This window comes from Cajanus cajan, chromosome 6, assembly GCF_000230855.2.
Source record: "Cajanus cajan strain Asha chromosome 6, NIPB_CcT2T_4, whole genome shotgun sequence".
NCBI lineage: Eukaryota > Viridiplantae > Streptophyta > Magnoliopsida > Fabales > Fabaceae > Cajanus > Cajanus cajan.
The window spans coordinates 6,153,477-6,297,655 of NC_138522.1; the positions used below are offsets into that span (position 1 = coordinate 6,153,477).

General features: G+C 34.9%; 6 protein-coding genes across 18 annotated transcripts; 4 read left to right on the top strand and 2 right to left on the bottom strand.

The window, feature by feature from the left end:
• The first annotated feature begins 8,682 nt into the window (after nt 1-8,682).
• On the top strand, nt 8,683-9,069 carry LOC145958517 (uncharacterized). The gene has a single exon (XM_083076013.1). The coding sequence runs from the start codon at nt 8,683-8,685 to the stop codon at nt 9,067-9,069; it is 387 nt and encodes a 128-aa protein (XP_082932139.1).
• Nucleotides 9,070-26,152: 17,083 nt separating this feature from the next.
• On the top strand, nt 26,153-28,571 carry LOC109815466 (Cysteine proteinases superfamily protein). 5 transcript variants are annotated; one of them, XM_020380195.3, is made up of 8 exons: nt 26,159-26,313; nt 26,518-26,677; nt 26,979-27,288; nt 27,373-27,540; nt 27,643-27,774; nt 27,868-27,949; nt 28,036-28,146; nt 28,232-28,571. In XM_020380195.3, the coding sequence occupies exons 3-8, from the start codon at nt 27,056-27,058 to the stop codon at nt 28,298-28,300; spliced, it is 795 nt and encodes a 264-aa protein (XP_020235784.1). In that variant the 5' UTR covers nt 26,159-26,313; nt 26,518-26,677; nt 26,979-27,055; the 3' UTR covers nt 28,301-28,571. The 5 variants fall into 5 exon arrangements, with proteins under 5 accessions (XP_020235782.1, XP_020235784.1, XP_029130624.1 ...); XM_029274791.2 differs by having other exon boundaries at nt 26,518-26,617; XM_020380194.3 differs by having other exon boundaries at nt 26,160-26,313; nt 26,515-26,677.
• A 2,636-nt stretch (nt 28,572-31,207) lies between these two features.
• LOC109815465 (26S proteasome non-ATPase regulatory subunit 6 homolog) lies at nt 31,208-35,699 on the top strand. Of its 9 annotated transcripts, none has more exons than XM_083076610.1 (8): nt 31,208-31,490; nt 31,565-31,649; nt 33,837-33,920; nt 34,016-34,160; nt 34,264-34,468; nt 34,582-34,661; nt 34,815-34,982; nt 35,328-35,699. In XM_083076610.1, exons 1-4 carry the CDS (start codon nt 31,361-31,363, stop codon nt 34,041-34,043), a joined length of 327 nt encoding a protein of 108 aa, XP_082932736.1. In that variant the 5' UTR covers nt 31,208-31,360; the 3' UTR covers nt 34,044-34,160; nt 34,264-34,468; nt 34,582-34,661; nt 34,815-34,982; nt 35,328-35,699. The 9 variants fall into 9 exon arrangements, with proteins under 9 accessions (XP_082932736.1, XP_082932737.1, XP_082932730.1 ...); XM_083076611.1 differs by having other exon boundaries at nt 31,209-31,490; nt 34,267-34,468; XM_083076604.1 differs by having other exon boundaries at nt 31,210-31,490; nt 33,837-33,862; nt 34,582-34,703.
• Nucleotides 35,700-49,892: 14,193 nt separating this feature from the next.
• GSL8 (glucan synthase-like 8) lies at nt 49,893-110,536 on the top strand. Its single transcript, XM_020380177.3, has 51 exons — nt 49,893-50,404; nt 53,991-54,088; nt 54,223-54,386; nt 55,194-55,317; nt 55,637-55,747; nt 55,969-56,094; nt 64,321-64,410; nt 71,292-71,389; nt 71,484-71,601; nt 72,748-72,876; nt 78,068-78,144; nt 78,216-78,300; nt 78,438-78,530; nt 78,631-78,733; nt 78,821-78,944; nt 79,917-80,106; nt 80,203-80,255; nt 80,545-80,605; nt 82,152-82,233; nt 84,338-84,387; nt 87,674-87,760; nt 89,829-89,914; nt 90,768-90,795; nt 91,390-91,487; nt 92,760-92,841; nt 92,949-93,109; nt 93,850-93,970; nt 94,783-94,877; nt 95,876-95,966; nt 96,051-96,211; nt 96,308-96,417; nt 96,870-97,004; nt 97,156-97,224; nt 97,325-97,496; nt 98,059-98,173; nt 100,404-100,523; nt 101,364-101,479; nt 101,581-101,664; nt 103,244-103,356; nt 104,792-104,844; nt 104,931-105,107; nt 105,201-105,248; nt 105,931-106,089; nt 107,418-107,531; nt 107,627-107,715; nt 107,817-107,975; nt 108,433-108,535; nt 108,746-108,865; nt 109,062-109,112; nt 109,242-109,424; nt 110,179-110,536. The coding sequence occupies exons 1-51, from the start codon at nt 50,197-50,199 to the stop codon at nt 110,413-110,415; spliced, it is 5,721 nt and encodes a 1,906-aa protein (XP_020235766.1). The 5' UTR covers nt 49,893-50,196; the 3' UTR covers nt 110,416-110,536.
• Nucleotides 110,537-116,042: 5,506 nt separating this feature from the next.
• On the bottom strand, nt 116,043-121,518 carry LOC109815468 (zinc finger CCCH domain-containing protein 43). The gene is made up of 6 exons (XM_020380197.3): nt 120,727-121,518; nt 120,039-120,104; nt 118,472-118,591; nt 118,086-118,355; nt 117,240-117,509; nt 116,043-116,498 (listed from the first exon to the last, which is right to left on the bottom strand). The coding sequence occupies exons 1-6, from the start codon at nt 121,312-121,314 to the stop codon at nt 116,304-116,306; spliced, it is 1,509 nt and encodes a 502-aa protein (XP_020235786.1). The 5' UTR covers nt 121,315-121,518; the 3' UTR covers nt 116,043-116,303.
• A 12,330-nt stretch (nt 121,519-133,848) lies between these two features.
• Nucleotides 133,849-143,617, bottom strand: REF6 (relative of early flowering 6). The gene is made up of 7 exons (XM_020380168.3): nt 142,635-143,617; nt 141,079-141,157; nt 140,134-140,201; nt 139,895-140,045; nt 138,877-139,550; nt 137,365-138,003; nt 133,849-136,478 (listed from the first exon to the last, which is right to left on the bottom strand). Exons 1-7 carry the CDS (start codon nt 143,476-143,478, stop codon nt 134,116-134,118), a joined length of 4,818 nt encoding a protein of 1,605 aa, XP_020235757.1. The 5' UTR covers nt 143,479-143,617; the 3' UTR covers nt 133,849-134,115.
• Between the last annotated feature and the right edge of the window lie 562 nt (nt 143,618-144,179).

The following is a 144,179-nucleotide window of genomic DNA, read 5'->3' on the forward strand; positions in this document are numbered from 1 at the left end:
TTCTTCGGTGGATGTTTTATCTTTTATTTATTTGATATTAAAGTGGCACCTACTCATGCTATTGCAATGAAAGCACCACTATCGGCTTATTTTAACACCTTAAAACAAGCAGAGAAAAAAATTTCAAGTTGTTGTGCTCCTCGAGACCATTACGCCTTGACGAAGCTTCGTGGCACATTAGTTGTTTCAATCACTATTTGGCCAATTAACCAAAGGTGTTTAGAGGTTCTGATAACTCGTTAATTCGACCCAACTAGACCCAAATATTTTTGTTTGGATGTTGGTATTATTATGTTTAAATTGAATGACTTTTGATTCTAATAATAAGTTTTACGTTTAAATTAACAAATTTGATAACTTAACTCATTGATGTGATATTTTTTAAATAAGTATTTAAATAAATTTTAATTCATTTATTTAATTGTTATTATTTGTAATTTTTGAAAAATTAAAAACAATATTTAAGTTTTATTAGATTTGATGGACTCAACTTATCATTGATTAGGTTGCTTTAATTCATGTTTGATAAAAAAAACAAAAAATGCACCATTCAACTCAATCCAAAATATTTTGATCAGTTTGAGTAATGAGTTTAATCAAATTTATACGTCCCTACAGTAAATCATATAAAAGAATTAATAAACTAAACACACTATTTAAATAGGTCTTTTGTTAGTGACATCATGCATAAGACTAGTTGCAGTCCATATTTTATCTAAATTTACTTATGGACAAAACATGTTGAATAAATAAATAACTCTTCGCTAGTTATACTTAATGTTGATCAATAAATATTATTAGAACATCTCCTAGACAACTAATATGCATATCTAAATAGTTAATAAATTTGGTTGTATGACAACTGATAAAAAAGAAGTCCTAAAATAGTAAATAAATGGTTAATATGTTTATTGATATCTAAGCACCAATAATTAATCACCTTGTATTAATGACTAAGTTTTTGTTATTGTTTTATATTGGTACCATTCCCAAAATAATTCAATGATCCACCCTAGATGGTAGCCGACCAGGCTGAATACCCGAGCATCCGACCCGACCGACCCAATTATCCTCGCCGACCACACCGATTACCTGCCAAACGTGTCGGTGTGGTTGGCCAAGTTACGGATTTACGTCAGGACAATTAAAGAATGATTAATTTACGTATCTTTCAGTGCCGACCACCGAAACAGGGGGCACTCGACTAAAGAATGCTCGGCACTGAAAGATAGGCTCGAGAACCTCATCAAACAAGGTCACCTCAGGAGTTTCGTCACCCTTCAGGACCACCAGGCAAGTGGGAGAGACCATCACTCTCGCGAGGCCCCACAGCCGAGAGACCGACACCGCCAATCCCGTTCGGCCGAGAGGAGGGATCACTCGCGGCATTCCAGGGAGGACGACGATCAACCAAGAAAAGTGATAAACACCGTAGCTGGAGGATTCACCGGAGGAGGTTCCACCTCTTCAGCACGGAAGAGACACCTCCGAGCTGTTCAATCAGTAAACAGCGTTAATCAGCCAAAGATGCCTAAGATGCCACCAATAACTTTCTCCGATCGAGATTTCTGTGGCGTCGACCCCGTCCAAGACGACCCCATGGTCATTTCAGTCGAAATTCACAACTGCATTGTGAAGAAAACCTTGGTCGACCAGGGGAGCTCGGCCGACATACTGTATTGGAACACCTTTGTGCAACTAGGGATCCCCGAGGAGAGCCTAGAACCGTATCACGAGCCGATGGTAGGTTTCTCCGGAGAAAGAGTGATGACGAGAGGGTACATTGATCTGTACACTCGTTTTGGCTTCGACCAGAAGTCTTCCCGAGAGATCAAAATCTGTAACTTGGCCGACCACACCGACACGTTTGGCAGGTAATCGGTGTGGTCGATGAGGGTAATTGGGTCAGTCAGGTCGGATGCTCGAGTATTTGGCCTGGTCGGCTACCATCTGGTATACATCAGCTTAAGGAAGTTAGACCCGACCACGACCGCCGAGATGGCGAAAGCTCCACATCCCGACTGCTCCAAAGTTGGTTGCTTCTGGCGCTTGGTGGATGAGCTCAGGCGGTCTGATTCTATATTTTGCTCGGCCGAACGCACCCGAGCTGAACCAGTCTTCTTCCTGGAATCGGGCAAGGGAACTAGGATGTTCGAGGGCTTCTCCCTTGGAATCTTCAGGGCCTACCTAGGCGGTGGCACTTTCCCACTAGCCCTCGCGGCTTTTGCTCGGTTCGCGAGCATGGCAGTTACGTCCAAATCATGGCTGGCCATTAACCTTGCAATAACACAAGTCTTAACATCAATTCAAAACAATGCTGCACTACCGAAGCCAATAAGCATACCTAATAGAGTAAACTCAAAATTTGAAGAATCGAATATGTCTAGGAGTCCTCGGACGGGAAACCCCTTCGGCAATTGGTCGAGAAGATCGATGATCTCTCAGTCCTCGGTAGGGAGCTTCGAAGCGTCCATCGCTTCAAAACGTGTCGGATGCTTCGTCCAGTAGAAGGGGAACAACTTAGACCCCTCTCGGTCATAGAAGCAGTCATCCATATCCGGCCCCCAGCTGATCTTAAAAAACCCACTCTTAAAACCCTTATATGACGATGTAAACGCCCTCAAGAATCCCCGTTTTTGCACCTAAGCTAAGGAAACCCACTTAACCGGTTTGCTCGGACAGCAGATCTAGTAATATAGGAACGCGAGTGGTCGGGGCATGAGGCCTAGGCAGAGGCATAGGTTCCGGAAAGCTTGCATGGCTGCCCAAGCATTCAGATGCAGTTGGGTCGACGCCACGTTCAGTACTCAGAGCACCCCCATTTGAAAATCGTCAAAGGACAACTTTATGCCGAGATCCTAGAACCAGCACATGTAGGCGTAGATGTAATCTTCTCCGGCCGACCCCTCTTCCTCCGATCCCGGTTCCAAAAACACGAAATCAGTGTCCAGCCCATCATCGTTACACGCCTTGGCGATTAAAGGCAATTCATCCTCCCCACTGCCGAAGCACTTCTCCAATGTCACAAACTTGTCAAGTAGCCCTTGGTCGAAGAACGACGAGAAGTAGATGCCGACCTCCTCGTCCACCCACTCGTACCCGGGCATCTCAACCGAGCCATAGTCAATCTTCACCTTCGCTCGAGTACTCGGACCACCCGCGACCTTGCCTCGAGCATCGCCGAGTACCTCCAAATCACCTCCACTCGCTTCGGTGTGAGGGGCTTCCTCATTGACTCGTGCCAAAGCCGCCGCCAATATCGCGGGGGGCGACACCTCAACCACCTCGTCTCCGCTATCCTCTTGCTCGGGGAAATTCGAAGGGAACACCACTTCACATTACAACGACGGTAGCCTTGAAACTTCACTCAAACCCGACCTCTCTCTCTCCGGCGAAGCACCCGACGCCTCCGATGACGTCCAGCTCCTAGCCGACAAATAGCCTCTGTCCATTGAGTATAGGAAACTAAAGAGTACAAAATTTTTACCTTGATCGGTGAGCTCGGACAAGTCTTTGAGTTTCAGAGCCCTCGGGAAATTTACAGCGCGTAAATTTCCCATGCACCCCCCTATTTATAGGCAAGGTAAATGGGGGGAGGTGAAAAGACACCCCGAATCCACAACCGTTGGATCTTGACCATCCAACGGTCCAGATTTAATAGCCGTTGAACTTGTAACCGCCACAGCCAGCGTGGCATACTCCGACCAAACTCACGGAGGTCTTGGCATAGGCATCTCCCCCATCTAGTGATCGTAGTTATCGGCGAATTTTGAACCCAACTTGGACAATGTAGCAACGCCGAAGCCTCATTCGAAGTCACAAAAAGGGCGAACACTCGATCTTTGGGAAATCGTCCCAGGCCTCGGAATCGACTATTTCCCTTCTTTCGACACCATTACTATCAAGTGGTCAGCAAAAATAACACATCGTTACGAGGGAACGACAAGTTTAAATACAAACCAACCACCTTCACCCCTACGGGGTTCCTTCCTTAATACCCGACAACCCGGCCACACCGATTACGACTGCATCAGTAGGCTAACCACTCCTAAAACGTAAAGCTAACCGTACCTTGCACAGTGCCGACCCCAATCCCATCTCAAAAAGTCCTAGTATGTATCACCGTCTTCGTCTTTCCAATCCTTGATGCTGTGGGGGTTGTATACCGGATGGTAGTCGACCAGGCCGAATATCCGAGCATCTGACTCGACCGACCCAATTACCCTCGCCGACCACATCGATTACCTGCCAAACGTGTCGGTGTGGTCGGCCAAGTTATGAATTTACGCCAGGACAATTAAAGAAGGATTAATTTACGTAATGTGCCGGATTAGTCCCCTAATTTCCCGGGGCCCAGTCCCTAATTACAGCCCAATAAGAAACACTATAAATAGACCACCTACGAGGTACGTAACTAACTTTCAACTACCGCATTTATTACGCCGAGCACTTACTTGAGCGTTGGAGTGTCTTTGCAGGCACCCCCTCACTTCGGATTAATCAGAAAGGAATGAGAATACCTAGACCCAGGACCAGACTCGCTACAACAAGGATAATTGAAGTGTGTATCCTAACACAGGAACAACCCTAATTCACAAAGGTACTTCTAAGTTCTTCATTCTAATAACCTGATGAACAAACTATGTTCTACAATTCACACATTGCATGCCAATCTACACAATGAAAATGGGAGATTATATGTTTCGAAGAGTGGATTATACATTTCAAGTTACATATACAAGAAAAATCAAGATTATCTACGAAAAAATCCGTAGATAAACAAGAAAATCCGTAGATAAGTGTCAATTATCTACGGATTATCTACGGAAAAAAATTCGTAGATAATAAGGTCGTAGATAACGTTATCTACGGAATTTTCCATAGATAACGTTATCTATGGAATATTCTCTACGAATTTTTCCGTAGGTAACGTTATCTACGGAATTTTCCGTAGATAATGTTATCTACGGAATTTTCCATAGATAACTCACGAAAGTTGTTATCTACGGATTTTATCCGTAGATAAATTTCAGGAAATTTTTATTTAATTTTAATAAATTTATTAATGTAATAACCCTCATATTTGGCCTCTCAAGGATGTTATTTCATTACACTTCACTTTTCAACATGTTTTGTCCTTTTTGCACCTTTTCTGAGAAACTTCCCAGAAGGTCACCCATCCCATTACTACTCCAGGTCAAGCACGCTTAACTGTGGAGTTCTGATGAGATAGACTACAGAGAAGCTAATGCATATTATCAGTATAAGTAGTACAAATTAATTCATTTAAGTACAATCTCATACTTATACTATTTTTGAATCCCTCTCATTTTTGTATGTCCAGACCGTTATAAAAATATAAAAATATATAATAATTATATTACTGTACTGACCGTATTCCGCATCTGGGCTCTGAGCCCGGACTAGCGAAACAAAGGTCATACCGGGCACGCACCGAACAATAACAGCCCAGAGCCCGGGCAAATCACACCGGAACCCGGGGATCTCAGGCCCAAGGCCCAAAGCAACCCTAAATCACCTCAAGGTACATACATTATATATATGAGACTATTATTCGTGCAAACCCTAACTTTGGCATCGGAGTCTCTTTTGCAGGTACCTCCCCCATCTTGGAGCACTAACACATCAAGCAAAGAAGGCTCACTGATCTTACTGGGCAGACCATCCCTACGGTCAAATTCCGGTAAGAACATTTGGCGCCCACCGTGGGACCGATCAGACCAAGCTCTTATCGGCTACCCGCACGGTCCGTACCAGGAACCATATCAGACGAGCACCTAAGCAAAATGAGCAATGAACATACAGCTTCGGGAGACTCGACCCGCGTCACCAACCTGACAATCCTAAAGAGCGCAACTGCCCGCGCTCAAACCCAATGGCGATACCCCGATCGTCCCTACGACTCACCACTCGGCCCCAGCGAGACAGTCCAGGACCTGGAAGGCCGGGGAGCAGGGCCTAGCCCCCCAAACCAATTAGTAAGCACAATTGCGGGCGGCTTCGCAGGGGGCGGCTCCAGCAGCTCGTCCCGGAAAAAAACACCTACGTAAAATCAACCGCGTGCACCCCCCCACGCATACGGTACACCGAGACTCGCCCACCATATCTTTCACCAACGACGACTATGTCGGAATCAGTCCAAATCAGGACGACCCCATGGTCGTGACAGTAACTTTAGCCAATTGGGAAGTTCACAGGACCCTGGTCGACCAGGGAAGCTCGGCCGATGTCCTATACTGGCCAACATTCCTCAGGTTAGACATCCCACACTCTCTCGTACAACCTCACACCGAACCTTTGGTCGGTTTTGCAGGAGCAACCATCCACCCCAGAGGACGAGTGGACCTGTTAAAGACCTTTGGAACACCGCCGGCCTCCCGGCAAATCCTGGTTCGGTACCTACTGGTAGAGGCCAACTCCACCTATAACGCCATCATCGGCAGGTCAACCCTAAACCAACTCGGGGCGGTAGTGTCCACCCCGCATCTCACCATGAAATTTCCGGGGCACGACGGAAAAATCATCTCCATCAGAGCGAACCAGCAGGAAGCGCGACAATGCTACATAGACAACTTAGAAACGGCCCCCCCAATCCGACAACTCAAAAGTGACTTCACTGTTCTAACCCGTGCTGAACACGAGGAAACCGCCGACCTCGATCCGAGATCTGACGCTCACGATGAGCGGCCCAGTCCCGTCGATGAGCTCGACGATCTCCAAATTGGAAAGCTCCCCAGCCAAACAACAAAGATCAGCAAACAATTAGACCCCAAACTACGACAACAACTCCAGGAAGAAATCCTCAGGAACGCCGATCTCTTCGCTTGGTCCAGTGCTGACATGCCCGGCATAGATGCCAACTTCATCTGCCACAGGTTAGCGATACACAAAGAGGCCAAGCCGGTCGCACAGAGAAAAAGGAAGGTCGGCGGCGAAAGACGGGATGCCGTCAACATAGAGACGCAGAAATTGCTCGACGCCGGTTTCATCCGGGAAGTCAGGTACACTACCTGGCTGGCAAACGTAGTCCTAGTAAAGAAGAGCTCGGGAAAGTGGCGCATGTGCGTCGATTACACCGACCTCAACAGAGCATGCCCTAAGGACTCATACCCCTTGCCGAGCATCGATAGGTTAGTCGACGGAGCATCCGGGCATGCCCTCCTCAGCTTCCTCGACGCCTATTCCGGGTACAACCAAATAATGATGTATCCACCGGATGAAGAGCACACGTCCTTCATCACTGATCGCGCCAACTACTGTTACCGGGTGATGCCCTTCGGCCTCAAGAACGCAGGGGCAACCTACCAGCGGCTGATGGACAAAGTTTTCCACCACCAAATCGGGCGGAACATGGAGGTCTACGTGGACGACATGGTGGTAAAAACCATCTCGGCACCAGACCATGCCTCCGATCTTGCCGAGATGTTCGCCCAGATCAGAAAACACAACATGCGTCTCAACCCAGAAAAATGCGTCTTCGGTGTCCGGGGAGGAAGGTTTCTTGGCTTCATGATCACCAGCAGAGGAATCGAAGCCAATCCCGAGAAGTGCGAGGCCATCATACACATGCAAAGCCCACAAACGGTAAAGGAGGTGCAACGCCTGGCCAGGCGACTGGTCTCACTGTCCCGGTTTATCCCCAAACTTGCGGAGAAGGCGGGACCAATTTTCACCCTGCTAAAGAAACCAAAAGACTTCTCGTGGACTGACCAGTGTGAAGCAGCTTTCCAAAGCTTCAAAAATTTCCTCACAACCCCGCCAATCTTGCAAAGGCCGGATCACAACACCGACCTCCTTCTTTACCTGGCAGTAGCAGAAGGCGCCATCAGCGCCGTCATTGTACAAGAGCATCAGAAGGCGCAAACCCCAATCTACTTCATCAGTCGGGTCCTCCAAGACGCAGAAAGAAGGTACCAAATGGTCGAAAAGCTGGCATTGGCACTGGTCACCGCAACCCGGCGACTCCGACCTTACTTCCAAAGCCACCAGGTGGTAGTCAAAACCGACTACCCCATCAAACAAATCCTGCGAAAGCCTGAGCTTGTCGGACGCATGATTTCCTGGTCAATAGAACTGTCAGAGTTTGGAATCCGGTACGAGAGCTGCGGACCTCTAAAAGCCCAATGTTTAGCCGACTTCGTAGCCGAGCTCACGCCGACCACCACAGAAGAACCCCAAGCATGGACCCTCCATGTAGACGGATCCTCCAACTCTAAAGGAGGAGGTGCAGGCGTCATCCTGGAAGGACCAAACCAAATCACTGTGGAACAATCCCTCCAGTTCGGGTTTAAAGCAACTAATAACCAGGCAGAGTACGAAGCTCTCCTCGCCGGACTATGATTAGCCCGGGACCTCGGGGCTTGAAGAGTAAGCTGCAACAGCGATTCCAAACTCATGGTAGAACAGCTCAGTGGAACCTACCAAGCAAAGGACGCCCTCCTACAGAGATACTTTCATACCACAGCCCAACAGATCTCGTCTTTCGATGAGTTCTCCATAAAACATGTACCGCGAGAGTAGAACACCAGAGCAGACCTACTGTCAAAACTCGCCAGTACCAAAAAGCCCGGGCAACACCGAACCATTATCCAGGAAACCTTGGACTCACCCAGCCTGGATGATAAAATTGTCAATGTCAACGACAGCGAGGAGCTAGGATGGATGACAGACATATGGAACTACCTAAAAGATGGAGCCATGCCTACAGATAAGGATGAGGCAAGGAAGGTGAGAATGCGATCAGCAAAGTTCACCATCATCGACGGTGAGCTATTCAAACGCGGGATTTCCACCCCACTTCTCAAATGTTTGACCATGTCTCAAGCAGCCTATGTTGTCAAGGAAATTCATCACGGAGTATGCGAAATGCACTACGGAGCTCGCTCGATGGCAGCCAGGGTACTCCGAGCTGGATACTACTGGCCCACCCTGAAGTCAGATTGCCAGGACTACATCCAGAAATGCAAAGAGTGCCAGCAGTTTGGCAACGCGCATCGGCAGCCCCCCGAGGCTCTTCACCACATGATGGCAGCATGGCCTTTCTCCTAGTGGGGAATGGACATCCTTGGGCCTTTCCCCCCTGCGAAGGGTCAGTTAAAGTTCCTCCTAGTGGCAATCGACTACTTCACCAAGTGGATCGAGGCGTGCCCACTTGCCAAGATCACCACGGAAAACGTGCGAAAGTTCACATGGAGAAACATTGTTTGCAGATTCGGAATTCCCCACACCATTGTCACTGACAACGGGCAGCAGTTCATCGCAGAAGAATTTGAAGTCTTCCTCCAAGAACTCGGAATCAAGCACTTGCCGACCTCGGTGGAACACCCCCAAACCAACGGCCAGGCCGAAGCAGCCAATAAGGTCATCCTCCGGGAACTCAAGAAATGGCTAGGGAACGCAAAAGGGGAGTGGCCCGACATGCTTCCCAGCATCCTCTGGGCATACCACTGCACCCCACAGTCAACCACGCAAGAAACACCTTACAGACTAACTTATGGAGCCGACGCAATGATCCCGGTAGAGGTCGGACAAACATCCCACCGATGCCAAGTCTTCAACAATGAACAAAATAACCACGAGCTAGCAACGGACCTCAACCTGCTAGACGAACTCCGAGACGAAGCCCAAATCCACGCAGAAGCCTCCAAACTCAGGGCCGCCCGGCGATACAACTCCCGGGTGAAACCCCGGTCTTTTCGGGAAGGCGACCTGGTATGGCGGCTACTCGGAGAAGCACAGAGGGACACATCAGACGGGAAGCTCGCACCCACTTGGGGCGGCCCATTCCGAGTCGCAGAAAACCTGGAAAATGGAGCCTACCGCCTAGAGGAGCTCAGCGGGAAGCCCATTCCACGAACTTGGAACGCTACCCACCTCAAATTTTACTTCAGTTAAACTTTGTACAAATAGACGGTGCACTCTTTTCCCACCTCAGGAAAGACACACTAACTGAGAAGGGTTTTTAACGAGGCACACAGCTTTCATCAAATAAAATGATTCGTTTCTTTTATATACTCGAAATCCCTTACAGTGCAATTACCCGGTTACCCAAATAGAGGTCGAGAACGAACCTCACTTCATTCAAATAGAGGTCGAGAACGAACCTCAAGTCGAGAACGAACCTCACTTCATTCAAATAGAGGTCGAGAACGAACCTCACTTCATCCAAATAGAGGTCAAAAACGAACCTCAGGTCGAGAACGAACCTCACTTCATTCAAATAGAGGTCGAGAACGAACCTCATTTCATCCAAATAGAGGTCGAGAACGAACCTCAGGTCGAGAACGAACCTCACCTCACTCAAATAGAGGTCAAAAACGAACCTCACGTCACCCAAATGGAGGCCAAAAATGAACCCCACTTTACTCAAACAAAGGTCGAAAACGAACCCCATCTTACCCCGTCACAAGACAAAAAGAAACCTCAGTATTAACGGTTGCACATAAACCTCGCCACCAAAAACACAGGGCAAAAATCCGATCGGAACTTCGTTATAGCAAAAATCAGGGTGGAAATAACAACACCTAAAACAAAACTTGCATAACTGAGAAGTACAATTCATAAGACAGTCAGAAACAGGAAATACAAAAAGTATCCTATACAGAGGCATTGTCACTAGAACTCTCATCGATGTCGTCCTCCCGGACTAACCGCCTGAAGCAGACAACCTTCTCCAAATGCATCCCGGAAAAGTCGAACCCCGGCGCAAGGAGCCGGGCCTGCCGGGCCGCCTTGAGGAAGCCTCTCTTATGTTCCACCACGATTGAGCGCTCGACTTCCTCGAGCCTCTTCCTCAACGCTGCATTCTCGGCCTCTAGAGCCGAAAGACTCTCCCTCTGATGGACCACCTCTGCCTCCTTAGTACCGAGGACCACCTCGTCGCAAAGACGTTCCTCAGATACGGACGCCAGTTCACCCTTCCAAAAGGATACCTCCTCCTCCAGAGAGTGAACCTGGCTAGCATAAGCCTCGTTAGAACGGGCAGCCGCCTCTAACGACCCCCGAGCTTCGGCAAGATCCCTCTGCGCCGCCTGAAGCTCGACCCCCTGCAGCTTCGCCTCGGACAGAGTGGCGGTCAGAACCTTATTCTCCTCGATCAGGGGCTGCACCTGGCCCTTCAACCTGGATAACTCCTCCTGTTGCCGGGACCATTTGCGCTTCCAATAATCCACAATGGTCGTGCCCCTCTGCAAAAAGATCTGGGCAGCGTCGAAACTTGCCACGGGCCCGGCAGATTCAAACATCGCCTGATCGGCCGCACTCAAGGAGCCCTGCGGAAAAAACTTCTCAGGCGTCAGCGAGGCGCTCCACCAAGAGTCGATCCCCTCTGACGCACTCAGGTGCTCCAACTGTGTTGGCGCACCCTCCTGCGCATAACAATACGCAAGGTAGGGACGCTTGGGCGGCCCCCTCGTCGTAGACGCAGGAGCTGGATCCCCAAAACCAGAGCCCTCACCACGACGACCGGTTGAGGAGGAGGAGGCCGCCGGCCCAGCCGCTGGCCCGGTCGCTGGGACGCGAACCCCCACCACCGGTGACCTTCGACCATCAGCAACCCCTGCGGTCCTTCCTGCCTACAAAAAATATAAAAATTTCACCAACTAAACAAGAGGTACAACAAAGTAGCAGATCACAGCCACACGCTGCCACCTCAACAACAGGAGAGAGCCGCCCAACGGTTGGAATCTAAGCTTCAGGAACCACACCGGCCCGGCCTACGGCCCGGGAAGTCGACCCAATGATAGCCTCCACCTGCGAGGAACGATCCCAACTCAGAAACATTAAGCAAAACCATGTAAAGGAAAAGCTAACAAGGTGACAAATAATCCCTACCCCTCGTCCGACAGCCTGCACAAGCACTCCAGTAGAAGGGCGGAGGGGCTCGACATCCGTTTCCGCCACCCGAGCTCCCCCCTCCGTTAGAGGGGTACCAACTGAGCCCGCCGCCTCGGCACCGGTGGCCCCTGCATCAACCCCCTCCGCCTCGTGAGGGGCAGCGACTCCCACGGTCTCTGTCAGGACCCTTTTCCTCTTCCGGTTCATCTTCAGGGGGGAAACCTCCTCCTCCCCCTGAGCTTCAAGATCCTCAAGCCCGGCCACACGGTAGCCATAGCGCTGTTTCCAGCCACGCCACAGGTCCCTCCCCACAATACCTAAGTATAGAAATCAGAACACATCAGCGGGCATAAAACCCCAACAGCTAAACGAAAACAACAAAATACGCACCCTCCAAGTCTCTCTCCCTGTGCGCCGAACACTCGAGCGACAGGATGAGCTTGCAGTCCAGCGGACGAGGAAGCGCCTTCAAAGCTTCAACAGCAGCCGTCTCCGACGGCGTTAACTTCGATGGATCCACCCCATGAAACCCAACAGGGTCATGGCACCAGTAGAAGGGAAACCTTGGCAGCCCGCCAAAGTAGAATCCCCCGTCCTCCAAAGGGTTGACACCCACAAGAGTAACCCGGAAAAATTCCTGCCTGTAATTTTTATATGAAGGGGAGTAGGGGGTAAACAGACCCCCCTCCTTACCTCCATTTAGAGACAGCGTTTCGTACGTAGGACCACCCGCCTTCAACTGGTAAAAAGAAAGGAAGACCGGCAGGGATACCTCCATCCTTAGAACTCCGCTCAAGATCTCGAACGCCCTCAAAAAGCCCCAGCTGTTGGGATGCAACTGACTGGGGGCCGCATTAATATAGTTCAAAAAATCACATTCGAACTGCGTCAAGGGAAAGCAAACACCCAAATCTCTGAAAAAAGCTCTCATATACATAAAATGAGGGGAAATCAGCAGACCTCTTCATGTACACACCTTCGCCAGCCGAACAAGGCTCCAATCGGATCTTCTGAGAGACAGAGGGGTCACAAATCTTGTGCGTCTCCCACAACGCATCGACTTCCAGGCTCGAGTCGAAGACACTCGCAAACCTAGCCATTTCGCGTTTTACCCACTCATAACCAGGAATGCCCAGCTCTGAGTCTCCGGACGGAGGCACCCCTTTTGCCTCAGCGGCAACCACCGCCTTGCCACGTACCCTACCCCTAGCGGAGGCAGAAGACTTGCCGCCATAACCACCATCCATCAAGAAAACGCAAAGAAAATGACAGAAAACGGAAACGAGGGGCAAGCAAGGACGAGACGTGAGCAAGAAGCTGAAAGACAGAAAAAGAGTAAAGTGAAAAGGGCAAAGGCGCGAGAAAAGGAAAAGTCTCTCCCCAAAATTCAAAACTGCCAGGCTACATGTCGACCAAGGGACACGCCTGACAAAACATTAAATACAAGCCATCAATCGCATAACCGCCACCTCCTCTAGTGCGCCGCCCGCACGTTTCAGAAGTGAACAGCCACGCCACGTGGCGAAGCTCCAGTTAATGCACGCACTAAGTCACTCCCTCTCTAGCAAGCCCGGTCTTAACTCCTCAACCTACGGCTTTCGGAGCTCGGGGGGCTAGTGTACTAACCGCATTCCGCATCCGGGCTCTGAGCCCGGACTAGCGAAACAAAGGTCATACCGGGCACGCACCGAACAATAACAGCCCGGAGCCCGGGCAAATCACACCGGAACCCGGGGATCTTAGGCCCAAGGCCCAAAGCAACCCTAAATCACCTCAAGGTACGTACATTATATATATGAGACTATTATTCGTGCAAACCCTAACTTTGGCATCGTAATCTCTTTTGCAGGTACCTCCCCCATCTTGGAGCACCAACACATCAAGCAAAGGAGGCTCACTGATCTTACTGGGCAGACCATCCCTACGGTCAAATTCCGGTAAGAACAATTACCAATAATAATAATTATTATATTATTTTTAATTAATATTTATATATATATATATATATATATAATTAACAATCTACTTATTTCAATTTAAAATTAATATTATGATACAATTTAAATTAATTATTATAAATTTAAAAGTTTAAATAATAATTTATATATTTTAAAATGATAAGGGCTGGAATAACACTAGTATAACTTTTACTAAGTATTACACCGCTCAATAATGTTATATTAAATGTGAATTTTGTAAATTCAACCGTTAGATTGAAAGTTCATATTAATTTATATGTTTATATCAAATTTTGTTAAAATTGAACAACAACTTGAAGGTAATCAAAGTGTTCATATTTTAATATTTTTTAATGTATATATTACGTCAATTTTATTTTACAAGAATGAAGTATCAAATCATCTTGAATTAATATAAAATTTTGTATATATGAGCTAAGAGTAGAAAACTTTTAATCTATTGGTTTAAAGTATAAAATTCACATTTAATAAAAGTTATATTGGTATTATTATAATCCTTCTCTTTTAAAATTTTATTTTTACGAATTAAATTTAACATTTAAATAAATTATTGATTAAATTAATATATTTATTCATCTTAAATCTAAGATATAAAATTCAAAAAATGTATTTATTCTTGTTTTATTTTTTAATTATCAATCATTAATAAAATACTAATTTAAAATCTTATCTAATTATATCATAATATTTTCATATCAAATTTAAAACCATATATTTGTATGTTATTTTTTTATCATCAATTAATTTATAAAAATAAAAAATTTAAGATGACAATTTTTAATAATATTTATTTTAAAATATTATAATGAATTAAATAAAATTTTAAAATATATTTTAATCATAAATAATTTTAAAACATATTTTAATCAAAAATATATTTTTTGGTCTATACGGTGACTAAAAGTATTATGATAAATAATTAAATTAAAAAAATTAAATCTTATAATGATTATTTTTTTAATGATGCTAAATTAAATATTCTAATTATTTTACAATAAATTAAAATGAAAAGATAATAAAATATGTTAATTGATGTTTCAAACAAAATGTAACCTAAGAAATTTATTTACGGGTGAAGTTATCTACGGAAATTTTCGTAGATAACTTATCTACGAAAAAATCCGTAGATAAGTTACCTACGGATATTTTCGTAGATAAGTTATCTACAGAAAAATCCATAGATAAGTTATCTATGGAAATTTCCATAGATACCTTATCTACAAAAATTTTCGTAGATAACTTATCTAATGACAATTTTTAATAATATTTATTTTAAAATATTATAATGAAATAATTAAAATTTTAAAATATATTTTAATCAAAAATAATTTTAAAATATATTTTAATCTAAAATATATTTTTTGGTCAATAGAGTGACTAAAAGTATTATAATAAATAATTAAATTAAAAAAATTAAATATTATAATGATTATTTTTTTAATGATGCTAAATTAAATATTCTAATTATTTTACAATAAATTAAAATGAAAAAATAAAATATGTTAATTGATGTTTCAAATAAAATGTATTACCTACGGAATTTATCTACGGGTAAAGTTATCTACGGAAATTTCCGTAGATAACTTATCTACAAAAAAATCCATAGATAAGTTACCTACGGATTTTTCCGTAGATAACTTATCTATGAAAAAATCCATAGATAAGTTACCTACGGATTTTGCCGTAGATAAGTTATCTACGGATTTTTCCGTAGATAAGTTATCTACGGATTTTTCCGTAGATAAGTTATCTACGAAAAAATCCGTAGATAACTTATCTACAAAAATTTTCGTAGATAACTTATCTAATGACAATTTTTAAAAATATTTATTTTAAAATATTATAATTAATTAACTAAAATTTTAAAATATGTTTTAATCAAAAATATATTTTTTGGTCAATACGGTGACTAAAAGTATTATAATAAATAGTTAAATTAAAAAAAATTAAATCTTATAATGATTATTTTTTTAATGATGCTAAATTAGATATTTTAATTATTTTACAATAAATTAAAATGAAAGGATAATAAAATATGTTAACTGATGTTTCAAATAAAATGTTTTACCTACGAAATTTATCTATGGGTGAAGTTATCTACGGAAAAGTTCGTAGATAAGTTATCTACGGAAAAATCCGTAGATAAGTTATCTACGGAAAAATCCGTAGATAACTTATCTACGGAAATTTCCGTAGATAACTAAATATTATCTACGGAAATAATTTCATAGGTAATATTCCGTAGATAACTAAAAATTATCTACGGAAAAAATTCCATAGATAATATTCTATAGATAACTAAACATTATCTACGAAAAAAATTCGTAAATAATATTCCGTAGATAATAATAATTTTTCTTGTAGTGGAAAGATCATTAAAAATCAAGGAAAGACTTGGCAATTCTCTAACTTTGAAGAAGACTAGTAACATTAGTGATGGCCAGTACTTCAATGATGATTGCTAATGGTGTTGTTACACCAGCAATGTCAGGATATTTACTGCTATAACTTCATGTATGGTCGCAATGTGTTTAGAATGATGCCAATATCTATATTGATATAATGATATGTCGTTGCATGTATTTCATTAATTAACTCTTTCTACTCTTTAGTTCTTAAATATCAAAGATTTTCTTTCTATCTTTGCCTTGATGTAGTATACTATCATCTGTTGGTGGTTTAAAAGTTGGGTAGATGCAATCAAGAAAGGTATTCTGAAACCTATTTATGAACTCTATTATCTACAAATACCTAGCTTAGATTGAATGTTATACATCCTAAGCATTTCCGTTTACACATTTATCTATTAGACCTTTATCTTTTCTTTCTAATTCTTTGGCTAAAGCATGTAATCTTAATATAATCACTGTTTCAATCTATTTATTGGCTAAATTTCTTTTCTTTTATTTCTTCTTTGGCTAAATTTGTGGTTTTGTTTGAGATGGATGGGGATGTGGGCATATTATTAAGCTAATCTATATCCAAATGTTGTGATCATTTGTGTAGTTTCTTAAATATTTTCTTGATTTTCAACTTCAAGTAGTGGTGATGATTTCAGTTGCCTGCCTCGTCATTTTGTTAAGTGTACAAGAGTTTGTAACCAGTAAAGTGGGACTTGCAGTAGGACCTTCTTTGTTCTTATGGTTTTGTTCTCATGTGGGCATCAAGATATACAATCTTGTCAAATATGGCAGTGATGTCTTGAGGGCATTTAAGTTGATTCACGTCTACTATTTCTTCGAGAGCAACTCAACTAAAGCATATGGTATACTCTCTTGGGTGTTGCCTTTTGAGTGCAGCTAGCAAATTCTGATACTGGCAATGCAATAATACCATACATTGTGCCTTGACATTTATGAAAATTTAGTTCTATTCTATTTTTATTTGTTTTAAAGACAATTCATTCGAGTAATTATGTGATAGAAGTAGAAGTTTTTAGCGGAAACTTTAAATTTGGACTCGGTTAAGACTATAAATAAAGTCTATTAGTGATACCCTTCTTTCTATATTCCAAATATTTCCCTCATCTCTTTATCTATTTTAAGATATTTTTTTTAGTAGTAATATTTTTTTATATTTTAAGAAATGAATTTTAGAATGAGGAGTGATATATTTGATTTCTTTCAGTAAAGTTTTTTTTTTTAATTATGCTTAATATATCTTTTTACTCTTATTTTTACATATTTCTTATTTTAGTTGTGTTATTATTTTATTATTCTAGTACTTAATGTTGAATATGGTGTGGCAAATTTAGTCCCACATCGAATAAGTTTTTTTTAATGTGGCCAAATTAGTCCCACATTGGATAGGTTTGGGAATGTGTAGTGCCTTAGGTTCTATATATAGAAACCCTTCCCTTCACTTTGAGATTATCCCAACTACAAGTTCATTTGTAACTTCTAAGGCTTGTAGTTTTCTCTTCTCTCTCTATTGTAATATTTCTTAGTGAAATATATTTGGTAGTGTCCGAGGAAGTAGGCATAATTGGTTGAACCTCGTTAAATTCTTGGTGTTCTTTCTTTCTTGTTTTGCTTTTGGTTTAAAATTTGCTAGACGTTTCCGCAACAATTGGTATCAAGAGCCTGGTTATTTTAAGGAAAAAACACTATGCTCTGTGCGCTGTAGGTATTCTATAGTCGGCACATCAGAAAATTTTTCCTTAATCCTGGACCTATTTTTATTATTTGACATTTAGCAAATTTTAAACACTCTTTTCGAATTGAGCTGAGATGGCAAACGAAGAAAATCCACTTAGAATTACATCATCAACTTTGAATGCTTCTTCAAGCATTTTGCAAAGAGCTGTTGGTGGGAATCCAAGGTTGATGGTAGAGATTTTCGATGGCAGCGGTCATTTCGGCATGTGGCAAAGTGAGGTTCTAGATGCTCTTTTTCAGCAAGGTCTAGACATTACAATTGAAGGAAAGAAACCAGAAAGTATGGGAGAGGAAGATTGGAAGACCCTCAATCGATTGGCATGTGGTACAATAAGGTCATGCTTATCAAGAGAGCAGAAGTATGCATTCTGCAAAGAGACCTCTGCTAGTAAGTTGATGACGGAGTTGGAGGAAAAGTTCTTGAAGAAAAGCAGTCAGAATAAACTTCACATGAAGAAAAGGCTATTTCGGTTCACTTACATTCCTGGTGCCACAATGAATGATCACATCACTAGTTTTAATCAGCTTGTTGCTTATTTGTTTAACCTGGACGTGACTTTTGAAGATGAGGATCTTGCCCTAATGTTGTTGGGATCACTTCCTGAAGAGTTTGAGTTTCTGGAAACAACTCTACTCCATGGGAAGGTTGCTGTGTCTCTAAATGAAGTTTGTGGAGCCCTATACAGCTATGAACTGAGGAGAAAAGACAAAAAAGATAGCTCAGAGAAGGCTAATGAAGCTTTGGTTGCAAGAGGACGTCCGGTGATCCAGGCGAAAGGAAAGAAGAAGCGATCGAAGTCGAAGGCTAAAGTTGGGAAAGATGAGTGTGCCTTTTGTCGAGAAAAGGGGCATTGGAAGAAAGATTGTCCTAAACTAAAAAACAAAGGTCAATCTAAGACTGTTGCAGATTCAAATGTAGCTGAGTATGTTGATGACTCAGATTGTTCACTTGCTGTTTCTGGTTCAACCAGCTCTTCTAGTGCTTGGCTTCTTGATTCGGGATGCAGCAATCATATGTGTCCTAATCGAGAATGGTTCTATGATTTCAGAGAACTAGAAGAAGGAGTTGTTTATACAGCAAATGATGTTCCTCTTACCACACATGGGATTGGTTCTATTCGATTGAAGAATCGTGATGGAGCAATCAGAACTTTGAAGGATGTTCGTTTTGTCCCGAGTTTATCAAGAAATCTCATTTCTGTGGGAGCCTTAGAAGAGAAGGGTTTCACAGTGCACGCAGAAGGTGGAGTAATGAAGATAATCTCTGGAGCTCTGGTGGTAATGAAAGGAGTTCGGAAAAATAATAGGTTGTACTATTACCAAGGTACTACTATTATTGGAACTGCAGCAGTGGCATCCAGTGACGAGAAGGAGTTGGAGTCGGCCAAGTTATGGCATATGCGGCTGGGACACGCTGGTAAAAGATCCTTGAATTTACTCATGAAACAAGGATTGTTGAAAAATATTCAGGCTTGCAAATTGGACTTTTGTGAGCATTGTGTCAAAGGGAAGAAGACAAGGGTGAAATTTGGAACAGCTATCCATGATACTAAAGGTATTTTGGATTATGTTCATTCTGATGTGTGGGGACCTTCAAAAACAGCATCATTGGCAGGAAACCACTACTATGTCACCTTTGTTGATGATTTTTCCCGGAGAATTTGGGTGTATGCAATAAAGACTAAGGATGAGGTGCTTGGAATTTTCCTTAAATGGAAAAAGAGGATGGAAACCCAAACTGGGCGAAAGATCAAGCATTTTCGAACAGACAATGGTGGGGAGTACACGAGTGATCCATTTAAGAAGGCTTGCGAAGAAAGCGGCATTGTCAGACACTTCACAGTCAAGCACACACCACAACAAAATGGAGTGGCAGAACGCATGAATCGAACATTGCTGGAGAAAGTTCGGTGTATGTTGTCCAATGCTGGATTGGGCAAACAGTTTTGGGCTGAAGCTGTTGTATATGCGAGTCATCTTATCAATCTCCTACCATCAAGTGCAATTGGTGGCAAAACACCACTAGAGAAATGGTTCGGAAAACCTGCTACAGATTATGATTCCTTACATGTATTTGGCTGCACTGCTTATTATCATGTTAAGGAGTCAAAATTGGATCCTCGTGCAAAGAAAGCAATTTTCATGGGGATTGCATCTGGTGTAAAAGGATATCGTCTTTGGTGCCTAGAGACCAAGAAGACAATCATTAGCAGGGATGTCACCTTTGATGAATCTACCATGTTGGGAAAGGTGACAACAGAACAAAAGAAGGATGGTACTCCAAAACAGGTGGAGTTTGAAAGGAAGATTGTTTTTCCAGCAAATGATGAAGAAAAAACTCCTATGGTAGATGAGGAGTCAGATGAAGAAGAGGTTCATATCCAAGAACCTCCACAGCAACTTGAATCAATTGCATTAAGAAAGCCAAAGAGGACAACCATAATGCCTGCTCGTTATGTTGATATGGTGTCCTATGCATCTCCAGTTGCAAGTGATGACATTCCTACCACTTATATTGAAGCAGTCAAAGGTTCAGAAGAAGATAAGTGGAGAAGTGCCATGTCCGAAGAAATGGAGTCCCTTAGAAGGAACCAGACTTGGAAGTTAGCAAATCTTCCAAAGGGAAAGAAAGCAATTGGGTGCAAATGGGTATATGCAAAGAAAGATGGATTTCCTGACAAGTCAGAAGTGCGCTACAAAGCAAGGTTAGTAGCCAAAGGTTATGCTCAGAAGGAAGGAATTGACTACAATGAGGTGTTTTCTCCAGTTGTAAAACACTCTTCCATCCGTGTTCTGTTGGCTTTGGTGGCACAATTGGATATGGAACTGGTTCAAATGGATGTAAAGACGGCATTTTTACATGGAGACTTGGAGGAGGAAATCTATATGACTCAGCCTGAAGGGTTCAAGGTTGCTGGAAAAGAAAATATGTTTTGTAAACTTGAAAAATCGTTGTACGGATTGAAGCAATCACCAAGACAATGGTACAAACGATTTGACAAGTTTATGTTGAGGCAAAAGTACACAAGGAGCAAGTACGATCACTGTGTGTATTTGCGCAAGCTGCATGATGGATCTTTTATATATCTTCTTCTTTATGTTGATGATATGTTGATTGCTTCCAAGAACAAAGAGGAAATTGAGAAGTTAAAAACTCAATTAAATGGTGAATTTGAAATGAAGGATCTTGGTGAAGCAAAGAAGATTCTTGGCATGGAGATAAGTAGAGACAGAAAATTGGGAAGACTTTGTTTAACTCAGAAAGAGTATTTGAAAAGGGTACTAAAACGTTTTGGCATATCTGATGAATCCAAACTTGTTAGTACACCACTTGCTTCTCATTTTAAACTCAGTGCAAATTTATCTCCAAGAGATGCAGCAGAGAAAGCCTACATGTCTAAAGTTCCATATGCTAGCGCTGTTGGAAGCTTAATGTATGCTATGGTGTGTACAAGGCCTGACATTTCATATGCAGTAGGGGTTGTGAGCAGGTACATGCATAATCCAGGAAAAGAGCATTGGCAAGCTGTGAAATGGATTCTACGGTACATTCTGAACACTGTAGATGTTGGTTTGGTATTTCAGCAGGAACAAGATGGTCAAAATGTGGTTGGATATTGTGATTCCAACTATGCTGGAGATCTGGATAATCGTCGATCAACTACTGGCTATGTTTTTACTTTGGCAAAAGCACCGGTATGTTGGAGGTCTACTTTACAGTCAACTGTAGCTTTGTCTACAACAGAGGCAGAGTATATGACTTTGACAGAGGCTGTGAAGGAAGCAATTTGGCTTCAAGGGTTGCTTGGTGAATTAGGAATTCTACAAAAGCATGTGAAGGTGCATTGTGATAGTCAAAGTGCAATCATGTTGGCAAAGAATCAAACTTACCATGCAAGGACGAAGCATATTGATGTTCGTTACCACTTCATAAGAGAGATTATCGAAGAAGGTGGAGTGGCTATCCAGAAGATAAGGACCACAGAGAATCCAGCTGATATGTTGACAAAGGTAGTAGATTCAATCAAGTTCCAACACTGTTTGGACTTGATTAATATTATCAAAATTTGAAGACTGCATTGGTAGACACTATCAAAGATGAGAGATTTGAAAATATGAAATTTGCCAAGGTGGAGATTTGTTGAATATGGTGTGGCAAATTTAGTCCCACATCGAATAAGTTTTTTTTGATGTGGCCAAATTAGTCCCACATTGGATAGGTTTGGGAATGTGTAGTGCCTTAGGTTCTATATATAGAAACCCTTCCCTTCACTTTGAGATTATCTCAACTACAAGTTCATTTGTAACTTCTAAGGCTTGTAGTTTTCTCTTCTCTCTCTATTGTAATATTTCTTAGTGAAATATACTTAGTAGTGTCCGAGGAAGTAGGCATAATTGGCTGAACCTCGTTAAATTCTTGGTGTTCTTTCTTTCTTGTTTTGCTTTTGGTTTAAAATTTGCTAGACGTTTCCGCAACACTTAATATTATGATGATCCATGTAGAGGTTTTCATTTGGTGTTTGTTCCTATCTAAGGTGAAATAGTCACAATTTTGAAGTTTATTGATAAACTTATTTTATCCTTGTATTAGAGGACTCAATTTACTAATCCAAGCACATTGAGAGTAATTCCACCAGTCAATGCTCTTTAAACAGTGATATTTTGTGTACGTGTTATCTATAATTTCCGTTGACCTACTAAAAAGAAGATTTGAAGAAACTAGTCGAAGAAATCAGAAAGGAAGAGTCCAGAAATGTAGGGTGATAGTCAAAATTTTCAATTAGATCGAAAATTTAGAAGTTCAAGTAGTCATGACAATTTTTAGAAGTTATTTAGTTATATACATATATCGTCCATATTTACTAATTATAGTAAATTTTTTCTTTAAATACTCAAATTGAAATCTTTGTTGAAGGTCTAAAACACTTTACACAAACTTATATATGTTTTTACCTACTTTCATCAATGACTTTTGATTTTGAAGAATGTGTGTATGTATTTTTATATCATTTTTCTTTTCTTTTAATGTAATATATTTTACTTTTATTCAATCTAGTTACAATTTATAGTGATATGATTTCTTTTGATTGAAATGCATAGAAATTATAATTCAGTGATTAAACATATATATATTTATCTGAAACATATTTAAGTTTAAAACTAATGAATTGATACTTGAATGTAAAGAATCTACTTAACGAAATTTATCGAAAACAATATCTTAATGTTTCCATCATCAAGACTTCTAAGAAATTGGATTATATTGGTCTCTGTCATAATATATTAATTCTTTGTTATAATGGTTGTATGGGATTATGGAAGCAATCTATAGTACTTAACTGAAGTCAAGCAAAACTGGGTCAATCCTCAAATTAGAATTTATGTACATCCAACTTTTTACACTATCAAAGAGAGGATGTACGGTCTGTTTATTAGTTGCACTTGTCTGTGAAAGCAAAATATAGTAGCTTTTGCATCATTTTCATCAAATAGACGTACCAAAAAGTATAATATATTGAAAAAGTAATGACATTGTTTTGTCTCACAGTAGTACTTCACAAATTTACGAATGTACAATGTTGGAGAGCTCAAAGTCATATACAACTAGCTGAATGTCTATTCCCAGATTGTCTCAAATCTCAGTAGTCATGAAACAAAGAAGATCCCATTATGAATGTTGATGCTACAAAGAAATTATCGAGGTACAAGTCATACAAAATAGGGATTCTGTTATAATTATGCAGAATTTATAAACTCGATTTAATGGTTTTTTTCCTTAATTATACATATTTATCATACATTACATATTCTATAATGCATATTAACAGATTCTATAAAATATGATTGATTGTCGTAACCCATTAGTGATACAATAATAAGCTAAATACAAAGAATTAAGTCAATCTTATTTTAGAAAAGGATAAAATCTGCTCTTTTCAACATATCTTTGATCAAAAGTGTCACTTTATAATCTAGAGTGATTTAAATAAAAAAAATCACTTTAAGACTGTCATTGCATAATTAACTCTTTTAATATATATATATATAGAGAGAGACTTGGCAACCAATTATATCTTTGTGTCATGTCACTGTTAAAAATAAATGTGTTTATAGTGACATGACACAATTAAAAGATATAATTGGTTGTCAATATAAAAAAACTTTACTCTGACAGTGTATAGATGATTAACACATATATATAAATATATATATATATATTAATATATATAAAGAGAAAATGGATCTATTTACTTAAAGTCTATTTATACTTACTCAGTTACATTATTCAATAACTCATATTCTATATCAAATTTTAATGATCCAATCATTGAATTTAAAGTTCTTAATACATAGATCAAGTTTACAAATTTTTAAAAATTTTGAAAAATATTTGATATTTCGTTTCATTTATTCAAATTGACGGATAATCTTAAAATCATTTTCTATATTGATTTGAATTAATAAAACTAAATATCAAACATATATATTGAGGAGAGATTCGTTTATTCTAAAGGGCGTTTGATATGCGAAATGTTTATACATTATTGAAAATCTTAAAGTGAGAATCTTAATTTTTTATGTTTGGTAGTTATTTGAATGATTCTCAAGAATATAGTTGTCTGGTATTTTTATCCCACTTTCTCACAAAAATATTTTTATAAGGTAGAAATCTAACTTTTCTAAGTTAGAGAAAATGTTTTATGTATATAAGAAAATCATAGTATCTTTTTTAAAATAAAAAAAAATATCTCTCCTTCTATTTCTTTTTCTCCCTCTCTTTTTGTTTTTCTTTCTCTCTCTCACTCTCACTCTCCCTTTCTTTTCCTTTCTCCCTCTCTCTCTCTATCTTTGTCTCTCTTATTCTATTTTTATTTCTCTTTCTCGCTCTCGTTCTTTGTCTTTGTCTTTCTCACTCCAACTCCCCCTCTTTCTCTCTCCCTCTCCCCCTCACTCTCTCCTCCCTTCTCTCTCCCTCTCCACCTTACTCTCCCCTCCCTTCTTTCTCCCTCTCATATCTCTATTTCTCTTTTTTGTATCTCATTATTTCTTGATATTATCAATTATAATAGTATTATTAAAATCTATTTTTTTTTCTATATTTTAATAATATTTGTTAACACTTTTTTTATATTTTTTTTATTTGGATGAAATAAAAATATATTTTTATTCTTTTTAATTATAATGTAGCATTTTTATTTTTGTCGTAGAATTTTGTATTTAAATAATTTTAATAAATTTTCATCTTTTTAAAATAATTTAATATTATATTTGTAACAAGATTTAAGTAAATAAATATATAATGAGTTTATTTTCATTAGGGATATTTTTGTAAAAAAATATTTATAAATCCAAGAATATATTATTGTAACTAAACATGAAAAGTTTTAATTCTCGAAAATCATATATGAATATTCCAAAGAACTTTTATGAGTAAGCAAACATATTTTAACCAAAAAATCATGATTCCCAGGTTTTGTAATTCCTAAGAATACCAAACACCTCCTAGGAGTAAGTTTAGCCAAAACCCTAAACTTAAACTTATTTTGTTCAATAATTCATGTTTTATATTAAATTTTAACAATCCAATCGTTAAATTTAAAGTTCTTAATACATAGATCAAATCTGTAAATTTAAAAAAAAATTAAAAATATTTGATACTCCGTTCCATTAATTTAAATCAACATATAAAATAATTTTATAATTATCTGTCAATTTAAAATAATGAAACGAAGTATCAAATAATTTTTAATTTTTTAAAAAATTTGCAAATTTGATATATGTATTAAAAACTTTAAATTCAACGGTTGGATCATTAAAATTTATTATAAAATTAGTTATCAAACAAAATAAATCTAAATAAATTTACTCTTAAAATAAATGAATTTCTCCTTATATATAATAATATTTAACATATGCATTACATATATTAAATTAATTTTTTTAAATATAGTATTAAAAAATGTGTAAGTAATGTTTCTCATGTTATTAGTGTAATCTTTGTATAGCTAACTTCAAAGGTAAACATTTTTTTATGGACATAATTTGTATCTTGAAATTAAAAAAGAACAAATTTATGATCATTTTATTTCTATTGAGCAGAAATTATTTTAACATTGATAAATAAATAAAAATAAAAAAAAAATAGGTGTACATGCCCTTACAACCATCACAACTCCATTGAAGCCAAACAGTCGCAACTCCATTGAACAACACATTATGTTTAGTGTCTTCTACTAAACAAAATCAACAAAAACAATAGCCAAAATAGAAGAAACTACCCTCAGCACAAATGAACACTAGCAAGCTAGGTGACAACCAAGGTTAGTTCATCGTCATCGTAGGGTTTCTTTTTGCCCCAAATTTTACCATATATTGTGTTGCTCTTTGTACACGACACTAGAATTTTAGTATAATTGACTCGTGCCATTATCACTGTACGATAAATTTGTGTAAAGGAGATATAATTAGTTTGTGTTTAATGTTTATAAACAATATCATGTATTTGTTATTTTCTTAATTAGTAGGAATTACACGGACGACGTCAAACTTTGAACTAAGGACTCTGCCTCTAATCCTTTACCATTAAACCGATCCTATTGGCTTAATTGCTGCAAGACCATGACTGTAAATTTCTAGGTTTCCTTGATTGTTTGCATTTTCTTTACATTTGAACACTTGGAAGGGGTAAGTAACTTGTTTTAGTTTCTTTTAGAAGATTAAGGTTTTAAATTATGGTTGTAATCGTGATTTTGTCACGATTCTTGACATTGTGGGAAATTGTAGAGAAATACATCCGCAATTGCGTTGTTGGAGAGCCTAAAAATGTTAAGAGTTGTGGAAAAATTGTGGTCATGAATCATTTTTTAAAACCTTGTTGTGGATATTGGGGTTTTACAAGTATGGTCTAGGTCATGGTGATTTTATATTCGATATATTTTGAGAACCAAATGGAGAATTTGATTCTGTCTATCATTGTTCTTCTCAGTGGTTTCTGTGAAGCAAGAAAGAAAAATCAACTCAGGATGTAGAAACAAGTTAGTCTATGCTTGTCTGAGAAAGAAAATGAAGCTTCAAAGAGATGTGATAGGAAGTGGTTTTTCACCATTTCCATTTGATTGGAGCAATGTTCCCAGGCGATTGCGAACAAAGAGAAAGGGAAAATTCCATGGCAAGGAAACACTTTCTAGACCCAAGGAAGCACTTTCTAAACCCAATGAAGAGCTTTCTGAACCCAAGAAAGCGCTTTCTAGACCCAAGGAAAAGCTAGACAGTGGAGTTTTTGATATTTACTTGAAGTGAGTTAGGGTCTAATGATTTATGATGTAAAAGGAGCAATTTGAAAATTGATGTCTTGTTTCTGAATGTAATTTTTCTGACAGGAAAATATGGAAGATTTGCTCAGAAGATAGGAAGAGACACTTTATGTACTTTGACAGCTTATGGTTTAGCCTTTACAGGACTGCTTTATCTAAAGACAAGGTGCTGACTTGGATTAAAAAAGAACATATCTTCTCAAAGGCATATGTTTTTGTTCCTATAGTCTGCTGGTAAATGCACTCGATTTCCTTTATTGCTGAAAAACCAATTTGTTTGTGTCAAATGTTAATCCATGGAGTGAATACTTTTACTTTGAAATCCCAATGTTGTAGGGGTCACTGGAGTCTTTTGATCCTCTGCCATTTTGGTGAAAGCTTGCAATTAACTACCAGGTCACGGTGCATGTTGTTGCTGGATTCTCTTGAAATGGCCAATCCAAGGCGACTTGAACCTGAGATTAGAAGGTGTTTCATTCCTCAAATATCTATTTATTTTCATGAGACATTATTGTCCAGTTGCAGTTTGTAAGATATGCAAGCTTCTATGTTCATTTTCAGATTTGTACTAGATATTTATAAAACAGCGGACAGGCCTGAGACTAAGCATCTCGTATCTCAAATTCCATTTTTGGTGCCCAAGGTAATTACTAATTACTACCCTTTCTATGATTTTCATCCCCAGTGTAACCAAATATCCAATGATGGAAGGAAAACAAATCATTGTAGGTGCCACAACAAAGAGATGGTAATGAATGTGGATTTTTTGTCCTCTATTTCATTAATTTGTTTTTGGAGCTTGCACCTGACAATTTTAGCATGGAGGGGTACCCTTACTTTGTAAGTTACCTTGTTTGTTGTTCTTGAAAATTATTATTAAAGGATGCACTTTGATTCAGTTTTGTATGACATTGACATGCTGCAGATGAAAAAAGATTGGTTTACCTTCAATTGCTTGGATAGTTTTTATGAGAGACTTGACTCACTGAATTAGGTGTCCCCAAATCTGACTAGAATAGCGATTAGATCTAACATATTTTATAGTTGACTGATTATATTGCATTGGTAACGGGGTGATTTGTTCTTATAGGAGGCAGGGGTACCTAGAAGTTTTGTATATTAGAAAGAGTACCCTCTTCCATGCATGTAATTCAACTACATTGGAATTATATTTTGTTCTGATTTTGTAGCGCTAATTTGCTTCTATTTATACGGTTGTTAAACTTGAATCTTGTTCAAATTATGAAAGGATTATGTTAAGCTTAGTTGATAAATTTTGGCATAAATGTAGAGTTTAACATATTACTGATAATGCTCTTGATGATAATGAAAACTACGTGTCTTAACCATGAAAGTGAAAGATCAATTTTTCATTACTTCAAAGTAGGGTTTCAGAACCGAACCAAACTTTTGTAAACTGTCAAACCAATCCAAAAAAAATTGTAAACCGATTAAAAAAATTAAAAAAAATTGCATACTTTTCTGGTGTTTGGGTCTATTTTCACTTGTTGGGAAAACTAAACCAAACCGAACTGAATACACATGCTTGTATCGATTTTACTTTATGGATGTTTAGCATTTGCAATATTATTTAAAACTTAGTAGTTATTATATGTGATCATATAATTTGCTTATGTTTTTAATAAAAGTTTGTAATAAGTGATTTTTGTTGCTCCATTAATAATATTTGACTATTTTGTGGCATATGTAATGTGGCTAAGACAGTAATTATGCTACCGTGTCATACAGTTCTTTGTCCATGAGTTTATTTTCATCATCTTATAATATGCTTATCTTTTATTTATCATTTGTTACTTTTGTATTTCACAACTATAAAGAAAAGTCGAGTATTTTGTAAAAAAATTCAAATACAAAGATATCATAATCCTACACCTCAAGTCTTGCACAATTGCGTAACATTATGACATAGTAAATGAAAGGTCAGAGATCTGCTTAAAACCACAAACCTTATCCCGCTAGGTGAAGCCAATTACATAGATCAAACAACATCATTTAGTTTGTTAAAGATTAAGTTTGTGTTTAGATTATAGTTAGAAAGTTGAATTGAATTGAACTTAATTTTCTAGAGTTACGTTTAATTAAAAGTGGGTTTAATTTGACTTATTAAAAGTGGGTTTAATTTGACTTATTTATGTATACTTTTATTTTAAAAGTAGTTTTACCAAACTGTTGTGTAGATGATAATAATTAAAAGTACTTTCAAATGTGTAATTACTAAAATGAATATAAATTTTATATTATAATATGAATGTTATTTATTTTCATTATTTTTCGTGTATCTTTGAATTGTTTATATATTATTAGTGATAATGATAAAATGGTGATAATATTATAAATAAATTATAAATAGTATTAAATTATTTTCATAACAATAATGTTAAAATATATATTCTTGTCATTACGTATCACAGAGCTTGCATAGGGAGCTTTTTTTCAATTTATATAGATTTATATTTGCATGACAAGCATGCCTAGGAGATCACTATTGATATAGCATGTTATGGGGTATTTCATCCTTGAAAGTCATTTAAAATTAACAATTTCAATCAAAAAGTAAAAGTGTGTTAATGTCAAAACAAAAGCAACAATCATGTTGCTTTGATTGAAACGAACATTGAAGTTAAAAATAAATTGGACGCAATGCAGATAGGAATATCCAAATAAATGGATACAATGTTTCATGACTCAAAAATGTTTGTTTAGGTATGTAAACGACAAGTCAAACATACTCTAAATCTTCAAAGATAATATTATAAGATCTCTTTTAACAACTTTTTCGATATCTTTCTTTGTCTCCCTTTCCCTCTTTTCATAGGACTAAAATTCATGCAATTTACTCTTTTATTGGTGGTTTTGATGGCCTACTTTTTTTACATGTACAAACCACTTATAATATTTTTGTTATTTGTTCCTCAATCATGGTACACCAACATTTCTTACATAATTATTTTGAATCTTGTCTTTTCATATATAATTGCATATTCATCTTAACATTCTCAACTTTTCTACTATTTCTTTTATTGGTATCCATTTAAAGAACATTTACTACCAAATGTGTAACAATAAAATAAAACTTATCAAGTAAGATAATCACTTAACCTTTTGATCAATACATATTAACGATGTTATATAATAATAATTATAAAAAAAATAATAATAAATTTTAATTTTAGAGGAATATAAAATAAAGAAAAAAAATTGATCAAAAATAAAAACTCACTTAATTTATATAAAAACATATTTAAACCTTCCAAATATTTTTTTTAGAAATAGTTGATTTTGATTATAAGAAAAAAAATATTTTTCTTCTTATTTTTTTAATTTAAATGAAATATTTAAAAAGTGAATCTAGATTTATAATTAAATATTACCAAACAAATAAATTAATTAGTAAGTGATTATTTTAATTTAATCAATAATATCGAATGATTCTATCTATCTTTGAATAATATTGCTTTTCATAGAAGATGAAAGTTACATTATACTTGAAAATTCAATCAAATAAAGTTTTAGTTAGCATTGGGTTATATTATATTATATTCTATTATATATATATATATATATATATATATATATATATATATGTATATATATATATACATAACACTCTTAAATATAGTTTTTGAAGTTTTTCTTTGTAATCGGTTGAAACTTATTTTGACTCACAAAATATACCTTTCATTTCTTATTTAATTACTCCTATAATTTTATAATTGCTATTAAATTTTAGATAATAAAATTTCATTTGAGGAGTATATTTCTAACACTTTTCTAAATTCTCTAAATTCAAATAACAATTAAAATAACATTTTTCATTCAATTTTTGTTATTAGTTATTGCAACAATTGATTTTAAACATTAATAAAAATAAATAAATTAAACGAACACGCAGTGATGCTTTATAGATTAAAAGTCCAACTATATATAATAAAGTCATGGTTTGTTAAACAAGTCAAAAGGTTGGTGTCATAAGAAAAAAGAGAGGGAGAGTACAGTGTTGAGAGAAGAGTTTTGTTAGGTAGTGGGGAGAGTGATGGAAGCAGAAGAAGAAGAAGATGAAGAAGAACATCAACAAGAGGAACATCTTGTGGTGGCCACGAACCTCTTCCTTCTAACCCTCCCTCCTGTCTCCGACATCGACAAGGTTCGCCTCAAACGCCACGGTATGCGCTTACTTCTTCACCGCGATTCCCAATTTTCCCTCTCTCTCGCCAAACTCTTTCTTTTCTCTGTATAGATATGCTTCCTTTCTACGAAACCCTAATTGCGGGTTCCGTCTTCGACCCTGATCGCGCTCTTCTCGATTCCTTGCGTAATGAAAAGTGAGTCTCTTCATGATTTCAATTCTCCCTTGTTTGCGCTATGTCATCCTGGTTTTGTATACATGAATTTATTTAGGAAAAAAAGTCGAGTCTATATTGCTAAATTGTTAATTGAATAATACCCCATCTCTTGATGGACATGTTCATTTAGGAGTGAACACCATTTTAGTGCCTGAATTTCGAAGATGTTGTCATATTGGTCTCTGAAATTAAGAAATTATCAATTTAGTTCTTAGAATGTCAAATAAGTCATTAAATTTACTTACTATCATCATGGTTCCTGAATATATAGTCCATGAATATATATCAATATTGTCATTCCAGTCACTTTTTTTTTTTAGTTTAGGACTAACATGATTGTGAGTTTGTACTTCAAGGGATGTATTATACAATTTAGATATGTAATTTTTGGAATAAACCAACAATTTGGTTTGAGTATCACTTTCTAAATAGTCCTTAAAATTAAATTAATTCTCCTTAAAGTATTAGAAGTCATGTTATATAGTTTAGTTGTTAAGTCAGACAATTTTAGATCCCTCATATTTTATAAGTTTTAATGATAACAAATACTACATTTTTTAGTAAGAAAATGTGTTGTAAAAGTCGTTGTTTAACGATCATTATTTATTGTGACTAAAGATTTTAAATGTTTAAATGAATGTTTTATACCTTAACAAATCGAAAGTTGTTGTCTTGAAACTCTTATTCTATTAAAAGTGTATAAAAGCATGAATAATAGCATAACAAAGGCCAAAGATATCTAATTTCACGGAAAAGATGCTGAAAAAGAACTGCCTCCTTGCCTGCCTGTTGACTTTGTTTTCTGTTATTCCTACTTTGTTACTCTACCTTGATAAGTAGCTTGATGTATCAAAGATAAGGAGTACGTTTAAATGAAAGGCATTAATTGAAGCATTTAATGCACCAACGATACTTTTTCTCTTTAAAGATAAGACGAAGGAGTAAGACGGAGCAATTCTATGCATCAGACTCAAAAAGTTGCAATAGCCATCTCTTTCAAAGCTACTACATAAGAAGTTATGGAACTAAAAAAAAAAGCACAAAAGAGAATAAGAGTGTAAATATAGAAAAACTCTCTTAAAATATCTTCTTTTAAGAGTTTTCTTGTACAAAAATGATTTGTTGTAATCATGTCTAAAAGAAACGACAACTGCAACTTTGTGATACCTTTATAACCATTGTTATAGGGTAGAGCCTGGGGATTCTTAACTATAAAAGAATACTTTAGGGGTGGAATCTGAAGAAGTTTGTTTGTAAAAGAATACTTGAATAATGACTTGAAGAGATCAGTCAAAGAACACTTGTTTGAACTAGAAGTGACTTAGTAAAATAATACTTATAACTTTGTTGAAAGTTAATGGAACTCAATTTGATTGGATTAAGAACTGGACATAATTTCGATAGTTGAGGTGAACCAGTATAAAAACACTGTGTTTATTGATTATTCTTACTGACCATTCATTTCACATACTTGAAGACGTGCAAATTTTTTATTTACACTATTCAACCCCCTTTTAGAGTCTATATTTTCTCCACACTATCATGTATTTTAAAAAATCCATCAAATTAGTCTCTCAATGTTAGTAAAATAGATCAACCAAGGACTAAATTGATGGATATTCAATACTTTAGGAACTAGTTATATAATTTTATTAGTTTAAGGGCTATCTAGGAGAGAGGGTGATACTTCGGAGACTAAATTGATAGTTTATTTGTAATTTTTACGTGGAACTTCAAAATCAAAAGAGAACCCCTACTGGCAATGATGGTATATGTTGTGATTGGATCTAGCCTAGCTTACGCCTGGCATTTTGCATTTAATCTCAGTCACTGATGAGAAAATCAACGGTTTGATATTCTAATATATCCATGATTTGCTATGCATATATATACACGGAATATTGACAATTGATTCCTCGTCAACAATCAAGATTGCTTACTTTACTTTCTGAATGGAATTTGTTACTTTATAATTTAGAGTAGGCAGATCATCCTTCCAAATTCCGAAACATAAAAAATTTAGATGCAGTAAGGAACATGAAAAGGCCTGATGGATCATATTCAACACGGTATTTTCCATTTTGTGATATCTAGAGATGTTTGAAAAATTGTCAAGTTTTGGAATATATGAACTCTATAATATTTCATGTTGTTTCTTTACTTCAGGATTACTGATGCCGAGGAAAGTTTAGGTGAGAGTGAAGTTCGAGAGGCTCATTTGGCAAAGTCCCTGTTTTTTTATCTGGATTGGTGACAAGTTATATATACCTATTGTAATTTATTGCTCTTTTCCTGTCAACTGCTGCAATCTAATTGTTTTTATAATGTTGTCCCTTTTGAACCAGGAGAAAGCCTTGGAACATCTCAAGGTGACAGAAGCAAGACAGTTGCAGTTGGCCAGAAAATGGACATGGTGTTTTATACATTGCAGCTTGGTTTTTTTTACATGGATTTTGATCTCATTGCAAAAAGCATTGAGAAGGCTAAAAGGTAATAATTTGGATTGTAAATACTCTAGTTCTTTCCTCTGCTATTTTTTTTTAGTTCAGTCTTGGTTTTCTAACTTTGTGTCGTGTTGACCGCTTGTTTGAAGAAGGTGGTGATTGGGAGAGAAAGAATCGGCTGAAAGTATTCAAGGGCCTGTATTGTATGTCAACTTGAAATTTCAAGAAGGCTGCCAATCTGTTCTTGGATTCTATTTCAACCTTTACACCTATGAACTTTTCCCCTATGACACCTTTATATTTTACACTGTTCTGATAAGCATTATATCATTGGATAGAGTTTCTAAGCAAAAGGTATTTTAATTCTATCATGCAGTTCCTTTTCTATTTATCTTTTTTTCCTTTATGCTTCATATCGAATGTTATGTGTATTTCATGCTGTTAACTTTAGTTTGTCCATGTCACAGTGATTGACAAAATCCCATATCTTTCAGACTTTCTGAATTCCTTATATGATTGTCAATACCAGTCTTTCTTCAAGCATTTGGTGAGCAGACACCCGGAATTTTTGTTTTGATATAGTTTTAGGGTATGTTTAAGGAATCTGATGTGCAGCAGGTCTGCAAATTGTTGGCATACAGTTCATTTCTGTGTTTGAATCTATTTTAATAGTTTTGTTTCATTTGGAAATCTATTTCAGCTGGTTTAACGGAGAAAATCATGTTGGACCGTTACTTGCATCCTCATTTCCGATATTACATGAGGGAGGTGAGGACTGTTGTCTATTCCCAGTTTTTGGAATTTACAAGAGTGTGACAATTGATGCTATGGCAAAAGCCTTTGGATTGACGGTGGATTTCATTGATTTGTAAGTGAAGACATTTTATAGACTCAGTTTTGATGTGATATTTAGAGTCATTTTGGGTAAATTTCTCTAAAAGTACTTTTAGAAGAGAAAAATAGGAAGGAAAATCAAAATAAGTTCTTCCATAAAATAAAACTAATTTATGTGAAGTTAAAAATAAAATTTTGAAGAAACTAATATGAGAGAGTTTCTGTAAATTAGTTTATGAAATTTATGTTACGTTTTCTTCTTATTTTTCTCTCCTATGAATATTTTTGGAGAAATTTATCTAATAAACCCTTATCGACTAATGCAAGGTTTTGAATCCTGTTTGAGGCTACTCATTCATTACTTTTGATTTTCTTCCAGGGAAGGTATCACGTTTTATTGCATCTGGGGGACTACATTGCAAGATTGATAAAGTTGCAAGGAGTCTTCCTATTGAACCGTATCCAGAAATTATCACGCGTGATTGATCTTTGAAAAGTTATTTATTGAGATTCTAAATTACAACAGTTTTCATTGAACAGAGGTAAGGGGCGAGGCAGAAAGACTGGTAATTTTTTTATCTATCAAAAAGATTACACGGATACGATGAGCATCGAAACTAGGTTTGCGATAATAAGGAGTTTACAAAAAAAATTTCTTCTCACCCTTCAGCAACATTTTTTTTTTAATGTGTGGGAATTGGATATGATATTAAGGAGTTTACAATATTATTGTTCAATTAATTGTGATAAATTCCATTGATATTTATTAGCTAATTTAATACGGTAAAAGAAATATTCTCGACTAACATAAAAATATTTTTAAGAATTATAAATTATTCACTTTTGCAATAAAAACTAAACTTTATGCACTATCACTATAAATATTTTTGCAATTTTAGTCAAGTTATAAATCACCGCAAATGTCTTTTAAAATAATTATTATAAAATTTAACAAATCTATCTTTTATATATGCGATAATTTATGATTGAAAGAGAAATTTCTCTCTTCTTTCTACATTATCCATGTACTGTAATTAGTTTTTTTTAAGTAATTACCTTAAAAATAATTTCTAAAATGATTTCTATCTAGTTAATAGTACACGCTAAAAATTTTGTTAACAATATATTAAAATTAAGCTCACAAGTATAGAATTTAGTCCAAGTATACAAGAGTATAAAAGTACTTTACGTTATCATTTAATAACAAATTATCATAATTTCATTTACTAATAAATTATCATAATTTCATTTAATAATAAATTATCATAATTTCATTTAATAATAAATCATTGAATAATTAAAAAAGTTATTGATTTTTATAATAATTATTTTTAAAATTGTCTTAGATAATTTTTAATTGATAGACAATAATTTCAATTTTTTATATTGGATATATTAAAATTAAATTAAAAAATTTAATTAGAAGGGATGGATAGTGTAGATATTTTTTAATTATATTATGGTATCATAACTAATCATATAATTAAAAAAAATATTAACTTTTGTAATCATTATTACTTTAAATATTATATCTAGTGTAATTTCTAATTAGTTATTTTTTCTAAAATTATTTACTCACATAAATAATATATAAAAATTAAACTGAAGAAATAAACTATTCATTTAAAAATATCTTTGTTTCATTTTTTCCTCTTCAACTAAATGATTAATAATTTTATTTTTATTTATTTTACCTATTTTTGTTCCTCCTATTTTCATTCAAACTAAACATAGAAATAAGGATGCCGGTTCCCCCAGTGACCTTGGTTGTTGAGCATCATTGCATCAATATTTACATAGGGTCCCGGTAAGGATTATGCTCCCAAAACATAAGTAATATTACACTCAAAATTTCTTTTTCACTTTAATAATGTGTTTTATTTTAATTTTTTTTGTTTACATATGTGTTTATTTTAATTTGTTAAGACGTACTTATCTTAATTCGTAACACAAATCTTTTTATAAATAAATTGAGGGAGTCAAAGAGAACCCATAGATGCATGCAAAAATTAGCATCCTTACTGTTCAATTATAGTTTACATGCACAAGTAAACTTAAGCGGTCACAGAATTCACTTTTTTGTTTCTTCCTCCACCCAGCAACTTTGACTTCTACTAAAGTATTGGCCTATGAAGATATATCTTTCACTTAATTACATTTTTACCTATTAAGTATCATAATTAATTAAGTGATCTTTTTTTATTTTTTATTCTGCCACAAATATTTTTCATTCTATTACGTCAGGGACTAATTTCAGTCGAATTATTATAACTGTTATAGGTAAGACAAGTTTCCACACAGACAAAGATAATTAATTATGTGCTTTTGATTTTACTATATTCGCTAATTGATCTCAATTCATGAGCTATCCTCTTATTTGAAATCAAGTCCTATTAAATATATATAATAAAATTTTAAAATGCATTTCAACGCCTCTCTTTTTATATATTTATGTATTATATTTTATAATTTTTTTTTTAGTAATATATTTTTAGCATATACAAATTTGATGGATATATACTGATAGGCCCAAAGGTTTATCATCTGATCCATATTGTTTAAAAGACTATGTCTAAATTACAGACTTATTGTTGGACCCTTTTGTTATTTTCCTAAATGGGCTCTTTAGCTTTTGAGGCCAAATATAATTGCAAATGCTACTTAAGATGTTATCCCTTTGGTATGGCTTTTAGTTTTACCCCAAATACTTCCACCAAAGATGCTACCCCTTTTCCCATATTGCAAATCCCCATCACTCCACCTAGTATGCATGTCCCACCATCTCACATCAACCACCCCTATCTTACCCTTTTCATACAGACCAGTGTTTAAAATTACGGATTGTATCACGTATTGTAGTTGCAATATTGCAGTTGCGTTGCGGTATCATTTGCAACATCGGATCGCAATTATGAGACCGTAAATCATATATTTTATAATGTAATAGTGTTGTATCTGCAATACATCCATAAATGACAAATTTATAATAATATATTAATATATAAATATTTTTATTAAAAAAAAAATAAAAATGTATAAATCCTAAAAAATAAAATATATATTAATAATTATAATTTTTTTATATTTAATACAAATAATTAATAATTTTACACCGAGAATCCATATCGCAATACTCATAATAACTGCAATCGTAATAACAACAATTACGATCACAACCCAATTTAAAACCATACAGATAAACATCCCCTCCATACACTCACTTAAACTACAACTTACAACCTTTTAAGGGACTGATCCTTTAGATCGACTATTCCAATCCGAACAGCTTATTTATTAGATCACTTTCCTTTGAACATCACAACATTTTATATGAAGGGAGAAGTTCTCGGTTGGTACAAATGGATGTATCAAAATCAACACCTCGTTGACTGGCCTTCCTTTGCAAGAGCCCTAGAACTCCACTTTGGGCCCTCATCACATGAAAATCACCAACAAAAACTTTATAAACTTTGTGGGTATGGGTCAATTTCTGAATATCAAGCTTAATTTGAAAAGCTTTTCATGATTTATCTGGTGACAATTTGTTAAGTTGTTTTGAAAATTACAAGAATTAAATAATAATTTTAAATTTGAGGGACTAAAATTAAATTAATCTTAAATTTAAAAGGCTAAAAAATATATTTAAATTTAAAAAAATTACATATTAAATTATCTATATATATATATATACATTGTTAAAATGTTGTTAAAAAGTTGTTTACAAAAATTATTTTAATAATAATAAAATTAGTTTTTTATAATAATATTTTTTTAATTTCAGTTCATAATTATTATGAATTATTATTTTTAATTAGTTTAGTTAAATTATTATGGTTTTATATATTTAGTAGTAGTTGGTCCCTCTTTTAACTTACATATATAACATAACTTTCATATATATATATATATTAAGAATGAAATTGATTTAGTAGTTGTTTTACAAGGCTTAAGATGTCGGGGTGAGGATTTGAATCTCACCTCCAAAGCTTTGTCAGTTTATTTCCCATTTTTATCTGTCACGACAAAACAATAGTACCTAAAAAATAATCAAGTTTCTCATTGTTGGCACATATATATGACCACATATTTGCAAAATCACACAACATAGTGGATCAATTCCGGTCCAACGTCATCATATTGTGGCATCAAATATATAAATCCAAACTCCAGCTAGGAGAGGAACGAATGACCTATATACATAACTATATTAAGCCAAAATTTTGGTCCCATACCAAGCATGATTCCTGAGTCAAAGAAGCAAGACCTAGTACGTTTCACCACAAGAAATTACCACCGTTGCTGTATTTGTCACCATCACTTGGAACCTGAATGTTGTTGAGAATCTTCAAGGAAAAGACAGTGAAGCTTCAAGGAGAGTTCGTTAATGAAAATCAGCTATAGGCTATAGTAATAATATTTCACCTCAATTCATCTCCATTTGTCGGCAATGGGTTACTTACTATGTATTCATAACCGCGTAATACGTGATTCAACTTGGACCCTCATCTTATAAATAGAACCTTATTTGCACCCTCACATGAGCAATTTGTATAGTAGCACTTAAAGGAGTGGATCAAGCGTGAATGGCTTTGGTTCCATTTCAGAGACACGTATGGACTTCAACTTGAAGATATCTTGCTATAGTACTGAAGGAGGCAGTAGAAGGAATGGTGCAACTTATAATTGCAAGTGTTTTGGCTTGTTGTGACAAATCAAATCACATATTCATCCATTGCTTTCGTTCATCAAAGAGTGCTTCTCTTGTTTAGCTCACCGTACGTATGGTGGCCATGTCCTCAGTATACAAATAGAGAAACCTTAATCATTCATGATACTCTTATATAATTCAGACAAGATTGCCTTCGATACATATGGTTCTTACTGAAAAAATGGTCACTATGTGATTTGATTTGTTACGACAAGCCACAGTAGCACGAGCAATTAGAAGTTGAAACAAGCCTCATTCCTACTACATCAGTCTTCTTCAGGAGCTTCATCAACGGAAAGATATCTTTGAGTGTAAGTCCATATGTGTTCTCTTAAATGAACTCTTGGCAGCAAATAGTAATTTATTCTCAATGTAATATTGGTGTTGGACCTATTTAAATACAAGTTTAAAAAAAATTTATTCAAAAATATTTTTTTTAAGAGAAATTCTCAAGAACATTTCAAACTTATATTTAAATAAGTTCTTAATTGAGGTAGTTAGTACGACAATCGAATGATTCTAAATTATTAAGAATGCTAATTAATATTTCTTTTTAACCTTTTGTTCTCCGTTGGTTTCTGCAGAAAAGGAAGGAAATAAGTAGAAACTCCGCTCATTCATTCAAAATATATTGACATTTTTTTACATTGGCTATAAAATTATATTTTACATCATCAACTATTAAATAACCGATGTGATAAAAAAAAATGAAAGATACGTTGGTATAATTAAAATTTTTGACATTTTTTTCACATTGGCTATAAAAGAATTGATCTAGAATGTTATATACACTATAAAAAAATTAAAAATTAAAAAAAATCTTGTAATGACATACACAGTATAATAACATAATATATTGACATTTAAAAAGTATTTTTACTTACAATATTTTTTTATATATATTAGTAAATATATTCCTATAATTGTTAAATTTTATTCAAAATTAGTATTAAATTATATGTAGATATATGTCAAATAGATTTATATATCTTTATATATTATATTTATGATGATATTTTTTGTATGTCATTATATATAATATTTCTGTACAGATTAGGCCATTCAGCCATACCCTTCGGCACACCATTTGGCACATATGGTCGAATGGTACACACCCCACCCGTTTGTCCCCATGGTTCAAGTCGGCACGATTGATAGGCGCGACAACCCACATCAAGTCGGCATGACCGATGGCCGAGATGACCACATCATGTCGGCACAGCTGATAGCAAAGATTACCCATATCTAGTTTGCACAAGATGGGTTACCTCGGCTCATCTCGGTGTTCTGGTTCCCGATACTCGTTCGGCATTCCTGATAGCCGAAAGGATCTAAAGAGAGTAGTTTATAGACAACGTAATCATCCTTAATCGTTGATTAGGCGATAATCATGCATACGTACTAATTAACGGCGTATTACCTAATTTGGTAATCCTAGTACAAGGCTCATTGAGGACAGGGCCCATTAATGTCAGTATAAATAGTTCACATCTTGAGATAACGTCACTGTTCATTAATTACTATCGATATTCGTGCTTGTCTTGACTTGAGCGTCGGAGTGCCTTTTGCAGGTACTCTCCCCTTTACCGGAATATTTGCTTAGAATTCTCATTCGGCCTTTAGAATACGAGAAGATTACTAGTGTACCCTTCAGACAGGTACAATTTCTTATAATGATAAATTATAGGTTTAGCAAGTGTAAAATGAGACATATTTTGCATTAGTTTAATCTATCATTGATGTAAAAAAAATCATTTAAACCATCTTAGAACCTTATTTGACTCTCAAGTGCTGTCATTTATTTTTCTTCAAACCTTTGTGAACTTTCTCTAGCAACTTGTTAACGCTTCCAACAACTTTGACTAGATTTTCCTGCAATTTCATCATCATCCATGGTCTCCAGCTATGTCCACGATATCATATGACATCTATCAAGTACGCAATTTTCATTTTTTTTTTATTTTTTTTTTTACTTCATGTTTGTTCCTTATTTTATTGTTTTCCGTGTCTTGCCCTTAATTTTCATCTCATTGTTCTTCAATTCTTTCCCTCGCCACCATTAAGTACATCATTTTTGTCATTATTAACTTCATTTTTTCATTTTTATTTCATACCTTCTTACAGTTCAAATACGTATACATCAAGCAAGCTTCGTGATGATAATGGGTAGATTCTTCTTCATACAGCCCATGCAACTCCTCCTATTATTTGTATCTTCATCCTAGTGAGAACCTTGCTACTCCTATTATTTCCCGTGTTCTCGAACTTAATAATTACCATACATGGAGCAAGTCCATGGAAACAACCCTTAGTGCCAAAAACAAACTGGAGTTCATTGACGAAAGTGCTCCAAAACTAGCTAGTGATGATAGGTATCATAGTGCTTGGAGAATATGCAATAACATGGTTGCATCATGGATCGTTAACTCCGTTTCTCTTTCCATCTGACAAAGCATTGTATTGATGAACAAAGCTGAGGATATAGGGTGCCATTTGAAGTCATGATATGCACAAGGTGACCTTCTTTGTGTTTCTGAACTACAACATTAAGCTTCATCTAGCAAGCAAGGAGATCTTTCAATCACTGAATACTTCACTAAGCCTCGTATAATATGGGTCAAGTTGGACAAATATAGACCCGAATTGACATGCAAGTGTTCGAACAAATGTTCCTGCTATGTGCTTCCCAATATTGCTCAACAAAGAATTGAAGACCAAGCCATGCAGTTCCTTTATGGCTTAAACGATCAATACAACAACGTACAATCACATATATTGCTCATGGAGCCTCTTCCTCAAATCACTAAGATATTCTCTTACGTGGTTCAATAGGAGCGACAACTGTAGGGGAAAAGCTTTTTGGTGATGTTAATGCTACATCATGCACTTTCTATGGGAAGGTTGGCATAGTGAGAATGCATGCTTTAGAAAACATGGTTTCCCTTATTCTAAGAGAAACAAATCTTCATTTGGAAAAGGGAGTAAGACCTACTCTCATTATAGAAGAAGTGGGCATACAATTGACTCATGCTACAGAAAGCATGGCTTCCCTCCCAGTTTTAAAACACAAGCCAAAAATTGCTATTACGATTCTGTTAAGTGTGGTGTATATGGGCTGGGCCTCTAGTGTCCATGTAATAATAGTCAGATGGGTGGTCCAATTTCTGTTATTCACACGTGTATTTCTGTGTGATGCATTTTCCTTTTTGTATAAATTCACATATTCATTTCTATGTGCGTAATGTGAAATATTCTTCTTCATTCATTTCTTCTTGATGTTTAATATGGTATCAAGAGCTCCTTTCTAAGAGTTTCGCTGCGCTGTCATGGTGAGAAACAATAATGCAAGTTCTTCACAAAATGCAAGTTCTTCACAAGGTGCAGATCTGTCAGATCCCAATAATCGACTTAGTGAGTATTTCATTCATCCCAATGAAAATCCTTCTGCTAGTCTGGTTGCTAAACTATTGATTGGTCTGAGTAACTACCACATTTGGGCACGTGCTATGCGTCGGAATTTGATTACGAAAAATAAGTTTCGTTTTGTTGATGGAAGTAATCTAGTTCCAGATCGTTTTGATCCTCTCTATGGAGCTTGGGAGCGATGCAATAATCTTGTCAACTCGTGGATTCTTAGTTCAGTTTCCCCAACTATTGCTGATAGTATTGATTACATGGAGTATGCAAGTGATGTTTGGAAAGACTTGCGAGAACGTTTTGCTCAGAGTGATTTGGTGCGCATCTCTGAGTTACAGTATGAGATATTCAGTCATAAGCAAGGTAACTTCTCTGTCATTGAGTATTTTACACATTTGAAAACTCTTTGGGAGGAATTAGAGAATTATATACCTGTTCCTTATTGTCCTTGTCGAACTAAGTGTGCTTGTCCTGCTTTGCGTGACATTAAAAGCTATAGAGATGAAGATTATGTTATCCGTTTCTTACAAGGCCTGAATGATGATTATAATGCATTGAAGTCACAAATTCTTTTAAAGGATAATTTGCCTTCTCTGAATAAGGCTTTCTCAATGGTTGTTCAACATGAAAGACAATATGGTTTAGAACCAGAAAATGATAACCAAGTGCTTGTGAATTATTCTAACTCAAGAAGAGGAAAAGGTTCTTATTCTGGATCTAGCAAGTCTTACAATGAAAGATACTGTACTCATTGTAAGAAGCATGGTCACACTATAGAAGTTTGTTATCAAAAACATGGTTTACCTCCCAATCTCAGATTTAAAACCAACTCTTCAGCTAATGTTGTAAGTCAAGATGGTAATCAAAATGAATCAGAAGATGAGATTACTGATGCTACTGGTACAGGAAAAGATGAGGTGCCTACTTTCACTAAAGAAGAATACAAGAGCTTATTGGCACTCTTACATAATTCTCAGTCTCAAGGGATTCATGTTGCAAATCAGTTTAAAACAGTTTCAATTTCTGCTTTATCTGAGTCTGCTGAGTCAGGTAAACTTTTGATGTTTTCAAAATGCAGCAATGAAGTACTATGGATCCTGGATTTTGGAGCTACTGATCACATATGTTGTTCCCTTGATTTATTCTCTATGCGTAGAAAAATTGCACCTATACAAGTCAATTTACCTAATGGATCCATAGTAATGGTTGAATACACTGGCACAGTTCACATCTCTGACACATTAACACTTGATGAAGTTTTATATCTACCAGATTTTAGCTACAATCTGATTTCATTGTCTAAGCTTATGGATACAACAAAATATGAATTCAGATTAGCTAATAAAAAGTGTTTCATCTAGGACTCAAATTTGAAGATGATTGGTTCGGGTGAATTGGTGAATGGTCTCTTCTATTTGAAGATGAAGAAAGGCATACATGAAAGCAAGGCTATAGCAGCTATAGTTGCATCTATTCCAGAAGAAGCACTTTGGCACTTTAGACTTGGTCATGTTTCTTCATCTAGAATAGAAGGGCTAAAAAGAATAGTACCTAGTATACATAGTCAGAATAAAGAAGATATATGTGATATCTGTCACTATGCTAAACAAAAACATATTTCTTTTCCTATTAGTATAAGTAGAGCCACTTGTATCTTTGACTTGGTTCACATTGACATATGGGGACCCTTTTCAGTACCATCTATACATAATTAACAGTATTTTCTTACTATCCTAGATGATTTCAGCAGATTTACATGGGTAGTCTTATTAAAAAGTAAGTCACAGGTGCAGTTTCAAGTTGAAAGATTTGTGAACATGGTTGAGAGACAATTTGACAAGAAAATCATAATTGTTAGAACTGATAATGGAGTAGAGTTTGGCATGAATTCATTCTTTGCATCAAAAGGAATTATTCATCAACTTAGTTGTGTAGAAACTCCTCAACAAAATGGAAGAGTTTAGAGGAAGCATCAACATATATTGGCAGTGGCAAGAGCTCTTCTTATTCAATATAAATTACCAAAGAAATTTTGGAGTTATGCAGTTAGCTATGCAGTTTTTATTATCAACCGTGTACCTACACCTATTATTGGCAACAAGACTCCTTATGAATTGATGTTTAACCAAACTGCTGATTATAATCTGGTGAAAACATTTGGTTGCTTATGCTACATTGCTACACACACTGCACACAGGAAGAAGTTTGATCTTAGAGCCCGAAAGAGTGTTTTTCTAGGATATAAAACAGGAGTTAAGGGTTTTATAGCCTATGATTTGCACGCTGGTAGTATTGTAATATCCAGGCATGTATCCTTTCATGAGCAAGTATTTCCTTATGAGAGTACTAACTCACAGAAGTGGAATTATTTTCGTTTACCTGATACAGTATTTGATGATGTTGCTACCTTCATTCCATCTAATCCTAGTGCAGTTAATTTAGATATCCCTGAATTTTATAATGATAATTCATCTTCTCCATCCCAAGTCCAAACAGAACCTCCAACACAAGATTCTGTTTTAGAAGCTTCCATTCTTCCTACAAGAAAATCTACCAGAACAGTTCACAAGCCAAAGTACTTGGATGATTATCAATGTAATCAAGCCATCAAGCATCCTATTCAGAAGTTTGTTTCTTATGAAAATCTTTCCAAAAGCCACAAAATTTTTAGTCTTGCAGTCACTCAACATAAAGAACCTACGTCCTATGCTGAAGCCTCTCAACATCCACACTGGATAGAAGCTATGAATAAGGAGTTACAAGCCTTAGAAAACAACAAAACTTGGTCTATTGTAGATTTACCTCCAGGTGCACGTGCTATAGGTAGTAAGTGGGTATATAAAGTAAAACTCAAGGCAGATGGTAGTTTGGAACGTTATAAGGCTCGATTGGTTGCCAAGGGATATAATCAAATTGAGGGACTAGATTATTTTGACACATTTTCTCCTGTGGCAAAGCTTACTACAGTTAAAGTGTTATTGGCAGTAGCATCTATTAAAAAGTGATTTGTACATCAACTAGATGTCAATAACGCGTTTTTGCATGGAGATTTGCAAGAGGAAGTGTATATGCAAGTTCCCTTAGGTGTTCCTGTGAATGATCCTTCCAAAGTATGCAAGTTACGTAAGTCCTTGTATGGACTTAAGCAGGCTTCCCGAAAATGGTATGAAAGATTGTCCAAACTATTGCTTTGTTTGGGTTTTGTGCAAGCACAAGGAGATCACACATTATTCACACATTCCACTCCCGACTCTTTTTTGGCTTTGCTGGTTTATGTGGATGACATTGTCCTTGTTGGCAATTCCTTATCTCGGATTGATCATTTGAAACAGATACTTAATTCTCACTTTGGGATTAAAAATCTGGGTCTTTTAAAAAAATTTCTTGGCATAGAAGTAGCTCATTCCTCTAAAGGGATTTCTTTGTGCCAAAGACAATATTGTCTGCGATTATTAGAAGATACAGGTATGTTTCACTGTAAGCCTGCTCAAACTCCTTCTGATCATCACTTTCGATTACATCAGGATACTGGTCCCTTTCATGATGATGCTGCAGGCTACAGGCGTCTTGTAGGTCGTTTGTTGTACTTAACTACCACACGCCCTGATATTGCATTTGCTACTCAACAACTTAGTCAGTTCATGGCTTGTCCTAAAGCTTGTCATTATCAAGTTGCAATCAGAGTGCTTCGTTACTTGAAAGGTGCACCTGGACGTGGTTTGTTTTTTCCTCGTTCTTCTGATCTTCAGCTTTTAGGCTTTAGTGATGCAGACTGGGGAAGTTGTCCTGATTCTAGACGCTCTATTTCTGGTTATTGTTTCTTTCTTGGTCAATCTCTGATTTGTTGGCGTGCTAAGAAACAGGCCACAGTTGTTAAATCCTCTTCAGAGGCGGAATATCGTGCCTTAGCATCTGCTACATGTGAATTGCAATGGCTTCAGTACTTGCTCAATGATCTCCATCTTCAATGCTCGTCCTTCTGTTCTTTATTGTGACAACAAAAGTGCTTTGCACATTGCCGCTAATCCCATATTTCATGAACGCACTAAGCATTTAGACATTGATTGTCATATTGTGCGTGAAAAGACAAAAGAAGGCCTCATGCGATTGCTTCCAATACCTGGTTCTGCTCAGATTGTTGATGGTTTCACCAAGTCTTTGGCTTCTGCTCCTTTTCTCCGATTTGTTTCCAAGTTGGGATTGTTAGACTTGTTCATGCCATAAAACCCATTATTGTTAAGCTTCCTAATGGTCAACTTGTTCATGCCACCCATTCAGGTATAATTAATTTCAGTGATCAATTTGTTCTTTCTAATGTTTTGCATATACCAAGTTTTAGTTTCAACTTGATTTCCATTTCTAAGCTCATTTCATCTCTCCACTGTAAATTGATATTCCTCCTTGGTTCATGCATTATACACGATCCACACACCTTGAGGAAGATTGGTATAGTTGATATGAGCAATGGACTTTACACCTTGGCTGCCAGACCTATTACCAATCGTCATTCATGTTCTGCTATTGCCCATCCTAATTCTAGTACTATTCCCATAGATTTATGGCACTTTAGTTTAGATCACCCATCTTGCGAACGACTTGCATCTATGATGAAGCAGTATCCATACATCACTATAAATAAAAACTATATTTGTAGTAAGTGTCATTATTCCAAACAAAAAAAGGCTTTCTTTTCCTTTAAGCATTTCTAAAACATCATATGCTTTTGAACTGATTCACATTGATATATGGGGACCCTGTTCTATGACTTTTATGCACGGGCATTGATTTTTCTTAACCATAGTGGATATTTTACACGTTACACTTGGATTAATTTGATGAGTAACAAGGTTGAAACAAGAAAACATATAACTAATTTCATTTCCAATGTTGAAAGGCAATTTGACACCAAAGTTAAGATTGTAAGGAGTGATAATGGAGCTGAGCTTTTGATGAATAATTTCTTTCAAGAGAAAGGAATTATCCATCAAACCAACTGTGTTGAAACCCCGAAGCAGAATGGCATTGTAGAAAGGAAGTATCAACACATCTCAATGTCACCTGATAATTAATGTATTTGGAATCCATAGTTGATATATTGTCTTTCTCTAGATTTAAAAATAAATCACTCTCTACATTAGTTATACACGATAACTAATGTAACAATATTCCTTCTTTAACATTAACAAGAATAACATTGATTCCACAACCAATTTAAAATGTCTAAAATAATTAATATAAAAAAAATCCTAGATTGTTTGCTTGAGATCCATAAGCATTTGAAGGATAATATAATAAATTTGTAAAATCAAGTCATGAATGTTACTAAGGTCTTGACTCCTAACAAAGAGAAAGATATTTTCAAGAAGAATGTGGAGTTATGTGATAAGATACGGAGACAAGTCTAGGGCTATTTTTTAATATCAAATCGGACTATAACATATAAAAATAGATGATGAATTTCTCTAATGTTTAATTTAAATAAACCATAGAATCAACATTGAGAAAACTTGGTCCAAAATTGAAAAATTGGTTAAAAACCGAAAAACTAGTAAAACCCAACAAAAGATTAACCGAAAAACTGGGTCATTAAAAAAAGGCTTTATATGTCTTTGTTTTGTTAATGTATATAGTTATACATTGTTGAAACTTAAACAGACATTGCATTTGTTTGGTAGTCATCTCTGCATTTGTGAGGATACAATAATCTTTAATACTACTTGACATATTGAGAGGTATATCACTTATTATTGGGAGTTGTAATATGGGATATGCTATACGGGTTATGCTCTCATGCACAATTCTTCGGATTATTTTATCAATTGGAATAATTAATTTGGCGTACATTTTGTCTGTTTTAATTTGGCGTGCAATTTGTCCGTTTTAATTCTCCTCTATTGCAGAATAATGCCAAATCATATCAAGGATATGAGGGAGATAATTTAGCATGTAGTTTAAGATCTGTAGTTGTCATATACTTGTATATAATTACCTATTGATCAATAGAATGAGACAAACGATTCTTTTTCCATAACTTTGTTATGGTATCAGAGCGTACAAAGTCTCAGTGAGAACGTGTGACAAAACTCTCCTCATGGATAAAGCTGAGATCGAGAAGAAGGCCAAATTGGTGAAAAAGATACCTTCACCATATGACTTGCATGCAAACGATAATTCAGGAAATTTGATTGGAGGAAAAAATGGAGGTTTTCGAGCAAATGCAATGCAAGTGAATGGAGAAACCAATGGGACTAATGTAAATGCATTAAGTGGACTGAGTTCTGAGCAATGGCAAACTCTAAAGGATTTGTTGAACAATCACAAAGGAACCACAAGTGACAAAATGACAGGTAAACATAGTGAGTGGATCATAGACACAGGTGCCTCTAGCCACATGATAGGAAACTTGAGTTTATTATGTGGGTTGAGAGACGTAGTTGGGTGTCCAGTGAGACTTCCAAATACTCAACAGAACAATTACTACTCAAAATAAACTCAATATTCTATTTTATATAATATACTTTTGTTAAAGTTTTGTTAGAATGAGTGGTAGCGAGGTTAGGTATTGTGAAGAAGCAACTGGTGGTGGCATAAGCAAAGCAAGTAAAATAGTTCCTTATACGTAAATGTCTTATAAAGTGAGTAAAAAAAAATTTATTTTAGTATAAGTTACTCTTAGTTTTTCTTTCTTTTATGGAACTTGGAATAACTTAAACCTTAATTTAATTGAACGCCAGGATTGAGATATTTCAGAAATAATCATTTGATTTTGGTTATAAGAGACCCCATAAGAAAAAGTGGGAATAAAAAAAAAAAACGCGTTGGAGTATATCCTGTCGAATTCACTCCCCAAAATTTCAAAACAAGAAAGGGACAAGCGAAAGAGTGAAAGAAAAAGTAAAGGAGAAAAAGGAACGGAAAAGCCAATTACGCAGTTCCCACGTTGCCATTGCCCTCGATCCGCGTCTGTTCTTAAACCAGGATTAAACGGAACCTTACTGGTTAAGTACTCGTTAGAACAAAACCTTGGCAATACAATTTCTAAACCCTCGTTATCGCAAACGCAAAAGCGCACACACAGTGATCGATCGAGTTCGAGAGAGCGCGCGACGCGAGCGAAGCCGCCATGGTTAGGGCTCGCGAGAACTGGGAGAAGCTGGTTCGAGCGGCGCTGAAGAGGGAGCAGCAGAGGAATGCAGGCCAAGGCCACACCAGAGTCCCCAGCGGAATCGCCGGCGCGGTTCCGCCGTCCCTCGCTCAAACCACCAACATTGATTTGATTTTGCAGGCCGCCGATGAGATTCAGTCGGAGGACCCTAACGTCGCTAGGATCCGTAAGTCTTCAACTTTCGCTCAATCGGAATCACCTTGCGAGTTTCACTTTTCGATAATATGAGATCCGGTTTGTGTGTGTGTTGTGTGTGCATTATGGTGTGGCTTGAAGTTAGTTTCATGTGGAAGGGGAGTGAGTCTCTTCTAGAAGTTAAGTTTGTTTGATGTTTTTTTTAGTTGGGGAATTTATAGGACCGGTGTAATTGAGGAAACCTTGTTTGTTATGGAATTTGAATTAGTGGTGACTGAAATGGAATATATGTTGAAGATTGAGTCACGCTGAGACGAAGGTGGGGTAATTGGAGGTGGTGATGGTTGCATTTAGTGCAAAAGTGAGCATGGCTATGATTCAGTGTGTTAGATAACTTGAGTGGATTTGAAAATGGAAGGGCAAGGGGATACTATTAACTGAAATGGCCGGAGGGTGCTATTACTGAGAGCCTGATACGCACGTAGTGAGAATTTGCTCTGCTAGAAGTGGGAACGTTGTAGTAAACAAACTGAAGTGCCTGAATCTTAGTTTTGTTACGTTTGAGCTTTTTTGCTTGGTTATTGGATATTCAACATCAATTGGGAATCTTTCTTGGCAATTATTGATCAGGCTAAGCTCAGTTATACAACGAATAGGCTTTGTTAGTCTACTTTGTAAACACATGGCGAGATTTTACATTTTTTTCCATATGTTCTTTAGATTTAATATTATATATATAACTGCTCAAAAGTTGTTAAAATACTCAAAATGCATTATTCATATTTCATAGTAAAAACTAGTACTTAAACAAAACATACAAGTTGGTAGCAAAAGAGGATGGCAAAGATTCAGGAAAAAAAGAAACAAAATACAGCTGCTGGGTAGTGGAAAAAAAGATATAAAGAAAATTGATAGGAGAGAACAGTGGTAGAAGAGAAAGAAGAAGGAAAGTGGGTTCCAACCCGCAGGAGTGGAAGAGAAGGAGGAAAACAGAAGTAGGTTGCTGGAAAATGAAATGGGTTGCTGGAAACAGAGGTTGGGTTGCACACGCAGGAGACTGGGAAGAAGAAATAACTTTTTGAGGCTGATGCACGTCTAAAATCCCCCCAAAATACCCCCATTAACAATCACCAAATAAGGGAATTTTTGGGGATTTACTTCAAATCTTAGTTTTGTGCCTGCTCCACCTCTGATTTCACCCAGTATTCTGCTCCTTGATAGTGGCAGTGACAGCTGCACCAATAAACTGAGACACTGCAGTATCGTTAGAGGCTAGGGAACACTCTACTCTACCTCATTGCTATAGCTATGCTATTTGCTGCTATTGACAACTATGCTTTATAGTTGTCTTTATTTTTCCTCTTTTTTTTTTTTTTGGCAGTGTAATGGCTTATTATGGGCTCATCTTTTCTCATTTTAGCACTTTGTCCGTATTCCGTATCTTGTCTCTCGTCTCTGTTTTGTGAAGAGTAAAGACCTAGACTATTATGTACTTGAAATCAGAGAATATGCTAAATTGTGTGTCTAATAAATCTATGATGTACGTATGCCAGTTACTTGTTAGGTACAGTCATAATTACATGAGTAGTTACCTGATGTTAATACCGTGTAAAAAGAAGACATTTTAATATGTCAATGTGATGAAGAGGCCAGCTTTAAATTATAGCCATGGAAAGAAAAGATGAATTGATATGACATTAGCAACCTGAGAGATTGTAATCAAGGCCAAAGATTTGTATGTATCCCTTAGTTGCTAAGCCATCCATTGGATGTTCATGTGAATCAACCACTAGCATCTAATGGTGGATTTTTTAGTAGTCTTGGAAACCAAACCCGTCACATATTTCTTCACTTGGCACCAGCCTAGATGGTGAAAAGCTTCACCGATGGTTATATAAATGGAAAAAAAAATGACAAAGTCAAGAGAAAAGCATGGTGCTATGAAGGTGATGCGGCGTCTATAACTAAAAAGCATAAAGAGGATGTAGGGTTATAGTAGATCATTTACATTTTTGAGGATCAATGGGAAAATTGTCCAATGTTGTAGACTATAGTGAGCACTGAGTCAATCGGAACAAATTTTGAACTTGGTTAACATGGATGGGGAGTTGTGATTGGTGTTGGAACTTAAAAAAGGCTAAGGAGGACTAGAGACAGGAATAAAACTACGAGTTTTGGAATCAATAGAGGGGCTTAAAATAGGAAAGAGAGAACAATGCTTGCCTGAGAAATGTCTGAAGGTGTAAAGTAGATGAATAGTTATGATTGAAAAGGAGAAGTTACTTTAGTAGACATGATGACCAAAAAATGAGAACAAAAGTGGTAACCTTTTGAAGATGGGAGTATTGCTGAAAAGACTTGAAAACTTTGGTAGTGAGCTTTATCTTACCTAGAGTGAGATTATAAGCAAAACAATGTCATACTAAAATATGAGATGTAGAATGGCAGAGTACTAGGAAACAAGATGGAAAGGGGAGGTTGATCCTATGACTAAAGATGAAGACATTTTTGGTTAATCAAATAACAAAAGTAAGAACATTATCCCAGAAGCTATATGAATTATGAAACATCATGTAAATGTACATCAAATGGGGGTAAACTTGTGGTGAAAGGAACATGGGGAGTGCTAGCAAGTAGCAACACTTTATCTAACACTTTCTTTCTAACTTGCTCTCAACTGTTGGTTGAAATTTATTGGTAATCACAAATTTTTGGTAGTCCCACTTGTTAATCAGGAGAGAGACTTATTAAATGAGAAGTGGATCTACCATAATTTGTGATTTTCAACAAATTCCAGCCAACAGTAGAGAGTGTTGCTGGCAATCCTCAAGGAACATTCTCGATGCCAGTATCCTATAGCAATACCCATTTTATCAACCAGCTATTTGTTGCTTTCATCAATAATCTTTAATAAACTAGAGTAATGAATTAAGAATTTTCACTCTGATATTCAGATATTGTACTCTAATGCACTAGTCAATATATGAATCCAGTGTTTAAAATTTGAATATCATGATGCCGCGTTAACATTCTTTCATTGTTGGTAGATTAAAATGGATGGAGCCACAGAGGGATGAAATTGTTGGGAATTTGATCTTTGAGGGACTAAATTGATAATGTGTGTATTTTTCAGAGTAAGAGAGTAAAAGAGGGTTTTACTCATATACATACTGTATTGATTCCCTGTTGTTTTTTGTTTTGGACGAGGGGGTTGGTTAACTGAGTTCTTTTTTTGTCGTAATTTGCTAATTTGACTTTGCATTCATCAGTTCTTTCAGCCCAGGTAGAAAATATAATTTCACTTGCTCTAATATAAATTTTGGTTAAGTGCTCCATCATATTATGATCTGTATATGTGGCACAGTTATTCTATTACATTCTTTTAGGTCATGTCCTTTATGCTTTCAAGTTTCAATATGCTTAAATTTTTTTTCCTCTCATTCTGGGTAAAAATTTAGGTATACTATTTAAGCTTATCTCAATGTTCATGTCTTTGCCCTGTGAAATTTCAAGATATCACAATTCATTGCATGGTAATATATTATATGTAATGTGTCGCGCTTGAATCAGTTGATAGCGTGATATCCATCAGTAAGACCTTTTACTTTTTATTTCAGTGTGCGAGCAGGCATATAGTATGGCTCAAAATCTTGATCCCAACAGTGATGGTAGGGGAGTTCTACAGTTCAAGACTGGTTTAATGTCTGTAATCAAGGTATTGGTAGTGATTGGCGAATTTTGAGAGATTCATTGAACAGAAAACCTTTTTGGTCATTTGATCCTCCCATCTTTTCCTAGTGAATTTAAAGGGCTTATCAGCTGACTTGCTTATGATTTTCATTATGCTAGCAAAAACTTGCTAAGAAGGATGGGGTACGGATTGATCGCAATCGCGACATTGAAAACCTGTGGAAGTTTTATCAACACTACAAGCAACGTCATAGAGTGGATGACATTCAACGAGAAGAACAGAGATTGCAAGAATCTGGAACTTTTAGCTCCACACTGGGAGAGTATGTCCAACTCATAATTATTTTTAATTAAACCTACAAATATGAAATTTATTTCTTTGGTAAGATTGATGAAGGTTATTTCTTCTTTTTGCTGTGATAAAGCTTGATGCCTTTTTGCCTGTATGGCCTGAAATTATTTTGCTCCATGGAAAAATCATCTTGTTTTATAGGAATTTTGGTATGTCAATGAGAATTCAAGGCTTGGTCTATTTATTTGACTCAAAATTATTCTAAAGGAAACTAAATGTGAAAGCCTATGCTTGTTGTTACCCTTTAGTTAGTTTTTTTGAAATACTTTTTTTGCCTCATTTGCTAAAGCTGGTTAGAGGTCAGAAGCCTTGCGCACTCGCGCGCACGCGCGCACACACACACACACACACACACACATATATATATATATATATTTATATATATATATATTCCCTGGGATAGGTTATTAAAATGTAATAGAAATGTTCCATGGCTTAGAAGTCATATTGTTGACGATGGTGAAAAATAAAATAATTTGTTGATATGCAAAATAATAAGTTAATAGTTATGTGGAACTTCTAAAACAGGCAGATAGACTGTCCATTTACTTTCCTTAAGTCATTCATGCATATGCATTATACACAATTTGTATGGTAGTGAAATTGTTATTGGAGGACCACTCTCCTCTCTAATTAAACAGATTCTTAAAATATGCTGAAAGGCTTTCTTATTTACCTTTTCATTTTTGTTGATTAAAAACCTTAGTTTATTTTACCTAGACTTTGTCTTGCCCTGGTATAATGTGTGAATTGTTTTTTTTTTTTTTTTTGCTTCTAGGTTGAAACTTAGATCGTCAGAAATGAAAAAGATAATTGCCACATTACGTGCTTTAGTGGAAGTTCTGGAGGCACTTAGCAAGGATGCTGATCCCAGTGGAGTTGGAGGGCTCATAATGGAGGAGGTACTCCTTTTATATTAAGATGTCTATCGTAAAGCAAATTAACTTATTATGCATTAAAAGCTTTATTTTTTTTAAAACTATTTATTTTATTATTGGTCATTAATTTGATGGTTTTTAAGTTTGTGAGTCACTAGTTTTCATTCTTTTTGGATTACTAGTTGACATCTAATGAAGGGATATAGAAATATTTTGACTGCCTGTTGTCTTTTGTTTCTCATAAAATTCTATTTGAACATGACAAACTTCTTAAAGAACTTATTTTAAGTAACTGATTGCAATTTCAAATAACTCGTGATATTTGTCTTTCATGTTTTATTAGTTGCGAAAAATGAAAAAGTCAAGTGTGACATTTTCTGGAGAGCTGACACCATACAATATTATTCCTTTGGAAGCACCGTCACTAACCAATCCTATCAGAATTTTCCCAGAAGTAAGTTGAGCCCTTCAGAAGTCTTGTAGTATCTTCTCTCTCATTCCTAAGGGACTCGCATTTGATCTGCTTCCATTATTGTCAATCACTAGATGGAGTTATGGACATTGATACACCCATTTATGGTTTATCTGCATGATTTATGTAATATTATTCTGGAATTCATGTACTCTTTGTAGTAGTTTCTAATTCTATAACTGTGGTTTGGTTCTTAATATCAGGTTAAAGCGGCAATATCTGCAATTAGATATACTGATCAGTTCCCTAGACTTCCTGCTGGATTTAAAGTATCTGGACAAAGGGATGCAGATATGTTTGATCTTTTGGAATTTGTGTTCGGTTTTCAGGTTTGTAATGATTGCTGGAAATTTTAATTTTCCATTTCATTGCTGCGTGTCTTGGTTTTTGTGTGGTATCTGACACATCTCTTCGATGAGTCCTGCTGGATTCATCATCTTCTTAAAATTTTGTTACCGATATAAAAAGGTGGTTCCCAATATTAACATTAACAATATGCCAACATTTACTATTACCAATTAACAAAGGAGGGCATTTTGTAACACTAAACCTATGACATCCACTTGTTACAATAATTCCAAATGCTCCTCTCAATCTCACTGATGAAGTTAATCTCTCGCAGTTATATTTCTGTTCTCACTGTTAAACACTGTTTTTCTTGGTAAAATTATTTTGCATGTTTTAAAATTCAAAGCTGATTTACATTCAATATTTATATTTAATAAGAGGAAAATGCATAAATATATTTATTTATGTACCTGCTTTTTTAGTGGCTACTCTAGTGTTATTAAAGGGTAATAGTGCCATGCTTGTGTTGAAAAGTATTTTGTTAGGCCCATAACCATAACTCATACTTGTCCTGCAAAATTAAAGCATAGGAGGCACAAAAAGGGAAATGAAGGATCCATCTGTTACATGGAAACTGATATAATGGTTGACCAATATAATGAAACTATCTGGTGAGATTACATGGGGACTGATGAAGATTTAATGGCAGACCAATATTATGGGAATAATTTGACTCATGAGGTCCAATTTGTTTAAGCTTAAAAGAAAGTAACTTATGCTATACTGTTCTTAGCTTCTAAGAAACACATTAAAATGTTTCTCCCCCTAAAAATAACATTGAAGTATTATAAATTTTTTGTAATTGAATAAGTGCCTTTTCTTTATAAAAGACACTAAAAGGCAAAATCGTTGGGCGAAGGCTTTATAAAGACTGTGCAGGAATGGAGAAGGGAACAGAAAAAGTTCGAAGTGTGATTTGAGTTTTGGGGTAGAATCTCCTTAGGATGGGTGCTCAATGCTGCATTTAGGCTTTGTTTGGGGGAGAAGAAGGAATAGAAGAGAATAAGAGAGAATAGGTGAGAATTGATTTGATAGGAATTAGGTAAGAAATTGAGTGAAATAGAATGAAAGTTGTAGTTGTTTGGTAGAGTGGAATTAAGTGAGAAATAAAGTGAATTTGGTATTTACAATTACTATTTTACCCTCATTTTATAATATAATTAGAATTAATATTTTTTGTTTTATGTAATTTTACACATTTTTTCAAAATCCACAAGAATCCCCTCAATGGATAGGGTATAAAAAATGATGTGGGACCCACTTCTAATTCCTCACAATTCTCCTTAAATATCCTCTGTCAAACACAAATGTTGTTTTCAAATCCACTCTAATCCATCTCCCTCCCTATTAAATCTCCTCCACGAAACATAGGCTTAATGTGTGTTTGTTTAGTTTATTTTGAAGAAATAGTTCTTTATTTTTTTTTCCAATTTTTCAGAAAACTTTTGAAAAGTAAATGATTGTTTTTCTTGAAAAAGCTAAACCAAACATGTGCTTAGTCATTTTATTTCCTCTTTCTATTCTGTTATTTCCTTTTATTGCGTTTTGAATTCCAACAAATCTAGATTGGATAATACAAGGTCTTTTTCCATCTATTCTTCTGGTTTTCCTGCTCTTTCATTCATTCAAATTTATAGTGCATACCTGATTTTGTTGCAAAGTGTTGTAGTTTATGTTTGGACGAAAAATTTCATTATACTTTAGAATTTTAATTTCAGTTCCAATTCTCTCAGAATTGGATCAGTTCAGAAATATAGATTTTATGTTTGTTGTTATGCAAATAATTGGGGGCATATAATTAAATTCATTTCTAATTCTATTGTTTAGATATTTGGATATAAGATCTAAAATTTGAAACAAAATTAATTATGAATCTAGTGTTAAAAATTATTTAAGATACTAAGAGTGTGGTTATTTCAAGGTTTTTCTAGTCATTCTCGTGAAAGTGAATTTGGGAAGTGAGATTCCCATGCTTGTTACAAGCTTAAAAAAAAATTCATGGGTGTTGTTAGATTTTCAATACTAGTATTTTTCTGTGTTTAGCTTGAATTTTATTCCTATGGTGATATGTGGAATGTTGCATTGCCCTTGGAAGTTAGTTTCTTACCCAACTATGCTTCCTTTTTCATTCCCACTTTTTAACATTAATTTTGGAACATAATCTCAGGAATATTAAAATCTAACCATATGTAATAGTACTTTAAATATTATTTCTTAGAATGTATTAATATACGTTGAAACAAATGTTACCTAATAATGAATTGGAGCTGGGTTGGGTTTAGGGGAAAAAATATTTGTTCAAACTAGGCATGCCAATCAAATCTGATCCCACAAGTACTTGTCTGACCCCAATTAGTCCTTGACAAGGAAAAATACACTTTGACTGAAGTCAAGTTCAGGTTTTCCCAGCTTTGTAGAAATAGGGACGGGTTTAGGTTTGCAAATGAAAACCCCAAATCCACCCCGCACTTCACACACACATATTTGTGTGTATCAGAATTAAGAATATATTTTTACACTCTAGTTTTTATAAATATTAAAATTATAAATTAATTAGTATAATTACTAAATAATTTACAATATAATAATTAAATACTTGAATATTGAAACAGATTGGCCAAAAAGGATCAGTCATATTGATCTGTATATTTTCCTTATATAAAGAGTGATTAGGGTTACAAGAAGAAAAAGGCTACAGAGTCTAGAAGCCTAAGCAATTACATTAGGAGAAAAGACCAATCAGAAAAATACAATAAATATTTAAATAAGAAGAAGCTTTCTAAACAAGCTATTCTAACACTCCCCCTCAAGTTGGTGCATACAGATTATATGAACCGAGCTTGGAACATAAAAATTGAATTCGAGGCCCCCTTAATGAATTAGTCATAACATCTGCAAGTTGTTCACTGGAATTGACAAATTCAGTAATGATTTCCTTGGACAACAACTTCTCTCTCCCAAAATGACAATCAACCTCTATGTGCTTGGTTCTCTCGTGAAATACTGGATCGGAAGCAATGTGAAGAGCGGCTTGATTATCACAATACAATTTCATTGGATGATCCTCACAAAATCTTAACTCTTGAATGAGTTGCTTAATCCGTATAAATTCACAAGTAATCAAGGCCATAGCTTGATATTCAGCTTCAACACTAGATTGAGCAACAACATTTTGTTTCTTACTCTTCCAAGAAATGAGATTTCCACCAAGGAATACACAATATCCAGTAGTAGAGCGCCTATCTATAGGACATCATGCCCAATCAACATCACAGTATCCAGAAATTCGATTATCTCCTTTGTCCTCATATAGTAATCCTTGTCCTGGAGCCTTTTGATATATCTAAGAATACGCAGAACAACATTCCAATGATCAATATGAAGAGCCTGCATGAACTGACTAACAAGCCCTACTGCAAAAGAGAGATCAGGTCTCGTGATTGTAAGATAAATGAGTTTCCCAACCAATCTCCTATACCTTTCTGGATCTATGAACGGTTCACCTTGATCAGTCATTAACTTTTGGTTAGGATCCATAGGACTATCAATGGGTCTGCAATCAGTCATGCTTGTTTCCTCCAAAATGTCCAAAGCATACTTCCTTTGAGAGATCACAATGCCTTCCTTTGATTGGGAAACTTCAATACCAAGAAAATATTTTAGATGTTCCTGATCTTTGGTCTGAAAATGGCTAAACAAATGTTTCTTCAATTGAGAAATTGTAGCTACATCGTTTCCTGTAATCACTATGTCATCCACATAAACAATTAAATAAACACATCTCCCAGGAGAAGTATGACAATAGAAAACTGAGTGGTCTGCTTCTTTTAAGCCCAAAGTCTTGTACAACATGACTAAATTTTCCAAACCAAGTTTGAGGAGATTGTTTGAGGTCATAAAGAGATCTTCTCAATTTACAAACTAAACGAGACTCCCCCTAAGCAACAAATCCAGAAGGTTGCTCCATGTAAATCTCCTCCTCCAACTCACTATGAAGAAAGGCATTTTTAATGTCTAATTGGTGGAGAGGCCAATGACGAATGGCTGCCATAACAAGAAAGAGACGAACAGTAGGAAGCTTGGCCACAGGAGAGAAAGTGTCACTATAGTTGAGCCCATAAATTTGAGTATACCCCTTGGCCACCAATCTGGCTTTGAGCCGATCAACTGTACCATCAGGGCCAACTTTAATAGCATAGACCCATCTGCATCCAACTGGTCGTTTCCCAGGAGGGAGGGGAACTAGCTCCCATGTACCACTATGCTCTAGAGCTTGCATTTCAGCAATCATGGCTTCTCTCCATCCAGGATGACCAAGAGCCTCATGAACATTTTTAGGAATAGTTAGAGGAGATATAGAAGTGACAAAGGAGAAATACAAGGGAGATAATCGATGATAACTCAGAAAATTATAAATAGGATGAGGATTTCGAGTAGACCGAATACCTTTTCGAAGAGCAATGGGCCATTCAGAGCTATCCTCACTAGGATCCACAGTAAGGGCATCTGATGGTGAAGGACAAGAATCTGGTGACTCTTCAGGTAATGTCGGGCCAATTTGTCGTGGTCGACGGTGATATGTAACAAGAGGAGGGGGGTAGCTGGGGAATAACATTTGTACCCTTTTTGAAGACGAGAATAGCCTAAGAAAACACATTTAATTGCTCGAGCAGATAATTTATCCAAACCAGGAGAGACATTATGGACAAAACATGTACACCCAAAGACTCGAGGTGAGACATGAAACAAGGGTTCCTTTGGATAAATAATGGAGTAAGGGATTTTATTTTCAAGAGAAGAAGAGGGCATCCTGTTTATTAAAAAACAAGAAGTGAGAATTGCATCACCCCAATGATGTACAGGAACATTTGCATTGAGCATTTGGGTGCGTGCAGTCTCTACAAGGTGCCTATTTTTCCTTTCTGCTATTCCATTTTGTTGGGGTGTATGTGGACATGTAGATTGATGCAAGACACCCTGTGAGGATAGGAAAGAGGATAATTCAGAAGAGAAATATTCTTTTGCATTGTCACTTTGAAAAATTTTAATTAGTCTCCCAAATTGGTTTTTGATCTCATTGAAGAAGGACATAAAAATAGACAAAAGCTTAGAACGATCTTTCATTAAATATACCCAAGTACATCGAGAAAATTCATCAATAAAGGTTACAAAATATCTGAAACCAAAAGATGTTACATGACTTGGACCCCAAATATCAGAATGAATGCTGGTGAAAATCGAGTTACATCTTTTATCAGTTTGCTTGGGAAAAGATGACCTAACATGTTTGCCTAATTGACATGATTCACAACCTAACTCTGCTAATTTTTGAAGACTAGGGACCAAAAGTTTCAACATGGATAGACTTGGGTGACCCAAACGATCATGCAAAAGCTTGGGTGACAAAACAACAACAAAAGATACAGGTGGTTGCATTTCAAAATAGTAGAGACCTCCAGATTCATGTCCTGCGCCAATCTTCTGACCCGTACCACATTCCTGAATAACAAAAGATTCAGCATTAAAGGTTACTGAACAATTTAAGGATTTGGTTAACTAGCTTAAAGAGATTAAGTTGAAAGGACAATTAGGGATAAACAAAATAGAGTTTAAATTTAATGAGGAAGACAGAGAGACTTGGCCGATTCCTTTAGGAGCAATTCTGGATCCATCTGCTAAGGTAATAAGGTGAGGTGATTTAAGTGGGGACATGGAAGAAAACATAGAATTATTACCAGTTATGTGATCAGAGGCTCTTGAATCAATGATCCATGGACTTTGATTTGCAGTTGAATGAGAAATACAAGCTGTAGAAACAATAGTGGTAGAGGAAGATTGAGCTTGATTCATAGATTTCCATTGAAGATATTCCTGATAGTCATCTTGGGGAACCTTCATCTCAGATTTTCCTAATTTCTTAGACTTGGACAGATTTGCTATCTTCTCTGGAAAACCATGAAGAGAATAACAATTCTCTTGGATATGACCTATCCTCTTGCAGTATGAGCATTGAGGACGACCACTTCTACCTCTTCCTCCTCGATTTCCACGACCACCTCTACCCTGACTTGAAACCATTGCAGAAGCTTCAACAATTCCACCAGAGTTTTCATTCTTCACTTCTGTAGGGACACAAAGAAGTCTAGTTATTAGGCAGTCCATTGAAGGAATCTCGTGGCTGGTCAGAATCTGGTCACGAACATGATTGAAGTCTGGGTGCAATGTTCTCAGGATCAGCACCATATATAGCCTATCAAGTTTCTTATTTATTCCCTCTAATGAATCATCTGTCAGGAACATTTTTAGTTCTTCTACAGCAGCTTGGGCTTCAACAATGTGAGACGTCATTTCATGATTAATTTGTTTCAAGGATGCTATTTTCTGAGCAACATCATATAACCGCTGAATATCGTTTGCATAAATATTTTGAGCCTTTTTCCAGAAAGAACAACAAGTTTTGAAGGCTCTAAGGATCCCCAAAATATTGGGCTCAACCGACTACCACAACACAACACATAGTTGAAAATCAAGCTTCTTCCATTTAGCCTGACTTTCATCTGAACCCTCAGCGTTTTCCATTTCTAAGTGATCGTGGTACCCTTGACCAAGGAACCATAGTTCCATAGAGGCAGCCCATGATAAATAATTTTTTCCATTAAGTTTCTCTGTGGTTATGGTCGGAGTGCCAAAAATAGACAAAATAGGGCCTGGAGATGCCATAAGAAGATGGGTCGTGCAACAGGTATTTTAAGAGAGAAGAACAGAAGAAGAGAAATGCAGGCCCACACCTTAAATAGTGGTCAAATCACAAAATTGAGTCCAGAAATAGACTCAGTAGACTCCGACGAACAAGACGATGGTAGAGTGAGGAGGTTCCGACGAACAGATAGTGGCACGTGAATAGTATGTGCTTGACAGAACCGGAGAGAGAAATGACGCGTGAGAGCGCTTGGGGACTCTGACGATGCTGGAGTTGATGGGGTTAGGTCGCGCTTGACAAGGCGCACCAAACCCTAGGTTCGCCGGAGTAACAGGACGGCAGTAGACGGCGGCGAACAGCGGCGGACGGCAGAGCGAGATCGACCCCGCTCTGATACCAACTTGAATATTTAAACAGATTGGCCAAAAAGGATCAGTCATACTGATCTGTATATTTTCCTTATATAAAGAGTGATTAGGGTTGCAAGAAGAAAAAGGCTACAGAGTCTAGAAGCCTAAGCAATTACATTAGGAGAAAAGACCAATAAGAAAAATACAATAAATATTTAAATAAGAAGAAGCTTTCTAAACAAGCTATTCTAACATTTATATTAAAATTAAAATTACAGAGATTATAAGAAATATAATAGTTCTTTTTTTTTTTAGGTTCATTTTGTGTATTAATTTTTATATATTATTCAAATTAAAATGTAATTCTTAATATATGATTTAATATAAAATATATAAAAATATTTATTTTTGAAAGGTGGGTTGGTTCCCTGGACCTTGACGGGGATGGGATTGGGTTATAATTTTTTTATCTCTTCAAAATCCATCCCTGAACCCGCTCCACCATTACAACTTGTAATTTACAATGGGGTAGTTATTACCAGTTAAATGGGGTTGGTTTGTTTTGAGAAAGATTATGTCAAACTGTACCTAACGAATGCAATAAAATTGAGCTCGGTTCAGCCAGGTTAACAGGTCATCCAAACATTTTAGAAACATTTAAAAAACAAAAAATATTAAACAGAGAAAAATATGGGTATGGATTGGACAGGTTTGAACTTTGAAGTTATTGACCTGAGACTCAAACCCAAACCAACCTTTTTTTTTTACTTGATATTGACTGATTTTTCAGCTGAGTTGGGCTGGTCAATTAACGGGTTTACCAAATCCATCTTTACCACTTTTTCTTAGATGTATCTAGAGTTGACAATTTTTAGGGTGTGACTTAGGAATTTGAAAAGACTCAATTTAGTTAATTTGTTCCATGGAAATGTCATGGGATTATGATTTTAATTCTAAAAGGGCTTCCAACCACAAAACATATAATTAATAGGCAAATTCCAATTCTCAGCTTCAATTTCATGCTTAATTCAAGATACCAAATGGACATTTTTAGTTATGATTAAACAAGATTTTGAATTATGAATTTTCTTTAGATGTTTTGCTTCCCACCATAAGTAAATATTTTTGGTCATAATCTTAAATTTTTGTATATGCAGAAAGATAATGTAAGGAACCAGCGTGAAAATATTGTTTTGATGATAGCAAATAAGCAGTCTCGACTTGGCATACCTGCTGAAACTGATCCAGTGAGTTTTCTTATGAATCTAATTTGATGCAGTTTTACTGTCTAATATTTAATTTTTTAGTTTGTAGGCATTCTGTTTTGCCTTATTATCTATCCTGAAAGAATACACAACCACTTCTTTGTTCTGGCAGTAATATAGTTTCTAGTTTTCTTGGTGTAGAATTTTGTTCTTCGCATTTGTATGTCTTAAAATTGAAATTTTCATCTTTATCCATCTTTATAAGTGTTACAACCATTGTTTAATATATGTTGTGCAGCTTTTATAAAGCTGTTCTTTTGACCCTATCTGTCTTAGGGTAATTTAGGTCAATAGGCTGGCAGATTTTCTGATGGTGTTTAGGGTTTAGAGCGGGTCTGATCTCGCTCCGTCGTCCAAATTCTCCGTCGATCTTAGGGTTTGGTGCGCCTCGTTGAGCGCAACCCAACCCTATTGGTTTTGAGGGCATTGGAGTCTTCACGCGCTCTCATGCACCGTTCCAAATTTCTGTTCGATCACGTGCGTGTGGTTCACGTGCCACCTTCTGCTCACTGGAGTTCTGTTGCACTGCCACTGCCATGTTCGTCCCCCTCTTCCGAGTCTCTTCTAGCCCTTGGTTCACTGTTTTAGGTGGCTATTTGTATCGCGGTTACTTTTCATCTTCTTCCTTATAAGTCAAATGGCCTCCACAGGTCCTGTTCTTTCTTTTTCTGGTACTCCCACCATTACCACTGCAAAACTGAATTGGAAAAACTATTTATCTTGGTCTGCGTCCGTGGAGTTATGGTTTCTTGGTCAAGGATATCATGACCATTTGGAGAAGGAAGTTGATGCTATTCCTAATGAAAAGAAATCTCAATGGCAGAAACTTGACTTCCAATTGTGTGCTGTCCTATGGCAATCAATTGAACCTGAGGTGTTAGAGATACTCAGGTCATTTAAGACATGTCATTCATTTTGGAAGGAAGCCCAAGATATTTTTGCTAATGACATCTAATGTATTTTTGATGCAACCCAGAGAGTAGCTTCTCTTAAACAAAACAACCATGATATGATTTCACATGTAGCAAAGGCCCGAGCTGCAATAGAAGAATTGAAAAGATTTCTTGTGGCTGACTCATTTTAGGGTGTCAACAGAAAACTTGATAAGTTATATATGGTTCTGATTTTGAGAAGTTGCATTCAGATTTTGATCATGTACGTGATCAAATTTTGGCTGGTGATCAAATCCCCTCCATGGATAGCTTAGTCACTAGACTTCTTTGTGTTCCTACCTTGGTGAAAAATGAAAACATAGTTGAAACTACTGAGATCTCAGCAATGGTAGCATCTTCTGGAAGAGGAGGACGTAGTAGCCGAGGAGGACGTGGTGGTAGAAGTGGAAGTTCTCAGTATACATATCGCAAAAGAAAGGGTCATACACAAGAAAATTGCTATTCCCTGCATGGTTTTCCTGACAAGAAAGCCCAGGTGTCAAAATCTGAAAAATCAAGTTCCAAGTTTTCTGATGAGGAGTATCAAGACTATCTAAGGCTCAAATCAGAAAAATCTAACAACCAAGCCCAATCTTCTTCTGTGTCAAGTATTTCAACATGTATTTCTCATTCTGTGGAAGGTTATGGTTCATGGATAATTGACTCAGGTGCCTCTGACCACATATCTGGTAATAGTTCCTTATTTTCATTCATTTCCTCTCCAAAAGTTCCTCATCTTGTTACTGTAGCTAATGGGTCCAAAGTTGCATCTCAAGAAATTGGTCAAGTTCCTTTGTCTCCTTTAAAGTTTATAACTTAATCTCTCTAAGCCGATTGACTCGTTCATTAAATTGTTTAGTAACATTTGATGCTAATTCCTTTGTCATACAGGAACGTGGTATGGGTCGTCTGATTGGCGAAGGACATGAATCACGAGGTCTTTATTACATAAAAACCAGCCCACCTGTATCTTGTTTTGCTACCCCAGCACCAAAGCTTTTGCATGATTGTTTGAGTCACCCAAGTTTAGCAAAATTGAAGATAATGGTTTCTAGTCTCAAATCACTTCCTGTTTTGAAATGTGAATCGTGTCAATTAGGAAAACATGTTAGGTCATCATTTCCTAAACAAATTGTACGAAGATGTAACTTAGTGTTTTCTACCATTCATTCAGACATTTGGAGACCAAGCCGTGTCACTTCTTTTGGTTTTAGATATTTTGTAACCTTCGTTGATGAATTCTTTTGATGTACTTGGGTTTACTTAATGAAAGATTGATATGAACTTCAATCTATATTCTGATATTCATGTCTTTCTTTAATGAGATTAAGAACCAATTTGGCAAGATAATTAAAATCTTTAGAAGTGACAATGCTAAAGAATATTTTTCTACTGAACTCTTCCTTTTTATCCTCACTAGGTATTTTACGTCAATCTACATGTCCTCACACACCACAATAAAATGGCATAAGCAGAGAGGAAGAATAGACATCTTATTGAAACTGCACGCTCCCTAACGTTTAATAAATAGGATGCCATCTTCCTCTCTTGAAAATTAGATTCCCCACTCTATCATTTTTCCTAAATGACCCTTTTCTTCATGTCTTTCCTTGGGTGTTTAGACAAACTTTCTGCAAAGGCTATTGTGTTTTCCTGGGATACTCTCGTCTTCAAAAAGGATACAAATGTTATTCTCCAACTACTAAGAAGTATTATATGTCTGCTGATGTTACCTTCTTTGAGGACACACCTTTTTTCTCACCCTCCATAGACAATCCTGTTTCCGTTCAATAGGTTCTTCCTGTCCCATTCTCTGATCCAATCATGATTCCTGATCCTTCTAACACCAACTAAGATGAGAATCAATGCCATACTCATGATTCAGTTGAAGACCTTCGTGATTCTGATCCTTCCTCAACAACTTCCCATACCACAGGTCCTTCATCCTCCACGTCAGCTCATGACTCCAATTCAGATTGGCTCATCACTATTCGGAAAGGTAGTCGGTCTACTCGTAATCCTCATCCTATTTATAATTTTTTGAGTTATCATCACTAGTCTCCTTCATACTTTTCCTTTGTTTTCTCTTTGTCATCTAATACTATACCTAAAACTGTCAATGAGGCACTTGATCATCTAGGATGGCGACAAGCCATGATTGATGAAATGTAGGCTCTTGCACACAATGGCACATGGGAGCTTGTCCCTCTACCTCCTAGAAAGAAGCCTGTCAGTTGTAGATGGGTCTATGCTGTTAAAGTTGGCCCTAAGGGTGAAGTTGATTGCCTTAAAGCTCGGTTGGTAGCCAAGGGTTACACTCAAATTTATGGACTTGATTATTGTGATACCTTTTCTCTTGTGGCTAAGATCACCACGATTTGGCTCTTCCTTGCTATGGCAGCTATTCGTCATTGGCCACTCCACCAACTTGACATTAAAAATGCCTTCCTCCATGGTGACCTTGAGGAAGAGATTTATATGGAGCAACTCTTGGGTTTGTTGCTCAGGGGGAGTGTGATTTTGTCTATAAATTACATCTATCTTTGTATGGACTGAAACAATCACCTCGAGCTTGGTTTGGTAAATTTGGTCACATTGTGCAAATGTTTGGATTGAAACAAAGTGAGGCAGATCATTCAGTGTTTTATTGTCATTCTGTTGGAAAGTGTGTTTACTTAATGGTCTATGTTGATGATATAGTTATATCGGGAAATGATGCTACTAGAATTTCTCAACTAAAAGAGCACTTATTCAGCCATTATCAGACTAAAGACCTTGGTAGTCTGAAATACTTCCTTGGTATTGAAGTGGCTCAATCAAAGGAAGGTGTTGTAATTTCACAAAGGAAATATGCTCTGAATATTTTGAAGGAAATAGGTTTGGAAAATTGCAGGCCAATTGATAGTCCTATGGATTGAAATCAGAAGCTAATGATAGATCAAGGTGAGAGTTTTCCAGATCCAGAGAGATACAGGAGGCTGGTGGGAAAACTCATTTATCTGACTATTACAAGATCGGATATTTCATTTGCAGTTGGAGTTGTTAGTCAATTCATGCAAAATCCTCACATTGATCATTGGAATGCTGTGATTCGCATTCTCAGATATATTAAAAGGGCTTCAGGACAAGGATTGCCTTATGAGGATAAGGGAAATACTCAAGTCTTGGGGTATTGTGATGCTGATTGGGCTAGTTGTCCTATAGACAGGAGATCTTCCACATGATATTATGTGTTTATTGGAGGGAATCTTATTTCTTGGAAGAGCAAGAAACTAAGTGTTGTTGCCCGATCTAGTGCGGAGGCTGAATATAGATCTATGGCTTTGGCTACTTGTGAACTTGTGTGGATTAAACAACTTCTTCAAGAGTTAAAGTTTTGTGAAGTTAAGCAAATGAAGTTATATTGTGATAATCAGGCAGCCTTTCATATTGCTTCCAATCCGGTGTTTCATCAGAGAACCAAAGACATAGAAATTGATTGTCATTTCATTCGAGAGAAACTGTTGTCCAAGGAACTTATAACCGGAGTTATCAGCTCTAATGACCAACTTGCAGGCATTTTAACTAAGTCTTTAAGAGGACCTAGGATTCAGTTTATATGTTCCAAGATTGGTGCATACAATTGATATGCTCCAGCTTGAGGGGGAGTGTTAAAACCATTGTTTAATATATGTTGTGCAGCTTTTATAAAGCTGTTCTTTTGTTCATATATATATATGAACAAAATGGATACACCATCAGAAAATCTGCCAGCCTATGGACCTAAATTACCCTGAGAGACTCTCAGTTTTTTGCCACAAATTCAAATTTAAGTATAAGCATGCATTCCTTTGACTGTATCTGTTTGGATTTAACTTTTGGCGAATAAGGCTTTGTCATGTTTTCTTATAACTCCTTTTTTGCTTTAGAGAGGGTAAAATAGATTAGAGAAGGCTGTCATATATTTAATTGGTTGAGTAATGCTAGCAATGCTTCCTCTAGCACTCTTTTTAATACTCTCCTACTATTGTATGAAATTTATTGAAAATTACAAATTTTGGTGGGTCCCACATCTCATTTAATGAGTCTCTTTCTTGATTTAGAGGTGAGACCTGCCAAAATTTATGATTTCTCATGAATTTCAGTCAATAATAGTGTGTTAAAGTGTTGCTAGCATTCCTCTCAAGTGGTTTGTTGTCTTGATGCTTAAAGCATAGTTGTCACTAGCACCAGATAGTGCTATTGCAGAATTGCTTCATGAAGTTTGATAATCAACCCAACCAATTTCTATGCTGAGGTTGAGTAAACTGTCCAGACCAGTAAAGCTCTATGGTTACCACACAAAGTAGGAAGGATGGGAAGGAAAAGTACTCTATCCATTTAGTGGGCCAAGGCCAACCTACTAAGGTTATGGAGTATCAAAGGAACTAAGAGTGTCGTGTAGCCCAAGTAGTGTTTCCTTTCTATTGTGGATTTGCAGCAGTTTCACACCATGAACAGTTGGATCCAGGAGGAGGTAAGTCAGGAATGATGTTTCAGATTTTTGGCCCATTAGTTGCACATGAGTTTCCCAAGAATGGAAGTGTTGATTTGAGGGGCTACAAAATCTTTCAACTTGTTAAGGAAAATAGGAGGCATAATGATGAACCAATAGATACATGTTATGCAGTTGCTGCAACAACAGCAAAGGTGACCCATGTTATGCTTGACAGTATTGATGCTGCTGAAGTTGGATTTGTAGTTGTGTTTGGGCTTCTTACTTGCTGCTAATATGGAGTTCAAAGGAAACAGCCCACAAACTTTACAAGTAGATGAGGAAGCATTTTGTTAGTGATCCAACGTGTTTGCGTGGTGGCTACAGGAATTAGTCCACATCTTACTGAAGTTCCCAAGAAAAGAGTTATTGAAGCTACTTTAATGGGGAGTTGCAAAATCGTTCTGTGGGGTGCCTGGGCTATCCACACTAACTTCAGACAGTATTCATTACATAATTGTGGTATTTTTCACCACAAGCAGTGGGACCCTGGTGGAAGTTATTGCTGCCAATGGGAGGAAATGATCCAACCGATCAAGTTATTGCAGCCAGTGGAAGAAAATGATTCAAACCAACTCCTGAGAAATTGTTAAATAAAAAAACCCCATCTTCAAGCAATGAGAGTGTATGTATGGTGGGCATTTCCTGCAGTTACATTTCATTCACCATGAGGTGAATTTGCGAAGGGGATTATTATTAGGCTCAAAAGTCATGTTTACAGAAGAAGGGGGGAAATAACTGAATGTTTATGTGGTAGAAAGAGAGTGGGGAGGGGGGCCCAAAGGGGGAGAGAGAAAATGGGTATATATAGGGGAAGGGTAACCAAATGTAGGGGATATTATTCCGAGAGGTTTTTGGTGATGATTTTAAGCTGAGGCCGGCTCTACTCATCATCTGGGTGTTTGCTTGTTTGTTTTACTTAGTTGCTACTCCATATATTTTAAGGAGATTATCTCCCTCTATAATTTGAAGTATGGCATTTATAAAGCCTTGGGATCTCGCATTAGCTATCTTTTTTGTGGTGTGTTTCTCCCTAGGTTCTTATCAATCTCTTAGGAGCTTTAAAGTCGAGCTTATGGAAGCTTCAGTTTATTTAAACACTCGAATTTGACAACATACACTAAAATCCTGCTTGGTGTTTAACAACTATATTGTACGTGCACTCAATATGGTCCCTTGGAAAATGTCGTGTTTTTGGAAGCTTCTCATGGAAGCTTCACGAGTTTTAGTTAAACTCTCTGCTTTGACAGCATATGCCAAAATCCTGCTTAGTAGGTGTTAACAACTATATTATATGAGCACTCAGTGTGGTCCCTGGGTAATTGTTCATTCAACTAGCATTCTGATTATAATTTTTATTTATTTATTTTTCAATTATTAGTTTCTCACATCTTTTTTTTATTTGATGGGGTATACAGAAAATAGATGAGAAAACAATCAATGACGTCTTCTTGAAGGCGCTAGATAACTATATCAGGTGGTGCAGATACTTGCGAATACGTCTTGCATGGAATAGGTTATTACTTCATCTATATCATGCTTTGAATATCTTTTCTCCTTCATAATTTGCTTGATAACCTTGATTGGATTTCATTTCATGTTTCCTGCAGTTTAGAGGCAATTAACCGAGATAGGAAGCTTTTTTTGGTTTCCCTGTATTTTCTTATATGGGGTGAAGCAGCAAATGTCCGTTTTCTTCCTGAGTGCATTTGCTATCTATTCCACCATGTAAGTCTATTGTGCTCTTTAAATTTTGAGCCATCCTCACCTCCATTATCATTGTTAGTTTAACTTTAAGCACTTTTTCAATAAGCTCTTACTAAATGAGAGCTTATTATAAGCTTGATTTTTGAAACTTATTGAATTAAGTTATAAAGGAGCTTATTTTGATATAAGTTTCTCTATGAACTTAATTGAAATAAGCTAAAAAGCTTATAAAATTGTTGCGAGGCTCTTTCATGAGCTCAAATAGTCTATTCCAAACACCTCTTTAGGTACCTTTATTTTTTTGGTGTTAGGGGGGTGCGGGGAGTTTTCTGAACACCCCTTAACACATGCACACCGATAAATATAACTGTTTCTTTCAAGAAAAGTTATTTTAGTATGCTTATTATGCTCTATTTATTTATTTATTTATTTTTCCTTCATATTTTATACTCTTGCACCAGTTTTCAGGAGATTCCTCTAGTACCCTCTTTTGATGAGGATACAGATATCCTTTACAATTAATGGTTGGCATTTAGTAACATGTTTCATTTAATTGAAACAAATCTAAAACAATTTCTTTTATTTTATAGTTCATGTCAGTGTTCAACATGACAAAATATTAGCCACTAATTGCTAACGGGTACTGGTATCCTCTTGTGTCCTCACAAAGAGGAAGGGTTTTAATTTTTTGTTGAACATTCCACATCAAGATAAGGACAAAGTAATATATAAGTATAACTTATTTGCTATAAAATTGATTGTTTTTTCTCAATATTTTTAAACCTCCCTATATTGAAGATTATCTTGCAGCTTAATATGTGGGCGGTTTTGTCAGTCAGATTTTATTTTAATGTTTATTTATAAATACATTTTGACATAGTCCTGTACCTGTTAAAGTAAATTGTATGTTTTGAAATCAAAAGGGTAGACACAAGAACTTTAACAATCAATGATTTTTCATATCTTATGTCTTTTCATTTTGAAAATATTCCTGTTCTCTCTTTTTTTTTTTTTGGTTGAATATACTGTGTTTGGGTTTGTGTTTCAATTTTAATTAGGTTATGCCCATTTTGATAATCTTAAATATTTGATGCATATGAAGCTTAAATTTGGTTATTTCAAATCACTTTTGATGCTAGTTTTTTTTAATCATTATCTGGTATTTAGATGGCTAAAGAGTTGGATGCTATTTTGGATCGTGGAGAAGCTGAACCTGCAAGCAGCTGTGTAACCGATGATGGTTCTGCAAAATTCCTTGAGAAAATAATTTGTCCTGTATATAAAACGCTAGTGGCTGTAAGTTGCTTTATTCACCCTCTTAGTATAATGTTGTTTTATCTTTCAAATCTTATTATCCATTATGGTTCTAATTTCACATTTGTTGAAATGAGTTGGCAAATTTCCATTTTGTTGTTGAAAGCATCCATGCCAGTATTCACCTTTTGTGCATTCAATCAGCTGTATGGTAAAATGCCTAATCCCAAGGAACTTCTAGCTCAGCAAGGAGCTAAATCAAAGTTTGATACTTTGATAATAGGATGTAGATGCTGTTAAAATACTAGGTTTATTAATCTTATTATTAGTTTTGTTAGAATAGCTTATTAGGGAAGCTTTTTCTATTTATTATTATTTCTTTTGTATGTCTGATGTGATGTCTTAGGCTCTTTAGCCTTTTCAGCCTATATTGTATATCTGTATACTCAATCAAATTTATAAAAAAGAATGAAGCAGTTAAGCGTGCAGTTGAACACACTGTTTGTTTTCCAAAACCATCCTAAAATTCAAGTGATTGGGTTTGGCTAGTACTTGTTCTATTATTATAGTACTTGACCTAGACTAGGACTAGGAATACAAATTGATGTTAGTGCTGTGTATTATAACACACACATAAAGTAAAATTGACTTAAGTTTGATTAAGGCAATAATGACTTGAATTTAATAAATATAATTATAATATATAATTTATGATTCTTAAAGTAATCAATCTATACACAATTATAAACTGAGTTCAAAAATGTTATTAAAGGAATTATATGTGTGAGAGAGAGAGAGGAGGCGAGAGATAGAGAAAAGAATAGATTTTCAATAGGTAAAGAATGTAATTCATTAACCCACTGAAAACAGAGTACAAGACAGGTTTTTATAGAGCCAATTGAGATTGGTCTATAATAACCTAATTATCTATAATAACTGAAAAATAACCTAATTATCTATAATAACTGAAAATATCTATAATAACCGAAAATAACAATAAAGGAGTAAAACTATACTCCAATAGCCCCCCGCAAGCTCAAGTAGGATGAGGAGACTCAACTACTTGAAGCTTGGATCGAAGTTCACAAAACCGCGAGGGTGAGAGAGCTTTGGTGAGCACATCAGCACATTGATCAATAGATGGAACATGAACAACTTGAAGACACTTGGCAGCCACTTTCTCGCGAACAAAGAAAAGGTCCAATTCCATATGTTTGGTGCGCGCATGAAGAACCGGGTTGTGAGCGAGAGCCACAGTGCTCAAGTTGTCACAGAAGATAATTGGAGTAGAATGAGTGACTTTAAGTTCAGATAGCAAAGTTTGTATCCAAGTAACTTCAGCTGTGGCGAGGGCAAGACTTCTGTATTTGGCTTCAGTACTAGAGCGGGCAACGACAGTTTGCTTTTTGGACCACTAGGACATGAGATTTGGTCCAAGGAAGATGGAGGCACCAGATGTAGATCGCCTGTCATCAGGATCAGACGCCCAGTCTGCATCACAACAGGCATGGATCGAGAGAGGAAGGAGAAGAAGCAGGTTGTAGACGAAGACCCCAGGATGTAGTGCCCTTCAGATACCTGAGAATTCTTTTGACAGCTTCCCAATGATGTGTAAGGGGATGGGACATGAACTGGCAGACTTTGTTTACAGAGAAGCTAATTTCGGGTCTTGTAATGGTAGCATATTGGAATGCACCTACAACTGAACGATAGAGAGAAGCATCCAAGAAATCTTCAGAGCCTGCTTTTGATAGTTTGCTTCCAGAAATCATGGGAGAAGAAATAGGTTGAGCCTTCCATGTCAGTACGATTCAATAGGTCACGGATGTACTTACTTTGAGTAAGAATGAGAGAACCATCAGGCTGAGACTTTACTTCAATGCCAAGAAAGAAATCAAGATCACCGAGATCTTTGAGGGAGAAGATTGAATGGAGTTGAGAGATGAGCGTATGAAGGATTGTGGAATTATTGCCAGTGATTATAATGTCATCAACATACACCAGAATGTAGATGACATTATTGCCCTGAGAGTATATGAACAGTGATGGATCACATTTACTGGCATAAAAGTTTAATAGTTTAATCGCAGTAGAGTTGATTTGAGTTTGTCAAACCAAGCACGAGGTGCTTGTTTGAGCCCATAGATGGCTTTGTGAAGTTTGCAGACGAGATTTTTATCAGAAGCTTCAAATCCAGGTGGTTGTTGCATGTAGACTTCTTCTTCAAGTGTTCCATTGAGGAAGGCATTGTTAACATCGAGTTGTTGAATGGGCCAACGATGAGTAAGGGCAAGGGTGAGAATGAGTCTGACAGTGACGGGTTTGATAACATGGGAGAAGGTTTCATGATAGTCAAAGCCAAATTGTTGATTAAATCCTTTGGCAACAAGGCGTGCCTTGTACTTTTGGACCGTACCATTAGGATTTTCTTTGACACGGAAGACCCACTTGCAGCCTATAGCAGTGCGATGCGGTGGAAGAGGAACAAGAGACCAGGTGTTATTGTGAAGGAGAGCATTGTATTCTGTTTGCGTGGCAGCAGACCAGGTAGGATTAGATAAGGCTTGTTTGGTGGTTTTGGGTTCAACCTGAGTTAATAAAAGGGTGGGTTGTAGGCGTGGTTTAACTATACCATCTTTTGCTCTTGTGGTCATAGGGTGCACATTGTGAGGGTGAATGATAGGAGATGAGGAAGGTTCAAGGTTGGAGGATGTTGGAATGGATAAAGTAGAGGGAGAGGTACCCGGGGCAGCAATATTAGTGTTGTAGGAATCAGAGGTTAGGCTTGGTGAGGTTGCGGGTGGATTGGGAGAGGTGGGTCTGGTCTCATGAGTGGGTGTGGGAGTGGGATTTATAGTAAGAGGAACCGAAATAGGATGTTGGGAGACACTAGCCTTGGAAGAGGAGAAAAGTTCCTTGTAGGGAAATTTAGTTTCATTAAACACTACATCTTTGGAGATGTAGAGACGTCCATCAGCAGCAAGACATTTGTAACCTTTGTGAGAGGTGGAGTAACCAAGAAAAACACATTCTTGGGATCGAAATTGAAGTTTGTGTTTGTTGTAGGGCCGAAGATGTGGAAAGCAAGAGCAACCAAAGATTCTAAGAGAGAGATAATCTGGTGGTTGATGGAAGAGTTTATGATAAGGAACAACATTTTGAATAGATGAGGAGGGGAGTCTATTGATGAGATAAACTGCAGTGAGAAAGGCATGATCCCAAAATTGCATAGGTAATTCAGCTTGAGCCAACAATGTGAGACCAAGTTCAACAATGTGCCTGTGTTTTCTTTCAACAACTCCATTTTGATGGTGAGTGTGTGGACAGATTAGACGGTGTTGAATTCCAACTTCATTCAAATAATTAGTGAAGGAACGATACTCACCACCCCAATCAGTTTGCAATGCTTTGATTGGGTGGTGATATTGATTGTTAACCATAGCGTGAAACTGTTTGAAAACGTTAAAGGTTTGAGCTTTAGATTTGAGAAGATAGATCCACGTAAAGCGTGTGTGAGCATCGACAAAAGTGACATAGTATTGATATCCACAGGTTGACGTAACCGGAGCAGGTCCCCACAAATCGCTGTATACTAAATCAAAAGGTGTATTGTAAATAGTTCTAGACAGATTGGAAGGTAATTTGTGGGATTTACCAAGACAACAAGGAGTGCAGAAATTTGATTTATTATTGTTCACAAGTTGAATGTTGAAGTTCCGGGAAACATGTTTCATTACATCAACATTAGGATGTCCTAATCTAGAGTGCCAAGTGGCAAAGGAAACAGAGCTTGTTGCTGCAGTATTGACAGAAAAGGTTCTGGCCGGTTGCACCTGCTGGACAGATTGCGTACTGGGAGTAGGAAGGAGTGCAGGAAACTTGTACAGGCCATCAGGACCAACCGAGCCTTGGAGAAGAACTTCTTTAGTGTCCTGTGATTTGACCAAGCAAATGTGGGGGTGAAATTCAAAATATACAGAATTATCCTTGGAGAATTGACTAACACTGATTAGATTTTTTGTGATGGAGGGTGTTAGATATAATTTTATCTTATAGTCTTTTATCTTATAGTTTTTATCTTATGGGCCTAGGCCCACTACTTTGTATTTAAACACATCTTTTGCTTTGCAATACAAAAAGAATATGTTCTCTTCATTCACCATCACTCTCAACATGGTATCAGAGCCATTTAGATCCACTTTAAAAATGGGCCACCTACCATTGATGCATGCCTCACAGGCATGAGGGGGTGTATTGAGAAAAACTCAAGTCCCGCCAATCCTAGATCATTAAAAAGGGCCACCCACCATTGATGCATGCCTCATAGGTGTGAGGGGGTGTATTGGGAAAAACCCAAGTCTCGCCAATCCTAGATCATTAAAAAGGGCCACCCACCATTGATGCATGTCTCATAGGTGTGAGGGGGTGTATTGGGAAAAACCCAAGTCCCGCCAATCCTAGATCATTAAAAAGGGCCACCCACTATTTATCCACGTACCAAGCCTGATAGTGTTGGACGTGAGGGGGTGTATTAGGAAAAACCCAAGTCCCACATCGACTAGAGATTAGGCAATTGAATAGTATATAAGTGGAAAGCAACCCTCACCTTACAAGCCGGTTTTGTAGGGTTGAGTTAGGCTTAATCTACTATTCTAACAATAAAGGAGTAAAACTATACTCCAATAGTTATTGATGGCCTAGCATCATGCATAGATTTGGTACGTGTATCCAGTAGAATGATACAACTATTCTAAATTATATAGGATACAATACTGTGATATATATATATATGTATAAAATATATAATTGCAATTTTACAAGTCCAAATTAAGAAAATAATTTTTGGACATTACTAAAAACAGAATAATTTTTTAAATCATTGTCATCATAAATCATTCCTTATTATCTACGAATAGAAATAATATCAATCTCATTCTTTTTTTTTAAATTCATCAAGGTACAATGCTTCTATGTTTTTATATTATAATACATGTTTCTATGTCTCATGTAACTGTATTGTATTTTTATAATTTTTTTTTTAAAGGCTTGGATACTTCATGGATACATATCAGTGAAGTATCTATGAGTATGGGAATCAGATATGAATACATGAAGCAAATTGAAGTATTGATGCTTCATAGTTGATGACTATTGAAGTAGTATTCTTTTATATGGTTACTTTCTTTTTATTTATTCCACTACTTAGCACCAACTCCCTCCTAAAAATGTGCAGGAAGCCCAACAAAACAACAATGGGAAAGCTGCACATTCAGCATGGAGGAATTATGATGACTTCAACGAATACTTTTGGTTAGCTGCCCTGATGCCATATTACGTTTTGTCTTGTAGGTGGACTTATTCTAATTTGCAATTATATGCAGGTCGCCTGCTTGTTTTGAATTAAGCTGGCCAATGAGGATGGAATCACCGTTCTTGAGAATGCCTAAAACTAAAAAGTCAAAAAGGGTTAGTTTTGATGCTTTCTTCACACACCTTTTATTTATAACTTTTTTCGGTAGTTATTTTTATTGAACTTTTTTTTCATAAATATGATGCTTATATAATTTCTTTTCTTTCTTGTATGTTCAACATGTGGTTTGCAGACTGGTAAAAGCAGTTTTGTTGAGCATAGAACGTTTTTTCATTTGTATCGAAGCTTCCATCGTCTTTGGATCTTCTTGGCATTAATGTTTCAGGTTCCTTTTTTGTCATCCATCATTATTAATCTTAAGTTTGAACTCTGATTATGGTTGATTATTTCTAACATAAAGTATGTCTAATTCACTTTCCGTTCAGGCTTTGACAATCATTGCTTTCAATCATGGACATATTAACTTGGATACTTTCAAAACCATACTTAGCATTGGGCCGTCATTTGTTATCATGAATTTTGTCAAGAGTAAGATGCCTGTGTTTTCTGCAGTTAATGCTTTTGTGAATGGCAAGTGATTCTCAAAATATATATATATTTTTTTATGATGAATAGGTTGCTTAGATGTGTTGCTTACTTTCGGGGCTTACACCACTGCAAGGGGCATGGCTGTTTCAAGACTAGTTATAAGATTTTTTTGGGGTGGCTTGACTTCCGTGTTTGTAACATATGTTTACCTGTGAGTTTCCAATTCTCCCTTTTTGTCATGTAATTAACAGTGTTGTTTTGAAGCAATGAGTGGACTGACGTGGCCTGCACCACGCTTTGATGTGATGGGGCAAAGTGGTCTCAACAAATCAATGAAGTAATACTGATATTTAAAAAATCACGATAATTATTCATAATTTCATATAGCAACAAATTACAACCAAGGTACAATTTAAATGCAAACTAAGCAATGAGAACACTTTAAAAACAGAGTGCATTTGGGATCAAGTTGTTTTTCTAGCTCCTTTTTAGTGTAAAACCAATTGTTTTTTCTTTTTAGTTTTCGTTTATGTCCTCATTTCTTCTTGAGGATTTCTCATTCTCTACATTTGAATCTTTTGTCATTAATACTCTTTGTTCTGAAAAAAAAAACTTGAAAAATTTAAAGCAATCCAAATTGACAAGGCGAGAAGCAGTATTATGTAACCATAGAAGTGCAAATCAAACCAAATGCAACTGTAGGAGCCAAGTTAGGAATTCAATGGCAGTGTCAGAGAATAGAGGGAGATTGGGGGTGGGGGATCTGTAGCTTCTGTTCAGAATATGAATGTGGGCATGAAATTAGAGGATATATGAGCTTCAGCTTGTGGACCACAGGTGATGTGTGGCAGGTGCTTTCAGATTCTATTCTTGGGGCATTTTTCTTGAATTGCCAGGCTTTTTAAAGCTCATATGGTTTTAGTTAATTGAAATGTCACTTTTGATTAATTTCCGTTGGCTACCAAACAATTTTAGTAAGGGTAAAGAATTAAGTTGGCTGAAAATGCATGGTGTAACTGCATTAACCATATTTCCCTGATGTGTCTGCCTAATCAAATTTACTCTCGGGCAATCTGGTGCAATGAGTCTGTTTGGTGGCTATATCAGCTGCTTTTGACAACACTGTTAATTTGGAGCAGAACTCAACTGTATTAGTTTTTACCATAATTATACTTGATTGCAGGAAGGTTTTGCAAGAGAGAAATAGTCATAACTCTGACAATTCATTATATTTCCGGATATACCTTCTTGTGCTTGGTGTTTATGCTGCTCTACGTCTATTCCTTGCACTGTTGCTCAAATTTCCAGCTTGCCATTCACTTTCGGAAATGTCAGATCAGTCATTCTTTCAGTTTTTCAAGTGGATTTATCAAGTAAGTTATGTTTACTATTTAATTGTGACCCAGTTATTTTCAAGTTAGTTCTGTGTTATGACTTGGTCTTTATGTTTTTTCAATTATATAATTCAGGAGAGGTACTATGTTGGACGTGGTCTTTATGAGAGGATGGGCGATTACTGCAGGTCGGTTTTCATGCTGAAAATGAAATCTTGTTGTGATAAACAGTTACTAATAGGATGAGACAGCTATTTATTTTCTAGTTGCTGGTTTTCTAACTTCAATCCATTTAGCCTAAAAAAATTATGATTAAAAAAACTGTGAACTAGTGCTCTTGAAGCTTGGTAATTGTGAATTGTTTTGATTGTCACCAACAGCAGTGCTGTAGACTTATATATGCTGTTACTAATTCGCTGCTTTGAGATATAGATATTTCAATCGTTAGTTTCACAATTCTGTTTTTGACTTCTGCAGGTATGTGGCCTTTTGGTTGGTGGTACTCGCCTGCAAATTCACTTTCGCGTACTTTCTCCAGGCAAGTCATTGTGTTTATACTTTTTTTATACACATAGAGGATGTATGTAGGTGAGGCTATCGACACTCCAATATGCTTATTTCCACGTTTAATTTTTTTACTTTTATTCTACTTTTCAAACTTACACTTGTGTTTTCCTGCTAAATAGAAGTTGATATAATTTAAATATACTTCCTTCATACATATGTAAAAATAAAGTGAATTAAAATAAACATGAACATATATTTTTTTTAATTACACAGTAAAGAATATTTATAATTGTCATTTACCAAAAAAAGAAGAATATTTATAATTGTGATAAAATTTTATAAATGAATTTTTTAATAACATTTCTAGTAAATAAATATTTATTAAACATGAGAAATAAAACTAACAAGTCATTGGGACTGAGATTTTTTAAACAATAGAATAAATTTATTTGACTTAATGTAGATGGAAAAAACGTGGTTGGGACAGGTGATCTATTAATGGGGTTAGTCACCTTGTACAAATAACATGGTTACCAAAAAAAAGAGAGAAATAATATTTTTATTTATAAAAGCATCGATGTAATTTTGGAAATAAAGCCAAAACATAACGAACAGAAAAAAAAAAAAGTTGAAGAGGGAAGGTAATTCATCTTTTTTTTATTTTTTTATTTTTACTTCACATGATTATGTCTTTTATTTATATAAAAAGTCTAATAAATAAATAGTAAAATATAACTGACAAAAAAGTTTGACTTATTCGAAACATAAGTTAGTGAAGGATATTTTGAGTAATTGAAGTTATAAAAACGTAAGAAGTGTTAATAGGAAAATACGAGTGTTAATAATCCTATTATGTGCGAGTGTCATTTGAGTGTAAGCATACACGTTGAACAATTGAAATGTTAAAACAGTGTTAAATTTACATTTGTTTACGGGGAAAATGAAATTTTTAATCTGCTTTGCACTAGTTTATTTTATTGTCAAAGTTACACTTAATATTTTTTTAAATGAAAATAATTTTTTCTTAATTTTTGGTAATATTTTAACTAAAGACAATATTTTCTACTTTTGTTTTATTTTTTTCCATCTTTTTTTTTGTATTCCATATAATGTATGAAGGAAGAAAACATGAATTATTATTTTTATTTCTATTTAAGAAAAATGTAAATGTAAATTCAAAATATAGAATAAAAATAAAAATAAAAAAAATGAATAGGCATATTAGTGTGTGATAGCCTCACCAATATAGGGAGACAGGGAGTAAACTTAAATAATTTTGACTTTCGTTTCGAGTGAAAGGGCTATTTTATTTGATACAGAGGATCCAATCTCATGTATGTATTGTATGTAAATAAAAGTGATCGGTATATAGTATTCCGTATATTGGATAGTATGGGTGTATGTAAAGAAAAATATCACTAGTATAGATAGTATGTATATACGTATGTTTCATAAAAAAAATGCGTATATGCATGTAAAAAAATAAAAAATGTCATTAGTACAGAAGATAGAATGTGGAAGAATTTTACATTCACAATTTACTAATTGTAGTTTATTTCTAATTTCTAACATTGCAGATTAGACCTCTTGTCAAACCTACCAATATCATTATTGATCTTCCGTCTTTGGAATACTCATGGCATGATTTGATCTCAAAGAGTGAGTATACACCATTATTATTGTTTTTTGTTCATTGGTTCAATTTTAGTGGCCTTGGTGTTTTCTGTATCATTTTTTCATGTTATTTCTTTTGAATGCATTTTTAGTCTAATAGTGTATATATATATATATATATATATATATATATATATATTTTTTTATTTGATTTTTCTTTTAGATCATAGATTAATTCATTAAAAATGGAGTAAAATGTTGATGGAAATGGAATCTTTTAGGAATATAGATAAGTAGAAAAGAAACAAAGAAAGAAGTAAAGTATATTTAGATAATAAAAACTATTATGTAAATTTATTTTAATAATGAGAAAACAAATAAAAATATTGAAGAACAAAATATTGAAAGTTGAATTTTTAAAATTTCAAGAATTAATTAATTAATAAATTTTAGTTTAATGGTGATTATATATTGTTTCATGAATAATATCAATTAAGAAATTTAAATTTAAATCATAAATATTAAAATATTTAGGTCATTATATATTGTTTAGTAATATTTTTAAAGAAATAAAAAATTGTGCAGTTGTATTAGCATATATTTTAAATACATTATACATGCCAAAAAACTCAATAAATATTTTTGTGCAGTTATATTTACATATATTATATTTTCTCAAAATAATTTTAATTGGCAATTTTGGTTAGTGGAAAAAATAAAAAAGATGTAAGAGAAAATCTTCACTTAAGCTCCTTCACAAAAGATAAGCTACTTAATTTTTTTAAGAGTTTTTATACAAACTAGTATTTTAGTCTATACATTTTACAAGTTAAATGTTTATTATATATAATTAAATTTTACAATAAATTATACATATAAATAGGTGTTATATTTGAATATATACATATATATATATATATATATATACATTTTAAATTTGTATAAATAGATGATTTTAAACATGTAAATTGTATTTTTGATTTAAGATAAATAATTTATATTATAATACAAGATTATTTTTAATTACTGATAATGTATTTTAGAAATATTTAGTTTTAATTCAAAAATAAATATGAGAAATAAGAAATTGAATTAGATAAGAGATTAATAGAATTCCTAAATAGCTCCTAAAAGTGCTTTGGCTAAAGATAACTGTCTGCATTTAATATATAAAAGATTGATGTATTTGGCCCGTCTTTATTAAGGTCAGTGACTCAGTGTTGTAAACAGATCACAGGAAATTGTGAAATGCCAAAAATATGCTATATCTTCTAATGGATATTGTTGCGGGCAAATAGCGCAAGTCACCTAGTGGTTGAATTATGACTTATAGACATCAAATAAAGAAAATAAACTAGGAGAGAGTAAAACAGGACAAGAATTATTTAAAAAACAGGAAAATTTTGGAAATAAAAAAAGCATTATAGAAACAAGAAGAGAAAAAGAGTAAAAAGACGAAGAAAAATAAACCATAAAGTTTGGAAAGAATCAGAGAAAAATCAGAGGAGAGATAAAAAATAAAATAAAAAAGAGGATACAGACAAGAGGAGAGATAAAAAAAGAGAGAGGATACTTCCCTTGTCTGAAGTTGCCAGAAAATCCAGAGTTGGGGGGGGGGGGGGGTGAACGGAGGAGTGGCGGCTCCCTTCTTGTGTGATCAGTCACTCCTTGGGCTTTACACGGATAAGTTATATATGTATCTATCTATATATAATATTGACGTATATAAATACAAATATATTTTTATTATTAAAAATTGTTTGTAAATATATAATAAAAACATTTCATGAGTTTTTTTAAATAGTTAATCTAAACATATTTTTAGTTTTTTCATTTTTTTTAAAAACAAAAATATGTTTTCAAAACAAACATGTTTTATAAATCTTATAAATTTGAAAACGAAAACTATTTTTGCAAAATGAAAATAAAAAATGTTTTCTTAAACCAAACAAGCCCTTGGCTTTTTTATTCTTTTGTGATCATCCTTCTGAAAATAATTTGAAGCTGTTGTCTCGTTCTTAATTATTCTTTTGGAAAGGTGTCCTTGATGTTAATTTTATCTCGATGTTTTCGTTGTATAGTGTTAATATCAGTATTATACAGTTGAGAACTTATGTTTGTCACTGATTTATGCATGCAAATTTTGCAGATAATAACAATGTCTTGACTGTTGTTAGCTTGTGGGCTCCTGTTGTAGCTGTGAGTATTCTTCGATTTAGCTTCATTCTCGTCAATCTCAGAAAACTTTTACTTGTTCATCATGCTAATTGATTGTGGTATTTGTTCATGGATGTTATTTTATTTTATTTTGTCTTTTTGCATAATGGTGCCTCGAGAGCAGTCACAAATAAAACCTAGAAAGTGGTTCACACAATTTGTATTCAGTTGAAAGTAAATATTAGTTGAGATATCAAAAGAGAGTGGAAAAATATTTGGGAAGTTGGTCAAGAAAATACGGTGTGTATTATAAATATTATCTCACTTTCACTTCATATTTTCATATAAATTCCTTGTTATATTGATTCTTATTGGTTTGAGTCTCCTATTATCTCTTAACATCATACTGGAAATAGGATTATTTTGGGAGGTAATAGTTTCTTTTTCCAAGTAGCCTATTACTTGGTATAGTTAAATTCAGCGTGTCTTAGGAAGTAGTAGTATCTTAAAGCCTGTTTGTTTACTCTTTTCAAGAACTGTTTTCGGTTTTCAAAAATTGAATGACTTTTTTTATTAGTCAATTTTTAAAAACTGTTTTTTAAAACTATTCTCTATTTTTTTTTTTTTAAACTGAAGTGGCTTCTACATGTTTTGGATTTTTGTTTCCTCTGCCTTGAGTCCCCAGTTACTATATTACAATAAAAAAATGGTAGAAAACATCTTCCATCTCAAGATCGGCCACCTCCTTGCCATCATCTCCTGGACCCACCACAACAATGGTAGGCACTGGACCCTTCCTCGGACCAGTCGTTTGTTCTGCTACAAATGCATTTGCCGGACACTGTTTGCCACACAAATTCTCTATTTTTTGTTTTTAAAACTAAGAAAAACTGAAACTGTTTTTACATGTATTGCTTTTTAATTTTCACTCCCCCAAAGTCCCCAGCTACATATATGAGAACAAAAAATGGTAGAAAACATCATAATTGTTTGGACACTTCGCCTAGTAAAATACTGTGGAAATAGATATTATTTTCATACATAGAAAAGGTTATAAGGATGAGATATATAGAACATGTTTGGATACAAGTTAGAAATGTTTCCGAGGGTTTCTCTATTGAAAATATAGAGTATTTTTTAATAGAGAAGCTCTCAAAAGTGCTTTTAAGCTTGTTTTCAAACAGACTTATAATCTAAATAAATGAGCTTGGACTTATTGGCCCAATATCTACAGTACACTAACACACCTTATTTTCAACTCCCCTAGCACTCCTTAAGGTGGAGGATATATTATCTTTTTTTGATGCATAGAAGTTTAGGTGAGTTGGGTTCCGGGGGTTCACCAGGGCTAGGGCAGACCTCAAGGTTCTATGAGTTCTTATACAGGTACTTACGGATTATCCACCAACAAGATCCTCACATCAACAAGAATCAAATCCACTTCCTTACCAACCGAACCAACCTTTGTTGGCTTAAGGTGGAGGATATAAATCACATGCACAAATCCTGTTACAAATTAAATCAATGGTGAATACCCATTGATCATTGGAATTTACAAAGTTTGTCATAATATCAGTTGAGTAGATCTTCTCTATAACGAAATGGGAATCTATCTCTATGTATTTGTTTCTCTCATGGAGTACTGGATTTAAAGAGATATGCAAGGGGAGTTAGTTAGGATAGCTAGAAGATTAGTTAGTTGGAGTGAGTTAGTGATTTAAATAAGTAGGAGTTATAACTGCAGTTATAACATTGTCCTCAGCTACACTTTATACAATAGACTCTTGGTGTGTTTCGCTCAGCAAGAAATTTCATGGCTTCCCTATACTCAAATGTTGGCTACTCAACCATTTCTTGGCTTCCCTAAGTTATAACCTGTTTGGGCTATGGCAGCTATGTTCTATGAGAAATGAAATTACAAAGTGAGCAAATTGACACAAAGGAGGAAGTGGAAGAGACAATTGTGTTTCACGTGGCTGAAATCATTAAGTTTGGGGTTATATGGAGATGATTGCACCTAAACCACTATGTTGCTGCTGGACGTGAGCTCACATCTGACAACCAATGGGTTGTCATTGGCAAAGCCATGTCCCCCCATGGATAGGGATGGGTCTTCTATAATGAAAGAACTAAGGATATTTGGCACGTTAGCCAAACAGCCAGTCACTAGCCCACTTGTGATAGCTAGTGGATCATTGTTAGAGTTGTTAAGGGCAACAAGGTTGCTAAGGGTGGGCACAACAGATATGCATCACTCTAACACTAATTTCTTTGGGACAAAGAGAAAGGGAGGGGCTGAATTTACTTTCTGCAAAGTGGGTATGAGTCTGACTATGTACATAATGGTCAAAAGTTTAAGTAGTGAAATTGGATTTGCTGTCATCTCCTAGCTGAAGATGGGCAGTGGACATAGACAATGTAGACACTGACTGTTTTTTGCTCCCTGGACGCAACCAGGAGGACAAGGTTGAATTTCAAGGGAGTGGTATTGTTAGGATTTAGGATGTTAGTCAGGGGCAGTTATTGTATTAAGTTAGTGTGCATTTGAGAGGTATATAAATAGGAGGAGGATGTAAAGGAAAAGTTATCTTATCTCGTATCATTTAAGAATTGAGCTTTGCTCTTTGTTAAAGGAGTAATATATTGCTGTTCCTTTGTAATTAAGAAATACAATATTCCTTTTCTTTCTTCTATTTTGTAATCCAGGTTCCATACATATTTTTTCTTTATTTTCCTTGTTTTATTAGTCGTTTCATCAACAGCTGTGGTTGTTTAGTTTAGAAGTATCTATTATCTCATTTGATAGCATTTACTTTACTTTCACATTTACTTTCACTATCCTGTATGTTTTATTAGTCTAATGTGATAGTATGTTTCTCTCAGACTAGTTTTACCATTTGGCCTTGGTTCTTGAAAGCTTTTCAAAACAAAAAAAAAAAAAATACTTAGAGATATGTGTTAAAAGAGTCTATTATTGTCAAACAGTGTGCAGTGTAATTACTCATTATGGCAGATAGATTCACGTGGGATGTATGTATATCCTGTAATCAGAAACTGATATATGTGAAGCTGAAAAGAAATGGGTCTGGCTAATATGACCAGGGGAAGTTTTTTCCCCATATGATGAACAGGACATCAAATGTGAATCGGCATTTTTATGTTCATGGTTATGATTGTACATCTATTTGTGGTAGACAATTGACAATTTTAAATAACAGTACACTTTAGTTACATGCTGCTAACAGCTATGATTTTCCTGTAATTATTTACTTTCTTGCTTTCACTTGTATTTGGTGATGTCTTTTGCTAATGCATTCAAATTTTACAGATTTATCTCATGGATATTCTCATTTGGTACACTGTCATGTCGGCCATTGTTGGTGGTGTGATTGGTGCACGAGCCCGGCTAGGCGAGGTATTTGGGTTCCAAAGAGGCACTGTTTTGGGGATTTAAAATTGTTGTTTCCTTTTCTTCTTTCAATTATTTTAAATGTTAAATGTTTAATAAAAAATGTTTATTTTGCTAATTAAGTGCTATTCATAATTGCATTGTTTAACAATGGGAAAAAATGCTGACAGAGTAAGCCAAAAGGGAGAGGGTAACAAAAGACTGAAAGGAACGAATAAAATAATAATCTGGCCCCTTATATAACACTTGAGATCAGATAAAAAAGATATGAAAGTCTGTGTTTTCTGATTAATTCTGCAGTAAGAGTTACACACACACATACACACACACATATATCTCTCGAGTTAACTCGTACGAGTCTAGGATAGCAAAACTGGTTAACTCGCGAATAGAATCGGTTTTTGATAGACTCGGGTGGACTCGGGTAGACTCGCTCAGAATCGCGAGTCTGAGGGCGAGTCCGCGAGTCTACTTTTTTGCCCCCTAAATGCCCAAAACGACGTCGTTTCAAATAGGGTTCCTAAGCTCCTCTATTTTCTTTGATCTCTCTCCCTCCGCCGCGTACGAAAATAAAACTTTGCCTACTCTGCGTTCTTCGATCTCTCTCCCTCTGCCGCATACGAAAACAACACCATCCAAATTCATTTGCAGCTTCCGGTGGCGTCCCTGCAGTTTCTGACGAGCTGTTCGTCACGTTTTCCTGCTCGACACCAGTCACCCTCCGCATACAAAAACAACATTCAAGCTCCCACCACGACACCGTCCGACTTCGTTCTATCCACCCGGCTGTCCTTGTAGCTTCTGACGAGCTGTTCGTCGTTTTCCTGCTCGTCCAACACGGGTCATTCACCTCTGCCACATTTTTTGATTTATAGGTGCTGTTTTAATTGCCTAAACCAGCACACTCTGCTGGGTTTTTTTGTTTAATCTTGAAGCCCTGTTTGTTTAATTTCAGGTCTATTGTGTTCATGTTTTTTAATATCTTTTAATATTAGGTAGACTACGAGTTTGTGTAGACTCTCGAGTTTGACAACCTTATATATATATATATATATATATATATATATATATATATATATATATATATATATATTGGAAGGGGTCAAATGTCATTGGCGTAACTTTTACCAACTATGGAAAAAGTAAGATAAGGAAAATATTAAGCTATTATCCTGTACAGCAAATATCCTAAAATGAAGGCTATTAAGATAAATACAAACTATTTTTCATAAATCTGCAAACATAATAGAATCTGAACCATATCTCAACACTTCTTAAGCTGAAGCATACGGATTGTATCATTGAGCTTTTCATATATGCAAGTAATCTGAGATTTTGAAAAAATGGTTGCTAGTTGTTCATTAGAGCAACAAACAATATAATAATTTTACCGGACATAACTTTCTAATGAATAAATTAAAATCATAATCAGTCTGCGTATGCTTTGTTCTGTCATGAAAGACTGTATTGGAGGCAATGTGCAAGAGTGCCTGGTTTTCACAAATGAGATTCATAGCACCTACTTTACAGAAGTGCAACACCTAGAAGTGTTTGAGCCATATGAGCTCACATGTAGTGAGAGCCATTGCTTGATATTTAGCCTCTGCACAGGCTTTTGCTACAACATTCTGCATCTTACTCCTTCCACAAATCTAGATCGCCCTCAATACGAATACAAAATTTGATGTAGACCTTCTATCAGCTTGGCAACCTGCCCAGTCTGCATCTGTGTATGCAGCATTTTTCGAGTGGCCTCTGTTGGTGTATACTAGGCCTCTCGGAGATGATCCTTTAATGTATCTCAATATTGACTACAACATTGCAATGACTATCACATGGAAAATTCAGTAATTGACTAACAACACTTCCAACAAATGAAATATCTGGTCTTATTATAGTTAAGTAATTCAGCTTCCTAACTATTCTATATCTGGGTCTTGAGGATTTGCTACAGTCTATGTCTATATGAAGGACCTTCCTAACTTTCATATATCAATATGGAAGTCTGTTTTATATTCATGGATTGTGTTATCTTGCTTGTAAACAATTCTTTCTTATTAATGTCTTGTTGCAGATTCGTTCAATTGAAATGGTACATAAACGTTTTGAAAGTTTTCCAGGGGCATTTGTAAAAAGTTTGGTCTCTCCACAAATAAAAAGGTGTGTTTTCCAAGATATAGCTGTTTTAACTGATATATGACAATACGGCAAGCTAGTAACTGTATTTATCTTGCATTCTTAATTTACATAGTAATTAACTTGGTGGTATAGATCTGGTGGGTTATCATTTAAGTTGGTGGGCAGGGAATATGTTATTTATTGTTTTTACACTGTCCAGGTGCTAAATATTTCTATTAAAGGCTTTTTGGTATTTTACTACTATTGGGGAATAGTAGATTTGTCCAGAGAGATTTCTCATGTCATATTAGAGCTTGTTGGAGAGGCGGGGTTCCTGGGTGGTGTCCCATGTATGTTATTGTTTGGATGACATTATTTTTTAATAGTACAACTTGTCACCTTTTTTGTGTGATGGACAAATTGGTTTGGTTAGCTTCTTTTTGTTGGTGTGATGCATTAGGAATTTGGAAGCTTAGAGAATAGACTTCAAAAAATTGGAATTTATGTAAATCGTTCGAGTAAGAGCACTTAGCATAACTGATATTTATGTACATAAAAGAATAAATACATCTTTGATATTTTGCAATAATAATAAAATGATCTATTTTACAAGGCTATTCTTTTGGATGATACATTCATCCATATTATTCACAAAGACAAATTAATCATTATTACTATTTCTAATCAAGAGGATGCCTTATTCTTTGCTTGTGTCCTGTATTTTTTTTTTACTAATAAAATTTCTTTCTATTGTCCTAGTTTTGTTTTGACATATGCTTGTGAGTTGTGACCAAATGTAATGATTTGTTTGATTTATTTGAAACATGGCTTGTACATATTTTTCTTTTTCATTGTTTTGCCAAGTAAATTTGATTTTGTTCATATGCTTTTTCAGGATACCCTTCAGTGGACAATCAACCCAGGTATTTTATTTTATTTTGTAGGGGAAGAATATGCTAGATAAGTTATTTTCTGTATGGTTTTTATTATTAGTTATTTTAGTTGGTTTAGATCCAATAGATGTGTGCAATGCTATGCTGTGTATATGTTTTTTTGGCTTTGCTTTTTTTTTTTTTTTTTCTGGTTGACCCAAGTTTTTTGTTGAATGGTAGGAATAATTACAATGACATGATGACAAGGTTCGAACTTAGGAACCTTGTGCATGCTAGCACAATCTCTCACTTCTAGATGGATAGCCGATTTTAGTGGTTTAAGCTAAAGTTGTGAACATAGATAGAATAATTGGATTTTATTCCTTGTTCAAAAAATTTATTTAAACTGTTGTAGAAGCATCTGGCACAAGCTCGTCTATGGAAGGATGATTAGTTTTAGTTTAGGAATTCTTAACTGCTTTTTAAAAGCGTTCCACATTCATTTGGTGGCATATTATTTTTTTAAATCCTTCTACCTACATTTTAAAATTATTAAATTAATAATCTTTTTATTATTATATACTTCTATTTTTAGGAATTTTAGATATGTGGTTTGGGTAAATGAATGTGGTTGATTTGGTACAGGATTCTCAAGATATGAACAAAGCATATGCTGCCATGTTTGCCCCATTTTGGAACGAGATAATTAAAAGCCTGCGCGAGGAAGACTTTATTAGCAATAGGTTAGTCAAAGGAAACTTGCTGCTTCACAATGTGTTATAAAAATAAAATGGAAGCTTTTCTATCTTTCAATCTTTTCTAGTTCTTTGTTTCTTTTCTTCTTTTGTGAAGGAGTCAAAGAAACTTACTGTTTCACTGTATGTGGTAAAAACTTATGCGAAGAGACTGTGTAGCATCACTCATATTTTGTACAGGGCACTGCATATTTTGTCCTCTGCAGTATTTTGTTTCGTTTACTTCCTTTTAGGACTCGTCTGGTGCCAGGATATGATAGTCTTATCCAACCCTTTGTCTTATCTTGTTAATTCGGTGTATTTTTTTTTTTTTTTTTAATTCTTAGAGGGAAACTGAGTTGGGAGGAATAGGATAAATTCTCTCTCTTCCGCTTATATTATATTATACAAAATAGCAATATAATATATAGCAATTTATATTATATAATTTCAATTTATATAGTAATTATAGCAATATATATATAATTATAATGATAATAATTGACACATAAATTTAAGGTATATCTTAAATATAAATATTAAAAATAAATAATTATTATACAAATAGTTTTTGAAGAAATTATAATTTGAATAATAATTATAATTTTGTAAATATTGTATAAATTTTTATAATTTTAAGAAAAGTAATTGCATTAATAACAAACAATTTATAATAATATTGTTAAACATATTTTATATTTTTAAATTTTAAACAATTAAATCAAAAGTTAATTTTTAGAAAACTGTGTAATTTTAATGAAACGGTAATTTTTTTATTTGTAAATAATTTATATCATATCCTATTGGTCTATATCAAATACAAGACATAATATAATAATAGTATCTGACTTGTTATCTTGGTGTGCATGAAACATTTGATAGTATTAAAACTTATCATGCTCTTACCATATTTTACTCATATTCTATCCTTTAATAATTAATAGTTAGTGCAGTTAGAGGGGGCAAGTTAGATAAATTTGGGGGGAATAATTGAAGGAATTTATTCTGAGAATTAGAAAGTTTGAAAACAATCAGTTTCACTTTATTTCTGTTCAATTTCATAAAATGGAATAAAAATCATCATTCTTTTGCAAAATCCCTTTAGGGACTCCTCTCAAATTGTATCTTTTTTTTTCTTTTTCTTTTTTCTCTGATAATATGCCTTTAATCTGTAAACAATTGTAATAAAAGCATGCTTGCTCTCTCTGTGTTTCAAAATATTGTCTAGGCAGTTCTCTGGTTTTATAGGCTGCTTATTTGTTTATTTTTTGACTATTACAGGGAAATGGATCTGCTTTCTATTCCTAGTAATGCAGGAAGTTTGAGATTAGTTCAATGGCCTTTGTTTCTTCTGAGCAGTAAGGTGGAACTTATTATGCAATATGGATTTCTTGGAATGGATTTTTGAAGAGACTTCTATAGTTTGCCAGGATTCTGTGTGTTAATCTGATGTAATATCTCTATGCTCAGATACTGCTGGCTATTGATTTGGCTTTGGACTGCAAAGATACTCAGACAGATCTGTGGAACAGGATATGTAGGGATGAATATATGGCCTATGCAGTTAAGGAATGCTATTACAGTGTTGAAAAGATATTATATTCATTAGTTGATCAGGAAGGAAGGCTTTGGTATGAATTTCAGTTCTCATCTTTTCAAATTCAGAAAATTTATCTATAAAGGAAATGTTATGTTCTGGGCAGTTCCATTTGGAATTTTTAAGGCTTTTGACTGTTAAACGGGAGACCTAATCCCAACTGGAATATTTGCCTCGATTATTTTTTGAAGCTGAAGCATACTGAAATTAGAGTTAGATTTTCATGTGTACAAGATTGGGGAACTTTTATACAGTTCTAAAAGTGAGAGGTGTTTAGAGGCAGCCCATGCAGCTGTGATGGTATCCACTTGAAGAGTATATTTTGAATAGGGAGTAGGAAGAGACAGAAGGGAAACAAATTGGATTGAATTATTTCCTGTTCAGCAAAATGTATAACCAAAATATTGCTGGAAGACCTTTTGATTGAAAAGCTATTTGTGTAATAATTAGGCCAAATCAAACATTAGCAAAGTGTGTCCTGAATTTTTTTATGACTAAATACTGTACTAAAAGACTTTCAAGAGGCATATTTATGGATTAATTAATTGCCTTAGCAATAGAATTTAACTATCTAATCTAAGACTATGTTAGGTTACCTTAATCTGAGATAGGTAATGGGTTTCAGGCATTGGAATTTGTAATTAATTTTTTTTGGGGGAAAATTTCCTGAATGTTAACTTCCAATGTTTTTTTTCTCTCTCTTTATTTGTTCATTATTTCTTGCCTGTGCTACAGACATGTTTGACGGAAGATTGTCAATGTTTTCTTTGACAGGGTGGAAAGAATTTTTCGTGAGATCAATAACAGTATAGTGGAGGGTTCTCTTGTTATAACCTTATCCCTTAAGAAGCTTCCAGTTGTTTTGTCAAGACTTACGGCATTGACTGGACTCCTGGTAATTCGGCTGTTTACTACTATATTTTTGTGCATGGTATAAATTAATTTAGATGAGGAAATAAAAAAAATATGTAAAGAGAACAGACTCAAATCTCCAAAATTAAGGAATTTTAATCAGAAGGACCTGAATTATCTATGGAAAACAAATCAAAGCAAAGAACAAAATAACGAAGTAATGCAAAGAACAATCAACTCTCCCTTCATGTTGGAGCATATGTATCATATGCATTATGTATTTTTGGGACAAACCCAAGTCCCACATCTTAAGATGTATGTATATTATTCAATGACCCCTGTAAGGTCTTTGTAAAGATGTCTCTTAGCTTGTCAGTCAACAAAAGTCTTCATGATGTTTTGGAAGGTCTTTTCTTGGATGAGATGATATTCATCTTTTGTTTAGGCTTCTCATGAAAGATTGGTTTAAACAAAGACAAACAATAAGGTGAAAAACGATCTAATATATAAGGCCAGAGGTAGTAGATGATATCGGTCCTGTATCCAAAAGAATTAAGTACCTTGTACTAACTTGAGAAAAGCAAATTTAGTGGTATGCTAAGTTTTGGATTGCACTTGAATGAATTGTGATGTATGTTTTTATTATGATAAAGAATTTGAAAAGCTAAATCATAGAAACAAATAAAATATCTATCTTATCATTTATTTGTGTTTTCAATTTTATTTTATTTTATTTATTTTATTATACACACACACACACACACACACACACATATATATATATATATATATATATATATATTAGTTATGGATGCATTTTGCATTTATGTATATGAAATGGTTTATTTATTTCAGATACGAAATGATCCTGAACTTGCTAAAGGAGCTGCAAAAGCTGTACATGACCTATATGAAGTTGTTACTCATGAACTTGTATCTTCAGATTTAAGGTATATGGTTGCATAAGTCAGGTTTCCTGACCATTCTTTAGACTTATATTTTTTTTTTGTTGGTAAAATTAATATTTTTTGTCCTCTAAGTTAAAGGTTGGTATCTGTTGTGTCCTCTAGCTTTATTTGATTCAATATAGTCTTCTGTCCTACGCTTTTCATGTTTGTTCTTCTACTATAACAGTGTTAGGTCTTACCCTTAGATTGTTAGAATCTTGGTTATCACACCAGAAATTTGGTTATTCAGCCTCCATTGTCCTCTTCCATTTCTCACCAAAAACTAGGTTATTTGATCAAAATGTGACGATGGAGGGTGAGGTGGGTAAACCCCAATTTAAAACACCCATTTTTTCTTTTTTCTTTCAAGGGTTTCTCTAGGTTTTGGATTACAACCAGAATATCAAAAAATTATGAAATTTCATAGGCTAAAACAAGAGATCATAGTCTGAGTATCAAGAATTGTTTTTATCAAACTTTATTTTAAGTACCCAAATTTTTGTTTCATTGATTATTGAAATTGATTGAGGGTTCCTCCATACATTGGATTGTGACTAACATATCAACATTTTGTACAGCTTCATTTGCTAAAATAAGAAAACAAATTGGATTGTTCTTTGTGGCACATTTTCGTATCATTTAGCTTTGAACATGAATCTATACATTCTGGCAATAATTGGTTGAATTTATTTGGTATCTCTTGTACTTGATGTGCAACCTGTACCCTAAAGTTATGTTGTTTCGTGGCTTACACTTGGAGAATCAAATGTGTCAGTTGTCAAGTTGATGCAGTTCGCTGTCTTATCAAATACCAAGGAACTAACGTTGATATTTAACTCTGTATAGTAGACAGACATCTGTATATGAAAATGCAAGTTGACTAAATTGAACCTTAAGAAAGTTAGTGGATGAAATTGAAATCAACATTTAACTTGTATGCCAAAAAATACAAATTTTGCCTTTCTTTCCCTGAATTTTCTTTACACATTTTGATTTTCCAGGGAGAATCTTGATACGTGGAACATTTTAGCTAGAGCTAGGGATGAGGGACGCCTTTTTTCTAGGATAGTATGGCCTAATGATCCTGAAATTGTAAGTACCTTTATTTGTATGCATTTCATCATTTTTTTTTTCTGTTTAACTTCATTAAAAGTAAAATTTTATGGTTTGTTGTAGAAAGAGCTTGTGAAGCGGTTGCATCTTCTTCTTACTGTGAAAGATTCTGCTGCTAATGTTCCAAAAAATCTTGAAGCCAGGAGAAGATTAGAGTTTTTCACAAATTCATTATTTATGGACATGCCTTCAGCAAAGCCTGTTAGTGAAATGTTGCCATTCAGGTATATGCATCTTTAAGGATATAGCTTACTCTGGATTTTTCTTTTCTTTTTATCCTCCATACTCACCTTTTCCTTTTGTTTTTTTGTTTGTTATAGTGTTTTCACCCCATACTATAGTGAAACTGTGCTTTATAGTAGTTCCGAATTGCAAAAAGAGAACGAAGATGGTATATCTATTCTTTTCTATCTTCAAAAGATATTTCCAGGTAAAATGTCTCCTCCCTTATGTCCACTCATAAAGATTAAACATGCCTCAATGCTCAGAACTCTAATTAGGTTCACAGCTATTTCCTTGTTATTGTTTTTAAATATTGATTATGCCTGCTAATTTCAATACTTCTATGATCATTCCATTTTATTGTTCATGAAGTTTGATTTGTTGAAAGTTGTTTTTGTTCTTGAAAATTCATCTGTATTTCGTTTGCTTGCAAAATTCAACATTTCCATGACTACTACATTTTGTTTGCCAACCATAGCCACTTTGAGAGGGTGAAGAAACAAAAAAGAAAAAAAAAATTGAATTTATCTTTTTAATATCTGTCAAGAAGCAACAATACTAAAAGCTTTTAAACTGTTTGGAGATTGGTGAAGGGAAACGAATTGTGTTATGTTGAACTGTGTCATTTTGGGATTGAGCTTGAATTATTTTCTATTGCAGATGAATGGGAAAACTTTCTTGAAAGAATTGGTCGAGGAGCTTCCACTGGGGATGCAGAACTTCAAGAAAGTTCTAGTGACTCTTTGGAACTTCGTTTTTGGGCTTCTTATCGAGGGCAGACGCTTGCAAGGACAGGTCACAAATTCTTAGCATATCTTATTTGTTTTTCTTTTTTGTTTTTATAAGACATAAGTTGAAGTATAAATACTTTATTTCTGGTAATATTGGTTTCTTGCTTTAACACTTCCAGTGATGTTTCTACATTCACTTATTTTCGGGTTTGCAGTGCGTGGTATGATGTACTATAGAAGGGCTTTAATGCTGCAGAGCTTTCTGGAGAGCAGATCACTGGGAGGTAGTTGCATAAGAACATTCTGCATTGCAGTTTATGATTCTGATTTTCTTTCTAATGAAGTTTGATATGGATATTTGCTGACAATCTGTTGTGTCAACAGTGGACAATTTTTCTCAAAACAACTTCATTACAAGTCAAGATTTTGAATCATCTCGTGAATCACGGGCACAGGCAGATTTGAAGTTTACTTATGTTGTATCATGCCAAATTTATGGTCAACAAAAGCAGCGAAAGGCACCGGAAGCTGCTGATATTGCTTTATTGTTACAGAGGTACCAATTTGTGTCTGCATTTTCTTCCAAGTGCTATTCAATATGATAATATATTCTGTATGGGCATGTATTATGTTCCTTTCTGTGTGTTTTGAGGAAGCATTGGAGCACTGAAGTTTTTAATTTGTTTGCTCAAGTATTTTATTATTTTATCGTGATATGAATTTTATGTGGAATCACTATCACTGACATTTTATTGATTAAACCCTCATTCTGGTCCTTGAAATAGTAAGCATGAATTGTTAGTGTTTGCTTTTGCATAATAACATCCTCTTTAGTCCTTTTTGGTGCAAAAAAATAGAAAATGATTTAAAAAAATGACTACAATAAATGGGTTTTTGCAAGATTGGGGGTTAAATCAGAGACTTGATAAAGTGAGGGATTAAATTGATCAATGTTTGTAATTTCGGGAACTAGAATAGGAGTTTACTAAATTTTATTTCGTAGTTATGTGTGTAAATAATAGAGAAGTTATTTATTACTGTTTCAGTGTTTCATTTTTCCCCTTACTTTTTTGTGATATATCCATTATCTAACATTAAGATTTTGTCTTTGTTATTAGGAATGAAGCACTGCGAGTTGCTTTCATTCATGTTGATGAAAGTACAACTGATGCAAACACTTCAAGAGTGTTTTATTCAAAGCTTGTCAAAGCCGATATAAATGGAAAAGATCAGGTGGAGAACAATTTCTGTTGATGTCAGCTTCTGCTCACTAGATAGTCTTAACTTTTTCAGAAGTGAATCATATTATCTAGTATTTTCTTGCTGGTGTTTTTATTGCTCATTTTGTTTTTCATGCTATAGGTTTCTGCAGATGTGTTTAAACATATTTGAATTTTCACAATTTCACTGTTAGCTTGGGTGATGTTCTAAAAATCTTGCCATGTATAATAAGATTTCATGTTAAGGCAACTGATTACTACTTATGTTCCTTAATTTGATGAATTTCTCTATGTTGTTTGGTTGGTTGTGGTGGGCTGTGTTGCAGATCCAAGAAGGCTTGGACTCAGTTGGCAATATTTCTGTTATTTGTCAATTATATTAGTGATTTTTTTTAGTTAGTCATAAACAGATAAAACTTTGCATAATACTATTTTTTCCTTGTTAAACCCAGTTCTTCAAAAGCTTTTGGTGGGAGTGTGACAAGCTAGTGTTTGTGGCCATGGTCATGTCTTGTTTATCAATTTCAATAAGATTTGAGAGAAAAGAAGTAATCTGAAATTTTATTGATTGGCGGAATTGTGTTACAGCATAGGAATTTATACAAAAAGGATGTTAACTATGTAGCCTACATAGGAAGCTACTGACTATAACAGACTAGCTTACATAGGAAGCTTGGACTAACTTAACAGAGAAAGCTACTGACTTGGCTTACATGAGTTAACAAGCTTCCTATGGAAGCTAGTTAGCTACATTAAGCTGATGACATACAGCTGATGTATTGCACCGAATAATATACTCATGCATTTTCCAGAATTTTAATTACAGTTTTGTTTGAGCTTGCTTGTTCTAAAATAAATGGAAAAAATATATATTTTGAATGTTATGCCATGCTTTTTTTTTTTTTTTTACCTAAACAGACAGTAATATAATATTTCATATAGCGTAAAAATGGAATGCTTGATGTATGGTTATATATCTAAATTACGATGTATTTGTTATATTTATGCTTAGAGCTTGTTAGAATTTGGGCACAGAGAAAAGAAGAGTTTTGGGCTTTGAGAAGGATCAGAAAGATGATATTATTCATAGATTTCTTACACAGTGAGTTTATACAGTAAATAAATATCTAACTGCTGATTCAGAAAGATGTTATTATTCATAGATTTCTTACACAATGAATTTATACAGTAAATAAGTAACTAACTGCTAATTCAGCAATTGTTATCTGCTTATCTGAAAGCTACGTGACAGTATATAAGAAAGATGCATGAGAGAGGTCTACTTGATTGAGTATACTTTAATGTACTCACAGATTGAGTAATACAAACATTATTTGATTTGAGCTAGTATTGAACTCTAATGTCACCATTATCTGTTGGAGTTCCGCATCGTCAAATATATTGATATTATAACTGGAGACAGTTTAATTATTAGGCTACACAATTGCAGATATGGAAATTTTGGATAGTCTGGGTTGCAGTTGTCTTTTTTTTTGCTTGCACTTCTGTCATAATGGCTGTCAATTTAAATTTTCATCATGTCCTTTCATGTTGATTATTTCAAAAAATTTCTTATTTGAAGTTAAAGAAAATTGTTTTCATTGAATAATAAAATATTGTTTTTTATGTGTCGAATATGTATGTTATTTTGTGTTCATACTCGCTCTTTGCTGCTCTTTACATGCTTCTTCAGAGTGCATTTTTTCCCCTTTTGGTGCAATTCTTTGCATTATATTTTGGCTTACTTTTCCCCTTTTGTTCTTTTGTTTAGGAGATACCTTATCCTTTTTTGTTTCTGTAATTTTCATGAATGAAATCTTTTTCATTAAATGGTCTTTTTTTTATTAAAAAAAATTGCTTTTAATGTGGCAATTTATTGTTGATTGTTGGCTTACCTTCAACTTAATGCTTTGATAACTTTATCCAATATTCTGGTCTAAACTATATAAAGCAGTTTTTTCTTCTTGATATCATGAATTCTCCGTCCCCCTTTTTTATTATTATTGTCAATATTCTTTTTTTTTTTTTTTTTGCAATATTGAATGCTTTGTCAATCATAAATAAAATAGAACTCGCCATGCTAGTTTGGGATATCGGATATCATATTCTTGCTTTGTGAATTTTTAAGACATTATTCAACTCTAATTGATAAAGTACTAGTTTTGTTTTATTTATTTTATTTTTACTTTTTTATGTAGTGTTTCTTTTCTGTAATGCATTCTTTATTTTCATCTGGTTCATAGGAAATATATTCTATTAAACTTCCTGGAGATCCAAAGCTTGGGGAAGGAAAGCCTGAAAACCAAAACCATGCCATAATTTTCACTCGTGGTGATGCTGTTCAAACTATTGACATGAATCAGGTGAAGACATGTCTCATATGGTCTTCTGTTATTTTTGTCTTTGCCATTTTTTATACTTGTTTTAATTACAAGATGTTTTACATTGTGCTACTACAAGACAAAGTGAAAGGAAATAAGGATTAGGAATGTCCTCTCAGTTCTATTCTATGTCGTGCCATGTTTGAAATTTGTTATGTGTTTTAGCTGTGAGGCTTCTCTTTTCATCTGATTTTCATATTACTTTATGCTTTTTGAAATAACCAGTGCTTCCACCATAAATTTCAAAAACTTAATTACCTATGTAAAACTTGGTTATATTTTTTTTTCATTTGGTCGCTTTGTTGAATTATGATGCGCTTGTATGATATAATTACATGTATTTTTGTTTAAATCTAGTCTTTTCTTGTGACTTGATTTCATGCAAAAAATGATCGAACTTTTCTTAAGCACCTGTTTCTCTTAAAGACTTGAACATATTATTAGGTATGGCATATTCTATATTTGTTTATGACTTGGCAGAACATGTGTTATTGACCAACCAAATGATTTTCTGTAATTATTGGCTTTAATGGTATGCCTGTTGTAAATGCACTTTATCATTGTTAATATCTAGAAATGGGAGGACATAATTATGTTGCATCAATGGACATAATTATGCCTGTTGTACTTAATGACCTTGGACTAATGTGGTTCACCAGCTTTAATTGGATTTACTCTTGAATTCACTATGGGAGTTACCTGGGACTGTGGATGTATAGTAGAGAATTTTCTTTCCGTCTGCCCTCAACTGTATGCATGTGAATGAGTCAAAGACTCAGGAAAGAAATCTTATATAAATTAATCTGATACATTGTTTGTCAGGACAATTATCTTGAGGAAGCAATGAAAATGAGAAATCTTTTGGAGGAGTTCCACGCAAATCATGGCCTTCGCCCTCCAAGCATTCTTGGAGTGAGGGAACATGTTTTTACTGGAAGGTTTGGCATGCTCCTATTATAAATTTTATAAACAAAGTGACATTATTGAGCTTTGGCTGCCTCTATCTTGCTTACACATTGCTTGCTTGATACCACTGCAGTGTCTCATCCTTGGCTTGGTTCATGTCAAATCAAGAAACTAGCTTTGTAACCTTGGCCCAACGAGTTTTAGCAAATCCTCTCAAGTAAGTTGTTTTGGTGTTTGGAATTGATTGGAAAACTTTTCTGTTCATTTAAAACTGGCCAATTCATAGCTAAGTTCCAATAATGTCTATGGAATTGTATAGGTGTAATATGATAAATATATCATTTATTCCTGAATTAATTTAGCCAATTTATAACGTCAATATATCATTTTTTTTAATTAATTTAGCCAATTTACTCTCCGTTTAGCTAAAATACAGGGCTGAATATTAACTTGTATTAAACTGTAATTATATGAGAATTCTCCACGGGAATATTCACCATACAGGCTGCTTCAGATATCCAGATTGGAAATTTGTGTAATCGTTATGGCATGTTAAATTGCTGATGATTCACAAATAATCCAATGTGGAAATATCCTCAACCTTGAACATTTTCTTATTAATAAACACCAAGCTGACTGCATTGGACATCATTAAATTGGCTAAATGACTACGTCCAGTAGAGGTGTTTAAATTGGTGGGGATCACAATGGCAGCCCTAATAGTACAGAAGCATAGGTAGCATTAATGTGTACTGTCTGTGTTAGTAACAAAGAATTGAAATGGGAAATAAAAGACAGATTTTATTGAATAGGAGAAAATGAACAAGGATGGGAGAGAAATCTCTCCTCCAAGGTTTTCCCTTTCACAAAGGATTACTCCTTTCACAAAGATCTAAAGCTCAATCTACAAATGAAAAGATGCGAATGAATTACCTCCCCTGCAATCCTCCTATTTATAATCAACTAATATTATAACCAACTCTCACTTCCCTGCAGTCCTAACAATACCACCACTCCTAAAAATCAACCTAATGGTCAAGGTTGAAATCTTGAAAAAAAAAAAAAATTCTCATGCAGTTGAAAAATATCCATTCTGCCCTTCTATATTTCATCTCCATCTGAATTAGTTTGCATGAAAGGATCATTGTTGTTGCCACCAAATACCATGGTTGCTCTGCCCATAATGACCCACTAACCACCAACTGTAAACCGGGCCGTGGCTAAGGCAAGGCCGGTGAAACCATTGCCTTAGGCCCCCTACTTCAAGTTTATATATATTTAAAATAATTAATATATTTTATTATTTTATTATAATTAATTTGTTAATACATAAAATCATACAATTATTTAAAATTTACATACAAATGGTATTATAGTTTTCTACCATGTATCAGCTGCAAATAAGCAATGTGAGTGGTGATTTCGACATTAGTGTTAGTTCGGTACTAGTCAAAGGGTTAGTGCATAGCCTACTCTGATTGGTGCCGAGACTGCAGAAAGTGGTGGAATGTTAGGATCCAAATTGCTAGGTATGAGATTTGTGTCCCACATGGGAAGTATTAGATTCTAGTGTAGGTTTATGTGGTTCCCTGAAGGTTCTTTCATTTCTCTTTTGTGTTGTGGTTCCCTGAAGGTTCTTACATTCCTCTTTTGTGTTGTGGTTCACTAAAAGTTCTTGCATGAAATTTAAAATGCCAATATCTTCATTTTTCAATTTTAGATTCTATCAATGCATTTTTCTAGAGCTTTTGTATCAATTCATCCTGTATTTTTGGTTGGGAAAAACAATGTTTCAGAGTCCGAATGCACTATGGACACCCAGATGTATTTGACAGAATATTTCATGTAACTCGAGGAGGCATTAGCAAGGCATCACGTGTTATTAATATTAGTGAAGATATATATGCTGGTAAGAATGATATCTGTGATTCATCTCAATCTTCTGTCTTAAAACTTGTTATATCTTTTTAAATGTGATATAATGTTGCTGAAACAACTGGATAGCTTCTTGAGTCATTTAAATTCATGTTTATATTCAGTAGAGGTGGCAAATAGATAGATCAGATAATTTTTAAGTTTGATTATAATGGATTGGATAAAAATAATCTACTTAGATCCATTGAAATATCATTTAAAAATCTAACCCATCCGATCCATTTATGAAAAAAAAAATTCAATTATTCCAGTAACAATTTTTTAATTGATGGATATCCAATCTATCCTTGAAATTGTTTTAAAAATTAATTATTCTTTTTTATGTAAAAGTCTTTTAAAACATAATATAAGTCATCACATTATTATGTAATCTTTAAAAGTCCAAAAATATTTTTTATATATGCCAAAATAGTGTTTTAAAATCTCAATTCAATACAAATCCTTTATTTAATCCAATAGATTTTGAAAAATAGTGAATGGATCAATGTTCATCCATAAAATTAAATGGTTATATTGGATCTAATCCATTATTACTATATTTTTATGATGAATGGATTGGATGGATGATGGATAAAATGAATTGTTTGGTCACCCCTAATATTCGGTTTGATAACTAGCATATGATGATGGTGGTACTTGTTTTTAAAATGAAGCTGTATTTTCATATAATCAATGCTGTTGTGAAACTCTTGATTTTTCTTGCTCTTCATGCCTTTCCTCATAGAATAAGCATTACTTGATTTTGTATCTGTTAATGAAAATTAGCATTATCTTTTGTTCTGCGGTGTATGAGTGGGAATAACGGAAAAGATAAAAGTTGGAATGAAAGTATTAGATAGAAATTTAGAGTAGCACCTATTAAGGAATAGATGGCAGAATCTGACCTAAGATGGTTTGGTCATGTGTGGAGAAGACCAATAGAGGCCCCAAAAATTAGTTAGTTGATGTTGATCCTAAGGGTGCTAGTGCAGTAAAGAAACTTACAGAAGACCATGGAAAACTCTAAGAAAAACATTACCATTACCAAAAATAAAGTAAAAAGCTTAACCTTAATGGCCTTTATTATTTTTGTTGAACTCAATGGTGAGATAGATTTGATCCATGTAGTTGACTCCACTTAGTGGGAATAAGGCTTTAGTTGTTCTGATGTTTGAAGATATAAAAGTGAAATTACACGGACAAAGGTAGACAATTATTAATCATTATAAACTAAAGTTGGGAGATCTATGATGTGTTTTTAAGATGTAATATTATAAAATGCTGCTAGGACTGGTCTCTTGTTACCTTCTGTTAGGCACAATGGTCACAATATTCTACTTTGAACACTTTTCACCTCCCAGTGTTTTTCCATTTATATAATATGGTTCTATAAAATTAATCTGATGAATTCAATATATAATATACTGTAGGTTTCAACTCCACATTGCGGCTGGGAAATATCACACATCATGAATACATTCAGGTTGAAAATACAAGTACACCATGGACACTTTCTGGTTTTAGCTTAACTCTTCTTTTTCATTTGTTTATTGTTGCCTTCTTCCGTAGGTTGGAAAAGGAAGGGATGTTGGGTTAAACCAGATTGCCCTCTTTGAGGGGAAAGTGGCAGGTGGTAATGGAGAGCAAGTGCTTAGCAGGGATATATACAGGCTTGGACAACTTTTTGATTTCTTCAGAATGCTTTCTTTCTACTTCACAACCGTTGGTTATTATGTCTGCACAATGGTATAAATATTAGGCTCGTGTTTTTCCTGGAAAATGGGTGACATTGACTTGTCTTGGTTGTCCAATTAATTTTTATTTTATTTTCTATTGCAGATGACAGTCCTTACAGTATATATATTCTTATATGGAAGAGCATACCTGGTAAATATCGTTACCTATGATGTCACATATGTAAATTTTTTGATGTTCAAATATTGCAACCATTATGGTAATTATTGTTACCTTACAATATAGTGGTTTCAGTTATTCGTATTCAAGCATTCAGGCGATCATTTGACCCAGTGTAATATAAATAAGATATTGCTGAGAATAATAACCATTGGTGTGATGTTGAAGATTAACTGACATATACTTCATAAATTGAAACTCCAATTATGGTAAAAGTCCTTGTGGATTGCATTGGCTTAACGTCCTAAACTTTTGGCAAGATAAATTGGAATCAATTGGAGGCTCTTATAAAATTCCATGCTAGGTTACCTTGTAATTTAGCTTCACCCTTGATTTTTTAGTACACAAATCATTCTTAACATGTCTTGCTATAATTATTCACTGGCTTGTATTTAGGCATCTTAGTTACAGATATTGGGACTTTAATCATTTAGTCACTTTTACAGTCTTGTGAAATCTGATACTTAGGTAAAGATTTTTATTTCATTTGGTTTTGCATGATATCCTCAATTGTGCAGCAAAAACTTTCAGATTATTTAATTAAAAAAAAAACTGATTTTGCTCAAATTTATTTAAATGTTAAAATTTGGCTAAATGTCTACTTTTGGCTTATATAAAAACTGATTTTCTTCCTTGATGATGCTTCCTCTTTCAGGCGTTTTCTGGTCTTGATGAATCTGTCTCAGAGGAGGCAAAATTGGAGGGTAACACAGCACTTGATGCAGCATTGAATGCTCAATTTTTGGTCCAAATTGGCGTTTTTACTGCTGTACCAATGATAATGGGTTTTATACTTGAATTAGGATTGCTGAAGGTTGGTCCACTTGTTAAGAATATTAAAAATATGTTTAGATTTTGTTTGAATGTCTTTTTTGATTGTTTACTCTAATAAGTTTCAGTCTTATTGTAAGTGGATTGTAGAATATATGAAAATAACTTCATATCTTAGGTTATCCTTTAGGATTAGTTTTCTTATTTCCTCGTTCTCCCTTAAGATCAGTTGCACCATATTTCCTAGTCTCATGATTTGTTTCGTATTTAGTTAAATTTATAATTAGCATAAAAGGTTTAGTTCTCTATGTTTTTGAGAAAAATATCTACACTCTGTAATACATCATTTCATTATCAATCTCATTATTATTAGGGTTTATTCTCTCCCTCTGTAGCTAGAATCCTGTAATTTTAGCATGGTATCAAGCCTATCCAATCTTAATGTTCTAAGGCCTTGTCAGTCTTGCAAACGTTTTGCTCCATATGACCAATCTTGGACATTGTCAGGATGTCCTACATCAGTAAGGAATTTGATTACAGTACTCTTTATATAATCATAAGGCTTTAACAATACTTTTATTTTGAGCTTGCATTTAGGGTTAAGTTTTACTTAACCTATTTCTGAAAGTGGGCTTGGGCTTGTATTAGTAAGGTTTTTAAAACTGGACCAGTTATTAAACTGATAAAAGTATTGGTTCAAGATTCAATGGTCTAGTCATGGTTGAACAAGTAAAAATTAAATAATATTATTTTAGTTTTTAACATTATTTCTTAAGCAATATTAAAAGAAATAACATAATTTTCATAACTTTGCAATATTAAAAATAAAACTTCAAATATGAATACATTACTCTTAACTTATAGCAAAAAAATTAAACCTGAAATCAAATCAAATTTTCAACAGAACATACTAATATCCGTTAGCAACTACATTTACAGACTAAATAAATATAATTGACGTAAGTAACAACCATCATAATATTGGGATGGAATGTTGCAATCATCATAATATTGGTTTTTTAAATTTAAAAAAAAAAAATTTTAAAAATCCAACAAACTGTCCTGAACCAATTATGACTGGTAAATGGTAATGCCAGGTTTTGAACCGGTTTTACACCGATTCTTTGTAAGGCTTGTTTTGAGGGTTGACTAAACTGGTTTGGTATGGTTCTGACAATTACGATTATGGTTACATTTATCAAATAGATTTTCATTTTTTATATTTTAACCCATTTTTCTCATGTTTCCTTCTTCCCTAATCCACAACCTGTAGTTCTTTAATACGATTTTGAAGTCTTTATAAAATTAGCAACCTACATATGCTTTTGTTATATAGTCTATAATTTGTCTGTCTCATGAAAATGTTTGCAGGCTGTTTTCAGTTTCATTACGATGCAACTACAGTTGTGTTCTGTCTTCTTCACATTCTCATTGGGAACTAGAACTCATTATTTTGGGCGTACCATTCTCCACGGGGGTGCAAAAGTATGTTTCTTGTTATTGTTTTGTTTTTGGCCAGAAATTCAGAATATTTAGTTGTTGTTTGTGATTTTGATGTATGTTTGACTTTTTCACCATAGTACCGTGCAACTGGTAGAGGCTTTGTAGTCCGCCACATAAAGTTTGCTGAAAACTACAGACTATATTCTAGGAGTCACTTTGTCAAAGCGTGAGTTATATTTTTTGTTTATTTATAATTTCTTCTATTTTTGGTTGAGGTTGTCGGCAACTATATTACATTGCCATTATTAATTTTGTGGAATGCAACAGGCTTGAAGTAGCACTACTTCTTATAGTGTATATCGCATATGGGTATGCAGAGGGAGGTGCTGTTACGTATGTTTTGCTAACCTTTAGCAGTTGGTTCCTTGTCATTTCATGGCTTTTCGCACCTTACATTTTCAATCCCTCAGGATTCGAGTGGCAAAAGTAAGTTGCCTGCTGTTTTAATTACTTCCATTGGTTTTAAATTTTAATGCTATGTTTGCTTGATAGTAAACACTTATTTTGGTCCTCGAAATGCATAATTGTTATTTTAGTCCTCCGATGATTAACAAAACCAATGTTCCCTCGATGTTAACTTTGGATATCAAACCAAACATTTTTTAGGACCAATTTGATGTCAAAAGTGGCATTCAATGACTATTCTGAAATTAAAAATATTGACATTTAAAGACCTCTTTGATGTATTTATTATTGAAGGATCAAACTATGTCAATTTTGTACTTTTGGAGGACCAAAATGGATCTTCTTGTTTTTGATTTGGTCGCCATTGTATTTTTAAATAGATCTTTTTCATGTTTTTGTTTTCTGAAAAGATGATGAAATTATATGCGAATTGCATGAACAAGTGTTTATTTTTCTAATCTGATTATTTCATAAACAGGACTGTGGAAGATTTTGATGATTGGACAAGTTGGCTTCTTTACAAAGGAGGAGTAGGGGTTAAGGGAGATAATAGTTGGGAGTCTTGGTGGGATGAGGAACAGGTGAACATTGATTTCTTTACTAGATTGTTTGTATGATTATGGCGTCAAAATAGAGCAATACTTAAATTGATTGTCTTGCTATGTTATTGTGAAGGAAACATGTGTATGGGTGGGTGGGTGTGTTATTTGCACATATGTCATGCTAGAATAGCCTTTATATTGATACCAGCTCTATTAATTTAATTTCTAATGAATTTACTCTTTTTGTAGATGCATATCCAAACTTTGAGAGGTCGTATTTTAGAGACAATTTTGAGTGCAAGGTTCTTCTTGTTTCAATATGGTATTGTATATAAGCTGCATCTTACCGGGAAAGATACATCACTTGCGGTAAAATTGTCTTCATCTGTGGATTAGTTTTTTATCTTGTATTTAGTCCTAACAAAAAGCATATTATAAAATTTTTTGCCTTGGTCCTGAACTAATTATATGTTCTACTAGCGTTTTTGTGAAAAAGCTTTTAGTATTTATTAATGAAAAGCTTATATACGACTCTTCCTTATAGATTCTAATTTTTTTTTTTTAGATATATGGATTCTCATGGGTTGTCTTGGTTGGAATTGTGTTGATATTCAAGGTTTGTCTTCTCCTTATAATTTGATCTTTTTTGTATTTTCCTTTTTTAGGGAAGCATCTATTATGTTTCCCCTTTAAGCTTTTTGTAACACATCATTTTTCAGGATTCTGATATTTCTTTGATTTGCAGATCTTTACCTACAGCCCAAAAAAGTCTGCCGATTTTCAGCTAGTGTTGCGATTTTCACAGGGAGTTGCATCTATAGGCCTTGTTGCAGCTGTGTGTCTTGTTGTTGCCTTTACTCAACTTTCAATACCTGACCTTTTCGCAAGCATCCTTGCATTTATCCCTACTGGTTGGGGAATATTATCCGTGAGTTCTGATTTATTTTTGTATGAATTTTCTTGTGATATCTAGGATTTAATAGGTGTCAGTGTCTGAATAGAATCGATCTGGAGTTTGTCTGAGAACTGTGAATGTTGAACATAGCTATTAATTATCAGGAAGGAACTTTCCATGATACCCTTATTTTTTGGTGCACCCGCCATCATGGTCTATGGGATTCTGTATTTAGAGGATTATCCCATATGCTTCCAAATGGCAAGAGTTATTTTAGGGTGTACATACAAGTTCCCATCAGGAAGAACCAATGACGGTGTACCATAGAAATTCCCATCAGGAATGCATTATTTGTTGAACCTTAAATAATATACCATTATGCTAGGGATGGGTATTATTGCAACCTTATTCAAAATGCTATTTCTGAGCATTTGTTCTTGAGAACATGCAAGAAAGTTTATCTCCCATTATACATATTGGGGTAAAATAGTGTAATCATAACTTCACAATTTGAATTAATATGATGTAATTGTGGTCTTATTTATGGTATCCTTTTTCTCAACTAACCGTCCTGCACTGCTTATAAAATTTTGCGTTTAACCTTCATACTGTGAATTTGTATTGTAAAACTCCTCGGTCACTCTTATTCGGTGCACAAGAGATTATCTAACTCTTTTTTCCAACAGTTCGAATGGAATTAGTTTATGTAAAACACGCCATTCATTACCACTTTAATTTTTTGATTTTTGTATCATTGCTGGCATTTGCTAAAATTTGCTCTTTTCAGTTGGCAATTGCATGGAGGAAGATAGTTTGGAGTCTGGGCTTGTGGGATTCTGTCCGTGAGTTCGCTAGGATGTATGATGCAGGAATGGGCATGATCATTTTTGCACCAATAGCGTTTTTGTCATGGTTTCCATTCATTTCCACTTTCCAGTCTCGCCTTCTCTTCAATCAAGCCTTCAGCCGTGGTCTTGAAATCTCTATCATCCTTGCTGGAAATAAAGCTAATGTGGAGGCTTAACACTTTTCCTCTTCATTCTATCTCTGCTGGTCTTGTACATTTTAGATGTAAATTATTTTGTAGTTCAGTGATGATTTGTTGTACATTTAGTCTATGAAAAAAAAATGAAGATTCTTTCTAATGGGTCTGTGTTAGTTTTGCCTTGTTCAGAAGTTCAGTTTCCACCATTTTGCATATTGTCTTGATCAGTCTTTGGCATTTTGCGCACAATTAAATTTGTGGTCAACGCCATTTGAATGCAAGTACTGCTTAGAGATTGACTTCGGTTGGTTTAGATAAAAAAAAAACCACGCGATGGGGTAAAACAAATCCCCAGTACTCGATGTATCATTCATTCTACTCTTGTGTGGTGTTAGTTCCTAATCGTGGATAATTTGTATCAAAATGAAAGATTCAAAGAAGATCATTAATTACTTAAAATATCATAGTTGATGTTTGATGGGAAAATTTTCAACCAAACAAAATAACAAATTAACCAGAGGTCTTGTGAAACAAATTGTTAGTTATATTTGAGTTTGTGAAGCATTTATTTTCAAATGGTTGAGAAATTGTACAGTTTCATTAAATATACAGAGCATTTAAATCTGAATCATTTTCTTTGTTATTTGTTTGGAACGTGATTCTGTACGGTGGATGTGGATCACTTGAACAATGTGAACGTTATAGTACGGTTGTTTTACCACTTGGTCATTAATCTTTGCTCATATTTTCTGATAAGTAGATACGTTGTTAGAATTTTTAGGTGTATGTTATTCTTCTTGTCTGTTTTTGGTTTGGATGAGATTTGGGTTTTTTCTATGACATATAAGCAGGTATGGCTGCTGAAACACTGCGTGTGTACAGAGTGAGAAAATACGATGAAACACTGCGTGGTCTTTCATTTTACTTTTGTTCCTTCTTACCAACTTCAATGCTCATATATAATTTATTTTTTTGGTTAAATACCTAATTTGGTCCCTTATTATATTTAAAAATTTTAATTTGGTCTTACTTTAATTTTTAGTTTCAATTTAGTCTCAAATAATTTAAAAATACATCAATGTGAGACTTTTGTCTAAATTTCACAAATAATGTTAAATGTGGACGACATGAATGTCAGGTAGATGCATATGTGGCAAGGTTTTTTTTTTTTCTTCTTCTTCAGCAATGATGTCTGCAAATGCCGGTAAAAGATTTTGGGGTTGTCCAAATTATAAGGTATGTTATGCATGTTAATTAATTTTATTTTGCCCTAGTTTCTTATTTGGGTTTTGTGACTTTGGTTAAAATTTTTGTAGTTTGGTGATGCTGAACAACAAGGATGCAACTTTTTCAAGTGGTCTTTAGAGGAATATGTTGATGAAAGAGATTTGTTGATAGCTAGACAGAGGAGAAAGATGAACAATCTCCAAAGTTCTCTAAAGTCAATAAGATGGTGGATGAAGTTGTTGATAATTGTTGTTGGTTTTCTATTGTTGAATTTGGTGTTAATGTATGTAATTTGTAACAACTTGGTTCAAATTGGATAGGTATTTTATTTGAAGTAGGCAAATATGGTGTTCTTTATGTAATGACAAGTTTGGAGATGTTATGGTTGGATATTTATGTAATGTTTCTTTAATTGTAATGGAATTATGAACAATTACTAATGACAATATTTAATCATTGAGTGATGTTTAAATTAAAGTGTTAGATTTCAACAATAAAAGCAATACAAGAGTAAAAGTAATTGTGCAACAACGTGGAACCAAACAAATAATGATAGAAATACATATATTAAGCGCTAAATGTTCAAAGACTTGAGTACATATGGTTTTAGAAGTTAAAAAAGTTAAATACATACTAATAGGGTTTTTTGTGCCTTCCACGAGTGATACGCGAGTTTTAGATCACACCTTGATTCTCGCAGCATATTAGAAGATTTTATTTGTTTCCTGTCAGCCGAGAGAATCACGGTCGTGATTTGGAATCACGGGCGTGATTCTCGCGGCCCTGTGAGTGCAACTTTGTTGTGTTTTATTGACCGAGAGAATCACGATCGTGATTTGGATTTACGGGCGTGATTCTCGCGGCCCTATGAGTCTTATTCATTTTGAATTTCATCCTCCAAGAGAATCACGGCTGTGATTTGGATTCACGGGCGTGATTCTCGCGGCCTTGTGTATGCAATTTTTTGTGTTTTAACTGACCAATTGCCTCTACCCATTGCCAAATCAATTTTGACTGAGCTAAGATGAAAACCACTTGTTAATGACATGCAATTAATTGTTAATTTAAGTTAAAGGCAATAGAAGTTAAGTATACAATGATAGCATGAAGGTGAAATTTGATTTGACACCAAACTTCAATAATGTTTTATAACTAACACTTCAAATAATCATACACAACACTGTCATAAAAAGAAAATACTACATACATCATCAAATTATCTTAAACAAAAAATATTGTCTATTTCAACCTAAACCCTAGTCTTCAACTTTGTCATGGTTTCTATTATGGTTTCCTAGGCTTCAACTTCTCCCTAAAAATCTTATTTGTGTCAGATGTTATTATTTTCTTTCCCTTAGATGTTAGAGGTGGGTGGCCTGCTTGAGATCGCTAAGATGGTTGGGTGGCTGGAGTTGGTTGGGTGGGTTGACTTGGTTGGTTGGGCTGAGTTGGTTGGGTGGGCTGACTTGGTTGGGTGGGCTCAGGTGGTTGGCTTGGCTGAGATTGTTGGGTGGGATGAGGTGCTTCCTTGCAAGTAGATATGTTATGGCCAAAACCTTTGCACCTACTGCACTTTCTCCTATATCCATTTCTTTTCAATTGAGTTTCATCCTTTTTTAGTTCCCATGGCTCCAAATTTCTTCTTTTCTTAAGGTGTCCTGACATTTTCTTTGATGGCGGTGGAAGAACATTAGTGCACCATGTCTTTGTCCATAGTTGCTGTCCATTTACTGGATATATCATTGATTCATATACAGCCTCATATGCCGCCTTCTTGTAATAGTTTGGCACAAACTCCTTTGGATCCAAATTCATGTACCTCATACATGATATAGGATGGCAGCAAGGTAGCCCTATCAACAACCATTTTCTACAGCTACATTCCTGGGTTTGCAAGTTTATAGTATATTTATCTCCTATGAGGTTGACATTCTAGACCTCAAAAACTTGATCTCCAGCCCAACTGAAACCAATATTTTCATTAATTATAAACAATAATTTGGTTAATTTAAAAAATTCAAATTGTGAAAAATACCCTTACTTGAACCAAAACCCTTTATTAAAAACCCAATTTTTAGCCCCACATGATTTCAAACACTAAACCAAAACCCATCTCCCAACAACAACCCAATAATACCCTTACTCGAACCCTAAATCAAAAACCCCTAAAAAAACACTTACTCGATGTCAATAGGATCCACACCCGAGTTCGTCTTCTTCACCAAGTCCTTACCAGTGACTCACAATCAACGATTCCTCTTCTCCACAACTTCTTCTTCACGAATGTAGCGATTCTTCTCTTTTCTCCCGCGGGAATGGAAGCCACGTTGGAATAATGAATGATTCTTCTCTCACGCCAGAAATGGAGCCACGCAGGAAAGGAAGCCACGTAGGACTCTTGTAAACACCGTTTGTGGAATTTGGACGGAAGTCCCACATTGATGTATTTTTAAATTATTTGGGACTAAATTGAAACAAAAAATTAAAGTGGGACCAAATTAAAATTTTTAAATATTATGAGGGACCAGATTAGGTATTTAGCCTTTATTTTTTATGTTAAAATATGCTTTTAGTCCTTTTATTATAGTGTGAAAATTCTTTTTATCCTTTGTTCTTTGGAAGAGTCATTTTTGACCACTTAACTTTTATATTTGAGTTAATGTTTTTCCTTTCTAAATAATGATTGCTCTCTATTATGGTGCAATTTTGATTTCTTTTCTACTTATTTGATTTGTGAAACTAGCCTTGTTAGATTTACATACAAAACTGTGTAAGCTAACTGATTTTCAAGTTAAAATGGTCATGAACACGAAAATAGCAAGAAAAGTGAGTTTTACAAGGAACTAGAAAACTAAAATCTAATATTCTTTGTTGTTTGATTGTGAGATTTATTTTGTACTCAATTTTTACTATATTTATAACTATTTAGTTTGAATATTAATGGGTTTCTTAATCTTCATATAGATGAATTTAGTAAGAGAAATTCTACATCTTGAACAAATCAAAATTAGATTTAAAATCTTGTTTAAAAAAAAATAATATTCACAATTTTGGAAGGTAATATTGTTCAGATTGAAAAGTTAAGGGACTAAAATGAATATTTAAGAAATAAAGAACTAAAATAAATTGTCATATTAAGATAAAGGCCTAAAATAATACATTGCATCCTTAATTCACCCATTATCCTTTTATTTTCTATTACTTTGATATTACTCTTAGATTTGATAGTGATTGTGAGTAAATTGTGACTTATCATGAATTACTTCAATTATTTTTTTTAGAATATTTATATGTAGTATAAATTAGTTAATTTATATTATAATGCTCAAAGTTTGAAATAATATTTATCTCTTTCTACTAGGGTTTTAGAGTTGCTCAGTGCCACTATTTGAGATTGATAAATATTAAACCTGTCAAGATGGGATTTGTTCTCCAATATTCTGTCAATTTCAGCTGCCACGATCAAATTGTGACTTTTTTAAAAAAATAAAAAATAAAAATCTCTAACCTGACTTTGTTTATCGAGTATGCTTGTGCTTCTTTTTGAGTAATAGAGGCTATAAGTTTCTCTTCATTCCTTTTCTTTCTATCTTTATTTTTTGGTTTTGGATTTGCCTTTTTATTGGCCGTTTCATTTTATTTTTCTAGTTGTTTCTTCTTTTTTTTGGGGGATTCCGGTACCAGAATTTGAAAATCATTTTCCTACCTTCTTGCTTTATCTATTCACGCTCCTCAATTTTATTTTATTTTTAGAAAAAAATCTGATGACTATGTCGTTATCAATGAATATAATTCTGTTGTTCAGAAGTTTAACTTATAAAATAATGAAAAATGGCTTTCAACATTTAAATTCTGAAGCTACTTAAAAACAATTGATTTTCAAATTGACAAACGATGATGATTATTCTAATCTAAGGCCCTTCTCTGATTTGGAAGAGGAACTTTCCAACAGTTTAATACCTTTGTGTGACGTACTAAGCAGTTGCCATCAATGAATGAAAGGAAACATTTGTAAATCTCAAGTACTCTTATACAAATCTAAATAAAAATTACATTAAAAAATCCTCAACCAGCTAGATTGTAATTTGATTATAAAATTCTGAAAGGGGTGCAAGTGCCACCGAATCAATTGAAACCTTTTTGGAAAAATTCTGTTCTCATTATTAAATACTAAATATACAAATTATTTTCAAGCCAAACAGATCTCAAGTTTGTACACATGGCATTCAGTATAATTGGAGACATGCTACATGAATGATAACCTCATTTCTTGTTGAAAAAAATTGTAAATTAAATATTTAACCTTGTAGACTGCACTCTCACCAATGATAAAAGGATAAAATAATTCGAGACAAAAATTTCAATCCCTTGTAAACTAAAAAACTACAATACCATTTACTGTCAGCTATGTGGTTTTGTTAATCAATTGGCAACCATGATAGATAAACAACAAAATTCACATTCACACCCATTTTACACCAGCACAACCATAATCTAATAATGATCCAAGTGAAAGAAAACAAACAAGCAAAAGATAATCTACATGTTACTGTAAAACTTCTATTAGGTATATATATTGCTATTCGGCAAAGTTTGTGCCACATTAGGCATGGCTAGTGAAATTAAATAAATTTATCATGTTTTTTTAAGAAGAAAATTACAAATTATGAGTGATATGCATACTCCAAGCTAGAAAATGGTTAGACGGACAGCTGATTCCCATCACTGGCACCTCCATTTTCAGCCACATCAACACTGGCCGAGTTTGTGTACGAGGATTGTTGATCAAGTCCCGACATAGTTGAGGGTGGTGGGTTTATTGGGTGATCATACCTACAAGCTGGTCCAAATTTGCAAAGTCCGTAACGGCTGTAATATGTGCAAACATTTTGGTCCTGAATTTCACAACACATCCAAATATAGATAAGAGAAACTACCATGTCTAGATTATTATGTCATGACCAATAAAATACTCTTAAAGATATTGTCTTTACCAAATCAGAAACGCAATAATCTCTAAAATGCATGGCCATGTTAATTCCATTTTAAAGAACTTAGATTTGTACAATCACCTCATATCCTAGAACTTGGAAGAACCCCTTGAACATATACATGATACATGTACATTAATGCATGCATATCAACCAAAACAAGGTTTCTAAGATCTGTTGAGTACACTTTTAAACATCAGGATGGAGTTTCTCATGCTCATAAAAATCATCAATTAATTTTTCAGCTCATTTTTTCGGGTGTACCTAACCAATTCAAGTCTCCGGCCTATCTTCCTAAGCTTAAACAACAATTAAAAAAGTGTTATGATACAATTATTTTGAATCTGAATGAGCTTGTTGCACTTAACCTTTTCTTGTTTTTAACCAACAGCTTTTCACAATGTGAACACAGCAAAACCTTTCTCTTTTGTTCTCATGAAATAATTTCTTTCAAATGTGTAAAGAAATGAAAACTAAACAGAGAGACAGTGTAACCAAAGTAAGAACGAACTATTAAAGCTACCACAAATTTTTATATTAGAAAAAGAATATCATGCTAATTCTGCCAAATTCAGAAAAATTAGAAAATAAGTTGAAATTTTAGTATTTACAATCGCCATATAAGCACAAAATAAAATAACTTACCGGTCTCAACGGTAAACCCTTGTCACTGAGGTTGCATGGAGGTAATCTTGCAATCCGATTCTTTGGATGGTTAAATTTACAATTAGATTTAAACTTACAATCCCCAGTTTTTAAGAAATAGCTGCATTCAGGTTCACCAGGCCTTTCTGGATACTCTTCAACCTGCATTTGTTTTTGATTGTGCATATAAACATTTGTTTCCATAGCTGGATTGTTCATGACATATGTTGAAGATGGATGCAGGCTCCTTTCAGATAGATAGACGGGTGCCTGTACAAACCACACATTGATCAAATTGCTGGGAGATCAATCAATTATAAGAGTTAAAAAGCAGAATATTTGACTCAAGAAACGGAGGGGAAAAATAACAATAGGTTTCTTGCTTTAAATCCAATAGATCAAAGTCAGACCCATAAGAATCAAGACAAGCAGCAAAATAACAAATAGTAAAGAACATTAGGATTTATTACCAAGCAGTAAGCTAAGAAAATGAGAGAGCAGAGGAAAGCAAAAATGAGCCTAAAGAAAGAAAACAGTCTTTGACTTTCAAGTAACTGATGATGGGCATATAAAATAAAATCCTTAAATAGCATAAAACTTGCACCACTATTCAGTATTTAGTATTTACTTTACAAATAACACAAAACTGGGAATGATAGACAAGTGTGTCAATAGCCAACCGATAACTATATCTCACCATGTACTATATGTTGCAGGAACAGAGAACATTAACATTGTATGATAGAAAATTTGCAGATTAATTTGCCATCATATACTGATAATATATAAAATAAAAAATAAATAAAATGAACTAGACAGTTATTTGCTTTTAATCTATTGATTTACCTGATATCCATTCCATTCAGAATTTTGGGGAGAAACCCCTGGATTAGGTGAAAGTATCATTGGAACATAAGGAGCAGATTCATTTAATGCTCTAGTAGAAGACCATGGGGATATAGATGATTGTGATACACCTTGTAATGAAATAGAACTTCCATTACCATAACCGGAAGGAGAATCACCTCCTCCTGTAGGATCAGGATGATTAAACTTGCAGTTTGCTCCAAACTTACAAGAGCCTGTGCGCATGTAATAGGGGCACTCTTTCTCTCCCTGTCATGAAAACATCAAGTTTTAGGGACAAATATTTCAGATAGCATGGAGACAAAATATGGCATACAAAAACTAACTTTCAGCATAACTTGCTAAGTAAGAAAGTAAGGTTATACCATTCGAATAGGCAGGCCAAGGAAGTTAAGCTCTGCAATTGGGGATGCTGAACACTTTCCTCTTGTGTGATTAAACTTACAAGCCTTTCCGAACTTACACCCCCCAGACCTTAAATAATACTGCCATAACATCAGGAAAAGAAAATGCTGTTATGAACATGGAATAAATAGTAGGACAAGTTTAAGGCATGACTTAAGAAAGAGATTAAACACATACATATACAAGCATGTTTCATCCAAAAATTGTTACAGAGATCCAATGCTCTTTCAACATAGCAAGCATGAGCACAAATGCCAAAAAAAAAAAAAAAAAAAACAGTTCACAATGGCTAAACATATACTAATATAGCATCACAGAAATAACCAAACAAATATGTCATGATCCATCATGACAGAATTTTCATTTTGCATTACCAGTCCATGGCTAATTAACACAGTATAGATAGAATACACCAATGCCTAATCAGAAAATGTATAACTAAAAAAGATATCATTTGACTCTCAACCACCTGACGACTACTGAGTTCTGCATATTGATCATGGAATTCTAATAGAGAATAATATTTCTCCTGATTATATCAATCACCAGGTCAAATTCAAACTTAAGAGTAGATGATTGTTTACATTAACTAATGAAATCCATTCTCCCTTAGTGGCAAAGGGATTAAATGACAATAATATGGAAGTATCAAAAATTAAATGCATGACATACATATAATCAATTATCTCCATGTAACTAAAGAAAATGAAGAATATAAAGTCACATATATGGTTAAACCCCCTCAAGTTAACCTTACACAATCTTCCAAAGAAAACTTCATTGAGCTAGCAAACCTATATTCTAATAAATACATTTAATCAGCTAACACACCCTTGGCCCAGGTATATAGGAGAAAGAGACAAGGACTGGGAAAGAACAGGCATAACAAAAAGGATGGGTCACTTGGGGAAAAATTGAGAAATGACCTATGACCATAAGAAGGAATAGACAAAAGAGAAGTCTGTTACACAAGGACGGCTTGCAAATTCTAAGGAGAGAATCAGCGGGAAATGATTGAGATTCTGAGAACCAGCAGGGAAGGGAAAATTAAAAAGATCTTGGGGAGTCTGTTAGGGTAGAGAATATTGAGAGGTCTGGTAGAGGGTGTCTCCTGCAATCTGGGACCCTTTTGGCCCTTTTATTTCAGTTTTATTACCTATTTTTCTTTCTATTTGGTTGCTCATCCAGAGGACTACCTCTTCCGTCTTTGGAGTTGGCGTCTCATATGAATATATTGATACCTAAATTTCTAGACTTTAGAATCAACATTTGAGCCTATGTTAAAATTTCAGATAATACAAAATTTAAATCTAGCAACTGCAAACCAACAGGGTTTAAGTTTAGAGGAATGGTCTAATCTCCCATAAAGTGGTGAACAGGGTTCGAATCCACATTGAGAGAATTGCTCATATTTAGTTCCAGACCATGCATTGGGCTCCTTTGGAAAATCCCTGTGGGAAAACAAAACAAGAAGGGAAAAAAAAAACTAATTTGCAACAAAATTTAACACCATAATTTTGAAAATACCTTGCATTCCATCTGGCCTGATCTTTCGGCCTGTTCTTCTCTTTCTCCCGCATTGTCTCTTTTAGCCTTCATTTAGCGTTAATACAACAAAATCTCAGATTTTTAAAGAAGTGAACATGGTATAAGACGTTTGCATTCATAAAATGCTCCAGAAATTGATGTTCAATCATCAAATAGTTACAACCCGTTGATATAATACTCCCTGCCTTTTTTTCACCCAGACAAAAAATCCTTAGAGAAAAACTTTTAATGTTAAGGAAAACTATATAGGGAAAAAAATGAGTTAATCATCCCTACACCGTCAATGTAAAGTTTTGTCCACTAGCAACCAATCATATCTTTTAAAGTTGCTTATTTTATTATTATTTCATTAAATAAGCAACTGACATGTCACTATTAAAATATATGATTGGTTGCCGGTGTAAAAAAACTTTACATCGATGGTGTATAGGTGATTAACTCGAGAAAAATACCTAAAAACATTTACAAGCAAAATTACCAAGCAAAGTCTTCGGAACTTACAACTGACTATTAAGTATCAGTCATAGTGAAAAGCAAGTACCAGCCCTTCTAATATCAAACTACTATATTCAGCAACAAAGACAAAATGTTTTTCTTCCCAATTCAGTCATTCCACTGATAATTAGTAATACTGTGCTAGAGAGTAAGGAACAAAAGAAAGATATACCTGGCTTTTCCTCCTTAGAGGATGATTGAACTTGCAATTGAATCCAAATTTGCAAGTCCCAGTTTTGAGATAAAATGAACAGTCTTCAGCCTCTGGCCTCAAGGGGTACTGTTGAGCTCTACCACTGCTCCTCTCATCCTTGTTCTCCACTCCATCAACATCTCCAACCACCTTATCACTCTCGTTCACATTCTCAATCCAATCACACCCCTCATCACCACCATTCCAACCATCATCATCATCAACTACAACACCACCACCTCCACCACCATCATCTTCAACCACAACACCACCACCATCAACACACCCTTCTCCCTTACCATCTTCTGAGGCAGCAGCAGCAGCAGCTTCATCACTCAATTTTTCATCCCCACCTTCCAAGTTCGAACCTTTATTCTCAGTCTCATCCCCATCCTTCAAATCCACCTTGTTCTGAAGCTCCCCAGCAAGTGCATCATCGACCTGGGTAACGTGATTGAGATCTGGAGGCTGAGGATCGTGATCGAGGGGCCGAACAGGGGAAGAAGGTTCACCCAATTGCGGGTCTTTGGTGGAGGAACTAACTGATTCGGATTCAGAGGGCTCCATTGCTGTCCCTCCACATTTCAAATGAAAAACCCTAATAATGGGGATATTGATTGATTGCTGAAACCAATAAGAGTGACAGAAGGGAGAGGAAAAAAGGGTTTAGCTTTTATGTGAGAAAATCAGAAAATGAGAATGAGCAAGTGTGAAATGAGGTTACTTTTTTGTGGGTGAATGGGGATAGTGTGTGTGAGTGTGAGTATGTTGGTACTTTGGCACTCTCTTCTGTATGTATATTGTACATTGTATGGGTGCATGTACCTTGTGAACCCACTACGTATTCCAATACGGCGTCGTGGGACATTTCCATTTTTTCACAAAACTGGTCTTGTTTACCTTTTAATTTACCCAAAATTATATACCTCTTTCACCCCCAATTTACACTTGAATTTGGACTCGTGTCTTTTATATATTGTTTACAATTCGGCTTTCCCAAAATCAAATTCTAAACTTTTTAAAAATTTAAATTTAAACTATATTGTGATTTTAAATTTTAAAAATAAAAAATTATATTTTAATTTGCAAATATTTATTTTAACATTTTTAATGATAAAATTTAGAGTAAATTATATTATTTTCTTATGGGTGGTAAGAGTATTATTAAGAATGGTAGAAAAAAAACATATTTACATATAAAATTTGTTACAGATAATAAATGCGTAATGTAAATAAATATTTACAAGTAATGGATAAATATATTTTTCTACTCAACTTAAAAATATAAAGTACACATTATAGGGTAAAAAATATAAAACAACTTAAGATATAAATCCCCTCAACAAGGTTATACACATACCTTGTACACATAAAATCTACATTAAATACATAATTGTATACAAAATAAACCATATTCGACGAACAAGCGTCTATACAATAATTGTTACACACATAGTAACAACATCAAAACCAAGCCACTACTAGTGTGACCCTCCAACTAATTAAGCCATTTTGCTAATTATTTTTTATTCTCATACAAAGTATGATCATTGTAGTTTCAACCACAAGAAAAACATAAGGTAAGCTTGTGAAACAAAAACACCATAAATATACAACATCGACTTATAACAATACACCATAAACAACCTTATCAACATCGCATGCAACTCTACATATCAACTTCCAATTTATAAATAACATCTCAACAACTTACAACACCACAACACATCTTAACAACTTCAACATTACAACATCATCAACATAGACAATAGTAAGCATTGAATGTGTTGTCCTACATATCCATTACAAAGATCTCCTACAACAAAGATAAGCAATTTAAGTGGTTAGATCTTACTGAACCATAACTTTTGACCTATCACAACTAGGTTAGATATAGACAACTTTAGGCCTCTTAGAGAACTTATTTAACAACTTATTTTGATTTCTCAGGTTTTGTCATTTAAACTAAGAAGTCTAATAATTTTTTAAGGTAGAATAGTTTGAGTGTGAACCTACCACGACATTAACTTGCAACACTAAGCAACATATAGGATTAGCCCACCGACTACACTCCAAATACTATATTCCTCTAATACTAGGTTAGGGACTAAGTCTCTAACACTGTATTTTACTCGATTGGTCGCTTTATATACACTTGCATCGACCTTACCCATATACAGATACTACATAAAACTTAGAAAAGACAATTTAAAAATAACTATCCATTCAGAATGTCAGCTTACTTACTGAAAGGTTTCAACTTTGACTCTTAGAGCACCGCAACTTATATCTGTACAATGAGATATTTTAATTTATAAAACAATTGTTTACTCTACTCTATTTTTTATGTATCTCAACAAAGACATGTATTTATATTACACGCCTAACAACTTAACAACTCAATCAACTATAGTATCATACAATTTATACAACTTCATCATTTATCAACTACAACTAACATCAACATCTTTCAACTTAATCAGCTTGATCAATTCTCATCATAGAAAACTTTAAACATCATCATATATCATATTCAAATAAACAATTCATCTTACTTCAGCGTGTAAACAACTTATAACATCATCCTTCACTTTAATATATCACGCCTGACATCATTTTAAGCATCTTCGATGCATTGAGACAAAGAGGTTGTTGTCCCACTCATGCCCAACATCAATCCTCATATGCCCGGTGTGGGTGAGGCAGAGAACCTGTATGTCTCCCATGCTTAGTGTGGCAAAACCCACACCCAGCCTCAATCAATTAGAGAGTTTCTACCTAACTCACGTCCGATGCCATTTAACCTACGTTTGGCGTCATTTAGGTAGTGATCCATTGGCTTGATCACGTCGAGCACCACACCTTTGGGACTCAACATCACCAAGTTAAAGAATTCTCGAGTTTTCACACTCGATACCACTTGTTCCACACCTGGTGTGACCAAGTCAAAGGACTTCTCACTGATCCACACTCGATGAGACCAATTATGTGCCTCGCATGATTAGGGTAGAGAGCCACCTAACTTGTGTCATGCCTAACACAATGAAAATGAATTCAATGCGATACTCATTTTACACATAGTAGAATCACCAAATGACTCAACCTGCAATCCAACCAACCAAAACAACATGCAACACAACATACAACATATATACACCATAAACAACACCAAACCAACTCAAGATACAACATGCAATCATCCAACACCAAATTCACCAATCTACTCAAGAAACACCATTTTCAAGAGCACTTTTCAACAATACTTAAATCCACAATCTTCACTAATTCAGTCATGCAAGTGATGAATTTCAACAACAATAGTAAGCATTCAACATAGCAAATCAAATCACAAAGCTTCCTTTACCTCAACTCCAAGCATAAGGAGGAAGAAAAGGAAGAATTTTAGGTCATCGTACGACTCCCACCAACTAAGGTTCTTAGCTATGGGCCTTTAATCTTCAAATTAGTCAAGCAAATCAGTTATAAGAAAGGAAGAAGACATGGGTCTCAATTTAGAAGAAGGAGAATAAAAACTTGGGTTCAAAAAACTTCTCTCTAACTTATTTCTAGGACTTTTTAAAATATGAACTTATGAGATTAATGTCTTAAGAAAAATCTTATATACCCTTCTTAGAGTTGAACTAACTTAACTCTAACTCAACTAACTTAGGGACCAATCTAACTCTTAGAGTCAACTCCGTAGTTCTAAAACCACAACATTAACAACACAGCAACATTTAATCGTTTAGTTAAAATTAAAACATCTAAATCTCACCGTTGTTATAAGTATGTAGTATTTTTATCTACGGGTACCTGATAGGTAAAATTACTTAAATATTCATGTTTTATCCGACATTTTTTATATTATTTTAACATTTCAACAACATTAAAGTTAAATATAATTTCAAAAATTAATGTTAATTTCTTGTCTTTAATATTATAATATTATTAACATCAAATACAAGCTAACATTTATTTGTGATACTTTTTTAAAAAAAATTAAAAGTTCACAAATATCAATAAATATCTACAAATAATTATAAATTTTGTAGGTATCTGATTGACGGATACTCACATATATGAGACAGTTACATAATAAATTTTTATTTAACACGACAAGAGTGAATACCCTACTACTCACTCCTACAGAATGTCTTTGCCATCCTATATATTATACTTATTATTTTTTTTATTTAACTTAATATTATTAATATAAATTACAATTTTATATATAGATATGCAACGCAAGTATTACGTTAATTTGTGAATTTTTTACACATACACAAAAACAAGCTAAATTTACCCCATTACACATTTTAACAATTTATCTAACCAAATACACAACAACACTTCATGGTGTGAATTTGGTTGTTCCGAACCAAATCCACACCTTCAATTTTTTTTAATAATTCTATAAATCTGTTTAGAATTCATGTGATTACCCAAATAAAAATTTAGCGTTGTTTTTAATAATATTTATAATTATTAAATAAAATAATGAAATTTAATTATTTATGTATTCCAATTTTAGATTAAAATATTTTTAAATTTATTATATTTAAAAATAAATCTACTCATTTATTTTATTTTAATTAAATAGTTTATAATATATTTAATATATATTAAATATATTGTAGTATAAGACTATAAGTTATATAAGAAGACATTATAAATAAATTAAAGATGAATAATTTTATTATGCAAAATTTTTAAAATATTTTAATACCGAAAAAATCTTTTTTATTTTTTTAAAATAATTATTTTATAATTATTTTGGATCATATAAATTTGATGACGGAATTAATTGATATTTTAAATAGAGAAAAAATCATATATTTATTTTTTAAAATATATATTTTGGCATTTTAATGATTTTTTTTTTTAATTTTTCATGTCTCTATTTTTCCGCATTTTTTTTAAACTAATTTTATCTTGCATAATTTTGACGATGAGATTAATTAATGACTGATATAATTTATCAACATAATAAATCATAAAATGTAACTAAATATTAATTTTTGTTATCATTTAATTAATTTTTTTTACTTACGATAAATACAACAATGTATAAATACAACAATGAAAATGAATATTATTAGAGTGAATTAGAACTTTCCAATAGTGAGGACATTTGTTTTTCAAATTTCTTGGGGTTTGATAAGGGGAACAATATTTGTATTGTTCCTTTTTTCCTTTAGCTCTATGTTTGGACTGTGGCAAATTTTGAGTTAAAATATGATGTTTAAATATAATTTTTTATTTAAAAATTTAAAAATATTTGTTTAGAATTCAATTTTGTGAAATTCAAGTTCTAAATTGTATAAAAAAACACATCAAAATTTAGGCGTGAATTCGGGTTTTCCAACCCCAAATTCATACTTCAACAATGAACAAAGGCCAATTTTGTATATGATTTTGAGAGAGGATCTCTTAGGTATATTAAAAGGCGCAAAGGGTTAATTTTATAAAAATATAAGTCATTTAAAGTTTTTGACCAAATTTTTGTTTAATAATATTAAACAAAAATAAGTTGTAATCATACAAAAGTAAGCCCATATATCAAGATTTTAGGGGACTATAAATATTAATTTTTAAAGATATTTAATGGTTAGATAGTTAAAATTTGATATAGAATATAAATTATTAAATGGAGTAAGTGAATTTATGAGATTTGTTAACTTACACCTATTTCTTTTTTAGAAAGAGTAAGCTAACAAGCTATACTAAAATACATGTTTTTTAAAAAAATATTATTGTTGTAACTTATTAATATACTCATTCTAAAAAAGAAATGTTGTATATTAATAAATTTTACAAATATTTATTAACTTACACCTACTTATTTTTAAGAAAAAGTAAATTAACAGGTTACATCCAGAAATATTTTAAAAAATATTATTTTTATAATCTGCTAACTTAATCCTTTTTAAAAAAAATCATATATTGACACACATGTATGTTTATGTAATGTCTTAGCTCTTGAACCAACAAACCATACTCATTTAACCTGTAAGCTAGCAGACCAATCCACATAGACCCCATTTTATGGGCCAGCTCTCACCAGGCTTAGGCTTGCGCGGGTTGTGGGTTAAGCGAGTCAGCCCACAGTCCAAGATTCATTTGCTCACCTCAATTGGTAATCTTTTTCTGAGGAAAAAACAATGAGGTAGTGACTTTAGGCGCATCAGTGATTTATACCTGTCATTTCTTTCTCGCTTGCATAGTAACCTTTTTACCAATCAAATGCACAACTAAAGATCCTCGGTAGTGATGGAACCATTTTCAAATTCTTATTTGGAGACAAAAATAACGGGGCCATAGGTGGAACTCTTCATACCTGTCATGAACATGTTCCTCATGCCCCTTGTACCATTCATTTCCGAGTGACATTAGGTAGTGATCTTTAGGCAAGTCCATGATATAAACCTCTCATTTCTTCACCTACTTGCATAGTAACCTTGAATCCCACTCTTTTACCCATCAAATCCACAACCAAATATCTTTTGTAGTGTTAGAACCATTTTTCAAATTCTTTTTCGGAGACAAAAATAACATAGGTTGAACTTTTCATACCTATCATGAATATGTTCTTCGTGCCCCTTGTACCATTTATTTTTTAGTAACATTATTACATTACGAACATCACAACATTATCGTTACAACCTATTAATTTTTACAAAAAAAAGTAAGAAAAAGCTTTTAAATTTTACAAATCTACATGTAAGCAAAATAATTTTTTTTAAAAAAAAAAACTTAGTATTGAAGGAAGACTCTTGTCATTGAGGTTGCATGATGGAGGTAATCTTCCAAATCGATTCTTTGGATGGTTAAATCCAAACATAGATTTAGGCCTACAATACCCATTTCTTTTAAACTAGATGCATTCAGGCTGTGGCCTTTTAGGAAACTCTTCAACCTACATTTATTTTTTATGAGACATATAAATTAGGGCCATAAAATGGGTTACAACTTACTAAACAGTATCAATTAGCAAAAAAATTTACAAGTCGAGGTGGACATTTTGACTTGTCAACTCGTCTTATCTAACCTATTAGTATGTCAGATCATGTGGCAGACTGATGCGGATTGGTCCGTAAGTCTATTAATTAAATATTATTTTTAATATATTTTTTGTAACTTATGATGTGTCATTTTATATTGTGGTGTAGTCTTATTATTGAAGAACTATTAGCATTTATGTTGTAATTCTTAAAGATTGTTATAACTTTGTGTTATTAAAAGAATATTAGTAGTAGTGTTTGTTGACATTTTTTGTTTAGTAACATTTTATTATGTTTTTACCGGTTAATAATTGTCCTACTTTATTGGGATATTAGTTACTATTTTTAAGGAATTTTTTACTATTATGTTTATTTCTTTTATGGTGATATTTACTCTAGTTGTGTACTTGTTGCCTATAAAAAGGACTCCTACTATTTTGAAATATATATATATATATATATATATATATATATATATATATATATATATATATATATATATTCTTCTATTCTCTACACTTTTATTTTCTCTGCTTCTAGTTTGTATATCGAGAGCTAGGTTAAGAGTAGCATATTAAAAGTGTAGGAGAGAGTGAAAGGAAATAGTCCAAGAGTGTGAAAAAGGAAAGAGGAGAATAATTATCTCACTTATAGCTCCCGAAAACTTTGTGCAACCAGCCATTCCACAATTTGATGGTCACTATGACCATTGGAACATGCTGATGGAGAATCTCTTAAGATATAGGGAGTACTGGCAAGTTGTTGTAGATGGTGTGGCAACACCAAAAGATGGCATGACTCTTATAGATGCACAACAAAAGGAGTTTGATGCGATGAAATTGAAAGATTTGAAAGGCAAGAATTATTTGTTTCAAGCCATTGATTGTTCTATCCTTGAAACTATTTTTTGCAAAGATACTTCCAGGGATATTTGTGATTCAATGAAGAAAAAGTATCAAGGCTCCTCAAGATTTAAATGTTCCCATCTTCAAGCTTTAAGAAGAGACTTTGAGGTCCTACAGATGAAAAAAGGTGAATCTGTAACAAGTTATTGTTCAAGGACCTTTGGTGTTGCTAACAATAAGCAGTTTCACGATGAGAAGATGGATGACACAACCATTGTTGAAAAAATTCTACACTCATTAACACTAAAGTTTGATTATGTGGTATGCTCAATTGAAGAATCAAATGATATTGATAATCTCTCTATTGATGAGCTTCAAAGTTCTTTGTTGGTCCATGAACAAAAGATGAATATATGTTCAACAATGGAGGAGAAAGCATTGAAGGCCTCTACCAATACTCATTCAAACAACTCTAGAGGAAGGGGTAGAGGTAAAGGTAGAGGGCGTGGAAGTCGAGGAAATAAAGATTTCAACAAGAACTCTAAAGGTAACAATGACCAATTTCAAGGCAAAGATAGAGGAAGAGATCTTGAGAAATCAAAGATAGAATGCTTTAGATGTCATAAACTTGGTCATTATGCCTCTGAATTTTATACTAGACTGCTTAATCATAAAGAAAAGAGGAAAAGTTCAAATTTTGTCGAGGAGAAAGAAGTAGAAACCTTGTTGATGGTTGTTGAAGATGCAAAAGACAACGAGGCAGAAATCTGGTATGTAGATATCGACTGTAGTAGTCACATAAGTGAAAATAAGTCCCCTTTCTCATATTTAAATGAAAATTTTCATTCTATTGTGGGCTTTGGTGATTGCTAAAAAGAAATATGTGGGAGAAATTTTGGACATATTTCATATGCAAGATTGTAATTCTATAAACACCCCAGTTGAGTATGACTTTAAGTTACACAAAGTTCCTAAAGGGAAGAAAGTAAATAATACACTTTACAAATAGATTGAGGGCAGTTTAATGTATCTAATTACAACTGTAACAGCCCAATTTTCACGGATTGTACGAAGGCCCAAAGCCCAATAAGGGTTAGGTAGTAGTCCAGAACGGGTCGTTCCCAGATTGGAACGGGTCGTTCCAAACTACTAAAACGAGGGTGATTTAGTAGCCCAGAACGGGCCGTTCCCAAACTAGAACAGGCCGTTCCAAAATACAAAAATTGTCTACAAATTTTAGATGGGAACGGGGCGTTCTAAACCACCAAAAAGGCCTATAACCCTAGTTGAGAATGGGCCGTTCCAAATATGGTCGTTATGGGTTAAATGCAACCCCAAAACGGGCCGTTCTGGTTGTGAACTTTGCACATAACGTAAGAGTCCAGAAAGGGCCATTCCGGATTTGAAACGAGCCGTTTCGACCACTCCTGATGCCTATAAATAGATTGCTCTAGCAATCCCAAAAAGCACACCTTTTAGTTCTGACTTCTTTCAATTCTGACTTCTTTTCCTTTTACATTCTCTGAAGATCGAGGGGAACCCAGAAGGGGAGACCAACCAGATCCTGCTCTAGTTTCAGCTACTGCTTATTGAGGTACAGGAAAAAAGGAGATTATTTGTATGTAAAGTTACATGAGGGGATTGGGGGATTATTTGTATGTAAAGTTACATGAGGGGATTGGGTAGGGGAAGAATCCTGTAGGATTATGGGTAATTTTATAATTATTTCTGTTTGAGAAATTGATGATCCGATTAGATTCTGTATGTATTGAAGATTATAAATATATATTTAATTTGTGAAAATGATGATCTGGGAGAGAGAACGAAATTGTAGAACTGTGAGTTAGGTTTTGAAAAATTGGGGGTTTTACTATTTGATTTAATATTGTATTAAATTGGTGAATTTATTGGGTTTTATATTAATTTATAAATATTATTATATTATTGTTATAGATGTGTATTCATGGTGAATTGTTTGATGGGTATGTGAATCATTGTATTGTGTGGACTTATCTGTATGTAATATGGAATTTGAGTTATGAAATGAGATGTGTGGAATGTGAATGAGATATAATTGTGGATCCTCGTACTGATGACCAGGGGTGAGCACGGTCCTAGGATGCTAAAAAGGGTAGCGTGACCTTGGCACAGTGTTATGTCAGGGGTGAGCACGACCCTAGGCTGCTAAAAGAATAGCGTGACCTTGGCACAGTGTTATGTCAAGGGTGAGCATGACCCTAGGCTGTAAAAGGGTAGCGTGACCTTGACATAGTAAGATTTATGATAATTGTGATTGTGATGTGATTGTGGTTCCTCACATATATGACCAGGGATGAGACGACCCTAGGTAAGTGATGCTACAGGGATGGCGTGCCCCTAGCATAGTGTGGGATGAGTGAGGCAATTAATACGTATCACTTATGTCTAGAGTGGCACGACCTTGAGGTGGCGTGACCATTGACATAGTGTTAATTGCAAGATTTGTGATAGATTGGTGTTATTGTGAAATTGTGATGTGAATATGATGCATGATCGATAGAATTAGAATGTATGAATATGCTTGTAAAGACTTCATTAATTGATGAGTTATGATAAGATTATGTTGTATTTTTCCTTGTGTTCTTTACATATAGATGTTTTCTTTTCTCACTGTATAATTTGTGGATGTTTTAGGTGAGGAAGATCTGGCTTTGAGTGGCATCTAGAATGTCAACTATTGAATTGTGGGTGTGATCTGGTATTGTGACATCGGGACAGAGAATTTCTAGGATATGGAATTTTTATATGAATTTGGAGTTGTAGTTATTATTTTTAAAAACAAGTTGTAAAATCTTATATTTTATTTTTCAAATTTTATTCATGTTGGACATTGAAGATCATTTGTGAAGGTTTTTATGTGAACCCTTTTACCAATACGTTGAAAAAATTTATTTCCTTAATTTAATTATATTATTGCGATATATGTGTTGGGATAGTAAGGGTGTCACAACAACTAGGCCTAATGTAATGTATTTTGTAAGTTTGATTAGTAGGTACATGAAGAATCCTATAGAAATGCATCTACTTGCTGCCAAGAGAATCCTTCACTACTTGCAAGGAACAAGAGTTTGGACAGTTTTATAAGAAAGGTGAAAAGTCCAATCTATTGGGATTCACTAGTAGTGATTATGCAAGAGATCAAGATGATAGAAAGAGCACTTTGGGGTGTGTTTTCATGCTTGGCACGGGTGTTGTCTCTTGGTTCTTTAGACAACAACATATTGTCACTTTATCAAGCATAGAAGTAGGATCTGTTGTAGCAACTGCTTGTGCTTGTCAAGGCATATGGATAAGGAGAGTCCTTGAAGAGTTAAAATTCCAGTAACTTGGGGCTACTAATATTTTTTGCGATAATAATTCAGCAATCAAATTTTCAAAGAATCCATTGTTATATGGAAGAAACAAGCACATTGATGTGAAAATTTATTTCTTATGAGATTTAAGTAATGATGGAGTAATTACATTGATCTATTGTAAGAGTGAAGATCAATTTGTTGATATCTTCACCAAGGCACTTAAGAGAGAGTCATTCATGAAGTATAGGTCTCTTGGAGTCTATATGTTAAAGTCAATGAAGCCTTTAAACCGAATGTTAGCAAATATCAGTTTAAAGTAAGGTCTGTTGACATTTTTTATTTAGTAATGTTTTATTTTGTTTTTACTGGTTAATAATTGTCCTACTTTATTTGGATATCAATTATTATTTTTAAAGAGTTTTTGATTGTTATGTTTGTTTCTTTTATGGTGATTTTACTCTGATTGTATACTTGTTGCCTATAAAAGGAACTCCTACTATTCTAAAATATATCCATCTTTCATATATATATATATATATATATATATATATATATATATATATATGTGTGTGTGTGTGTGTGTGTGTGTTCTCTACACTTTTATTTTCTTTGCTTCTTGTTTGTATCAATGTTGATTTAAAAAATATAATTTTATTAATTTGTAAGTTATTATTTTTGTGTATCAATCTTGAAGTTGAAAGACAAATTTATGTCATAGGCATTTGATTAAATTTGACAATTCATGTAAAAAAAAATTTTAAAATATATCAAGATTTTTAGCCCGTTTCCATCAAAAGAACCATTTCACCTTATCTCGTTTTTGGTGGTCAATGGTGTGATGAATTAAAATGAAAAAAGACAACTCGTTTTGTTACCCTTACCTTTTATGTTAAGTATCAATTTTGTATAATTATAGTATGCATTTGAAGAAAAAAAATATATTTATATATAAGTACTTTTTGATTTGATTTTAGTTAATTATTCTAATCTAAATATCTAACCAAATCACGTTGTCTATTTTCATATATTTTCAATTTTTTTGTTTAGGTGGACTTGATTCTAAAAACCCCTAAACATGCCTATATCTTTGTGCATGACTTTCACATTGCAACATCTTTAGAAAGATCAATTTTAATATAAAGACAAACAAGATTTTTTGAACAAAGTCTAGAAAAACCAACTTAAAATTTGAGAAATTAAAAATAAATTTACTTTAAATTTAAAAGATTAAAAATATATTTAAGCCTAAAAATTATTTATGAAATTTGCATTAAGAAATAGCAAAAACAAAGAGGGATAAAGGACATTACATATATAAAGTTCCAACCTCTAACCCTAAACATGAATAAAGAGATTTAATGTTTTGTTTCGATATTATGATATTAACAGGAATATTTACTAATTTTGTCAGAAATAGTCTCCCAGCGTATTTGGAAAACCCTTTTTTTTTTTTTAACGAAAACGTAAAACACACTTTCCAAAACACCAAAATACAAAATAACTATTTCTATCTTTTTCATTCAACGTACGTTTGTCAAATTTTAACAATAAAATGTTAAAATAAACACACGCTCTCTCAAAACTTTGCCTGCATTAAAACTATTCCTCCCAATGTTTTTTTTTTTATCAAATCCAAAACTTAAACTCGACACCAGTTTGAAAATCAATCACAATGTCAATTGGACCAATGACATTGGAAGAGGTTTAAGATTTTAACAATTGACTACAAATTTGAATTAAAGAATAGCAAAAACAAAAAAGAATCGAGGGATTGCATGTATAAAGACCTAATCTCTACGTGTTGATGATGGTAAGATGGAAGAACTCAATTTTAATTGCATTTAAGATACAAGAGCTACCTCCTTGAAGCATGTCTACCTCTATACGCATGACTTTCGTACCAACCACCAGGGAATTGCATTGCAATAAAACAACATTTGCGGCATGTGATATAAACTGGATGAGAATCATGTTTCTAGATCCAAGCAATTGCTTTAATTGTAATAAACAAATGGGTTGAAGACCCAAAAGGAAAACAGAATTAAGTAATTAACTTACAAATGGCAATTGCAGGGACATCCTAAACTGTTACTACACCCTAGTCCTAGCCGGGTCAATTGAGAAATGGATTCATAAATTCATAAAAAGTCATGTTAAATAACAATTAAACGTCTATTCTTCCACTTGCTATTGACGACTCTTCTTTGCTGAATGACCAGTCTTTCGCTTATGACGACTGAAATCAGACACAAATCTGAATGTTTGTCCACAACCTGGTTCAGCACACACATAAGGCCGTTCACCAGTGTGGACTCGAATGTGCTCAGTACGAGCCCACGCCCACTTGAAAGTCATCTTGCATCCCTTCCAAGGGCACTTCAAGGGACGCTCATCCTCGTGAACTCGACGGTGCTGCACCAGATACTTGTGTGAGAAAAACTTCTTCCCACACCCTTTTACAGGGCAGATATTTCTCTTGTGATGCAGCAGCTCCTGTTTCGACCCAAAACTCATAGTGCACCCATCAATATCACACTGATATTCTGGCTCCCCATCCTTCATTTTGGCATGGCCAACCGAAACCTTTGCAGCTGTAGCATTCTTCACCTTCTTCCTTTTTGTTTGCTTGCCTTTCAATTTTCCTTCAGATTCCTGACCTTTTGTGGCTCTCTTCCTAAGGCGTGTGCTCGGTCCACCTTCTTCCTCCTCTTCCATATGTAAACTAAACTCCTGAGAGTTGCTCGATTGCTTATTCCGCAAATGAGAAGACTGTTTTGTTTGCTGAGGAGTCTTTGATTTCATAAGTATCCGAGAACCCCGTTTTAAGGGCCGAGATGCCTGATTTTTCACTTGGAGGGTATTAGCTTGCTTCATCTGTTGAAGTGTCTTTGGTTTCGATTGTTTACTACGAAGAGTTCTCCTCAACTGCTGATCATCTTCCATTTCATCATCAGAATTCATATCATCTTCGTCCATGCATTTAGCTTGCTTCTTTTTAGGAGTTCTATGCAGCAGATGAGAATTATTTTCAGCCAAGTCATCCAAAACTTCTTTATCAGTGTGTTTGTTTTGCTTGCTCTTAGGAAATCTTCTCTGCTGCTTCTGAAAATGATCCTCCAATTGGTCATCAGATATTTCATTTTTAACTTCTCTATCAATGCCTTTGTTTTGCCTTTTCCTAGAGAAACTTGTTTGCTGCTTCAGACAATGATCCTCCAATTGGTCATCAGACATGTCATCTTCCCCTGCCCCACATTTGGCCTGCCTGCCCTTAGGAGTCCTTCTTTGATACTTACGAAAATGGCCCTCCAATTGGTCGTCTGATGCAATATCCTCTCCATTGAGGTATTTGGCTTGCCTGCTTTTAGGATTCCTTCGTTGCTGCTTCTGCACTTTCAGCTCTAGTTGGTCATCAGATGTGATATCTTTTCCAGTAATGTATCTGCCTTGCCTGCTTTTAGGAATTCTCCTTTGCCGCTTTTGAAAATGACTCTCCATTTGGTCATCAGAAATTATATCTTCTTCGCTAATGTATTTAGCATGCTTGCCTTTGGAAGTCTTCCTTTGCAGCTGAAGAGAAACAACATCCAAAGAATCCTCTGAAATATCATCTCTCTCTGTATCTTCAACTTGCTTGCTGCTTAGTTCTGCCCTCTGCTGCCAGTCAGAATCACAGTCCACTGAATCATTTGAAACCACATCATTGTCAATAAATTTAGCTTTTTCAACATTAACATTCCTCCTATGCTGCATGTAATCATCATCATCATCAAGCGAATCATCAGAAACCGCATCACTTTCAGTGCAGTTTGTTCGCTTGCTTATAGGTTTTCTATGATGATATGGAGGAGAATAATCCCCTTTCAAAGCAGCACCGTCTCTGTCAACATGCCTGGCTTTCTTCTTACTTCTAAGAATCCTCCTTGGCTGTGAGTTGGGTTTATCTTCAGTGGAATTATCTGAAACTACATTTTTCTTAACATTAGTACCTTTTCTGGTTCGTCCATTCTCTGCAGTCATTTTCCTTTTCTTACCTGATTTTCTGCTAGTAGTTTCACTTTTGGGGGTACTTTCTGATCTCTCAATTTTCTCATCAGATAATATCCACCCAAGTATGAGTTTCTCATCCTCAACATCTTCAGAATCTCTTTTTGCTAAAAGGGGATGTACCTGATTGGACATCCAAACTTTACCACACCATTTCCCAGCAACAACCTTTTTCTGCTTGTTGACCCTTCTTTGGTAGACCTTTGGCTCTACAGGTGAGCTTGCTGGAGAGCTACAACCAAATGCATAGTATATAACAGAATTGTAAGGCATCTGCTTACTATAAAGAGGAGAGCGGCACAGATTTGCACTATAAAAGAGATTGATTCCTAGCTTTACAGCCCAGTCACCATTCCCAGGAATAGCTTCCTCACTATCCAAAGCCGATTGGATCGTCTCCTCATCCTCCTTGGAAGCATGCCTGTATGCAGTATCCTTCCACATGTAATCAATCCCCAAATCTTCTGCCACCAATTTTGCTTCAGCCTCTATCTTGGGATAATCTATAGAAATATGTAACATAAACAATTAGTGTTTTACAAAGAGGAAAACTAGTAACAGTAACTATACAATTTTTAATCAGCAACACAATGAGGTTAATCAGTAATCAAAAATCCTATGCAAGAAAATGAAGATAAGCATTAGTAGCCATAATTCTATACAAGACACAGAAAATGAAGATAAAGTTAATTAGTATTAAAAATAAAAATGAGGTTATGTACACCGACTATCATCAATCCATGACAAATACATGAAAAATACTTCAAATAAAAAAAGAAACATCTTTTGAGATGTCCTGGCTTGTGAATGAATAGTTATAACTCATCATAGATGGACAAACATAACCCATCTATGACAAACATATCATCTATGACTACAAAAAATAAGCAAATTAAAAAAATATAAAGCATAACCAAAAATAAGATTCATGATTTTCTTTATACTATAAGATTTAATTTTGATTCACAAACAATGTAAAAAATACAATATCAGCAAATTTTGTGGTGCCATCTATTTAAGAAAATAGGCAAAAGCTTTCACTATAAGTGAAAAACAATGACTGCTTCATTTATTTGGTATCTTCATATTTACAGATAGTGTAAAATGCTTCATACTGACATTGAATCAAATTCAAACTCTTATCAAAGTTGGATAACCTTTCCATTAAGGAGGAAAAAATGATTTCTTTATATTTTGCAACATATACTGACATAACTTCCATCAAGGGACTCACATGTTTCTTAACCAGTTTAAACTCTGAAGCTATTAAGGGTTCATTCTTAAAGAGCAAAAGAATTGCAAAAAATAAAGTTGAATTGTTAGCAAGAACCTGGGCATGAGATAAACAATACAACATAAAATGAATAATTAGTCAATCAACCCACAAACCTGGATGACAAAGGAGCAATATGTGGGCTCCACCTATTGGACGAAGTTGCTGCTCTGCTTCTATAGCATGCTCTAGACAAAAAACATGCATTCTGGATGAGTCTTCATCGGATTGTAGCACCATTGAAGCATTTTTATTATCAAAGGGAATCATAGGCTTGTTAGACAACGACCTTTCAGCATCATGAGCATCTTGGGAACAATTAGAGGTGGAATTAGGAACCGTCCTTGAATTTTCAAATGTAACCCCTGATGTGATATTATAATCCTGTTTCTTAAGCGAGTGGTCTAAGGACTGATGACTCAAATTACACTCAAATCTACGATGCATAAAATCCTCATAATCAGCACTCTTTGAAGGAATATCATCTCTCCTATCTAGTACAGTCATGGGACTAGCATGGGAATCTTGAGTATCTTGAGTATGAGAAAGTAAACTTTCAGAAGCAGGGTTTATCACATTTGATTCATGACCGTCAATTGCAATCTGATCTTCCTCAGAGTCAGAAGAATTTCCATATGCCGAAGCCAATAATGCAAGAGCTGTATTGCCATTTTCACTTTTAGTGTTTAAAGCCTCCCGAGAAGATTGAACAGGAACATCATGTATACCATCTTGGACATTCTTTTTCATCCATCCTGCATAATGGAACTAAAAGGATTAGTACCAAGTTTTACCTAAATCCTAGGCAAGAAGACTGAATCAATGAATTATCTGAGGCAAACTTTTGAGAGATAAAGCAAAGGAGATATAAAAGGATTTAGCTTCTTAGATACCTAAGTTGTGCCTTCATATGCACATCACAAAAGCTTTGTATAGAGCACTAGTGCATGTCCCTGTTTTTTTTATTTTATCCCCCAACTAAAAACTTCTTATAATGAGATTTGCAATTATGTAACTAAAGACAAATTTACGACACTGATGGCAGGACAACTCAAAGCTTCTTCAACCATCACACAAGACAAGACAAGACAAGACAAGATTCTGTAGTCTCCTGGAGTTCAGTATTTGAATATTACAACTAAACAATTTAACCATTTCTCTTGTATAATAAAGTACCACAGGATCCAAACCAAACTTCTGGACCCCAAATAATACCAGAGGGACAATATAAGAGAAAATTAAAAAAGAAGACAGATAAATAAGTAGGCTAAAGCTCAGACTGTCATCAGCTAATTTATATAACATCAATATTTCACAAAAGGAGATTTGGAGACAAAAGAGGATATCCCTGGTCCATGCCAATGCAGAGACAAGTCATAACCTACAGGCATACATTTGTGGTTCTGCTCTACTGTAGGAAATTATCATGAAAGGGTGGCCATGCAACTCGGCTCTTACTTATAGAAAGACACTGACCAAATAAATAAACATGTTTCCCAAATAGCACAAGACAGGCCCAGAAAATGCCTAGAATGTGAAGTCGTTATTGATAAGATCCAAAGAAACTAACTATTTTTGATACAATATGAAACAGTATGAATGCTAGAAATAGAACTTATAAAACCTGCCTGTATACATATTTGGCTCAGGAATAGTTGCTCTGTCATGGGCAATAGTAAATTTATTGCTTGATACTCCAGAGCCAACAACCCAATCATTAAAGAAGCTGCAATCAGCTGACATTAGATATCTAGCTGCTGGTTCTCTAGGCTGTACAATAGCAACACAGGAAAAGCTTAATATTCCACACGTGACACAAGAAAACAGTCTCTGATCTGATAATCCTTCTCCTTGGCTAGTTTCTCTTTCATTGTCTCTTTGAATTGGCTTAGAACTGGAAGTGCTTACATTACCATTTGCATCAAAAGAGGAAATCCTGTTCCTTTCATACAATGTAGTAAACTTGTCTCTCACAGAATAGAAACTTTTTTCTTGCTTGATTCCATGACTCCTGTTGAATACCAGATCATCAGAAACAAAACCTTTTGAGGAATGCATTCCCTCAGAATTGCTTACATTGATGGATTGCTGGGATCCAACACGTAATTTTGAGCAAACAGAAATGTCAACTGAGCTACGAGGAAGAAATACTACAGGAGATCCTTTCCCAAGTATATGAAGCAGATCATTGTTCTGTAACACATCTTGGACAAATAGTTCTTTAATTACTGTTTCTCCTTCACCCTTCTTCTTATCTTTAAGACGAGAACTACGAGGTTCAGCACTGATGCCCGCTGGAATTCTGTATGGAAGAAACAAATCATATTTACAGGCAGTATATTTTAGAACAGATCATATGATCATCAGAATAAATGTCTTGGTGTCATGATCAAATTGTACTACATGAAATTTTGAATAAGGAAAGCCTAAAAACCAAACATTTATATCAAGAACCAGATTGATTCATCCACACTTTTTAAAAATTGGAGAATAAAACTGCATCCTGAGACCCCATTAAGTCAATAAGGTATCATTAATAATTGCATCAACCTACTAACAAAATGAAAACAAAAGATAATTCTAGTAAGATATCAGCAGCACACTCTTATAGCCAATTATAAAAAGCTAGTTTAGAAAAAGACAAACCTAGAACACAATGCTAAGGCAAGGTCATAAAGTAACTGGAAATGTGAAACCATGGGAGGATAATTTAGTGAAGCCCTCCGAATTGCAGCATCTTTAGCAACCCTCAACCACTCAGGTGTTGCAATGTTTGCTGCCTCTCCACAATTAAAGCCTACACAGCAGACATTCAAAGCATTACAGTCATTCAACTAAACCCTTGAGCCTATGAGTAACATTCTTAAGACTTTTAGTTGCCTTACCATGACTAAACCCTGTGTGATAGGCTCTTGGAAACGTCACAACAAATTCCCCAGCATTTTGTACTAGCCTGATTACAAGAAATTGAGAGTTAAAGTTAAAGATGCACATAAACCACCATTACAGGGTCACTGAACAAGAAAATGACATCTAATATTTGCAATGATGATTACTAACATCCATTCAATTTAAAATATATATATATATATATTCGAGATAAAAGAGGGTAGCAGCAACCAGGGAGAGGACATTATATTCTTTTAAGCAGCAAAATAAATTAAGAAAAAAACAGAGGGAACCAAGCATGCAGCAAGGCTTTGTTGTCTCTCTGCATATCAGAAATGGGTATCCCTTGAAACAGCCATAGCAGAGCACCAGAGAGAAGGAAGAAAACAATACTACTCCAAATCAAAGATGAGGGTCTTTCACTCCAACCACATATACCACACAACTAAAAAAACTACACCATTGAGGTTTCCTTGTTTCTACCAAAGCCTTCAAAACTAACAATCAATAACTGCTTCCAAGCTCCAAGTGAAAGAGAACTCAATATTCATTTAGTACACAAATGATTTCAAAAGGAAATAGCCACAAGATAGTGAGAAAATAGAAATAAATTATTCCAAATGGAAATGGAAGCTGTAATGATGAATTCATGTTAATGACAGGAAAAAAAAAAACAGAAAAAGTTAAATCTTTTGACTAGGGATACATTTCCAGCGAGGTTGCATTTGAAATTGTAACAGAACTTCAACATCTTTAAGCTTGAAATTAATTTGTGTGTCGGACAAAATTAAGCAGCAATTCAAAGTAAACGCAAGCAGCATAGCATCACTAACACACCACAGAAAAACTGGTAGTGTAAGTACTTAATGTTTGAGATTAATACGGAGGATATACCAAATACGATCACAAAACTATAGCATGATGATCATAAATATTAGTACCTGCAGCATGGAACACCTGCACTAATAAATACTTCAGGCGACATCACTGTGGTTTTCTCACCAAGAATAGCAAAAGTAACTGTTGAAGGGAAACAAGACCCATGTAAGTTTGTCACATGTTGATTCATATATAAATGCAAAAATCGAGTATCATCCTTTTAACAAATGCAAATCACTGTTATTCGTCAGTTATCCCGGGGAAGGGGCTGACCAAGATCTTTCATTCCTCATAAATTGAAACATAAAAGATGATATATCAAAGGTGAAAGAAGTGAAGGAGATAAAAAATAAAAAATAAATAATAAAAAATAAAAAATTGAAGATTGCCTACAGAAAACAAGAAATCAGAAATATGAAGGTTATGTCAAGGAGATGTATGTGTTAGCAGAGTAGATAGAATGTGAAAGAATGAGATGACTGTGCCCATCCCAAATGGGGGCTGATTTTCAAATTCCAAATTGGAAAATGGCATCAAGATATTGTTCAATCATTAGCCGCATTCATTGCCTCCTAAATCAACAAGTTGGCGATCTAAAATCAACTAAATAAACCCTAATTTTGTCATCTTTCTTTGTTACAATCAAAATTTCAACCACTTTTAACTGGCTGAGATTAAAACAGAGAACTAAAACTTAAATCAAAAACTCCTAGGGTTTCAATAGTGAATCTTGATTTCAACAATCATGCCTTGATCTGAAACTCATGATTGTGAAAGCATGTCACAATACAAGCATGCATCCTTCAATTTATAGGTAAAATGCAGAAAAAGAATTAAACAAACTATACGGCCTTTTACAAGTAAAAGAGTGAAAGATTACAAGAACATAACATGTTAACAGAGCACAAAACAGGACATTCATTAGAAGAGCGAGGACAAAATGATTTTCTGATCCACTTTCTCCCACCATAATGGGTTCCAAACAAAACTTCACTGTGTTCATTTTTAGACCAAAACTGACACAAACAGAAAATGTACTCCCCAGTGCACCATTTATGGAAGGAAAAACTTGTTCCTTTTCAACCAAACTAGCGTTGTCCAGAGCTTCGGCCAATAAAACACGCTGCTACAAGTTTAGGACAATCTTCTTAATAAGCACTTCTAAGAGAACAAAATAAGGTAACATGAAATAAGTTTCTCCAATAAGTTAAAATTAGCTCATATCATACATAATCTAATTCATAGAAGCTCTCTCATCTAACTCCTCCAAAAAGCTAAATTTAACTTGGAAGAAGTTTAATTCATTTTACTTTGTTAACTATTTCCCCTCCAATACTTATTCAAACGCTTTTCCAAACAAAACCACGGTCAAAACCCACAAAAGAGACAATGTGATACAAATACACTCCGTAAAGCTAATAGCGGTCCTTACGAATCCCCCAATTATAAACAGAACCTTTCAATAATAAGCAGACGCAGAACCACACCAGCAACTAACCATGCTTTTCAAAGTCAACATTTCACAAATTCGAAGCAAAGGCAAGCAGGCGCGCACGCCAAGAGAGAACTGAACAGTAAATTCAACAATGCCGAAAGAATAAGAAGCAGGCGATCTCACCGAGCGGGTTAATCTCGCCGCCGTAGCCGTGAACCCTAACGACTTCCTCGAAAGCGACGGCGGCGTCGCGCGGGACGCCGTACCAGGTCTTGCCGGCGCCCATGTGGAGGTAGTTCAAACTGTGCAAGTCGTGGTCCTCGACGTGCCAGGCGAACCAGCTGAAGAGCATGGCGACGTAGACCATGGGGGAAGTGACGCCGGGAATCTCCTCCTTCATGAAGCGCAAGAGCGAGCCGTTGGCCCTAGAAACGGCGCGCATGTTCCAGGGAGTGTCCGCGAGGGAGCTGGGATCCCCTGCGTCGCGGCATTTGGGGGAAAACGCGGAGCCCGGCATGTCGTTGGCGTACTCGACGGAGAAGGGTTTGTCCAGCGTGGCCTTCCAGAAGAGCGTTTCCGTCTCGAGCGGGCTGAGGCCGAGGCCGGAGCCCGAGGCTGAGGCCGAGGCTGAGCCCGAGCCCTTCTTGGCGTGGCGTTTGAGGTACGTTTTCTCGAAGGACTTGGCCTTGGACTCGAACTGGTGGAAGGTGTAGTGGTCGCCGCTCTGCCAGACTGGACGCTGGACGGGGCGCGGACGGCGGGGGCAGAAGCCGATCTGCTGCTGGCGCGTGGTGAATGTGGAGCCGGCGACGGCGGCGAGCGAGTGGTTGAGGTTGGCGATGGCGGTTTTCTTTGGGGAAGGCGGGAAGGGAGGGATGATTTTGCAGATGCCGTACTTGGAAGCTTCCTTCTCGATCTTGAATATGTAGGCGATTGGATCTTGGAACTCGGCGACGGTGGGGCGGTACTCCGGCGCCACCGGCAGTGATTTGAGCCAGGGCAGAACGTCCTCGGAAGCTCCTCCCATTAATGATTCTTTTGGTTTAGATTCCGCCTCTTCCTCTTCCCCTGTTTCCAGAGGAAGAATGAAATTGGGGCAGGGCTCGGCAGGGGTTAGCAGAGTGAGTAGTAGACATGTGAGTGATGTGTGAGTTGGGGTTGGGGCCTTTTATTCTCTGCCTTTCTTTCTCACAATTGCCATTGCCTTTTCCTCTTATTTACCTTCACTGCCCCTTTTCTCTTTCTAATTAATCCACTTTCCCTTTTTTCTCTTTTTGGATAAATCATCACTAAATACTAATCAGGCTACTTTTGCTGATGCGCCCTTTTCTGCCGCTTCCTGGTTTTACGTTATTCTAATTTTGCCCCCGCCAAGATTTGGTATTTTCGGATTGGGTTGGCTGGATGACGCCACGGTTGATGACGTGGCCACATGGGTCTCTCGCGCTTCAAGGGGAGTCAAAGACGACCCCACCGACTGGCGACACGTCAGCATCTTGATCTAGACACGTGTCGCATCCTGATTGAGCCTTCATAAGCCCTGCTTGCATGAGATAACTGAAAAATCATGCAAACTAGGCACATGATGGAGCAGGGTCAGCAACAGCATGAGTGTGAGTAATTATAGTTATAGTTATAGATATGTGTTTGATTTGATTGCAAGACTCGATTAAATCACCTTCCTTTATGGTGAAAATCAATGGCAAAATACAAGGACTTGAGTTAACA

Coding starts and splice junctions, on each gene's coding strand:
- LOC145958517 (XM_083076013.1), top strand. CDS start 8,683: ATGACAGACATATGGAACTACCTAAAAGATGGAGCCATGCCTACAGAT.
- LOC109815466 (XM_020380193.3), top strand. CDS start 26,283: ATGAACACTAGCAAGCTAGGTGACAACCAAG. Junction 27,541..27,642: donor TTTGTTCCTATAGTCTGCTG/GTAAATGCACTC, acceptor CCAATGTTGTAG/GGGTCACTGGAGTCTTTTGA. Junction 27,950..28,035: donor TTCCATTTTTGGTGCCCAAG/GTAATTACTAAT, acceptor AAATCATTGTAG/GTGCCACAACAAAGAGATGG.
- LOC109815465 (XM_083076604.1), top strand. CDS start 31,361: ATGGAAGCAGAAGAAGAAGAAGATGAAGAAGAACATCAACAAGAGGAA. Junction 31,650..33,836: donor GATTCCTTGCGTAATGAAAA/GTGAGTCTCTTC, acceptor TCTTTACTTCAG/GATTACTGATGCCGAGGAAA. Junction 33,863..34,015: donor TGATGCCGAGGAAAGTTTAG/GTGAGAGTGAAG, acceptor CTTTTGAACCAG/GAGAAAGCCTTGGAACATCT.
- GSL8 (XM_020380177.3), top strand. CDS start 50,197: ATGGTTAGGGCTCGCGAGAACTGGGAGAAGCTGGTTCGAGCGGCGCTG. Junction 90,796..91,389: donor TCAGTGGACAATCAACCCAG/GTATTTTATTTT, acceptor GATTTGGTACAG/GATTCTCAAGATATGAACAA. Junction 101,665..103,243: donor GTTTTAGCAAATCCTCTCAA/GTAAGTTGTTTT, acceptor ACAATGTTTCAG/AGTCCGAATGCACTATGGAC.
- LOC109815468 (XM_020380197.3), bottom strand. CDS start 121,314: ATGGAGCCCTCTGAATCCGAATCAGTTAGTTCCTCCACCAAAGACCCG. Junction 120,105..120,726: donor CTCTAAGGAGGAAAAGCCAG/GTATATCTTTCT, acceptor CGCTAAATGAAG/GCTAAAAGAGACAATGCGGG. Junction 117,510..118,085: donor CTGAATGGAATGGATATCAG/GTAAATCAATAG, acceptor TGGTTTGTACAG/GCACCCGTCTATCTATCTGA.
- REF6 (XM_020380168.3), bottom strand. CDS start 143,478: ATGGGAGGAGCTTCCGAGGACGTTCTGCCCTGGCTCAAATCACTGCCG. Junction 140,202..141,078: donor GCAGGTGTTCCATGCTGCAG/GTACTAATATTT, acceptor TCTTGTAATCAG/GCTAGTACAAAATGCTGGGG. Junction 138,004..138,876: donor TGAGCCAAATATGTATACAG/GCAGGTTTTATA, acceptor TCCATTATGCAG/GATGGATGAAAAAGAATGTC.